The sequence below is a fragment of the Malaclemys terrapin genome, chromosome 2 (assembly GCF_027887155.1).
Source record: "Malaclemys terrapin pileata isolate rMalTer1 chromosome 2, rMalTer1.hap1, whole genome shotgun sequence".
NCBI classification, from domain to species: Eukaryota; Metazoa; Chordata; order Testudines; family Emydidae; genus Malaclemys; species Malaclemys terrapin.
In genome coordinates, this window is record NC_071506.1 from 227,501,812 (window position 1) to 227,618,136 (window position 116,325).

At 43.7% G+C, this 116,325-nt stretch overlaps 2 protein-coding genes and 1 long non-coding RNA gene across 7 annotated transcripts; 1 reads left to right on the forward strand and 2 right to left on the reverse strand.

Annotated features, from left to right (window-relative positions):
- Positions 1-5,600: 5,600 nt before the first annotated feature.
- Positions 5,601-16,034, reverse strand: NUP42 (nucleoporin 42). 2 transcript variants are annotated; one of them, XM_054020207.1, is made up of 7 exons: positions 15,870-16,034; positions 13,263-13,503; positions 11,352-11,446; positions 10,865-10,941; positions 7,569-7,655; positions 6,546-6,630; positions 5,601-6,452 (listed from the first exon to the last, which is right to left on the reverse strand). In XM_054020207.1, exons 1-7 carry the CDS (start codon positions 15,979-15,981, stop codon positions 5,881-5,883), a joined length of 1,269 nt encoding a protein of 422 aa, XP_053876182.1. In that variant the 5' UTR covers positions 15,982-16,034; the 3' UTR covers positions 5,601-5,880. The 2 variants fall into 2 exon arrangements, with proteins under 2 accessions (XP_053876182.1, XP_053876183.1); XM_054020208.1 differs by lacking the exons at positions 10,865-10,941; positions 13,263-13,503; positions 15,870-16,034 and having other exon boundaries at positions 11,352-11,441.
- An 8,332-nt stretch (positions 16,035-24,366) lies between these two features.
- On the reverse strand, positions 24,367-70,641 carry KLHL7 (kelch like family member 7). 2 transcript variants are annotated; one of them, XM_054020187.1, is made up of 11 exons: positions 70,077-70,641; positions 55,710-55,812; positions 53,167-53,260; positions 51,692-51,816; positions 50,616-50,791; positions 46,876-47,050; positions 44,097-44,239; positions 35,194-35,434; positions 31,765-31,966; positions 31,372-31,469; positions 24,367-28,623 (listed from the first exon to the last, which is right to left on the reverse strand). In XM_054020187.1, the coding sequence occupies exons 1-11, from the start codon at positions 70,194-70,196 to the stop codon at positions 28,340-28,342; spliced, it is 1,761 nt and encodes a 586-aa protein (XP_053876162.1). In that variant the 5' UTR covers positions 70,197-70,641; the 3' UTR covers positions 24,367-28,339. The 2 variants fall into 2 exon arrangements, with proteins under 2 accessions (XP_053876162.1, XP_053876163.1); XM_054020188.1 differs by lacking the exon at positions 55,710-55,812 and having other exon boundaries at positions 70,077-70,165.
- Positions 70,642-80,766: 10,125 nt separating this feature from the next.
- LOC128832647 (uncharacterized) lies at positions 80,767-98,749 on the forward strand. Of its 3 annotated transcripts, XR_008444022.1 has the most exons (5): positions 80,767-81,882; positions 85,546-85,630; positions 94,036-94,131; positions 94,569-94,709; positions 96,567-98,749. It is a non-coding gene; the product is annotated as an uncharacterized LOC128832647 (long non-coding RNA). The 3 variants fall into 3 exon arrangements; XR_008444023.1 differs by lacking the exon at positions 94,569-94,709; XR_008444024.1 differs by lacking the exon at positions 85,546-85,630.
- Positions 98,750-116,325: the final 17,576 nt, after the last annotated feature.

A 116,325-nucleotide genomic window follows, 5' to 3' on the forward strand; every position in this document is an offset into this window, starting at 1 on the left:
TGACGAGAACTGGCTCTGTGGATGAGGGGAAAAGCAATAGATGTGTTATTGCTTGACCTTAGGAAAGCTTTTGATACGGTCTCCCACAGTATTCTTGCTAGCAAGTTAAAGAAGTATGGGCTGGATGAATGGACTAAGGTGGAGAGAAAGTTGGCTAGATCATTGGGCTCAATGGGTAGTGATCAATGGCTCCATGTCTAGTTGGCAGCCCGTATCAAGCAGAGTGCCCCAAGGGTCGGTGCTGGGGCTGGTTTTGTTCAATATCTTCATTAATGATCTGGAGGAGGGCGTGGATTGCACCCTCAGCAAGTTTGCAGATGACACTAAACTGGGAGGAATGGTAGATACACTGGAGGGTAGGGATAGGATTCAGAGGGACCTAGACAAATTAGAGGATTGGGCCAAAAGAAATCTGAGATTCAACAAGGACAAGTGCAGAGTTCTGCACTTAGGATGGAAGAATCCCATGCACTGCTACAGACTATGGACTGAGTGGCTAGGCAGCAGTTCTGCAGAAAAGGACCTAGGGGTTACAGATGAGAAGCTGGATATGAGTCAATGGTGTGCCTTGTTGCAAGAAGGCTAACGGCATCTTGGGCTGTATAAGTAGGAGCATTGCCATCAGATCAAGGGACGTGATCATTCCCCTCTATTCGGCATTGGTGAGGCCTCATCTGGAGTACTGTGTCCTGTTTTGGGCCCCACACTACAAGAAGGATCTGGAAAAATTGGAAAGAGTCCAGCGGAGGACAACAAAAAATGATTAGGTGGCTGGAGCACATGACTTTGAGGAGAGGCTGAGGGAACTGGGGTTATTTAGTCTGCAGAGAAGAATGAGGGGGCATTTGATAGCTGCTTTCAACTACCTGAAAGGGGGTTCCAAAGAGGATGGCTCTAGACTGTTCTCAGTGGTACCAGCTGACAGAACAAGGAGTAATGGTCTCAAGTTGCAGTGCGGGAGGTTTAGGTTGGATATTAGGAAAAACTCTCTCACCGGGAGGGTGGTGAAGCATTGGAATGGGTTACCTAGGGAGGTAGTGGAATCTCCTTCCTCAGAGGTTTTTAAGGTCAGGCTTGACAAAGCCCTGTCTGGGATGATTTAGTTGGAGATTGGTCCTGCTTTGAGCAAGGGGTTGGACTAGATGACTTCCTGAGGTCCCTTCCAACCCTGATACTCTGTGATTCTATGAATTACCTCAGCTTATTAATGCACAGCCTGGAGTGGATTTATTATTTTGTTTTCCAATTAAAGCATGAGGGGTTCAGTAGTTTAAAACAATCTTAACCAGTTTTAGGAAGGATTTGTGCAATTTATCCTTCCACTATGAAAAGGGATAGTCCTAGAATAGTCACCCACTCTCCTCCCACCCTTTAGTGTCTTTTTATATATTAAAAAAAAAGTTTTAGATTTCTTTCTGCATGAACAAAGAGTGGAGAGAGTCTTCCCTGCTTGCTGAAGAGGACCTAATTAAGTGAATTGGTGCAAAGCTGTGACATCTCCAAGGAGAGTTCCAGCCAACCAGAATATGGCTCTGGACAATCAGAGTCTCAAGCCACACATTTGTGAGGTTCCTCTTGTAGCTATCAGTGATAAGAAAGTACTCAAATCCATGCACTAACTGTAAACTGGGAAATAGAAAGGCTTATTTGCTTACATAGGCCTTTCCATTCATAGATCAATAAAGTCTCTACAAAAGTGAGCAGTTACCTCCATTTTACAGATAGGAACACTAAAGGCAGGGAGAAGTGATGTGATTTGATTAAGGTCACATAGCATGTGGCAGGGCTGCGCAAGAATGGTATTGTGCTTAAGGCAACAGATCGGGGTTTAGTTCTTATCTCTACCACATACTACACAGATGACCTTGGTCAAATCACAACCTTTTTGTCCATTTCCCCCCCCCCCCCCGTAAAATGTGATAAAAATGCTTCCTCATCTCACAAGCTCTTGGAAGAGCAATTGTAGAGCAAGTCAGAAGTCTTCCAACTACATGGTTTTTCAGTGATAAATGGCAATTCACCAAAACTGTTCATGGGAGATAATTTATTTTGACATAGACTCATAGACTTTAAGGTCAGAAGGGACCATTATGATCATCTGGTCTGACCCCCTGCATGTTGCAGGCCGCAAGACCCTTCCCTGGACTCTACCGTTGAAGTCCCCAATCCTGTGTTTTAGTGACTTCAATCGGCTGAGACCCTCCTGCTAGTGATCCCTGCCCCATGCTGCGGAGGAAGGCGAAAAACCTCCAGGGGCTCAGCCAATCTACCCTGGAGGAAAATTCCTTCCCGACCCCAAATATGGCGATCAGTAATACCCCGAGCATATAGGCAAGAGTCTCTAGCCTGACCCTTGTTGGCCATTATGCTATTCATGTACCATTGCTTGGTTTTCCTTGGCTACTATGTTTTATCATTAAACCATTCCCTCCATAAACTTATCCAACTTAATCTTAAAACCAGACAGGTCCGTCGCCCCCACCGTTTCCTTCGGAAGGCCGTTCCAATATTTCACCCCTCTGACGGTCAGAAACCTTAGTCTAATTTCAAGCCTAAACTTCCCCCCGGCCAGTTTGTATCCATTCGTTCTCGTGTCCACATTAGTACTAAGCAGGAATAATTCCTCTCCCTCCCTTGTATTAACCCCTCTGATATATTTAAAGATAGCAATCATATCCCCCCTCAGCCTTCGCTTTGTCAGACTAAACAACCCAAGCTCCTCTAATCTCTTTTCATACGACAGGTTTTCCATTCCTCTGATTATCTTAGTCGCCCTTCTCTGCACCCGTTCCAGTTTGAGTTCATCTTTTTTAAACATGGGAGACCAGAACTGAACACAGTACTCCAAATGAGGTCTCACCAGCGCCTTATACAACGGAAGCAGGACCTCCCTATCCCTACTAGATATACCTCGCCTTATACATCCCAAGACCGCATTGGCTTTTTTCACCGCCACGTCACATTGTCGACTCATAGTCATCCTGCGGTCCACAAGGACCCCTAGGTCCTTCTCCTCTTCCGTTACTTCTAACCAATGCGTCCCCATCTTGTAGCTAAAATTGTTATTATTCGTCCCCAAGTGCATCACCTTACACTTTTTACTATTAAATTTCATCCTATTTCTGATACTCCAATTCACAAGCTCATTCAAGTCTCCCTGCAGAATATCCCTATCCTCCTCCGAGTTTGCAACTCCTCCCACCTTCGTATCATCCACAAACTTTATCAGCCCACTCTTGCAATCGGTCCCGAGGTCAGTTATAAATAGATTAAATAAGATGGGTCCCAAAACCGAACCTTGAGGCACTCCACTAGTAACCTCCCTCCAACCCGACAATTCACCCTTTAATACGACCCGCTGCATTCTCCCCATTAACCAATTCCCTATCCACCTCTGGATTTTCATATCGATTCCCATGTTTTTCATTTTAACCAATAGTTCCTCATGGGGTACTGTATCAAACGCTTTACTGAAATCCAGGTATATTAGGTCCACCGCATTTCCCTTATCTAATAAGTCCGTTACTTTCTCAAAGAAGGAGATCAGATTCGTTTGGCACGATCTGCCCTTCGTAAAACCATGCTGTAATTTATCGCATTTGCCATTAACTTCAAGGTCCTCAACTAGTTTCTCTTTCAGAATCTTCTCCAGCACCTTGCACACTACTGATGTTAAACTAACAGGCCTATAGTTACCCGGGTCACTTTTTTTCCCCTTTCTTGAAAATAGGAACCACATTGGCTATTCTCCAGTCTAACGGGATCACCCCTGAGTTTACAGATTCATTAAATATAGTCACTAATGGGCCTGCTATTTCCCGCGCCAATTCCTTCAATATTCTCGGATGAAGATCGTCCGGTCCACCCGACTTAGTCCCATTAAGGCGTTCTAGTTTTGTTTCTACCTCGGATGCGGTAATCCCCCATCCTGTATGCCCCTCTGTAACGGTGCTACTATCCCTAATACCTTCATTGGCCTCATTAAACACCGATGCAAAATATTCATTGAGATATTGCGCCATGCCTAGATTATCTTTGATCTCCTCTCTGGCTATAGTCTTCAGCGGTCCCACTTCTTCTTTCTTTGCTTTCTTCCTATTTATATGGCTGTAAAACCTCTTACTATTGCTTTTAATTCCCCTCGCTGAGTCCAACTCTTCCCGGCCTTTGGCCTTTCTCACTCTATCTCTACATTCTCTGACTTCACTAAGGTAAGTTTCCTTACTGATCCCTCCCCTCTTCCACTCTTTGTACACTTTCTGTTTTTTCCTAATCGCCCCTTTCAGCTGGTCGCTCATCCAGCTCGGTCTAAGTCTCTTGCTTAGTAATCTTTTTCCCTTTTTGGGGATACAGGCCTCTGACAGCTCTTGCATCTTTAAGTTAAAGTAATCCCAGGCTTCCCCCACTTCCCTTAATTTGTTAAAATTGGCCTTTTTAAAATTATAAACCCTACTCTTTGACTTAATTCTGGTACTATTTCCATTTAGTGTAAACCGAATTAGCTCATGATCACTGGAGCCCAAGTTGTCCCCCACTACCACTTCCTCAACAAGGTCCTCACTACTTACTAGAATCAAATCTAAAATGGCCTCCCCCCTCGTCGGCTCAGCTACCACTTGATAAAGGAATTGATCCGCGAGCACATCTAGGAACATCTGAGCCCTATTATTGCTACTAGCGTTTGGGAAGTTAAAGTCCCCCATAATAACACAGTTTCTATTAGTATTTACCTCCCTTAATACATTAAACAGTTCCTTATCCATATCCTGGGTCGATCCCGGCAGTCTATAGCACACCCCAAGCACTATCCCCGGAGAGGCTCTAGTAGTCCTTTTACCCAGCTTGAGTATCGCCCAGACGGACTCCATGTTATCTATTCCATCCACTATTCAAAAAATTTGATAAAAGTTTACGTTTTTTCTAAACAAGTAGTATATTTTTCTTGTTTAAATTTCCAAAATAAAGATTTTTGGAAATTTAATTTTTAGTAAAAAAAATTTAAAAAGTGGAAACTGAAATATTTAGGTTGACCTGTTCCACATTTTTTCCCCTTCACATTATTGATAAGCAAAATTTTGAGATTTCAACTTTTCATGATTTGAAATGGGAAAATTCTGAAATTTCAAACTTTCACAGGACAGGAAAACCATTCGCTGACCAGCTCTAAAAAACTCATTAGCCTTTGCAAGATGCTCAGATGTTATGGTGATGAGGGCCAAACAAAAGCCTAAAAATAAATAATAATAAAAAAATCCAGGTTCTCTTGACAGCCAGGGCTTTGCCCTATTGTAGATTTTATGGTTATGAACTGACTGTAGGGTGAAGAAACAAGGTTAGAGCCTATGAGGAGTAGATGGCACTTGTAATGGTCTCCAATTCAGACACACACAGTAAAATGGTCAGTTGCTGAAGAAAGCATGTCCCTTTCTTTGAAGGCAAAAAGAGGCAAGGGAAAGGGCAGATCAAAGCAAGGGGTACAGCAGTTTTACTTTGTACACATTTCATCATCAGTTGGTTGACTGTCTATCTCAAAAGTACTCCCATTCCACTGCAGATTTTCTTTTCACAGCAGAGAAGAAAAGATTGAGAAGATATCACTGTATTTTGTTAATTTACTATAAAAACTTTATTTTCAATTGTAAACTTCTTGGGTTTAAAGACTCTTCCAAAGCAAACAAAGAATATTTACAATTGGGATCCTACTTTCCTGGAGCAGCCTTAAAGGAAATTAAAATTTAACTCACAAGAAGTATATAGTTCAGTGCCAAACCTCAAAATTACATATTTGAATTGTTAAAGTGTCAAGTTGCCTACTTACAGAAAATTAAAAACATTCTGTAAAAGTTTAATTTCAGAATTTGCTCACTGTACATGTTAGTTTCAAACATTTAAAAGCTCTATTGGTGGTGGCTTTAGAGGAATCTTTCCTAGCGTAAACTTCTTTGCTTCAAACTGCTTCAACTCCTCAGGTGATAGATCAGTCTTTGGTGTGAATAACTTATCTGAAGTAACAATGCTTGTGGCTGCAGGAGGTGCTGGTGCTACATTATATCCAAAGGCACTAACAGACTGTCCAAATAAAGAGTTGCCTGATTCTGAGGCAGGGGCAGCAACTGCTGCATTAACAGCTCCAAAGGCTGGAAGTGGGGTTGTGCTTGACAAGTTTACAGCAGAGGAACTGCCAAACCCTGAAAATCCAGAAGTTCCAAAACCACCTGCCGTTTCAGGCTTTTTAAATGAAAAAGAGGCTGCAGATGAAGCTGGTTGGCTACCAAAGCCAATGGAAGGGGCTGATCTTGAGGAAGAGGTCACACCCAATGCTGAAGGGTCCGGAACAATAGAAGAGCTTCCAAATGCAGTGGTGCTTCCAGAGGATGCATTAACAAGTTCAGTATTTGATTTAAAGGAAGAACTGCTGGCACTCCTATTGCTGCTGCTGCTTAGTGGAAAGCCTGCAATTATAACACACACATAGGGAAATTTTTAGAACAGAAAAACAAAAAGGCAATAATTAACAGTGCTAGCTATTAATACAGAAAACTTACCTGATGACCCAAAGGTTGATGTTTGTTGTCCACCAAATCCAAAGGCAGGCAATGGTTGACTAACCACATTTTTCAGTTCAGATACCTTTTAAAAAAAGGCAAATGTAGGATTCACATTTTAAAGTGGGCAAATGTGTTTCTTTCTATAAACATTTATAACTAATATAAATACTTCTGATAATTAAGTCAGTGAAGTCAAAACTAGTTTCAACTGAAGAAGTTAATTGGCATGGTTCTTTTAAGTATGTTGTCATATCAGGCCAAGCCTAAAAATATTGTGTGGCAGGAATGGAGCATGACACTGTTTTCAAATCCAGACCACCACCTTCTGTCTCTCTCTCACATGCTCCATCTGTTCTGTCATTCTTCACTGCCCCCCCACCCAAACAAGTGTTCCAAAAGCATTATCCAAGACCTGATGCCAGACTACTATCAACATGCTTGTCTCATTGCTACTTGGCCAGATCCTTTGACATGGAAACCCCTGCATAGCAGTAATATGGAAGATAATCTCAACTATGGTGTTTTTCAAAGTACTGCAGCAGTTTTAGCCACACATCTTCTATTAAAATTGTCACAGCTAGAAGGCAAATATTTTCAAGTCTTGGCTATTTAGTGCCAAGCAAGACCATTCTAAATGACTGCAAAGTACTTGTTCTTAAATAAAAAATGTTGAAATTTTCAAAGCCAAGAAGGGGGATTTAGAATTTAATGTACAATAGAAGATGGATGGCTAAATCCTATGACTATATTATCTGTATTTTCTACACATGGAACTTTTGCCAGATCGCTATACGAAGATCAATTCATGAAGTCGGCAAATATGGATACCATTTCTTCACCCATATCATGTCTTAGAAATTGGTTCCTTAACGATCATTGTGAAGGCAACTAACTTTGGTATGTGTAGCACACTTTGGCATGATGTATCTAACAAACTATCTTGAATCCAAGTTAAACATTCCTGTTTGAAATTAGGAGAAGGAGAACATTAAATATATTTTACTTTTCAGTAATACTCACCAATGCTGCTTTGGTAGATGTATTTAGAGTCTTCAACTCAAGCAATCTATTTCTCCATTGGTTTACTAATTGCTGGACTGAATTCATCTAAAAAGGGGAGGGGGAAAAAGAAAAAAAAAGAGACAAAGGACATTAAGTCTGTGATAATGATGCAAGTAAGAAATGGCACTATTGAGTAATTTCATGATGCAACTGAAAAGGCACAGGTTTCTTAAATTACGATAGGACAACCCCACTAGCCCAAAAGTAGTAAGACACCTACCCCTACCCAAAACCTCCACGCTACAAATTTGAGCAGGGAAAGTGCAAGTCTGAAACTCAATATTATCAACTTTCTTTACACAATTGCTCTCAGACCAAGCGTATTGCTTTTTATGCATATAAAACATGAGAAACTGCAGGATACTTTCTTTAATGCAAGTTCTAACCAATTAGTAGTATTAACAGAGGAATTCCAAATTCCAGCTCTACAAGAATAAACTCTTCAATTCCTTGTTTTACTGCTGGCACAGTTGACATTGTATGTGCTGAATCATTAAGTTAAGTACCAAGAGTTTACCGAATGCTCCCCTTGCTTTCTAGCAAAAACACCCCCTTCTCTCTCAGGATAATTTAGCACTATCACTCCATACTTATTAATTAAGGACTTAAATTCACTAATATAATCAGTTCCCTTAAAGTGCAGAGTGGATTACTACACACAATTCTGTAGTGATTGCTAAAGTACAGGAAATTAAACTTTAATAGAAGAAAAGGGTATTTAGTAATGATTAAAACATTAAATAATCACATCACAATATTGTGTACATCACTATTCCACATCAGTATAATTTAAATAAAATAATGTGCTTTCACATTTTTATAAGTAGCTAAGGCTTAACGTAGTGTAAAAAAAACGATGTCAAAATTAGAAAAGCCTTTTGATGTGCCAGCAACCTGTGAAAGTGGAATATTTAATCTTTTAGTAAAATCTTCACACACTTTCAAAGTGTCTCAACATCACAAACACACCAACAATTCTATTCAGCATGGTCACGTGCTGGAAGATCATTGTCTGACATCAGCTCTTATAAGACACAGACTGGGAAATTCCTCGTTTATATTTTGACTCAGTTTATGAATAAAACATGATTTGGATGAGAATATCTCATGGAAGGACTACACAAGGTAAATAATTATGGACTTGTATATTGACAACTTCATGAACTTGCATTCAAATATTCAGTGATGCTCTCTTACAAATCTTAAAATCAGTTAATACACTATCCACCACCATTAAGTTTGATTATAGCTTACTAAATATTAAAGGTTTTACAAAAACTTCTCAGCATTGCAGCAATACCAGCTACTAAGAAAACATGCAAAGGTGATAAAAATAAATGTACATTTAATTTTTTTTTTTTTTAAAGGTGAAACATTTACTAGATTAGAAAGTTATATTTGGAAGGCTCACTTCAGAGATTTGAGGAAGCAACTGTTCCACGTTTGACCAAAAAAATGATATATAAATAAATAAAATAAAAGGGTTATACTTTTTGTTTTTGTATGATTCTGCCCTTCTCTAATCACTTCTGCTTTCATATCTTCACTGCCTTGTTTGACTAATACTAAACAATGTTTCTGGTGGGACAAAATTTTCTTCTGCATCCCAAGAAGCAGTGTTCGTGCTAAATGTTAAAATTAACAGGAAGCACCAGCATTTAAGTGCTTCCTGTGTCTAATAAAACTAGTAATATTAGCAATTCCTACTGAAATGCTGTCCAACGGGAAGAAAAATTGTGCAGCAATCGATCAGATTAGGATTGGGCATCCAAATCATGATATTCCAGAATAAAAACAAACAGTTTGCTTTTATAATCCCAGCATATTAGATTCTGGACTGCAGCAATATCCGAAGTCTACTTAAAGGAAGATAATTAACTTGAAATCTAGTCAATTACAAAAGATTTGAAGTAAGGTAGTTTCAATGTCAGTAATTTGTGGATTTACGACAACATTCTTCTATTTTAAAAAAATGTTTTCAGTTCCCAGTGTGTGAAATATCCACACAAATGGGAAATCTTGTAATGGTCTATCACAAATTTGTTAATTGCACAGAATTCTTTTCAAAAAAATATTTTCCTTTTAATTTCTGAATTAACATTAGGTGTTACTTGGGGGCAATTCTTCAAATACTTTCAAAGAAAAATTTGACTTCTGATGTCATTAGGGCGTTATAAAGTTAATCTTTTGCAATAGCATAATTTCCTGTTTGTGAACTGAGAAAGAAAGAACACAGGAAAACAAATTTAAAAATAAAACGCTTGGCTTATTGAGGGTGTTATAAACAGTTTTATTATTAACCACACTACTGCAATTGATTTTAGTTTAACAAGCAAGACTGGTGGTAAAAGACAGACAGATTGGAAAGAACAGAGGGGTATAAAGTCAATGGACACATTTTTCTGACTGGAGAGACTAAGGCCAGGTTTACTTGTGGAATTTTTGCTGCTATAGTAATGTCAGTCAGGATTTAATTTATTTTTTAAACATTTCCATAACAACCAAAGCCCTAGTGTAGATGCAGTTATACCAGCACTAAATGCTTTTGCTGATATTATCTATACTGGAAAAGAATTTGTTTGCCAGTATAAACTGTATCTACATTAAGAGGCATTGCTGATATAGCTGTAGGAAAAAAAAAAACTGTCAACAGTATAGAGGAGGACTTTTTGAATAGGAGACAAGGAAAAACTTCATTGTGCCCTATGCTCTGCCACATCAATATCAAATTATATCGATATCAGCAGAGACAGTGTCAAGCTCTCAGGCCATGATTCAAGCAGTTACACAAATAGTACCGAGAAGATTCTAAGGGCTAGCAGAGAAGAAGCTTGAGGAGTAAGGCTAAGTGTGAGCAGAGGAAAATCTAGGCAAAGAGCAGCCCCTAAATTTAATTATGTGAGATTAGCCAAAGGCCCTCTCCTATTGCTTCCCATGGAGCAGCAGCATTAACAAAGCGTGCCCAGCACTTTAGGAAATCAAACCACTTTCTTTAGCTGCCTAATTTTAGGCACCCACGTGAGACAGTTTTGGCCAGTGTTCTCAATGAAATTAATAATTGAAACTGGAAAGCATGCACAGTATATTTAAAACTAAAGACAGCCAATTCATTGAGAGTGTATTTTGGCATTCTGAAAATTCCTTGGAATTTGTTACACAAATCAAATGAGCCACCACTGTAGTTATTAAAGTAGCACTACTCTGAACTGCGTATGTTACATCAGAAAAGTTTGCAATATTTTTAAAAAGCTTACATAGTTCTGAATATTATTGTTTGCTCTGCAGTTATAGTATTCAAGATGCAACTCTTCTGGTGAGAAGTCTGGAAAACCTGTAGGGAAAGGAACAATCAAAATCCTCAGAGGAAGATGTATTGTTTGAGAGCATTTTTATGACGCTACAATAGATAGGCCTTGCTGCAACACCCATAATAAGTCAATTAGTTACAGCACATTTGAAAAGATGCAAAGGTCACTTGTAATAGAACCTCCAGGTTGCACATGCCAAAAATGAGGCACCATATCACTTTATCATAAGTTAAGTCTAGATCCTGCAAGATCTCCACATAGGTGGAACAAGTGGAAGGTTTGAGGCTTTAGCTTTTTAGGGGAAGAGCTTTTGTCTCGTGCAATTCTGCAAAGCAACTGGCACTCTTTTGGACCCTAAAATAAATATAATGCAACACCTTGAGAGAAACATTCTTGGTAATAAAGTATATGATGACACTAGGGAAGTTACTACCTGAGATGTTCGGTTTTTCTTTCATAGGTGAGTAACAGGAAAACATCCACTGTCCTGAAGATTCCCAGACTTCCATGTCCTTTATTATGCCTTCGCTAGAAAAATTATACCAAAGAAAAAAAATTGAATAAAATCAATTATTCGATCAAAAAAAAAAAAAAAAAAAAGAACAAAAAGGTATTTCAAAATAATTCCGGGCCAGATTCTGATACACTCCCTCACCCTGAGCAGCCCCATACTCCATGAGCAGTCTCCCTGACTTTAATGGAGTAAGCATTTCCCCATCCTAGTAGTAAAGCTGAACCATGGACATTAATGGTTTACACATGTTGAAGTAAGGCACTCATCAGTATGAGCACTGGGACAATTGGCCCCTCAGTGAACAATTGTGATAACCTATAGGAATGGTCACTTTTTAAATGTTTTGCTAAAGTATATAATTGCATAATGAATTAAGCAAGTTGGAAAAAGATTGGCAGTCTGAAGTGCATACCTCCCATTAAATGATTCCCTCTGAGGGCTGCAGATTATTATCTCAACATTACTTTTTGAGAAACCTTGAAAATTACAAAGGTAATTCTAAAAATATAAGCTAATATGTATAGCAGCAAAAAGTAAAATGCAGAAAGACTCTGACTAGAGGAAAACAGCTGTCTCATGTCAATTTTAAGAGAATACAGAAGTCTATATACTATAGAAGTAATGAAATAATAGGGATAAAGGACAATCAACTGAAGTAAAACAAAATGGAAAGGAGAACATTTAGAGACAAACACTGAAGAGAACAAAAGCAAGAATACTGTACTGTAGAGAGAAGATCACTAAGTATTTGAAATTTGCTTTTATTACTCTGGATTTTTTGTAATAAAAACCACACATTCATATGAGGTAACCAAAATGTAGGTAAATACCATCTTTTAAGGATTTTAAAAATTTCCTCATCCTACTCTAGACAAAGTGACCTGCAAAGGGAAATTTTCTCTCTCTCTAATCTAGTTTGTGCCCTTCTTAATGTATAAAGAATGTCTGAATCACCCCCCCCCCCACAAGAAGGGGGAGGAGGTTTTATTTGTTTTCTCCTTAAGTGTCAGGAAAGTCAAGACAAATGTTTCCTTTGTTGTTGGAGAACTTTTTGAATGACTTAAATGTATATTGGGAGCTCTCAGCCCTTAATTAACATGGCTGGCACATCAAAATCTTAAAGGAAGTGTTCCCCTAGATCTAGGTACATTAAAACTTTTTTCAGAACACCTGTTTAACTAAAAATAGAATAAAAGCCACTTCTGGCCTCAACCAGTACCTCAATTCCTTAATACCCGTGGTATAAAGATCCTATCAGTACTCAAGTCATCCAATAGCAAAAGCCTGGCTTTTTTTGGGTTCAAAACAAGCGGGCGGAGGGGGGGGGGGGGCGGAGGGGAGGAAGTAGGGTTTTTTTTTTATTATTATTATTATTATTATTATTAAATAAACCTTCCTGGTGTCCTTTATGGGTGAGAATAAAGCAAAAACAGGGGGGAGGGGAGGAGAAGATACAAGCCCAGTTTTTCCCCTTTTCAGATCACCTTTAAAGAGAAATGCAAATTATTAAAAGAGTATCTTAAATTCATAAAGACTGTCTGTGTGCATTTTAATGTAAGGTTCACTGAGGTTTTCCTTCTAGCTCTACTGAAGTTCCATGAAATTTAATTTCACTACAAACACACTTCTTTATTACCCCCTAGTGAAGACATTCATATTAACAAGTGATCTATAATGGATAATAAATATTTATGCATTAGAAGCCTCTTTAGACTTCATTATGGGGAAATTACATAATACACTCAACAAGTGCCTCCATACAAATCTACACTTTTAGAATTCATTTTTCTAAATACTTTCTGTCTTTGAGCATCTAGAACAAGGACTTACAGAAGCTTCTCCTCTTCATCTCTGTAGCTATTGCCAATATTTTGCTCAGAGCTTAATGCAGAGAATCTGTTTTGAGAAAATCCTGAACTTTTATTGCCACCTCCAGAGTCAATAGAGGGTCCAAAAAATGCCTTTCCGTCATCTCTGCTGCCACCCCATGTAGTGGGTTTAGAGAAATTAGAAGGTTGGACAACATTGCTGTATCTCTGGTTATGGGCACCCCATCCTCCTCTGCCAGTACCTTACAATGAAAAAGAAAAAACAATAATTAAATATTCTTCCACATTTCACACATTTTCCTCACTACCATGAATCAAGTAAACCAAGCCCAGCTGTACATGGTAGCACTGTACAATGGAGCCCGAAGAGAATCAATTTTTCAGACATAAACACCACCTCAAAATGTTGACTAATGTGATCAAAGTTTATTTTGTTTAAAGATGCGTGGACAAACTAAGAGCCCAGGCCTGCACATGTAAGCAACTGTAATCATGTGAGCAGTCTCAGTGAAGCTAATGGGACTATTTATGCACATGTTTGCAGAGTGGGGTATTAAGATATCTAATTCATATCTCAAAACCTTTCAAAAGGCCAAAACCAAAGTAAAATAAACCATAAGGGACACCAATAAAAAAATCACACATAGACCAATATGAAATTTACCCATTGTTATTGCAAGTAACAATTAAGATTATTATATCTGAAAGATTAGAAAAAAAATCACAATTCTTTTTTCAGTTTATTTTGCCCATTTGACAGCACTTCATGATAGTCTCCCATTTAGGCCCCAAATCTTGAAAGATGACCTGCATAGCTGCACCCCTGGCCCTACCAAGTCAAGTCCAGATGTTCAGCTTAGAAGAATGAGGCCCTCATTTTCACACTGCTTGTGAGAGATTTCACAGGACAATATGGACAGAAACATTAAAAAAACCCATAACAAGGGAACATGTGACTGTAAGCTACAAACATTTGCTGGGAGATTCAGGGGCAGATAAGCATCTGAAACAACTTTTAACATATTTCTTTGAAACAGATCAGATTCCAAGTTGGCAGCACCCCTTACAAATCATAAACATTAATGATGTATTTAGCGAGGCTTGGGTGGTGGGGAGTTCCCTTTCAAACTGTCCACTTTGGAAACAACAAATCACAGCACTGGGATGTGTATGTTCTGTCTATGGAAGATATACAGAAAAACCACATCTGTGCAGTAGGAATTAGAGAAGGTTTCTCTCCAGTGTACTTGTATCTCATCTCCATTAATACTTATGTCAGAATCCTATTAATATTCCAATCATCCAGTAATCAAGAATGGAGGAGTTTTTTTGGTTTGAAAACAAAAGATTTTCTGAAAACACCCTCCAGAAACTTTCAAGCCTTGCTTATGTATTAGAATAAAACCAAAAATGCATCTAGACAGGCTATAATTTCTAATAAGAAAAAGTCAACTTTTTTATTTTACAAATATTACTAGCTCCAAGCTATTAGTCATTTACAATAAATTCCCACATGAGCTATGTGAAATAGTGACCAATGGCAAGGATGACAGTGAAAGATAATTCATGGTACAATTTTACAAGTAACATTTAATTAAAAAAAAATTTTTTTTAAAAGGAAAAAGGTAAAATACTGAACTGTTTGCTATTAAAGTTTTCCTATTTGAACTGACAGTTATTTAACCCTTTAAATTTAAAGTTCCTGATAAAGCCTACAGCATTTGGTGCACCTAAATTCTGTATTTATATGTGGTGCAATACAATTTTTGTTTCTTTTAGAAATCTACTGGTTAAGGAGATCTACCAGCCTCCTGTTCATTAAAGAGGGAGGAGTTCGAGATGCCAGTTGAGCGGGATTACACATTACCCCACCAGATTAGGCACTCTGAAACAGCAGGTGCTAACAGCAGCACCAGTGGTTACATTGTTACGGCACAGAACAGAGACAAAAACGTTTTAGGATTCTGACAATAATTAGGGACCTATAGAGATGACAAGACTATCTAGAATTAGAATAGTAAACGTTAAGAGAACAAACAGGAGTTTGGGCAGGGATATAAAGCTACACGCTTTATGGCAGAAGCTAACCTCTAAATGGGGGAGAGCGCAATCAGGAAGAACCTTCTCTGGGCGCAGGTTATCCCACGCCCGCGGCAGGGCTCCGCGCAAGCTGTCCCCTGTTGCGGGCGGGATACTGGATGGGTCAGAGCAGAGCAGCTAGCAGAGCAGCTGCGGTAATTACTGCTACGGAAAGCGCCTAGGGCCTCAGCCATGGATCACGGGCCCTGGCGCGAGGCTGGATTTGCCAGGGGGTGATTGGTGATCCCCGCGGGAGGGGGGCGCAGTTAGGGTCCCAGACGTTTGGCCATTGACACCACAGCGCGAAGGGGGGCGCTGGGCCCCCTGGTCTGGGACCCGGCCGGCTCCTTGCGGGCCCCGACCGATCCAGCCGCTTCAAACGCGGGGCTCGGAGCCCTCACCCGCCGGCTTCCCGCGCGCAGAGAGCAGGCGAGAGCCGATCGCCGCGGGCGCGAAATCCCAGTAGCGCGGCCGGCCCCCCCGCTCTGTAAGGGCCCCGCAGGCGGAGGAGAAGAGGAGACGCGGGTACCCTGGGAGGGCGGCGCGGCCGGGCCCGAGCGCCCCCCGCCGCGGGGATGTTCGTTCCAGCACCTCTCGCCGAAGCGGCAGCGGCCCTGCAGGAAGAAGTGGCAGATGGTCATGGCAGCGGACGGGCCCCCCTGTTCCCTCAACCGACCCCTACTACGTCAAAACAACGCGCCGCTACAGCTAACGACACGGGCTTACAGAGCCGCCCACTGCCATCACGTGACAGGGCCCACAACCGCCTCGGGGCGGGACATTTCCGGTGCTTTTTAATGACGTGCGCGAGCTCCCACCCCCAATGCAAGAGAGGACGTAAGAAGAAGGCGGGACCCGACTTTTAGCGGTTGTGGAGAAAACTGCCAGTTAAGCGGCGTAATGAGCAGCAGAGTTGTTGCTCCGCCCCTTACTCCCTGTTTAGCGCAACTGCCTATCAGAGGGCCTCAGCCTGCCTCAATCTATTACTTGCACGTGCGATCATCCCCCCTGCCATTCCCCCCTTAATCTCCGCCCCCCAAGCCTAGGGTGACCGGCTGTCCTGGTTTTATAGGGACAGTCACAATATTTGGTTCTTTGTCTTATATAGGTGCCTATTACCACCCCCATCCCATCCCGATTTTTCACACTTGCTGTCTGGTCACCTTACCCAAGCCCCAGCCCCAGCCCCGTTCCATTTCCCCACCTGTGCTGGGAGCAGGAAGTGGCACTGAGTCCCCCCAACCTGGCGCGTCCCATCCTCAGCACAGCGCAGGGCACAGCACCCTCCAGTCCCCGCAAGGGACAGTGGGGCCAGCACTGCAGCCATCCCGAAGGTCCCAGCACAGCAGCACAAGGGGGAGGCTGTGAGATGCACCGTGCCCCCACCCCCATGCCTCACACAGCCACCCCAGGGGGAGCTAGACCATAACTCAGTCTCATCTACCCCCTTCCCCAACACAGACTGTGACCCACACTTAGGGTTGCCAACCCTCGGGGATTGGCCTGAATTCTCCAGGAATTAAAGATTAACCTTCAATTAAAGATTGTCATGTGATGAAATCTCCACAAACATATCCAACCAAAATTGGCAACTCCCTTCCCCAAGAGCAACTGCGACCCACACTGACACCCCCATCCTACCTAGCATGACCAGATAGCAAATGTGAAAAATCAGGCCTTTTTTTTCAGCAGCAGAGGGGGTAAGTAGTTACCTATATAAAACAAAGTCCCTAATATGGGGATGACTCATCACCCTCCCTTCCTCCTCCCTCCCCCCAAGATGGACTGTGACTCTGGCATCTCCCCAAGAGACATACTGGACTCACACTGCAACCCTCCCCCAAGAGGGAGACAGTGACCCACCTTGACCCCATGCCCATACGAGTAAGGGAAACTAGCTCCTAATGTTCCAAACATTAATTACACTCTCCTTCCAACAATGTTTTCACATATAAAGCAATGAAAATTACAGCCACTTAGGCAAAATGTGATATTTAGGTAGTAGTAGCTTTCAACTAGTTAGAGAACACTGTTTAAAAAAATTGCCTTTTACCCTATCCAGCTACTAAGCCAGCTCTATTTTAATCAAACATAACTTGTGATAATGTAGGATTTTTTAAAGTTATGTAAAAAGTCAAAATAATATTTTGAATTGCCAGATAAACTGTATCAAATTATCTTGATTGCAGGCTCACTCCTGCTTCATAGCTGCATCGCTAAGGGCACATCTAAACTGGCTAAGTTACAGCGCCAGCAGTTACAGCGCCGCTCAGAGAGCACTGAAGGGAAACGGCTGTTGTGTGTTCATACTATCAGCTGCCTGAACAATAGCGTGTTCACAGTTGCAGCGGTATTCAGAGCGATGCATTCTGGGCAGCTATCCCACAGAGCACCTCTTTCTCTTCTGCCACTAAGACTTGTGAGAGGGTGGAGAGGGTCGCACGGCACCCTGGGTCCTGCCCCAATGACCTGTGATGCATAAGCCACGTGCTGTACGCTCCATAATATTTGTGAAGGGAAGGGTAAAAGCTTCAGTCAGGGCTGGGCCACAGAGACTCAGTGGCTGGAGGCTGTTTGAACAGCCAGAAACCAGGGCTATTAGATGGGCACAGTGAGGGGGCCATAAGGATCAGGAATGTCTCGAGGCAGCAATTTGAAGCTGAAAGCCACTAATAGTTGTTGCTATGTTCGGGATTGCAGGGCTTGTAATGCTAGGAGGTGATTAGTGCACATGATGCATAAGGGGGTTTAACATAATTGTATGTTGCTTTGCAGTGCTCTTTTTGCTTTCACTTAATAGAATAAAGATTGCCTTCAAACCAACACAATTCTTTTATTAAAAGACAACAAATGAAAAAAATACATCAGCAGGGAGGAGGATAGGGGAAGGGAAGGTCCCAGGAGGAGGAGGGGTCCCAGGATGGTTAAAGATTTGTGTATGTCCAGGGATCATAGAATATCAGGGTTGGAAGGACCTCAGGAGGTCATCTAGTCCAACCCCCTGCTCAAAGCAGGACCAATCCCCAGACAGATTTTTGTCCCAAATCCCTAAATGGCCCCCTCACCGATTGAACTCTCAACCCTGGGTTTAGCAGGCCAATGCTCAAACCACTGAGCTATCCCTCCCCCACCTTATCTCATATCCAACCTTCTCCTTTGGAGTACAATGCAGCGGGTACTGTACTTCAGCAGGGCCAAACTGCAGAGGGAGGGGTATTGAGTGCAGTGGGTAGTTTGAGGGCACAGTCCTGGAGTGTGAGGAGGGAGGAGTGGAATGCTGCGAGTAGAGACTGGAGGCAGGAAGTTGATATGAGTGTGTTGGCAGTGTCTATGGGACACATGGGAAAGAGTTTTACGACAGCGGCTGAAGGGGAGGGTGGGCACGCAGCTGCTCGGTTTGGAGAGCTAGTATCGCTTGGAGTGTGTCCGTTTGGTGCTCCATAATGTTTAAGAGCCGCTCCGTGGCTTCAGTCTGGTGTGGCGCGTTCTCCTCGCTGTCCTACCACTCCTTCAATTCCTGTTTCTCGGCGGCAGAGTGCATCATAACCTCACACAGAAAGTCCTCCTTAGTTCTTGGCCACTTTCTAATTCTGTGAAGCCGTTTTGCTGCTGATAAAGAGGAAGGCTGGACTCCGAAGGTCATCTCTGTGAAGTTTAAAACATTTTACAGAAGCAGTATTGTTTGCAACACAGACAACACTGATTCAGTGATTTAAAACACAGCCAGTACTTACACACCTGTCACTAACTGGCTGCCCCCAGGCAAGCACACATGAGCCACAAGACCCCCAAAATGGTGAGTAGCCAGAGGGGCAGGGTAAATCACTGTTCCCGGATCCTGCTGTACACTGGGCATGTGGCTCTTGGGGAGAGCCAGATCTGTAGGAGGGGCCTGATAATCATTCCTCTCCCCACACTTTCCACAGGATGTGATCATAATGGAAGATATCTCACTGCTGAGGGTGAGCAGGGAATCAAGGGAGGGCCTTCTCCAAGCCTGCGGCTTCTGCCCTGGCCCTTATGCAGCTCACCTGTGCACAGCAATGGTTCCCCTCCCCCTCCCCACAGTGACAGCACAGTGGCACAGGAAAGTTACCATTAATGGGGCAAGAAACAAAGCAGCTCTGCCAAAGAACCTGAGGCTGCAGATTGCCCAGTATCTCCACTAGTTTTCTGGAGATCTCTGAGGGAGATTCCCGTGAAGTGAGGGAGTCAATCAACAGCCTGTTCCGCCGCTCAGAGTAGGCATGCGGTAGGAGACAGGCCTGCTTTCCAACAACTCGCTTCAAGAATTCCCAAAATCAGGTCCGCTTACCAGGGGCCTCCTCTCCTGTTTGCGCTTCACCAAGATCCGACTGCTGTGACTGGCTAGGCTCCTCCAGGGTAGAAAAGAGCTCCTGGCTGCATGCATCTCTGGCCTCTGAGTCATCCTCCCCTCCTCGTCCAAGATTTCCTCCTCCTGGCTCAGTCCACTCTCAACTGGCATGCAAGCCAACGAAGTATCCACAGGGGCCTTCGCAGTGGAGGTGGGGTTGCTACTGAGTATCACGTCCAACTCTTTGTAGAACCAGCAGCTTGTGGGTGCAGCACCGGAGCGGCGGTTTGCCTCCTACGCCTTGTGGTAGGCATTCTGCAGTTCCTTCACTTTTACCCTATGCTGCAATGTGTCCCAGTCATGGTCCCTTTCTGTCATGCATCATGAAATCTGTCCATAGGTATCATAATTCCTATGGCTAGAACGCAGCTGGGACTGCACAGCCTCCTCTACCCAAATGCTGATGAGGTCCAGCAGCTCAGCATTGCTCAAAACAGGGGATCGCCTGGTGCATGGAGCAGGCATGGCCACCTGGAAAGATGCGCTGAGAGCACTGCACCCATCACCAAGCAAACCGGAAGGGGACTTTCAAATTTGCAAAGGAATTTATGGGGCGGGGATGATGGTTGATCACCTGAGGGCAGGGCAGTAGAGTTCAAACCGATGACCAGAAAGGTGAGAACAGGCATTGTGGGACACCTCCCGGAAGCCAATCGCAGTGCTGTAATTACCACGGTGCCTACACTGGCACTGCAGCGCTGTAGGCCCGGCACAGAAAGCTGTACGCCTCTTGTTGGGGTGTTTTTTTTTTTTAAAGTGCAACAACTGCACAGTTTCTGCACACTAAGTGGCTTGGCAGTGTGTATATCTTGGGAGTTACAGCGCAGAAAAAGACAGTTACCTTTTCTGTAACTGGTGTTCTTCGAGATGTGTTGCTCATGTCCATTCCACAACAGGTGTGTGTGCTCACCACATGCACTGGTGTTTTTCCCCTAGCAGTACCCGTAGGGGAGTGCCCCTAGCGAACCCAGGAGTGGCACCTCTATGGTGTGGTATAAGGGGTGCTGCGCGCTCCCCCGACCCTCAGTCTCTTCTTGCCAGACAACTCCGACAGAGGGGTAGGAGGGCGGGATGTGGAATGGACACGAGCAACACATCTTGAAGAACACCAGTTACAGAAAAGGTAACCGTCTTTTCTTCTTTGAGTGATTGCTCATGTGCATTCCACAACAGGTGATTCCAAGCTATATCTGTTGGAGGTGGGTAGGAGTTCACAGACTCTCGGGACAGAGTACAGCTCTGCTGAACCCGGTGTCCTCCCTGGTTTGGGAGACGATCACATAATGCAAGGTGAAAGTGTGAACCGAAGACCATGTGGCAGCCCCACAAATGTCCTGAATGGGAACATGGGCTAAAAGGGCAGCTGACGAGGCTTGCACCCTAGTCGAGTGTGCCCTCACAATCGGCGGCAGGGGGACTCCTGCTAGGTTATACCAGGTACGAATACATAAAGTGATCCAGTTGGAGAGCCGCTGAGTGGAGATTGGCTGGCCTCTCATGCGTTCGGCTGAGGCAATGAACAGCTGCGAGGACTTCCTGAACGGCATAGTCCGCTCCAAGTAAAAGGCAAGAGCCTGTCTCACATCCAGCATGTGGAGGCGGCACTCCTCACTGGACACATGGGGCTTAGGACAGAGCACTGGCAGGAAGATGTCCTAACCCATGTGGTAGGTGAAGACCACCTTGGGGAGGAACAAAGGATGTAGTTGGAGCTGGACCTTATCATTACGGAACACTGTGTATATGGGCTCGGAGGTCAGGGCCCTGAGCTCCGAGACCCATCGAGCTGACATGATCGCCACCAGGAAGGCTACCTTCCACGAGAGGTGCGACCAGGAGGATGTAGCTAGCAGCTCAAACAGGGGACCCATCAGCCGGGCCAGCACCAAGTTCAGGTCCCACTGCAGGACTGGGGGCCTAATGTATGGGAAGAGACGATCCAATCCCTTAAGGAATTGGTCAGTCATAGCATGGGAGAATACCATGTGCCCCTGCACCGGCGAGTGGAAGGCCGAAATGGCTGCCAAGTGCCCCTTGATGGATGAGGGCGCTAGGCCTTGGGCTCTAAGGTGAAGGAGGTAGTCTAAAATGAGTTGGATCGGAGCAGCCACGGGTGAAACGCCCCGATTGGCTGCCCATCAGGAAAACCGAGACCACTTTGCCAGGTAGGCCCGGCGCGTAGGGGGCCGTCTGCTTTCCAGGAGGACGCGCTGAACACTTTCTGAGCAAGTCCTTTCCCCCCAGCCTAACTATTGAGCAGCCATACCGTGAGGTGGAGTACTGTTAGGTTGGGGTGGAGGCGGCAGCCTGGGAGAGCCCAGGTGGGGGGCAAACCGGGACTGCCTCTGTGGGCATTTCTTATAGTGCTGTGACATTTTATAAGGGGGCTCATATTTAGAGTGGGTGGCCTGGCTGGGAGCCTGCTGAGGCTTAAACTTGGTCCTGGCCGGAGCCGGGACATAGAGGCCAAGTGTCTTAAGTGTCATGCGGGAATCTTTCAGGCCATGCAATTTCACGTCCATCTGTTCCGCAAACAGGGCCTTGCCATCAAACGGAAGGTCCTGCAAGGAGTTCTGTGCCTCGCTGGACAGCCCCGACAGCAGGAGCCATGACACCCTCCTCATGGACACCGTGGAGACCATAGACCTTGCAGCCGTATCCGTGACAGCCGACGCTCCCTACAGGGTCGCCTTGGCAGCCTCTGTACCCTCCTCCACCAGAGCCTTGAACTCCTTCTTGTCATGCTCCTGGAGGGAGTCCTCAAATTTGGGCAGAGAGCCCCACAAATTGAACTCATACCACCCAGGAGGTCCTGATAGTTTGCCACCCTTAACTAGAAACTCGAGGATGAATAAACCTGTCTCACGAATAAGTCCAGCCTTGAGTCCTTATTTTTTGGTGTAGGGCCTGGTTGGCCCTGCCTCTCCCTGTGGTTGACCGACTTGACCACCAGGGAGTTGGGGGCAGGGTGAGTGTACAGGATGGGGGGGGGGAGGAAGGAGGAAGCTGGGGTTTATCCCATCCCATCTCCTAGAACTGGAAGGGACCTTGAAAGGTCATCGAGTCCAGCCCCCTGCCTTCACTAGCAGGACCAAGTACTGATTTTGCCCCAGATCCCCAAGTGGCCCCCTCAAGGATTGAACTCACAACCCTGGGTTTAGCAGGCCAATGCTCAAACCACTGAGCTATCCCTCCCCCCGTGGGGCGTTTGAAATTCCCTTCGTGGAGTGGGAGGGCCACCCCACCCTGGTGCCGAGGCCGAGAGGACGTTGAAGAGGGAGTCTGAGGGTTCCTCCACCTCCTCGCCTTGAAGGTTGAGGCTCGATGCCACCCTTTTCAACAGTTGCTGGTGGGCCTTAAAGTCCTCCTGTGGAACAGGTAGAGAAGGGGCTGTAATCACCTCATCAGGGAGGATGAGGATAGGGGTGCGGTACTCTGCGTACCCACCGATACCAGAGGTTCCACCACTTGGTCGCCCTCTGGGCGCGGAACTGGAGATGAACGCCCCACCGACTCCTTTCTGGGAGGCTGAGAGAGGGAGGCCGATGGTCTCTCTGAGGCTACAGGGACCATTGGTACCATGGTGCCGGCCAAAGAGCTGTGACACCAGCTGTGACACTGGCGGAGCAGGCTGGTCAGCCTGCCTAGCCTGTCCCATCGACTGATAACTACAAAAGGAGGCCGGGCTGGCATATGACCTGCCGCTGTCCTGGGACCAGGAGTGGCAGCGTCATCGGGAACGGTTTTGACCACGAGATCGTGATCCCGGCATGGAGGAGCGGGAATTCCACTGGTAGCAGCTGTTCCGCGATCAGCTCCGACGGGCGGATGCGTGACGGTGAGGTGCCGGCGATCGAAGCCTGGGACTATGGGAGTGGTGCCACGGTGGGGTCTTGGAGCGAGATGAAGAACGGAAACGGCATTGATGCCCATAATGGGATGGGCTACGGTAGCCTCTCGGAGATAAGGACCTCTGGTGCCATCTATCCCGGTCTAGATGGGGTCCACTCCCAACTAGGACTCCATCAGAGTGTCTTGAAGCCAAATGTCCCTTTTCTTCTAGGTCCGAGGCTTGAAGGATCTTCAAATCCTGCAGCGCTCACCGAGATGGGTTTCCCCCAGTGTAAAAAGTCCGTGTGCAGATCACTCACTGGCATCGGCCACCTGCAAGTGTTGCACAACTTAAAGCCCGGGGTATGCCCCTACCCGGGCACACTAAATGGAACTAACACTAATCTAAACTACTTTAACTACAGGTACTACTATGAATGAACAAGAGTTCAAGAGGAAAGCTACAGCCAAGCTGGAGCAGAGCAGTTCCGATGCACCTTCACTGGCGGCAAGAAGGAACTGAGGATGTGGGGAGCACACAGCACCCCTTATACTGCGCCATAGAGGCGCCACTCCAGGGGTCGCTAGGAGCGCTCCCCTACGGGTACTGCTAAGGGAAAAACTTCCTGCACCAGTGCACGTGGTGAGCACACACACCTATTGTGGAATGCACATGAGCAATCACTTGAAGAAGAAGCTGCTTTACTGAGCAGAAACTTGCCAGGGCCTACGTAGGGCATATGGATTTGTCACTACAATACTAAGTAACAAACAATTGTGTTTTTTTAAGTTTTTGGTGAGATAAGACAAGCATTAACACTTTACTGTTAGTACTGAAGAAAACATTTACTGAACAATGTTTACTGATCCACAAACTTCACTGAGGTATTCGTTTCATTTCCAACAGAAAGTTTCAAAGGGTGCTTCTGATACTTAACACAGAAGCCATACTTAAGGTTTATCAGTACATGTGCTTGATACACAGAATTATCTATGAAGAAAAGTTTTGTTGTACTCTCAGTAATGTTCAAATACTGATACCAATAATTCCGACAATGAACCAGGTTTAGCATACTCTAGACTACAAGCTAGATTACATAGCATGAGAAAACCCAAATAAACTCTAACAGATGAAGTACATAAGCAAGATCTTCATTACTTTACACTAGTTTAAGTCAATAAATTATAGAGATTGACTGATTAATAAGAGGTGGATTGATCTTCTAGAAAAGACAAAAAGGCTAAAACCAAAAGTACTGTATAGCAGTTCCAACAAAATGTCCAACTGAAGCTGCTTTTTAACTGTGCTACACGGCAGTCAAATTTGTTCAAATCCTTTCATTCTTTGTATTTATAAATTTGTCGGTAGTTTAAGAAAATTATCAACCTATCGAAAATAAAATTAGAGAAATGTGCTTTGGAATTTTACAAACATACTAGCAGTTATAAAAATCAGCCTGTTGAACCCAGAAAGTGTAGGATTTAATCCAGTCTATGAGAGTATATGTGATACTTTAGCCCCCAGAGATACTTGAAAGTTAGTGAGATCTGGAAGCTGGGATTTTACCAAATTTATATAGAACTTGGAGCAGAGCATCTTTTAGACATCCCATTTTCCTTTTGGCAGAGTATCCATTAAAAATGTAATTTTTTTTTAATTAAAGTCATTGCTATCTTGATAGTCTAGCAGGGATGGGTCTGAAAAGGATAGGAGGTTATAGAACTGATAAAATTAGGGTGAAAACTCATGAACTAACTGAACTAATGTGCACAGCAGTACAAACTAATGCATACAAGTCTGTAGTTTTTCAAAGTGGGAAAGTGTATACAGTATTGACTTTGATAAGTGTATGAGAGGTTAGCTGACAAGCATTAACACTTTAGCTTTTTTGTCTTGTAAACTGAAGCATGGGGGAACTGGAAGATTATATTGTTGCCATGTTTACAGTGAAGTTTTTGATGATTTCGATACACTTACAGTACTGTATGCTTATAGTCCACAGATTTTTCAAAATCTTTTCCAACTTTATAAGTCTCTATAAAATTATTGTAAGGAATTTTACACAATCAATTCCAATAGGAAGAAAGTCAATATAACTATCTTATTGACTACTTTTCCACCCCAAATCTTCACAAATGGGTTGGCTTCCACAGTGCTTACTGCACATTTGAATGGGAAAACAGATTGGGAATTGATCCCAAGTGCCCAATCTGATAGTACAGAGCACTATTATTGTGAGGAATGAAATATGCAATCAAACTTCAAGATTCTGAGTTCTGTGATAATTTAGAGGTCTTTTTGTATAAGGCCCTCAAAGTGCCAAATCAAATATCTAGGCATCAATGTTTCTGTAATGTACATATGACCTAATATTTAAAATCAGTATACACTGAAATGATCATGAAGGTGAGGTATGAACAGCATGGGAATAAATCAGCCATAGTACAGACAGGCGCTGTGCAAGTTATCGGCACATCACTCCTAATCCATTATACCCCTTGTGTTGCAAGGCTGGATACTTACAGTTATATAAGTAGAATTGTAGTTGTGCAATGTGCATCAATGAGAAAGGGAACAGTATGAGCAAATTCATTTTTGCTTGTGACCCAAGCTATATTCACTCACCTTTGGTAGCAGGAGAATCTCTGTGTCTGAGCTGTAGAAATTTCATAAGAACGTAAGAATGGCCATACTGGGTCAGACCCAAGGTCCACCTAGCCCAGTAAACTGTCTTCCAACAGTGGCCAATGCCAAGTGCTTCAGAGGGAATGAACAGAACAGGTAATCATCAAGTGATCCATCCCCAGTTGCGCATTCCCAGCTTCTGGCAAACAGAGGCTAGGGACACCATCCCTGCCCATCCCGGCTAATAGTCATTGATGGACCTATCCTTAAGACAATGTTTTAGTCATGAGTATTTTTAGTAAAAGTCATGGACAGGTCACGGGCAGTAAACAAAAATTCACAGCCCGTGACCTGTCCACGACTTGTACCCCTAATAAAAACTTGGGCTCGGGGGCTGCAGGTGCTCGGGGTGGTCATGGTCTGGGGGTGCCATGGGTGCTGGGGTGTGTGTCCCAGGACCCCTGCTGGTGCTGGGGGGGTAGGCAGCGCCACGCAGACTGAGGGGGAAGGAAGAGGGGGGCGAACAGCCTGGGTCCCCTGCTGGTGCTGGGGGAGGGCAGTGTTGGCGGGGCTGGCAGACTCCCTACCCGGCTCTGCATGTCCCTGTAGCTCCCAATGGGGGAGGGAAGGCCACAGGGGCTCCCCATGCTGCCCCCACCACGAGCTCCGACTCTGCAGCTCCCATTGGCAGGGAACCGCAGCCAATGGGAGCTGCGGGGGCAGCACCTGCGAGCGCGGGCAGCGCGCAGAGCCTCCTGACCCTTCCACCTACGAGCTGCAGGGATGTGTCAGTCGCTTCCAGGGAGCGCCCCCCAGATAAGCGCCGCCCTGCACCCCAAGCTCTGCCCCAGCCCTGAGCCCTTTCCTACACCCAAACTGCCCCAGCAGCAGCCGGTGCAGCTGGCACAGGGGCTGCCTGATCTGCTTGGGCAGCTCTGGAGCTAGCTGCACCAGCCGCTGCAGAAGTCATGGAATTCATGATTTCCGTGATCTCTGTGACAGACATGTAGCCTTACCTATCCTCCATGAATTTATCTAGTTCTTTTTTCAACCCTGTTATAGTCTTGGCCTTCACAACATCCTCAACATCCACAGGTTGACTGTGTGTTGTGTGAAGAAATACCTCCTTTTGTTTAAACCCTCTGCCTATTAACACAAGTACTAGGGGTCACCAAATGAAATTATGAGGAGTAAATAACATTTCCATATTTACTTTCTCCACATCCGATATAGACTATCATATCCCCCTTAGTCATCTTTTTTTCAGGCTGAAGAGTTCCAGGTCTTATTACTCTTCTCATATGGAAACTGTTCCATACTCCTAATCATTTTTGTTGCCTTTTCTGAACCTTTTCCAATTCCAATATATCTTTTTTGAGATGGGGCGACCACATCTGCACGAGTATTCAAGATATGGGTGAACCATGGCTTTATATAGAGGCAATATGATATTTTCTGTCTTATTATCTATCCCTTTCTTAATGATTCCCAACATTTTATTAGCTTTTTTGACTGCTGCTGCACATTGAGTGGATGTTTTCAGAGAACTATCCATAATGACTCCAGGAGCTCTTTCTTGAGTGGTAACAGTCCACTTAGACCCCATCATTTTATATGTATAGCTGAGATTATGTTTTCCAATGTGCATTACTTTGTATTTATCAACACTGAATTTCATCTGCCGTTTTATTGCCCAGCCACCCAGTTTTATGAGATCCCTTTGTTACTCTTCACAGTCTGCTTTTCACTTAACTAAAGTAAAGTAAAGATGACTTAACTAAGTAACTTAACTAAGTAAAGTAAAGATGAGATGAGATTTAGGCTAAACTACATCAAATGCACTAACATTTTCTAAGTAACTGGGTTGAGTGGTGTGGGGTGAGGGTGGAGGTGGTCTGTTTTTTGGCAAAGCCACCCAAAAAAAAATATTTTCAAGAGAACTGGTCATGTGTTCTCAACTATGTTAGTGGAATCTTGAAATGCATCCCATCTTTTAAAACAAACTGTAAAAATTAAACTGGCACATACTGTATATACAAATGTGAGGACTGCATCTCAGTTTTTCAGATTATTCAGTTTAACAGGAATCAATAAAACACAGAAGCAAAGCACCAATGGCCATCTTTTCCAAGTCTCTGAAAAATGTCCTGACCTCTCCTTGAGGCCTTCATGTCTCTAATGTCTCTTCATTTGCTCCACAAGTATCAACAACACAGATTAAACAACTCGTCACTGGGAAAGCACGGACTTTGGAGTTGGCTACCCACTTGTCTGTTTCAGTATTATATTCAAGGATGTGCCCTAATCGGCCCACACCCTGAAAGCCAGCCAGGACATAGACTATAGAGCCCACAGCAGCACACTTCACTGTTACACCCTTCCATGGCATTGGTGACACCATCTTCCATTCATTCATCTTAATATCATAATATTCCACGTTGTCTAGGCCACCTTGAAATGAATCAAACAAGTAACAATTAACAGCAATATGAACACTGCCACCGCTTACATAAAAATCTCACAGAAAATGCCTTGGACCGATAGTAGTAGAAGGCTCTTTAATCTATCATACATCTTCTCCCTGTGGGAGTATTTATAGAACACGCATATTTGTGTAGCGTGTGCATAACCACACATGTGGGTAATGTTTGTGCTGCTGGAGTTCCAGTTGTGTAACATTTCCAATTATAAATTGCTATTTAATGATTCTTCATTAAAACTTTCACTCTGGGCTGAAACTTGACATCTAATTTTATTTTTTAAATTAAAATCAACCCCCTCCCCCCCGTTTCTTAGAAGGCAACATGTTCTTTAATTGGGATTAGTTGTTTTTTCTTTCAAAAGAGGGACTGGGACAGGGGAAGCGATGAAAAGCAGTTACAAGACCCCAAACATGAATGTATAGCATCTCATCCAAAAATCTTAAAAAGCACTTTACAAACAGTGCCTCACAACACTATCACCCACAAGGCAGAGAGGAGTATTGATTCCCAGTCCCAAATTCTAACTGTTTAGATACATGGGATTTTAAGAACACATTATGACCTGAAGAGATATGGAATCCATGACCATGGCACTGTTATTATACCACAGTGACTGCACTGAAAGGAAGTAATTAGTCAATCAGGCCAATTTTCACTGAACAAAAAGTCAACTGCAAAATAATATTTTGGCCTTGCTGGGTAAGTGGTGTATGTTTTCAAATTGGGTGTTCAACTAGTAGGCTCAAAGGGTGGAGTTTCTAACTCTGATTGTCTCATTGTGTGCACGTAAGATGCACCTACATATACCTCTTTGCACTGGAAACTACCCATTACGTTGGAATACCGTTAGTAAATATTTTGGGACAGTTTATAATTTGCCATTTAATTAGCATTAATCTGAAACAAAATATTCCAGTTGTTAGCATGAATAAGTAATAATAAGTTTAGCATCTGAGTAATTTTCATCTTCAAAGCACTTTAGAAACATTACCTAATTAACTTTCATCACTTCTGTGAGGTAGGTAAGTATTATTGTTATTGTTTTACAGGTGGGGAGACAAACAGAGGACAAGAGACTTGCCCAAGACTGCCCAGCAAATCCTATGTTATGTATTCAGGGCAGTCAAAACAAGTAGTTTCACCCTTTTTAATTATTGATTTGTAATAATCCTTTAGACTGTAAATTCCTCAGGGGAGTGACTGTATCTTTCTCTCAAGCACACCGTTGCCACTTCTCAAAAATATTTAATGAACAGTAATGAAGTTACCCTCTTGTCAAATGTTCTAGAATAGTTTCATTTAACAGTGGGAACAAACTTCCCCAAAGTACTTACTACTGGCAGTTCCACCAGATCCAATTTCAAATAGGAACGTTTGGGAAGTATCTAGGATACAAGGAGGCAGGAAGAAGGGAGGCAACAGTGGAGGGAGGAGAATATGTGTTTGCTGTCACCCCAAAAGCAAAGAAATGGAGATCAATATCATAAAAATGCAGTTTCTGACACTGCCAGTGTTCAAGAAGTGAAGCTACTAGAGAGCTTAGCAATTCTCCCAATCTAGCTGCAAGGGAAACCTTCCTCAGCTGGGAGGGAGGGAGGGGGGGAACAGAGTGCTGAACAAAACAAATAGGTAGGTTAATTATTCTTAATGACTCAGTAATTCCAACATACCGCTAGGAAAGGAATTGAAAACAAGGGAAGAGGGTTTGTTGAAGAAGCTGCCATCTTTCACATATGATGCAATAATGAGGGCCCTTAATAGCCTGAGGTTGTTCAGATCCCAGAGCTCTTTTCACATAAGAGGGGTGCTTACCCTTGTATCCTGACTAAATTCCAATTTCAGCCTTTTAATAATACCTTTATGTGACTGCATGGTACCAGATTTCTACTAAGCATAAGGCAAAATTCTAAACGATAGGTTGACTGTATCCTAATTTCTGACCTAGATCAGATTTTACAGTGTGAGTATTCAAAAAAGGGAATACGATATATATTCTGTTCTTATTTTGCATGATTGCCATGCTACCAAGCAATACATTCCAAAAATAGTAGAAGTAGCTTTATCAATAATTGTAGTGATTTGATGTATTAACAAAAACAAACTAACAAGTGTTCTTCCAAGTTACAAAGTAGCATAATTCCAATTTTAACGTTCATGTTATCAAGATAACTCATCCACTAGTTTAGATGGAAGACTGCAAACCAGTCTTTTACTCATCTGCTCATAAGAGTCCTTCAGTTGCGTGAACATGACTGCAATGAACTTTCTCTGTCCAGTACTGATTAGCTGTTTGCTTCAACCTTCTTCCTCCCTCACAGTCTCTTTACCTTAGCTTCACTCCACACCTACCCCTCTAATCCTCTCCTGCCCCATCCTGATCCCTCCAGTTGATCCCCTCTCAAGTAAATCCACCGCCCCAACCCCCAAAATTGTGGAACTTGTATGCTGTTTACCACTATCACATTCTTCACTCTGCTAGTGTGTTTTATCTTTTCTCCCACCCTGTGTCTGTCTTGTCTATTTAGTTTGTAAGATCTTCAGGACAAGGAGAATCTGTTACTCTGTTTGCTCGCTCAGTGTCTAGCACAATGGGGCCCTATTCCTGGTTGGTCTTTAGGTATTACTGTAATAAAACATGATTATTAATCATTAATAACTTGTATGTATAAAGAACACAGTCAGAAACAATATTTTGAAGAATTACAAAACTGAATACCTAAGCCATTTTGTCCACCCACAGCAAATATTTTGTCTTTTACAAACACCAGCCCATGATTCTTCCTGGCTTCTATCATTGGACACAGCTCAGTCCACCTGAAAAAAAGAAAAAAAATGAAGAGTTACTCACCTAGTTCTTGGTCATTTATTTACACTTCTTTCCCATCTTCTGGGATTGGGGAAAGGCAAGGTATGGAGGAGGAAAGCTACCTAAAGCACAGACCTCCAGTTTGCAGCCAGTCAGTCAAATATCTTGGATTCCTATTCACTATTCCTGTCCCTTCTTCAGTAATTGCACAATTCTTCCTGGTTGGCTATAGTTTAGCTATTTGAAAAGCGAGCAAGTCCACAAGAGCTACCAGTGACAAAGGGCGTTAGCATTGGTACATACGTTTCTGTTGCTGGATCATAAACTTCACAGGAATTCAGGACCCTTCCAGAAACATTGTTTCCCAAGCTTCCTCCACATACGTAAATCAGGCCATTTGCCTCCACCATCCCATGACTGCAACGCTGAGTCAGCATGCTGGGCTTTGTGTGCCAGCTTTCTGTTCTTGTATCATAGCATTCAAATAAATACAGAGCAGAATTTCCTTCAAGAAAACAAAGTAATATTTACTTTAGCGGTTGTATTTGAAAAGAAAAACCTAACAATACTGAGTTAATACTTCAATCATTAGTTAAAGGGGAAAGTGGTTTTCTATCCCGTTCCTCTCTACCCCACCCCCCTAAAAACTAGCTGGCCTTAAACCTGGGATAAGTTTTGATATCTGTACTTTAAAATTTAATGAAAGTCATTTGGATAGCTCAGGGCGGTGGATTAAAAAAAGAAATGAACAGAAACATGAGAGAGTACATTTACATGTAATTGATAAAATGATAGTTTATGTCAGCTTCATTATTTGAAATGTGCTGAACTCTTAAATGCCACAGTCAAATTGATAAAGACTTGTACATTGTCTTTGCACAAATTCATACAAATCAACAGGATTCACATGACAATACACGGCTTGATTAATTCACTTCATAACGCTGGTCACAATGTATTCTTTTTTGGAATGATGTGGTAGCTTACGTCCATGTGATTAGTGACCATTTAACTACAAAGCTACCATTTGATATCGTACTTCTTTTCTGGGGGTGGCAAGATGGCATGTGCCTCTCACTTTCTAAAGGTCCCGTATCAGTGCCCTTCCCTTGAAAGGCCCAATCCAGTTCCTTCTGAAGTCAATAGAAAGAGTCCTATTGATTACAACAGTAATTCAATGATACTTAAGCTGATGCTAAAGTGCTTGTCTGAATCAAGGCCCAACTGAAGAAGGTTGGATATGGTTTCCTCTAGCTACTCTGTCATTTTAACTCTTCATTCTATCAGCTATCATCACTCGACTGAAGGCAAGGTATTTCCCCCTCCTCTCTACCTCCAGGACTGAGCATGCTACTTCTGCAGAACTCCCAACCCTTGCCTGCCTTGGGAGATAGGGATTCAAACCCTTGGAACCCATGTGGCAGAGCATTACATTTTCACTAGGCCATCAGGCCTGCATAGACTTCTATGAAACATACATGTATATTGTACATATTATCATCCGACTAGCCAAGCTGCACATTAACTAATTATGAAACAGGCTGTGTCACACTTTAGTTCCATTTAGCAGGGACAACATGGGATAATAAACAATCAAAGCTAAACTACACACGGAATGGAGCATATTCTTCCTTTATATAAATACACACACATTAACGCTAATGGGAATTGTGCAAGTTAGCATTAACAGGAATGGCCATAGAACTTTATTTAAAAAAATCCTAAATATAACATCAGTTCTGAATACATTTTCAATACAATATAAAGGAATCTCTCTTTTTGTCCAAATAAAATAAAAAGAGTTCCATCACTTGCAACAGCTAACAAAAATTTTCAAGTTAAAACTAAAATGCCCTCCCACCAAAGCAATAAGGGGGAAAGAGGCCATATTAACCAAAGTATAGTCTACAGTGAATAAATAGAAATCAGCCAGTGAAATCCTCAACCTGGATTAAATTGGTACCATGTTTTTCAGACTCTTATCATAGCCAATCAACAACACGCAATAAGTTACTGACTTGTTGAGGAGTTTATTGAAAAATCTGTAATTTACAACTAAGTATTATAGGAAGATTAGGGAAAAAAACTTCAGACATAAGACAGGTAAAAATGTTACTTATTCACTTTGATCTTAAACAGGATGGTAAAAGTTTGTCACAGTTTGAATAAAAATATTCTTCTGGACAATTGGCCAATGTTTGTCAAAGATTCTAAAATACACTGCCAAGATTAATTCTAATAGAATAGTAAGAGGAGAACTAAATATCTTAAACATTTATAGTGATAAAAGGAGAACTATACATCTTATTTAACTGAAAACACATAAATCCTAGAACAGTTTCCTATTACAGGTGTATTAACTTCACGAGATGCTGGGCAAAAGAGCCTATGCAGTCAAAGTTTCGGACACACTACCTTCATGGACTGTTGTTTTGGACAGAGAAGGCTAGGCCTTACTCAGGTCTGAATATCACAGCATGAGATGAGTAAATGATTTGAAAGAGGGAAAACAGTTATTTCATATGTACAACGCTAGATGGCAGCAATGAACTGTTGCCTTATCAATTGCAAAGTCAAACCTGATGAAGTATTTTAAAATCAAACGCTATCTAAATATCACAACTTCTTATCAAGGTAGTAATATTTCAGTGTTAAACAACCATTAGCATCAGTGCTTATCTTCTACTTGCTTTATTCTGCAGCAAGGCAGAACTCAAAATGACTTGCTCTGAATTGTACTGTCACAGCATTAGCTATTTTGGCAGACTGCAGAGCTTTTAGCTCTCACAGCAATAATCTGTGAGATTCTACATACATTACATTGCAGCAATTGGTCTGATGAAGACCTTACTTACATCAGTGTAAATTAGGCATAAGACAATTGAAATAAATTGAGCTAATACTAAAGTGTGAAATCAGAACCAAGGCACTTGTCTTGGCAATAGTTTTATCTTCCTCTGTGGTTTACGGGATCTTTTTCACTGTTACACAGTCAAAAATCTGTTTCTGAAGGAGAAAGTTAACTTCAGTTAATGAGGCAGAAACTAACAGAGAACGAGAGAAAAACAAACCAGCAAGAAGCAACTTTTTTCAACAAATAATCCCCTAAAATTGGGGGATAGGAAATCTTTCTTTCCATGAACAGTTAAGTAGGGTTTTCCCTCCAGTACAAATGGATAGCTTTTGAAAATACTATATAGTTACATTAAATGGCATTATTAAGATAGCTGATATTTGGGCTTCATATTTATTAGGCCCATTATAGTAAGACTATTAACAGAAATCTTATTCACATTAGCTACCCAAATGCAATGTCTTGGTACTGCATTAGCTGTGACAAAAAATCTTGGGCTACATTCTGCTATTACTGAATCAAAAGTCAGTGGAATTATCTGGGAGTTACACCAGTAAACAGAGAACAGAATTTGACCCCCAAAATGTATTTGCTTGCAGCTAATTTACTCCAGGCAGTTGTAGTAATTTCTTTATGATACAGATAAAAGACAGACTGTTCATTTTTACTCAGTAAAATAGCATCTAAAAATGCAATACAAATTGATAAAACCTCTCAGCATCTGGGAAAAGAGAGACCTAATATTGAACAGAAGAACTTTATAGTTTAGTATTAAGCAACATGTACAGATTCTATTCAAACAAGGAAGTAATGGAACTAAAAAGCATTTAATGTATTTTGGTTTTTTTTTTTTTTTTAAAAAAAAGATGGTCTCTTACCCACTTCTGAACCACCAGATGTATAAATTTTGCCCTCCGCAGCACAGGCTGCAAGGCTATCTCGAGGCGTTGGAGGTCCCAGTTTGGAATACCAGCTATCCTTCACCACATTGTAGCAGTCCATTCGCTTTATAGGGAAGAGTTGGGAGCCACCCAAAATATAAACTACATTGTCCCAGAAGACACAAGCTGCATCTCTGCGCTTTTCAAAGGGACATCGGATGTCTGTCCAGCTGTAATCCTGCATTATAAAGAACAGGTAATGTCTACCTGGAGTGAGAGTTTTCAAACAAATATTTTCACAGAGATTTAGACATGATCAGTTTTAAGTTTCCTTTTCAAAACAAAACACCAGTACTGTGAATTGAAGAACGCTCCTCAGGCATATACGTTTTGAAAAATTCTCTTAGGCTTGGTCTACACTACCCCCCCCAATTCGAACTAAGGTACGCAACTTCAGCTACGTGAATAACGTAGCTGAAGTCGAAGTACCTTAGTTCGAACTTACCTTGGTCCACACGCGGCAGGCAGGCTCCCCCGTCGACTCCGCGGTACTCCTCTCGCCGAGCTGGAGTACCGCAGTCGACGGCGAGCACTTCCGGGTTCGACTTATCGCGTCCAGACTAGACGCGATAAGTCGAACCCAGAACTTCGATTTCCAGCCGTCGAACTACCTGGTAAGTGTAGCCAAGGCCAGAGACACACAAGCAGTTACAGTAGTTGCAACGAACCATAGCAGTACCAATTTCTATTTTCTTATTCCTTTTGTGCACCCAAAACAGCTTCCTGAGAACTGAGAATTTAATAAAAGCACAAAAAGTACAAAAGAAGATTTGATCTCCTACTAACATCATGTCAGAAACTATATATGCTGTCCATAAAATGATTAAAGCTGTTTATTTTATGGGACTGGAAGAAGAGATATCTGATATAGAGAAAGAACACATTACTACAGAATAAAAATATGCCCAGTTTTACAAAAGAGTGTTAAAAATTTGCATCTCACATAGAGCTCTAATTGCTGACAGCTAGGAGCTTGTTTACAGTTTTTAGCAACACGTTATACATAGCTATTCACAGTGGATAGCACTAATAAAAACTGATAATGCTGCTGGCAGAAATGTTAGCAGCCACCCTGTCAGGGATCTGAACTCTAACAGACTGCAAGAAGAAACAAGTACCAAACATGGGTGGTAATGAGCGGGGGACCTTCGCTGGGGAAGTCCTAGAAACGTCCAACCAAGGAGCTGACCGCACACTGTGATGGCATATAGTACAAGAGGCAGCTTTTAAACAGCTACATCTCAGATCGTTCAGAGCTTTAAAAGATTTTCACCAACAGCTTGAATTGCACCTAATGGTGCACAGGGAGCCAGTGAAGAGATCTGAGCACAGGGATTATATGTGCATCACCCTACTCCATTTGGGTGGAGGGTGGCTGCTTTCTGCACTATCTAAAGTTGTTGGGTGGTCTTCAAGATAACTGTAAGTACATGTATTTCAAGGAGATAGCATGAATGATACTTGGTCAGACATGGAGAAAGAAATGTTACCAATATCTGGACTCAATGTAAAGATAACAGAGCTAAGTAAAATCAATATACTGATGACTGCAGCCCAAAACAGCTTGCAATCTGCCTTAGAAGCATCACACACATCAAGAAGGGTTGACAAGATGCATGCAGACCTTGGTGATAATGAGCAATGGGCTACTATTAATTCTTGGGCCTATGTGACAGGCTGGCTGGCCCCTTATGGGGAGTCAGGCTTAGCCTTGCCTGTGATGGATCAGTTCTCCCCCAGGTGGATCAGGTGGCTGAATTCAGTTTCAGACCCACCTGGGAAGGCATCAGAGGAATTCCATAAATGGCTGGGAGCATTCAGCTGGTGAGAAGAGCTGCAAGAGGAAAGTTCTGTCCTGTGACTGGCCCTTAAGGGAGAAAGTGGCAGGAAAAGAGGATCCTGTGGCAGGCCCTGGAAAGGGCCAAAACCCAGACAGACGGCCAGGAGGGAGATTAGGAATCGGGATCCAGTCTGGTAAGAAAGGCTCCAGGGAGAAGCCTTGAGGGTCAGCAGCTTGGATCAGAGCTAGGCCTCTGGGGAAAAAAAATCTGTCAGTGCCCCACAAGAGTGGGGCAGAAGGGCCCCCCCCAAGGGTGGTGGAAGACCATTCTATTTTAGGTCACCTTTGGGACTCCTGTTTAAGTTATCAGTATGATGCTGTATGGAATTTGGGGGACACTTTAGGATATTATGAACATTAATATTGTAAAATTGCAATGAGTTGTGCCAGATATGTCATGTAAGATATCTGCAAAAATGATATAATTTGACAAATACGATAATCTCATTTATGTGTTTGCATCACCTTTGGGGTCAGAAGACCGTTTCTGTATATGTGAGCAGAGTTTTTTAAATAACTTCTCACTGTACTGGACCTAGGTGCTGACTGGGAGCCAGAGAACTGGAATGCAATAAGGGGGCTGTGTGATTTCTTTTTTGCTTCTTGATAACCAGTGCGGGAGAGGAAGGAGAAGGATCAGAAGCGCAGTCTGTGACTGGTTGGGGAGTTTAACTTCAGTGTTACCCACCAGTCTTGGAAGCATCTGCTCTCCCTTTCACAGCCTGCCCTGACCTTGGCATTTCCAGTGAGGGCTGCCCAGGCACCCCGTGTCACAATCAGTAATGCCACATGAGGATGCTGTTTAGGCTGACCCTCCTGACAGCCTCCAGAGAAGGTATGCTACAGCACTGGAAGAAAACTAAACTTATCAAGGAATACTTAAACCTCAAGTTCTCTTGCTGCTTTGTGTAAGATCATCCTGTTTTCTACCTGATTTCATTGCAAAAAGCTTCTCTCCTGCAAGTGCAGAGGGGATCTAGTGGGTTTGACCCCCTTCAGCAGCTTCAATCCACAACTCCTATTTCCTCCAGAATCAAGCTTCAGACCTTGTAGGGAAGCCCAGGGCCTTCCATGACCCTCCTCTAGGGTGACCTATTCAGCAGACTCCTCATCCTCTAACTAGAAGCAAGCAAGGTCCTGTTCTGGTGATGAGATACTGCTCCCCACTACTAGCCTGTGTCAGGCCTGGTTGGTTTTGGGGGTAAAGGAGAGTAAAAAAGGGAAGCCAGAAAGTTTGAACTCGATAGTTCAGGTTGTCAGAGAAAACGCATACAAGATTTGTGCTGACGGCTTAACAAGAAGCCAAGATTGTTACCCATCTGTCATGCTGTTCAGTAGCGTGGATTGGGAAGTAGTTTCCCGCCCGCCCCCCCGCACATGATTTAGATTTATTTTAAATGAAATATTGAAAACTGAAATATTTCATTAAAATGGTGCCATGGTGTCTCATGGAAGCTGTAGTTCAGATGCCTTATGCAATCATTCTCCTCTATGAGCTGAACTACATCTTCTATGATGCACCACTCTTTCCCCCCTCTTAGTGAGGGAAGGGCATGCATGACAGGAGCCCTTAGCCATGGTGCATCTAGGAAAGCAGAATTTAACTTTAAAAAGGACACTTAATTGACTAGATAGCAAGTTGACAAAAGGTAAAAATAGCTTCCAACCACTCTTCCTAATTTCTGTGCCAATGTGTGCAATCACATTTTTCTATTTTTAAATGGTTTTCCTGTTCCCTGTTTTATGATAAAAGGAAAAAAATAACAACAGGAAAACCAACTAGCAGTCTGTACAGGAGAAAATCTGCATTTGACGTCACTTTGTGTACTAAATAAACAACCTGAAAGAAATCTTTTGCACCTTGTTATTTACAATTGTTATTTGTAACACTAGTAGAGAAAATATTTGTAGGGAGACATGCAATTTTTGCAAGTTGATTGTGTCCCTTTAACTCTTACATTTCTTCACTTCTGTGGGATTTAAATTATATTTTATCTGCTACAATAGCAGATGTCATGCAACCACCATGTTGTTACTCTAATATTTTTTTAGAATTCCTCCAAGGAGGATACTTAATCTAGTTTGGAGAAGTATTATATAATCACAGCAAAGGATGAATCAGAGACATAGGGAAAGGCAGGACTTTCCAAGGTTAAACAGCAGCTAAATCCCAAAATAAGAGGATAGCAACATGGGACTCAATGATCCTTCTATAACCTGTAGAAGACATTAACTGGTATCCCTGTGGATTTATTTAATGACAATGCTCTAAGGCCCCAATCCAGCAAAGCACTTAAACACCTGCTTTGCTGAATAAGAGCATTAATAATAGTGTTGGTTCCCACACAGAACTTAATTCCTTTGTGATCTGTCATCTGAAATTTCTTCCAAGTGGCGGTGGTTTTGTTTTGTTTTGTTAATATTGATGACAGGTTGAGAAAGATGCTTAATCACCCTCTTTGAAGGCAATGCTCCTTCCCACCAAATAGCTTCCCCTTCCAAATTACTGGATTGGAAACAACCTTTAGCAGTGTTTCTTCAATAGAAGTGTAGGAAAGTCTCTACATTAAAGTTAAATATGAAGGACTACCTCTCTATCAAACCTGTGTGCAGCAGGCAGTATATAACTGAGTTTTATTCTTTACTAAGGCCCTGTAAAGATTTACATATGTACTTAACTTCTTGTACTGTGAGCAGTACTACTGATTTCAATGAGATCACTGGCAATACGTAAAGTTAAGCACGTGCGCCAATCTTTGCAGGATTAGAGCCTTAGATTGCAAATGCTGTGTCCGTGTGCATATACCACTCCAAGCACACTGGGCCCTTGATCCTTGCTCGGTGGCTTCTAGGTGATACCACAATATTAATTTAATAAAAGATTACAGTGCTGCTTGAGAGACTTATTAAAAGCTCTTTCAGTATTGTTGATGTTGAGTAAATACAGAACTGCTCAACAACATATATCAAATGGAACAATTAATATATGGGTAGTTAGCAACACAAGTGTATGAGCACCAGCCAGTGTTTACAAAACACTTTTACCCTGTCTTTGATTCTCAGATCCCCAATTACCCACTTGTCACTCCTCTTTACCGTCCCACCTTCAAGGCCATATAACTCAGAAGGAGTTCTTCTGACCAAGCAAGGCTGCACAAAGCTCCATCCAGAGTCAAATAATTCTGACCTTGTGATGGGCCAGAGTAATTGTTGCAGAACATAGGAAAATTCAAAGGGCTCCATGTGGTCTAACTCAGACCATTTTACTTGTAATATCTCATTTAGGTTTTGGTTGAAGATCACCTGACAGCAAACACAACCTTTCTTCAAGTTGCAAGTTATTGCTTTGCAGCACACACACACAGCATACATCAGGGGCTTTTACAAGATTAAGCCTTCAAAAAAATATCTAGGAATTTTGTACTAGTTTATATAGTTATTAATTGGTCTTCCCCCCTCTCCACTTTTACCTCAATTAACAGGAAGTACTTATCATGGAATTTAGCCTTTTTATTATTAGTTATGTTGGCAAAGAGACTGGATATACTCTAAGCCAAGATAACAGAACTACCAATTAATGACTGAAGCTGTAGTACTTAGAGCCAGTTTCCATGCTGCCTTAAAATAATTTCATACTTTATCTATGTGATCTGCGATTAAGAGAAACAATTTGATCTAACACAGAGAGGTCAAAGCACATTGCATATATCACAGCCTTGTTAAATGTCAGAAAAAAATAACTGTTTGAAGAGGATGACTAGACCGATTAAAGATAGTAGGTATGTTTTCAAACATGGATTGCACCTCTCTGAACAACCTCTTGCTGGGAATTCATCATTTTACCCTGGAAATGATATCCTACCATACAAATCTCTACTCTGTTTCTTACAAGGACAGTGTTCATATATCTTTCTTTAGTATGTGAATCAAGTGATCAGAGAGGTAAAGTACAATTAATTATTTAGGAATCCACACTTCCTAACAGAATTCCATCTTTGGAGATAGAGAATTTAAGTGCTTTCTAAGGCTAGGTCTACACTACCCGCCTGAATCGGCGGGTAGAAATCGACCTCTCGGGGATCGATTTATCGCGTCCCGTTGGGACGTGACAATCGATCCCCTAATTGACGCTCTTACTCCACCAGCGGAGGTGGGAGTAAGCGCCGTCGACAGGAAGCCGCGGAGGTCGATTTTGCCGCGGTCCTCACAGCGGGGTAAGTCGGCTGCGGTACGTCGAATTCAGCTATGCTATTCACGTAGCTGAATTTGCGTATCTGAAATCGACTCCCCCCTGTAGTGTAGATGTAGCCTAAGAGCCAAGTGACAGATGCAGGTATAGGAAAGAGCAAGTCTGATTACATTTTCCTGGATTTCAAGGGAGACTATCTGTGCATAGAAAGGAAGAGACATGGAATGAAATCCTAATCCTAGTGAAGTCAATGAGAATTTTGCCATTCACTTCAAATGGAACCCAAGATTTACCCATGGACTCCTACATTCTGAATCATAAGTTCTATGGCCTCAAATGGCCCTTCACAGTCACCAAAAACACACACAGCATACAGCCATTTGAAACTGTAACACACATTTGATATGCCAATTTTACAGCAATATGTCTGGTATGATATATTCCTTTGTGATATTTTTATAAAAACACATCATATCACCCCAATTAATTTTTAAAATATATATCAATGTGTTTTAGGATTCATGTGTGTGTTGGGGTGATAGTGGAAAGCATAGATAATCTTTCTGTAAGCAGCTGAGGTTACCAGAGTATATATACACACTGCATACCATCCAAATTTACTCCCTTCCTGCAGTTTGGATTTATTAGTAACTGAAATAAAAAAATCTACATTATACAAAAAAAAAAAAAAAAATCAATAAAGCACACGTTAAATGGATTAAGAACTGGCTAATGGATAATTCTCAAAAATGAGTCAAGGGAGAATCACTGAATGGGACGTTTCTAGTGGGATTCCACAGGGATCAGTACTAGGCCTCATGCTATTCCACATTTTCATAAATGATCTGGAAGTAAATATAAAATCACGGCTGATAACATTTTCTAATGATACTTAGATTGGTGGAATGGTAAATGATGAGTACAGGGTAGTCACACAGAGCAACTTGGATTGCTTGGTAGGCTGGTCCATTCAAATAAAATACACCTTAATACAGCCAAATGCAAAATGATAAATGTAGGAACAAGGAAAGCAGGCTATACCTAGAGAATTAGGGACTGTATCCTGAAAGTCAGGGACTCTGATGTGGACAACTTAACATGAGCTCCCAAAGTGACGCTGTTGCAAGCAGGGCTAATGCGATCCTTGGAGATGCATGCTGGGGAGTAGGAAGGCGATTTTAATTCTATGCACAGCATTGGTGAGACTGTACTGTGTACAGTTCTGGTGTCCCTATTTTAAAAAGGCTGTTGAAAAACTGGAGAAGAGGGCCACAAAAATTATAAGGAGAAAATGTCTTACAGAGAGAGACTTAAAGAGCTCCATCTGTGTAGCTTATCAAAAAAGAAGACTGGGAGGTACCTTGACAGGGAGAAAAATTAAGGGCTCTTTAATTTAGTGGAGAAAGGCATAACAAGAACCAGAGGCTAGAAACTGAAGCCAGACAAATTCAGATTGGAAATAAGACACACATTTTAACAGTGAGGGTGATTAATCATGGGAACAAACGACCAAGGGAAGCAGTGGATTCTCTCATCTCTTGAGGTCTTTAAATCACAACTTGTTGCCTTTCTGCAAGATGTGCTTCAGCCAAGAACAAGTTGTTGGGCTCAGTGCAGGCTTAACTGGGTGAAATTTAAGTGCCTACAATATACAGGAAGTCAGAATAGATGATCTAATGGCCTCAGTCTTTGAATCTCCAAGCTTGGCTGGTTTTTAAGATTTTTAATTAAAGATCCTTTTCGGCCCAACAGTTAGTTCTCTGTGTTTCAGAAAGGCTCCCACTCCACTTAGATGCTGGCTAGAACTAACAAGATGCACCCACCACTGTGACTTAGTAGTAATTACCTAGCAACAGAGGGTCCTGTAGCACCTTTAAGACTAACAGAAGTATTGGGAGCATAAGCTTTCGTGGGTAAGAACCTCACTTCTTCAGATGCAAGTAATGGAAATTTCCAGAGGCAGGTATAATCAGCAAAGGAACTAGGCTGGGGGAGGTAGGGAGTGAGCCCAGGCGAGACAGATCAGCCTGTAAAAGGAATCCCTGGAGATTTAAGCTGCAAGCAGTGCAGTTTACCTTCAAGAAACTCTGCAACCTGCTTGAAACAACATTTAGGGTGAGAAATGATTATTTGTAGCCACTATTCCTTAGTGTATTAAGCTTAGTTTGCGTGTTTGGTTTTATTTGCTCAGTAATCTGCTTTGATCTGTTTGCTATCCCTTGTACTCACTTAAAATTTACCTTTTGTAGTTAACAAACTCGTTTTTTGTTTATTCCAAAACCCATTTTGTACAATTCATAACTTGAGGGTTGGGGAGGAAGCTGTGCATATCTTCCTCCACACTGAGGGAGGGGGCAAATTTCATGAGCTTACGCTGTATACATTTCTATACAATACAGGACAAGACAATATAATTTTGGGTTAACACTCCAGAGGGTGTGTGCACCAGAGTGCTGGGCAATTCCCTAAGCTGAGCCCTCCCACACACAGCGGATTGCAGACTGTGTGAGATTCTACAGTTGGGTGTGTCCCTACCTCTGTGAGTGTGCTGGATGGGGGCTTGAGAGCCTGACACAACAGCAAGGGGCGGGGGGGACCCAGTCTGGTGGGACAGGTGGGCTCAGTGGGACACCAGCACATCAGGTGGGACCCCGGAAAGGGGGGTCCAACCTGTCACATATATCTTTCTCTGTATCTATCTGTACAACACCACGTAGGTCATCAGTGCTCAGTTAATACCACTACAACCACCACCACAACAAATGGAAATTACAACAGAGACACTGCATGTATTCTGACGCAATGGTTTACCTTTGGATTAAAGTATCTGCAAGACTGTGGCTGTGATCCTCCAAATAAGGCAATGCGGTAATCGTGTTTTTTCCTTCGTGGCCGCGTGCCCTCCACTAGTTCTTCTCTGTCCTCCGGAGACAGCAGATGATATCGCATTCCACCTACAAGGAAATCCATGCATATTGTACAGAGAGGTATGTATGCATATGATAATCATAGAGAAACAAATTTTAAACTATGTTTTCCAAATATCCAGCATTTTTCTTAAACCTACTTTTTTCACTCATGAAAATATTCATCAATTTTTTCCATTTAGGAGAGAATATAGAGTAGAACAGGGATTCTCAACCTTTTTCTCTCTGAGGCCCCCCTCAACATGCTATAAAAACTCCAGGGCCCAGCAGGGGGTTGGGTGGGGGGCAGGGGCCTTGGGCATAGGTGTAGTTTGATTTCTATTGGGGGGGGGGCGCGCAGGGGCCAGGAGTCCAGGAAGGGAGTGCCACCCTCCACCACCTGACTCACCTCAGCAGGCCATCCACCAGTCTGGGTTGGGGGGCAATCAAAATTAGAACTCAAAGGTAGGAGCTTAGCTCACAAAGTTTGAAAACAGCTTAGGGTGCAGGGAGGGAGTAGCTACAGGCTGTGTGCGGGCAGAGGGTAGCTTGAGGTGCAGAAAGAGGATAGCTGGGGCTGTGCACACAGGGGGTGGCTGTGGATGCAAGGAGGGGGGTAGCTGGAGCTGTGTGCACTCTGGGGGTAGCTCAGGGTGCAGGAAGGGGGGTAGCTGGGGCTATGTGCATGCAGGGGGTAGCTCAGGGTGCAGGGAGGGGGGTAGCTGGGGCTATGTGCATGCAGGGGGTAGCTCAGGGTGCAGGGAGGGGGGTACTAAGGGCTGTGTGCTGGGGGGTCCTGTTGCCAGAGGGGTCTACCAGCCATGGAGTCGATTCTCCCCACCCAGGTGGCTCTTACTGGCTGCCTCTGCGGGAGCAAAGGGGGCTGGGATTTGGGAGTTGAGGAGCAGCTTTAACTCAGGGCACCGGCAGGAGAGGAAGGAACGCTGCGGCGGCCTGCTCCATGGCACGAACTGCCACGCACTGCCTGTGTAATGGCAAAAACAACAGCCGGCTCATTTCCCCACCAATAGCAGTTACCTGCTGAGCTTGCTCAGTTCAGGTGAGCATGCTCAGTACAACCTAAATAGGAAATTCTCCCAGGGAGCTCTTTGTGCCCCTACAGTGGTGGGGATCAGGACTTCAGCCCCCCATGGGGTGCCAGGGATTGGGACTTCAGGCCCGCACCTCCCAGCTTGAGCCCCGCAGGGGGTGCTAGGCTCACCATCTGGGTTTCAGCCATGGGGTCCTGCGGCCCCCTTGAAAGGGCTCGCAGACCCCCTGTTGAGAGAACCGCTGTAGTAGAACATAGGGATAGGACAGATGCCCAGTTTTAGGATCCATGTCAGACAGGTCTGGCAACATCAAAATAGAACAAGGATAAAAGGTGCCTGCATGCTCTATTCGTTTAAAAATCTATCCATTTAAAGACATAACCGAAAGTTGCCACATGGAAACTGACAGAAGGAAACATGCATAGAAAAGGAAGTCCAAAGTAGAAGTATAAGGAAAGAGAAACCTGACCAGCAAAATTTAAAAGGGGATACAAATATGCTAGGAAGACACTGACTTGTTTTTAGTCTCCAGCTAACACCACAGAGGAGAGGCAGCTGTTTGCGTTCCCCTTCTCATCAACAAAACCAAACCAAAACCTTAGTTTACCTGTGGCAACAGTGTAAGACCTTTTCAAAGATAATCCAAGCACTTACTTTACTGTCTGGTTAGGAAATAGCCTGGTATGTCCAAAAATTTTACTAATATCAGCAGTGGTATAACTTGTCTCCTCAACCCTGCCCTGGGTTTATACCAAGAGCTCTAACCTCCATTTGGCTTTACTGAGAGTCAAGATCACTCAGCACCCTGCAGGATGAAGCCTTAAGTTTGTAAGAGTTAGTTTAGCAGGAAAAAAATGGCTGAGTGTTGCTTTTAAAGCAGTGCTATGTAGTTTATTCCAGCAGTAATTGAAAGGCTAAAATTAAATTTGGATTTTCTTTCCAAAAACCTGAACAAATGTTTAAGAATATCTGGATTCATCACTGACATTTGATGAAGTTTTAAGGATTGCATTAGGAATCCAGGTCAGGAAGGGGGCGTAGGTGGATTTGTCCCCTCCCTGTTTCATTTAAATAAACACAGACTATGTCAGAGATATTTCATTCAGCACCTTTAGAGTGCTGTATCTCTAGTCCCAATTGTCAGTCTGCATTAGTACCAGAGATGGTAGAGCACAGGTTTAATTTTCTTAAGTCACCTAGGGAAGCTTCATAGACTCAGATATTTTGACATAAACATTTCTTATTAATTCCAATCTAAACCTGAGAAATATTAAAGTTATTAGCTAGTCTCAAAGGTACACTAACCCTCCCAATTATCTCTAATAATCTTGACAAGAAAGCCACATTTCATTACTTATCACTAAGTTGGGATCATTTACCGCTGACTTTCATTTCTTTTCTCATTATATCTGTTATTCTCTAATAGGTGCTATTTATTTGACAAGCAATTAATTAACTTCAGCTAAACTAGACACTCTAGAAGGCATACAGTTATTGCCACATTTAAACTAAACTAAAATACAGTGAAAAATATTTTCATATTAGAGTAAGCAACAGTCAGAGAGCAAAAAAAGTTACGCATCTAAACCGATCGTATAGAATATTAAAATGTGCAACTCGGAGGCAACTTACTGATCACCATTTTAAGGCATTCAGGGTTATCCTGAATAAGTGGCTCAGCTTGTACGGTTTTACTTAAGAAGTTCTTCGATATAAGAGGAAATCTGACTTTAGCAAGGATGTCGACCATGTATGGCTGGCGGTTAGGTTCATCATACTTCAGCCACCTGACTGCTGCATCATAAACCTAAAACACAAAACCAAAACCCAGTAAAGTAGCTAAAGCTGCAAAACAGTTTTTCTTGTGTAGTTGAAATAGAGTTGCCAACTTGGTAATATTTAAAAACTGGACACTCCAGCAGGAGTGCTGGAACCTCCCCATCCCGCCTCTTCCCCAGACTCTGTCCCCATCCACTCCTCTTTCCCTCTTCCCTCCCCCCATGTCACTTGCTGCTTTTCCCCGCCCAGGTCGGGGGGGGGGATTAGCCTGCAGAGCCAAGGTTGGGAGCTGGAGCAGCCCGACGCAGGAAGGTGGTGGCCCGGGCTGAGTAGGGGATGGCATGGGTGATGACCCAGTGCCTCCCCGCCAGCAGTAACCAGACTTTGGGTGACTGGTCAGTAGATCTGACTGGACACTGCCTGGTCCCCTTTTCAACCAAACTTCCTGGTCAAAAACCAGGCACCTGGCTACCCTATGTTGAAAGTTCATCTAATTTATGATTCCAGAATGTGTAAATTTCACAAAAATATGAAAAATCCAACATACTTTAACAGAGTGGTTCTCAAACTTTTGTACTGGTGACCCTTTTCACATAGCAAGCCTCTGAGTGCGACTCCCCATATAAATTAAACACACTTTTTAATATATTTAACACCATTATAAATGCCGGAGGCAAAGCTGGGTTTGGGGTGGAGACTGACAGCTCGCAACCCCCCCTCCCCATGTAATAACCTTGTGACCCCCTGAGGGGTCCCAACCGCAGTTTGAGAACCCCTGCTTTAACACTAAACTAAATAAACATATTACTTTAGGATAAATACAGCCTACGAAGGCTTCAGATTTTGAGAGGTCTATGCAAACCAATTCTATTTTCAAATGAAAGGCCCAATCCTGAAAATTCTTACTCACCTGCATAGCCCCATTAATATCAAGTCTACTCATGAGCATAAGGATTTATATGACCAGGACCAAAGCAAAAGGCAGATGTTATAATACAACACAAGATTTATAACCTTGCCCTTACCTGAAGTACCTTGTACCTTTTTTTTTTTTTTAAATGTTTCTCATCTACAGTGTGAGGGAAATCTCAATTATACTGGAATTGTATGTCTCAGAACATATTTATATTATTTTTATTCCACATTACCATAGCACCTTTGTTAGGAGTGCCAATTCAAATAAAAGTTATTTAAAACAATTAACAGCAGATTACTGCAAATGCAACATTACGGTAAGTTAACTTGGTGAAGAACCCAAGTATGCCGAAATACAACATGTGGGCATTTTTTCTGTTGTCTTCTTGGGTGAAGTTTAAAGAAAAAAGCATCCAGGGTTTGCATGCTAAAATAATTGTATGTAAATGCAGCAGCTGTTTGTTCAAGAATGCAAAGTGTTTCTTTATTTTATCTAATGTGTTTACACGGGACAGTTTCTACTTTAAATAATAGTTATTACTGTTCATGCTGTCACAACACATTTGAGCTGAAAACTGATCATAAAAAGTAATTAAGAGTTCAAACTGGATTGGTATTCTGCCACCAAACCCCTTTGCCACATTCTGAATTACTAAGGTCAAAGGACTGTCCTCTTGACCAGACTAAAACATTTCAGTTATAATCCCCGATACCTATGAATTATAAATCAGAAAATAAGGGTGAATGAAAAAAAGATAGGTTTATTACTAACCCTACAGGCTAAGTAAACTCAACAGATGTATAATTGCAACAGAAAACATGATATACACTTACTGATGGAAACATATACAGGAAAAATATGAAAGGTAGTTTATAACTAAACCAACTTTCCTTAGCTTAAGCTAAATGCACTCTGGAGTAGTACACAAGCTACCGGGGTGTCCAGATGATGGGGGGGGGGCGTGCAGGGATAGCTCAATGGTTTGAGCATTGGCCTGCTAAACCCAGGGTTGTGAGTTCAGTCCTTGAGGGGGCCACCTAGGGATCTGGGGCAAAAATCATTGCTTGGTCCTGCTAGTGAAGGCAGGGGGCTGGACTCGATGACCTTTCAAGGACCCTTCCAGTTCTAGGAGATAGGATATCTCCATTATAAATAAATAAATTGTACACACAACAATCACCCTTCCTGCAGGAGTGCTTGGCTGGCAGACATTTTAGGAGTAAGTTCCCTTTGAGAACACACAACAATTTATGCAACTTCAATCTTCTCATATCCACTTTCCTAGAGGCTTTTTATGCAGGTTAAGTTCTTCATACACAAAATCATTTACAACCTAGCTGAACTGGAGCTCACCCCCTCAGCTTAGGGCTTTAACGCTATTCTACTAGTTAACTAAGCCTGCAAACAAACAAACAAAAAAACCAAAAACCCAACCCCCCAAAAAGTACTCCACCGCTTTTGGAACGTGCATTTCTAGTTTCTAGGGTGTTACTCTGTGGTCTCAGTGTTTCCACGCCCACAGCTAGAACTCTGAAGTTTCACTCATTTCCACAGCTTGTAGCAGTCAATTCTCATGTTCTTACCACCCAACATTTAAAAAACAAAAGACCACACACACAGTTTTGCCCAAGCAAATTCACATAGTTTTATGTAAATGCTTTATTGCAGCAGATATATAAAGTAACCTGAACTAATCTTAGAGCCTGTATAACTTACCAAACCTTAAAGTCAGCAAGATGCCAATTTTATCTTAGCGCGCGCGCGCACACACACACACACATTTTTGTTTGCTACTGTGACAGGAAGTTGCTCATGGTTTCCCCTTAACACGATTTTTCCAGTTTTCCTGTAGCTGCAAAGACTGGCTAGAAAATAACATGCAGAAGCAATATCTGCAGAGTCTTACATTCCAAATGGGATGGAGTGAAGGCAACTTTTAGGGCTATCAACAATGGCAGTAATTCCTTTCACTGAATGGTCTTCTGGCTCCTTTTAGCTGCCTACAAGCTTTGTCTTGGATCTTCTATCTAGTCAATCCCATTTCTTTCTCCATTTCCAGGTTTCTTGAGTGCTCTGTCCATTCCAGTTATATAGACTCCCCTTCCAACTCAGCTCATGTACTATGGCTAAGGATACAGTTCTGTCACGGAGGTCACGGATTCTATGACTCCAGCGGATCTCCATAACTTCTTCAGCTTCAGCCCAGCGTAGCAGTCAGCAGTCAGCCCCTGGAGGGGCGCCCAGTGTTAGTATTCCCCCAGGTATTTTTAGTAGAAGTCATAGACAGATTGTGGACTTCCATGAATTTTTGTTATTGCCTGCGACCTGTCTGTGACTTTTATTAAAAATACCTGGGACAAAAATCTTAACTTTAATGATGGCAATGGAGGTCATATATGGACCTAAATAGACAGAACTCTTTCCATAATCCCCTCCTTATTTCCTTGAAGCCATCCTCACAACTACACAGCTTCCTACACCTGAAATGCTGCCCCGTATTTGTTTTTGTCTGAATAGGACTGAAAGATTTCTGGGTCAGGGTTCATAAATTATTCCATGATCTATGAAGCACTATGGAAATAGTAAATGTAATACATTGTAAGTCAGCGTTTAAACCTTTCAATTGATGTATTTAGCTGGTAGAAGACACATTTTACTAAGAAAACTGGAGTCTTACCTGATCTTCTGCCCTTACAGTTAGTGTGTCCTGGTTCAGGAGATGTGTCACACGTTTAACATCAAGCTGTAGAAACTCATCTGTCTTGTAAACTTCAGTGAAATGTTGATGGATAAAGTCATCTGCAGTGGCCTTCAGTTCTGGACAGTCTAGGCATTCTGCTAATACACTTATACCTATATAGGGAGGTGGAAAATATAAAAAGGTGTTGGATTTTTCCCAAAATTTGTATTGCAAGAAGTTTTCATACACGCCAATGGAATAAGTATCTCTGAAATGATGGTATTTTTATTACTTACCTAGCACACAGTTTTACCCATAGCACCCATAACTCATCTGCAAGTCAAGCTGAAAGAACTAAATGCTTCTCTTCTTCTGAAACTGGAGGCAAACACCAATTTATGGATCTATCTCAGTGGAAAGGAGGGAAAGAAATACACCTCTACCCTGATATAATGCGACTCGATATAACCCGAATAAGCAGTGCTCCGGGGGGGGCAGGGCTGCGCGCTCCGGTGGATCAAAGCAAGTTCGATATAACGCGGTTTCACCTATAACGCAGTAAAAAATTTTGGCTCCCGAGGACAGCGTTATATCGGGGTAGAGGTGTACTTCTAACACAATATAATGCTATTCCACTTTTGGTTCCCAATCCTGTGCAAGCCCATAATTGGATCAGGTTAATGGGTCTCTTCACAGGAAAAGCTAGTTGTAGAATTGGGACCTCAGTTTATAATGAAAACAACATCAATTCCTTAAAAAGTGTCAAGAACATGACATTATAATCTTCATTTCTGTTAAACAGGATCCTATACTGAAATCCACGGAACCTCTTATAAGAAATATTGTTTGTAGAAGCTGCTCTGAAACTTGAGTTGATCTAGGTGGGATAAGTTTTTAGTAATATTATGCAGTTCATAAGTTTCCAAGAAAAGTCTCAAAAGTTTATGACATATTGAATGATTTGTGCAAATTCTGTTGTCTTTTAAAAAGAAAAACACCCAGCTCCAAACATTCATTGGCATTTTTCAAAGAATACCTTTAAAATGATGCATCTGTGTTAAATAATCACTTACCAAGACAGTTTGAAGCATCCACTTGCTCTTTCAAAAAATCCACACACATTTTTTTCACAGGTTCTATTTGATATTGGTTTGCTGCATCTAGTAAAGACTGGACGTTATTGCTATTAACGGAAATTCTGCAAAACACATTTAGTACAAAATGAGCACCACAAACTACCAAGCTACTGGTGTTTGAAACATTTAAACAAAGTTATACAAAAACATCTGCAAAATTATTTCCCCCCTCTTTCCCAGCCAGCTTTACCTCACATTTAAGGGTGAGATGTATTCTTTCTTTGGGTCCTTTCCTGCCCTCCCCTAATAATGTATGTAAGCATAACAATAAGCAAATAAAGACAGGTTGGAACCACTGGTCCTTAATTCTAAAGGATGATTCTTAACCTCTGGACATTTGTAGGGGCCTGATCTTGCAACCCTCATTTGTATAATTAGCCCTTATACAAGCGGTAGCAGATTGAAGGAACGGACCGACCATCTCTTCATCAAGCGTCACCCCAAAGTCCTTTTAGCCCAAATAAGCTCAATATAAACATTCCAGGTGACTGAAGTACTATTTAAAAGCAGAAGAGAAAAGAAATATTGTTATGAAGTTTACAGAAGTACCCATCTAATCTTCCTAGAAACATTTGCCCCAGTCCTGCAAGCTATTCTGCATATGCAGACTCTGGTGACCGGCGCCCATGTAGAGCTCCATTGATGTTAACAGGGGCATATGCAAGTCCCTGCCCACAGACAGCAGCTTGCAGGATCCGAGCCTTTGGTATCTCTTTCACTAATATTTGCATCTATTAGTTTTAGGTGCTGTCAGACCAATGTTTAGAGACTCCATGTAGCAATGCAAACAGCACATTTAAGCACTTGGGAATGTTTATTTAGAAACAAAAGCAAAAACTTGCCAATTATATATTCAATTTTTTTTTTAAAGTTCCTAACCTGGAACAACAGAAACCCTGTTTTATTAAGTTACATCACTATGGCCCTCATCACACGAGCACATTAGAGTTCAACTATACACACTTAAGCTATGTCTACACATGGAACTAGAGGTGTCATTCCATGCTCGTGTACATGTACTTCTCTAGCTCGACTCAGCTTGTACTCGACACAGCTCAGAGGAGAGCTAGCGTAAATATGTTTACACAAGCAGAGGAAATCTTACTCCTAGCTCCTACTGTACATGTACACACACGTAGCCCCATTTAAGACACAAGTTTAAGTGTTTTCAGGATCAAGGCATACATTATTAATATTTTAGTTGGAATAACTATTTGAATGACTATGGTACAGAGAAAAAACTTTACCAATGTTAACAAATTTTAAGGAAGACTTAAATAAGGAGCTGTAAATAGTAACAAGTCGCTGAACTACACACACTTTTTTTTTTCTTTGAGATTTATCATTTATAAATAGTATACTAAGCTTTAAACTTTGTGGCAAAAATGACAAATTTTTAAACAACAAGCTACCTCGCAGTATAAGCAAACTCCACAAGCTGTTCAATAATGTCAGGCTCTGCATCTTTTAGCTCCACTTCAAAGGACTTTGATTCAAGCATATTTGCTGCAATGAAAAGTAACAATAGAACTACATAAGTCTATCATTCTCTGAGCAGTTATTTTTCTACCAGTCACAAAAAATCAGCAGTAAAGCAACTATGCCAAGGGGAAAACCTTAAAACAAAAACAAAACAAAACCAGCATTCCCAGAACCTAAATATTCACACATAGGAACTATTTAAATAGAAACAAAATTAATTTATACTTTATCATAATATAAAAGTTTATTATTAATATTCCAATAATAACTTCACTTTTGTAAGTTCTACTCACATTTAAGAACATAAGAACTAGGGCTGTCAATTAATCGCAGTTAAGTCACACGATTAACTCAAAATAAATTAATCGTAATTAATCGCAGTTTTAATTACACTGGTAAACAATAGACTACCAATTGAAATGTATTACATATTTTGGATGTTTTTCTACATTTTCATATATATATATATATATATATAGTATTCTGTGTTGTAACTGAAATCAAAGTGTGTATTATTTTTATTACAAATATTTGCAGTGTACAAATGATAAAATAAATAGTATTTTTCAATTCACCTCATACAAGTACTGTAGTGCAATCTCTTTGTTGTGAGATTGCAAATTACAAATGTAGATTTCTTTGTTACATAACTGCACTCAAAAACAAAACAATGTAAAACTTCAGAGCCTACAAGTCCACTCAGACCTACTTCTTGTTCAGCCAATCCCTAAAATAAACAAGCTTGTTTACATTTGCAGGAGATAATGCTGCCCTTTTCTTATTTACAATGTCACCTGAAAGTGAGAGCAGGCATTTGCATGGTACTTTTGTAGCCAGCATTGCAAGATATTTAGAAGCCAAATGCGCTCAAGATTCATATGCCCCTTCATGCTTTGGCCACCATTCCAGAGGACATACTTCCATGCTGATGACGCTCGTTAAAAAAAATGTGTTAATTAAATTTGTGACTGAATTCCTTGGGGGAGAATTGTATGTTCCCTGCTCTGTTTACCCACATTCTGCCATATGGTTCATGTTATAGCAGTCTCAGATTATGAGCCAGCATATGTTCGTTTTAAGAACACTTTCACTGCAGGTTTCACAAACACAAAGAAGGAACCAATGTGAGGTTTCTAAAGATAGCTACAGCCCTTTACCCAAGGTTTAAGAATCTGAAGTGCCTTCCAAAATCTGAGAGGGACGAGGTGTGGAGCATGCTTTCAGAAGTCTGAAAAGAGCAATGCTGCAATGCGGAAACTACAGAATCCGAATCACCAAAAAAGAAAATCAACCTTCTGCTGGTGGCATCTGACTCAGATGATGAAAATGAACATGCGTTGGTCCACAATGCTTTGGATTGTTATCGAGCAGAAGCTGTCATCAGCATGGACGCATGTCCCCTGGAATGGTGGTTGAAGCATGAAGGGACATACAAATCTTTAGCGCATTTGGCTCGTAAATATCTTGCGACACCAGCTACAACAATGCCATGAGAATGCTTGTCCTCACTTTCAGGTGACATTGTAAACAAGAAGCAGGCAGCATTATCTCCTGCAAATGTAAACAAACTTGTTTGTCTGAGTGGTTGGCTGAACAAGAAGTAGGACTGAGTGGACTTGCAGGCTCCAAAATTTTACAAAAATGATTGGGGTATGGAACAGCTTCCGTATGAGGAGAGATTAATAAGACTGGAACTTTTCAGCTTGGAAAAGAGACAACCGGGGGGTGAGGGGGAGGGAAGGGGAAGAATATGATAGAGGTCTATAAAATCAGGACTGTGTTGTGAAAGTAAATAAGGAAGTCTTATTTACTCCTTCTCCTAACACAAGAACTAGGAATGACCAAATGAAATTAAAAGGTAGCAGGTTTAAAACACACAAAAGGAAGTATTTCTTCACACAACGCACAGTCAACCTGTGAAACTCTTTGCCAGAGGATGCTGTGAAGGACAAGACTGTAACAGGGTTCAAAAAAGAACCCGATAAATTCATGGAGGATAGGTCCATCAATGGCTAGTAGGCAGGATGAGCAGGGATGGTGTCCCTAGCCTCTGTTTGCCAGAAGGTGGGAATAGAAGACAAGGAATGGATCACTTGATGATTACCTGTTCTGTTCATTCCCTCTGGGGCACTGGCCATTGGCCACTATCCTCCATGAACTTACCTAGCTCTTTTTTGAACCCTGTATTAGTTTTGGTCTTCACAACATCCTCTGGCAAGGAGTTCCACAGGAAGATACTTAATCACATGAATAGCCCCACTGACTTTAATAAGAGAAGATAAAAAGGGTAAAAAGCAGCGCTGCATGGGGGAAGGAGAGAAATTAAGGAGAGAGGAAAGTACAAGAGCTTTCCCTCCGACTGTTTAAGAGCCAGTCTCTATTATCTTCTTCAGAGACCCCTGGCAAAAAGTTGTTAATCTTTTTATTTTAAATATTAAAAACATTAAAATAAGCCAATTTTGAGAAGACTTACTAGTAAACATCAAGTTAAAAAAGTGACTGGCTGAAGCAAGCACAACACGATGAGCTGGGATCTTTCTTTCCTGTACCATGAGAATGACATCACAGAGAGTTTTCTAATAAAAAAGTAAAGATCAACTTTGTGAGAAATACACACAAGAATATTATCTTAAAAGAGGTTTTCAGAAATCCATTGCTTTCTCTGCTCTCCGGCTAGCAGGCTCATCACATAATGGTAAAGTAAAAAACATAAGAACAATTAGTAGTTTAGATACGCCAAACAAAGGTGAAGGGATGATCAAAGTTAAGGCTTACATATCAATCTTGGTTTACCCTGTTTAACAAGACAATAATGCACCTTTATATTGGAGACAAATAGATCACCCAAGCATCATCTCAAAAATATGCAAGTTAAAGGGACAGATGTCAGTTTAAAAGTTTCTACAAAAGAAATGATTTTTTACCTGTCATTGTCTAAGTAACATGTAAGATCACTGTTCTGAGAATTTTCTGTTTACTCAGTTTGGTTACCTGGTATATTTTGACAGCACTAAATGTCTAGTCAGACAGTTTTTCCCATTTGTGTGATCTTTCACACAGCGACTGGAAGAGCAAGCACCTGTAAAACTAGAAAAATTGTTGGAGCAAGAATAGTGTGTGTGGGCGGAATATATATAAATGAATAGAATTAAAGTTGGCATTCCTTTAAGACTGACTTTAAGAACATGAACACTGACTTGTGTCAGACTTCAATGGGACCCGAGGACATATAGCATCAGGTTCTTATTGAATTCACTAATATTGCTGTCTAGCATTAGAACTTCATTCTGAGGTACATGAAGTTCCCTTATTGCAAAAAAGTTAAACCAAAACAACCCATTAATAGAGTGGGAAGGAAGTGTGCATAGTCAGAACTAGATAGGGAAAACAGAATGATAGTTTAAATATCCGATTATCTGAGTTTCAGTCAGATCCCTAAATGCTCTTTTAGTAGTTTTTGATTCACTCAGGAAATAACACAGATCAGAAGCACCTACAGCTACAATAACAGATTCATAAAAATAATGCATATGTTAAAAAACCAAACAAACAGTTGTTTGAGTAACAAGTGTACACCAGAAAAAGTCTCTTTGCACACCTGTAGCTAAAAATACTTAAGCAATAAAGACCAAATTTGGTCTTAAAAAAAAAAAAAAAAAAAAAAACTGCTCCAAACCCAAGCCCTTGTATTTTTTGGGGTGTGTGGGCGGGGGGGAGAGAAAGAGAGGAGCTACATATAAGGAACACTTTTCTCAGATGACTTCTAACTTGGTCTACTAACGTTACCCAGCACCCTTGTGTGTCACTGAAAATCTCAAGATAATCTGAGTAAGCATGCAGATTTTAACACACTTTGATGAGTCAGCCTTAGACCTGAAAGTGATGTTCAATCTTAACTACAGTGGTGCTGGTGCTCTGCTATAATAAAGCACCATGCACCCATATGCCAACACATTATTAATTTTTTTGTGTTGTGGCAGCAACTATAAGCCTCAATCAAGAATTGGGACCTCATTGTGCTAGGCGCTGTATGTACATGTATTGAGAAGATGTTCCCTGCCTCAAATTGCTTACAGACAAGGGATAGCACCATTCAGTAGCCTCAAATTGGTGCTGTGAGTGAATGGCACTCTACAGAATGAATTTCTGTAATTGTCTTTCCCTCCTCACTGAGTAATGGGCCTACCTTAACCCTGGTCTCCCTCTTGCTTCTCATGTATTTGTAAAATGCTTTCTTGTTACACTTTATATCTCTACCTAGTTTAACCTTGTTTTGTGCCGTGGCCTTTCCAGTTTTGTCCCTACATGCTTGTGGTGGTGTTTTTTATTCATCCTTTGTAATTTGATCTAGTTTCTACTTCTTGTATGACTCTCTTTTGAGTTACAGGTCAGGTTAAGCTAGCATGGTGTCATACCACACTTCCTGTCTTTCCTATGCAGTGGGATAGTTTGCTTGTGTGCCCTTAATAATGTCTCTTTAAAAAACTGCCAACTCTGTTTAAAACAACCAACCAACTCCACAAAAGCAAACTTAATTCTAGGATTCAAGTGCCTTTGAGGTTGAGGATATGAAGGCAGGAGAAAAGGTGAGAAGGAATAAAAGAAAGCAGCAGGAGCTGCAGGGAAAGAGAGGAGCCGCCTCTTATGTACCTCTCTAGCACCCCCAGGAGCCTGGACTGATTAACACCAGCTTCTCAGGGAGTTTCCTGTTTCCTGCTGCTTCCCTGAACCCACTTGAGGATAGGGTTACCATTCGTCCGGATTCCCCCGGACATGTCCGGCTTTTTCGGGTTAAAAATAGCGTCCGGGGGGAATTTGTCAATGTCCGGACTTCCCCTCCTCCCCCCTCCCATGCAGAGCGTGCGCGCGCTTACAAAGCAGCCGGTGCTCCAAAAGCCAGAGCCAGAGCCCTTCTGCACGTCCCCCTCCTCCCTCCTGAAACTTGACACCCCCCCTCCTCTCCCTCCCTCCACTCACAGATCGCTGGCCGTTTGTCTGGAGCTTCGAGCCTGCTCCCCTCCCCCACTGTCGAGCGCGCTGCTCTGCAGCACAGTAAGGGGGCCGGGGGCCAGAGAAGCGGCAGGGAGGTTGGGGGGGGGGGGGGTAGTCAAGAGACAGGGAGCAGGGGGGAGGGTTGAATGGGTCAGGGAGTTCGGGGGAGGCTGTCTGGGGGTTGGGGGTGTAAGGTTTTGGGTAATCAGGGTACAGGTGGGGGGGGTCTCAGGAGGGGGCAGTTAGGGGACAAGGAGCGGGGGGGGTGTTTGGGAGTTCGGGGGGGAGGCTGTCTGGGGGTTGGGGGTGTAAGGTTTTGGGCAGTCAGGGTACAGGTGGGGGGGGTCTCAGGAGGGGGCAGTTAGGGGACAAGGAACAGGGAGGCTTAGGTAGGGGGTGGGGTTCTGGAGGGCAGTTAGGAGCAGGGGTCCCAGGAGGGGGCAGTCAGGGGACAAGGAGCGGGGGGGGAGTTCGGGGCGGACTTTCTGGGGGAGGGTGGATAAGGTTTTGGGCAGTCAGGGTACAGGTAGGGGGTAGGGTCCTGGGGGGCAGTTAGGGAGAGGGGTCTTAGGAAGGGGCAGTTAGGGGATAAGGAACAGGGAGGCTTAGGTAGGGGGTGGGGTTCTGGGGGGCAGTCAGGGGACAAGGAGTGGGGGGGAGGGTTGGGGGTTCTGAGGGGGCAGGAAGTGGGAGGGAGTGGAAGGGGCGGGGGCGGGGCTAGGACAGGACGGGGGCGGGGCTAGGGCGGGGCTCCTCCCATCCTCTTTTTTGATTGTTGAAATATGGTAACCCTACTTGAGGAGAACAGGCAGTCAACTGTAGTAGTAGGAGCCAGTTAGGCCCTTAAGACGCTGATATCTTCCCTCACTCAGGCCCTGCTACCAGCCTGCTTATTTGTCCCCTTCAATTGAGTGTTGAGAGCCACTATAGCTGGCACAGAACAGTCATGAGTGAAAGAAGAAAACGCCCCTCTGGGGCAGCATTCAGAAAAAGAAAGAAAGCAAAGGAAGCTTTTCTATCTAAGCAGGAAGGAGCTCTCCTGAGATACATAGACACAAATGTTAACGGTGAGCCTTCCGGCCCCAGTGAGGATGTGAGTGGTGAGGAGATGCCTGATCTTCCAGTTAGTCAGAGTGCAGGTGACCTGGCAGCTACTGCCCCATCCATATCTCCATCTCAAATGGATGTAACCATGCACATTCCTGAAGAAAAGGGTAGATCAGAGAAGAGTGTGGTGGAGGCGCAAGAAACAGCTGCTGCTGAGTTTAGTTCCTTAAGTCTAGATGAGGCAGTGAGGGATAGCTCAGTGGTTTAAGCATTGGCCTGCTAAACCCAGGGTTGAAAGTTCAATCCTTGAGGGGGCCACTTAGGGATCGGGGGCAAAATCAGTATTTGGTCCTGCTAGTGAAGGCAGGGGGCTGGACTCAATGACCTTTCAGGGTCCCTTCCAGTTCTATGAGATAGGTATATCTCCATATATTATTATATCATGATCCAAGACTGTGGACCCACTTGAGCAGCAGCCTGAGGGACTTTCTTGTACTGCATGGGCCACAGCAAGTGAAAAACTTCATGGTCCCCAAAGACAAATGAAAATAGAAGTTTCCATCCAATACATTACTGGCATGAAATCCCCAATGGTGACAAAGTGGAGAGGCCATGGCTTATGTACTCAAAAACCCAGAATGCTGCATATTGTTTTTGTTGCAAACTCTTCCAGTCTAATGTTCCTGCCACATTGGGTTCTACAGGAACAAAGGACTGGAAAAATCTGGCTAGAAATCTGGCATGCCATGAGAAGGCAGCAAATCACCAGAAAGCATTCCATAGGTGGAAAGAGCTTGAGATGAGACTATGGTTAAAGGCCACCACAGATGATCAGCATCAAGAGAAGATTGCATCAGAGTCTCTTTACTGGCAAAATGTTCTGAAAAGGCTCAATGCCATTGTGAGAATGCTTACTACCCAAAACCTAGCACTGTGTAGCACTTCAGATCAGCTGTATGTGCCAAACAATGGAAACTTCCTTAAAATTGTGGAGCTGATGGCTGAGTTTGATGCTGTACTCCCGGAGCATCTAAGAAGAGTCACCACCCAGGAAATGTACACACACCACTACTTTGGAAAAAACAATTCAAAATGAGATCATACAGTTACTGCCAACAAAAGTCAAACAGAAGATTGTGGCAGATGTGAAGTCAGCAAGATATTACTCTGTTATTCCTGACTGCGCACCTGACAACAGCCATACGGAACAAATGACTCTAATGGAGGGCTTTAAACTAGGTTCACCGGGGGAAGGAGACCAAAGCCCTGAGGTAAGTGGGGAAATGGGATCCTGGGAGGAAGCACAAGCAGGAGAGCGCAAGAGGGGAGGACTCCTGTCTCATGCTGAGAAAGAGGGACGATCATTGAGTTATCTTAAGTGCCTATACACAAATGCAAGAAGCCTGGGAAACAAGCAGGGAGAACTGGAAGTCCTGGCACAGTCAGGGAACTATGATGTGATTGGAATAACAGAGACTTGGTGGGATAACTCACATGACTGGAGTACTGTCATGGATGGATATAAACTGTTCAGGAAGGACAGGCAGGGCAGAAAAGGTGGGGGAGTTGCGTTGTATGTAAGAGAGGAGTATGACTGCTCAGAGCTCCGGTATGATACTGCAGAAAAACCTAAGAGTCTCTGGATAAAGTTGAGAAGTGGGAGCAACAAGGGTGATGTCGTGGTTGGAGTCTGCTATAGACCACCAGACCAGGGGGATGAGGTGGACGAAGCTTTCTTCTGGCAACTAGCAGAAGTTGCTAGATCGCAGGCCCTGGTTCTCATGGGAGACTTTAATCACCCTGATATCTGCTGGGAGAGCAATACAGCGGTGCACAGGCAATCCAGGAAATTTTTGGAAAGCGTAGGGGACAATTTCCTGGTGCAAGTGCTGGAGGAACCAACTAGGGGCAAAGCTTTTCTTGACCTGCTGCTCACAAACAGGGAAGAACTAGTAGGGGAAGCAAAAGTGGATGGGAACCTGGGAGGCAGTGACCATGAGATGGTCGAGTTCAGGATCCTGACACAAGGAAGAAAGGAGAGCAGCAGAATATGGACCCTGGACTTCAGAAAAGCAGACTTTGACTCCCTCAGGGAACAGATGGGCAGGATCCCCTGGGAGAATAACATGAAGGGCAAAGGGGTCCAGGATAGGGTTACCATTCGTCCGGATTCCCCCGGACATGTCCGGCTTTTTCGGGTTAAAAATAGCGTCCGGGGGGAACTTGTCAATGTCTGGACTTCCCCTCCTCCCCCCTCCCATGCAGAGCGTGCGCGCGCTTACAAAGCAGCCGGTGCTCCAAAAGCCAGAGCCAGAGCCCTTCTGCATGTCCCCCTCCTCCCTCCTGAAACTTGACACCCCCCCTCCTCTCCCTCCCTCCACTCACAGATCGCTGGCCGTTTGTCTGGAGCTTCGAGCCTGCTCCCCTCCCCCACTGTCGAGCGCGCTGCTCTGCAGCACAGTAAGGGGGCCGGGGGCCAGAGAAGCGGCAGGGAGGTTGGGGGGGGGGGTAGTCAAGAGACAGGGAGCAGGGGGGAGGGTTGAATGGGTCAGGGAGTTCGGGGGAGGCTGTCTGGGGGTTGGGGGTGTAAGGTTTTGGGTAATCAGGGTACAGGTGGGGGGTCTCAGGAGGGGGCAGTTAGGGGACAAGGAGCGGGGGGGGTGTTTGGGAGTTCAGGGGGGGGCTGTCTGGGGTGTAAGGTTTTGGGCAGTCAGGGTACAGGTGGGGGGGGTCTCAGGAGGGGGCAGTTAGGGGACAAGGAACAGGGAGGCTTAGGTAGGGGGTGGGGATCTGGGGGGCAGTCAGGGGACAAGGAGTGGGGGGGAGGGTTGGGGGTTCTGAGGGGGCAGGAAGTGGGAGGGAGTGGAAGGGGCGGGGGCGGGGCTAGGACAGGACGGGGGCGGGGCTAGGGCGGGGCTCCTCCCATCCTCTTTTTTGATTGTTGAAATATGGTAACCCTAGTCCAGGAGAGCTGGCTGTATTTTAAAGAATCCTTATTGAGGTTGCAGGAACAAACCATCCCGATGTGTAGAAAGAATAGTAAATATGGCAGGCGACCAGCTTGGCTAAACAGTGAAATCCTTGCTGATCTTAAACGCAAAAAAGAGACTTATAAGAAGTGGAATATTGGACAAATGACCAGGGAGGAGTATAAAAATATTGCTCAGGCGTGCAGGAGTGAAATCAGGAAGGCCAAATCACACTTGGAGTTGCAGTTAGCAAGAGATGTTAAGAGTAACAAGAAGGGTTTCTTCAGGTATGTTAGCAACAAGAAGAAAATCAAGGAAAGTGTGGGCCCCTAACTGAATGAGGGAGGCAACCTAGTGACCGAGGATGTGGAAAAAGCTAATGTACTCAATGATTTTTTTGCCTCTGTCTTCACGCACAAGGTCAGCTCCCAGATTGCTGCACTGGGCAGTACAGCATGGGGAGAAGGTGACCAGCCCTCTGTGGAGAAAGAAGTGGTTCGGGACTATTTAGAAAAACTGAACGTGCACAAGTCCATGGGGCCGGATGCGCTGCATCCGAGGGTGCTAAAGGAGTTGGCGGGTGAGATTGCAGAGCCATTAGCCATTATTTTTGAAAACTCATGGCGATCGGGGGAGGTCCCAGATGACTGGAAAAAGGCTAATGTAGTGCCCATCTTTAAAAAAGGGAAGAAGGAGGATCCGGGGAACTACAGGCCAGTCAGCCTCACCTCAGTCCCTGGAAAAATTATGGAGCAGGTCCTCAAGGAATCAATTATGAAACATTTAGAGGAGAGGAAAGTGATCAGGAACAGTCAGCATGGATTCACGAAGGGGAAGTCGTGCCTGACTAACCTAATTGCCTTCTATGATGAGATAACTGGCTCTGTGGATGAGGGGAAAGCAGTGGATGTGTTATTTCTTGACTTTAGCAAAGCTTTTGATACTGTCTCCCACAGTATTCTTGCCACCAAGTTAAAGAAGTATGGGCTGGATGAATGGACTGTAAGGTGGATAGAAAGCTGGCTAGATCGTCGGGCTCAACGGGTAGTGATCAATGGCTCCATGTCTAGTTGGCAGCCGGTTTCAAGTGGAGTGCCCCAAGGGTCGGTCCTGGGGCCGGTTTTGTTTAATATCTTTATTAATGATCTGGAGGATGGTGTGGACTGCACTCTCAGCAAGTTTGCAGATGACACTAAACTAGGAGGCGTGGTAGATACACTAGAGGGTAGGGATCGGATACAGAGGGACCTAGACAAATTAGAGGATTGGGCAGAAAAAAACCTGATGAGGTTCAACAAGGACAAGTGCAGAGTCCTGCACTTAGGACGGAAGAATCCCATGCACTGCTACAGACTAGGGACCGAATGGCTAGGTAGCAGTTCTGCTGAAAAGGAACTAGGGGTCACAGTGGACGAGAAGCTGGATATGAGTCAACAGTGTGCTCTTGTTGCCAAGAAGGCTAACGGCATTTTGGGCTGTATAAGTAGGGGCATTGCCAGCAGATCGAGGAACGTGATCGTTCCCCTTTATTTGACATTGGTGAGGCCTCATCTGGAAGACTGTGTCCAGTTTTGGGCCCCACACTACAAGAAGGATGTGGAAAAATTGGAAAGAGTCCAGCGGAGGGCAACAAAAATGATTAGGGGTCTGGAGCACATGACTTATGAGGAGAGGCTGAGAGAACTGGGATTGTTTAGTCTCCAGAAGAGAAGAATGAGGGGGGATTTGATAGCAGCCTTCAACTACCTGAAGGGGGGTTCCAAAGAGGATGGAGCTCGGCTGTTCTCAGTGGTGGCAGATGACAGAACAAGGAGCAATGGTCTCAAGTTGCGGTGGGGGAGGTCCAGGTTGGATATCAGGAAAAACTATTTCACTAGGAGGGTGGTGAAACACTGGAATGCGTTACCTAGGGAGGTGGTGGAGTCTCCTTCCTTGGAGGTTTTTAAGGCCCGGCTTGACAAAGCCCTGGCTGGGATGATTTAGCTGGGAATTGGTCCTGCTTTGAGCAGGGGGTTGGTCTAGATGACCTCTTGAGGTCCCTTCCAACTCTGATATTCTATGATTCTATGGTGCGTTTTGTAACAACAACAGAACCTAGTGAAAATGTCCCTGCAAAGGCAACTGTCAGAGAGCATTTTATAGAATTTATTGACATAGATGATACTACAGGAGCTGGTATGACAAATGTGCTTCTTAAAAAGCTGGAAGATACGGGAATTGCGATAGCTGATATGAGAGGTCAGGTCTACAATAATGGTAGCTACATGAAAGGAAAGAACAGAGAAGTGCAGACACGGATCCGAGAGTTAAACCCTCGAACTTTTTTTGTCCCATGCAGTTCTCATTCACTGAACTTGGTGGTCAGTGATGCAGTATCAGCTTCTAGTGAGGCTGCTGAATTTTTTAATGTAATTCAAAGCATCAATGTATTTCTCTCTGCATCAACTCATCAATGGCAAATTTTGAAGCAACATCTGGGAACATCCTCTCTGACACTGAAACCACTGAGTGCCATACGATGGGAAAGTCGAATGGAGGTGATAAAGCCTATCAAACACCAAATTGGGAAGATAGATGATGCAATAGTTGCCATTATGGAGGTTAATGCTATGACAGGAACTGTTCATGGGAGAACAGTGGCAGAGGGAAATGGAATCACCAGAAACATACGTAACTTCAAATTTCTGTGTGGCTTAGTGTTGTGGCATGACATAGCGTTTGAAATAAATGTTGTAAGCAAGAGACTCCAAGGTGTTGACCTTGATATATCTAGAGCAATGGAACAATTGGATAAAGCAAAGTCACACTTACCGGTCAGATGAGGGATTACAAAATGTTCTGAAGAGCGCACAGAAGTTGGCAGAGGAACTTCACACTGAAGCTGTTTTCCCACCCATTCAAGAATATAAGAGTCACCAAAGAAGAAGACGACATTTTGATTACGAGGCACGGGATAATCCCATAAGTGACCCCAAACAACAATTCAAAATTGGAATTATTTAACCAGGTGCTAGATTGTTTCATGCAGCTCAAGGAACACAGCAGTATATTTGGGATGTTGTATGATATTCCAAAACTCCTCACTATACCTGAAGAAGACCTACACCAGCAATGTAGGGCACTAGAGACAGTGTTGACACATGATGACATGCGAGATATTGATCCGAGTGATTTAGGTGATGAACTGAAATGCCCTTTCAAGATACACTTCTACCCCGATATAACGCTGTCCTCGGGAGCCAAAACATCTTACCGCATTATAGGTGAAACCACATTATATCGAACTTGCTTTGATCTGCCAGAGTGTGCAGCCCTGCCCCCCGGAGCACTGCTTTACCACGGTATATCCGAATTCGTGTTATATCAGGTCGCGTTATATCGGGGTAGAGGTGTACATTTCAGCAGGATCAACTCCAAAAGCTGTTCTGGAATATATGTGCACAAATAAGATGACCACTCTCTTTCCAAATGCTTTTTTTGCTCTGCACATACTTCTAATACTTCCTGTAACAGTTGCCAGTGGAGAACGCAGCTTCTCCAAGCTGAAGTTAATAAAAACACATCTACGCTCCACAATGACACAGGGGAGGCTGGTCGGCCTTGCAACCATCTCAATAGAGCATGAGCGGGCCCAGACTGTGGACCTTCAGAAAGCAGTTCAAATCTTTGCAACCAAGAAGGAACCGAAAGCACCACTTTGATTATTCAAACAGATAAAAATGCCAGTGTTTACTATGCAGACAAGAAAAGTTACATTTGCTGTTCAGGCATTTGAAAGTTAAGTGTTACTTAAAATTTTTGAACAAGGCATTTGAAGTTGTTAGTTCTCCTTTCATGGTACTGCTCTGCTACCTGCCCCAATAGGGGAGTAGAACAGGAAGAAGGCAGATGAGAGACCTTTCAAAGTTTTGGCCCAAGCAAGGGGGTATGGGGACGTCGTTTGAGCTCAGGTGCCAAAATGTTGTGGGCCAGCCCTGCAGTAGCTACCTACCAGGCTATAAACATGAGCATGGGCTTCTTAGGTAAGCAGTCAGATACAGCAGCCATGTAGATCAAGAAACAACATTTTGCAGGGTTGTCACCTAGAATTCTAACAGAATCTCAACTGATTCAGTTGACAGGAGGCATATTTAGTTTGGGATCCACATTGGGAGAATAAATACTAAAAAACACCCAACACCCATTCCACCTACACCAAGCATAAAGATTTGACTGTTCATGTCCACCTCAATTCCAACAGTCTCTGAAAAAGGGTTGTGTGTTAATACAGTTTCAACCTGAAATAACTCAGCCCTCTACTCAAACTTGATTTTTTGGCTTAGTACAGAGAAGTCCTCAGATAAGAAAGAACAGGAGTACTTGTGGCACCTTAGAGACTAACCAATTTATTAGAGCATAAGCTTTCTAATAAATTGATTAGTCTCTAAGGTGCCACAAATACTCCTGTTTTTTGCGGATACAGACTAACACGGCTGCTACTCTGAAACCGGTCAGATAAGAAAGTGGACCCACTGCAGTAACTCTTCCTGTTTTCGTATTAGCAATAAACTCTGCATAACAATAACTGAACTTTCAATACAGATACAGGAGTATGTTCACTGTGCCACAAAAACAACAAGGAGTCTGGTGGCACCTTAAAGACTAACAGATTTATTTGGGCATAAGCTTTCGTGGGTAATAACCTCACTTCTTCAGATGCATAGAGTGAAAGTTACAGATGCAGGCATTATATACTGACACATGGAGAGCAGGGAGTTACTTCGCAAGTGGAGAACCAGTGTTGACAGGGCCAATTCAATCAGGGTGGATGTAGTCCACTCCCAATAATAGATGAGGAGGTGTCAATTCCAGGAGAGGAAAAGCTGCTTCTGTAATGAGCCAGCCACTCCCAGTCCCTATTCAAACCCAGATTAATGGTGTTAAATTTGCAAATGAATTTTAGTTCTGCTGTTTCTCTTTGAAGTCTGTTTCTGAATTTTTTTTTTCCAATGCTAGTGACTTTTAAATCTGTAATAGAATGACCAGGGAGATTGAAGCGTTCACTTAGTGGCTTATGTATGTTACCATTCCTGATGTCCGATTTGTGTCCATTTATTCTTTTGCGGAGGGACTGTCCGGTTTGGCCAATGTACATGGCAGAGGGGCATTGCTGGCACATGATGGCATATATAACATTAGTGGATGTGCAGGTGAATGAGCCCTTGATGGTGTGGCTGATGTGGTTGGGTCCTCTGATGGTGTCGCCAGAGTAGATATGGGGACAGAGTAGGCAACGAGGTTTGCTACAGGGATTGGTTCCTGGGTTGGTGTTTCTGTGGTGTGGTGTGTAGTTGCTGGTGAGTATTTGCTTCAGGTTGGGGGGTTGTCTGTAAGCGAGGACTGGCCTGCCTCCCAAGGTCTGTGAGAGTGAGGGATCATTTTCCAGGATAGGTTGTAGATTGTGGATAATGCGCTGGAGAGGTTTTAGCTGGGGGCGGTATGTGATGGCCAGTGGTGTTCTGTTATTGTCCTTGTTGGGCCTGTCCTGTAGTAGGTGATTTCTGGGTACCCGTCTTGCTCTGTCAATCTGTTTCCTCACTTCCCCAGGTGGGTATTGTAGTTTTACGAATGCTTGATAAAGATCTTGTAGGTGTTTGTCTCTGTCTGAGGGGTTGGAGCAAATTCAGTTGTATCTTAGGGCTTGGCTGTAGACAATGGATCGTGTGATGCGTCTTGGATGGAAGCTGGAGGCATGTAGGTACGTATAGCGGTCAGTAGGTTTCCGGTATAGGGTGGTGTTTATGTGACCATCACTTATTTGCACGTAGTGTCCAGGAAGTGGATCTCTTGTGTGGACTGGTCCAGGCTGAGGTTGATGGTGGGGTGGAAATTGTTGAAGTCCAGGTGGAATTCTTCAAGGGCCTCCTTTCCGTGGGTCCATATGATGAAGATGTCATCAACGTAGCGCAAGTAGAGGAGGGGCACTAGGGGATGAGAGCTGAGGAAGCATTGTTCTAAGTCAGCCATAAAAATGTTGTCATACTGTGGGGCCATGCGGGTACCCATAGCAGTGCCACTGACTTGAAGGTATAAGTTGTCCCCAAATCTGAAGTGGTTGTGGGTGAGGACAAAGTCACAAAGCTCAGCCACCAGGCGTGCTGTGGCCTCATCAGGGATACTGTTCCTGACAGCTTGTAGTCCATCCTCATGTGGAATATTGGTGTAAAGAGCTTCTACATCCATGGTGGCCAGGATGGTGTTGAAGGGCTCATTCACCTGCACATCCACTAATGTTATATATGCCATCATGTGCCAGCAATGCCCCTCTGCCATGTACATTGGCCAAACCGGACAGTCCCTCCGCAAAAGAATAAATGGACACAAATCGGACATCAGGAATGGTAACATACATAAGCCACTAAGTGAACACTTCAATCTCCCTGGTCATTCTATTACAGATTTAAAAGTCACTAGCATTGAACAAAAAAACTTCAGAAACAGACTTCAAAGAGAAACAGCAGAACTAAAATTCATTTGCAAATTTAACACCATTAATCTGGGTTTGAATAGGGACTGGGAGTGGCTGGCTCATTACAGAAGCAGCTTTTCCTCTCCTGGAATTGACACCTCCTCATCTATTATTGGGAGTGGACTACATCCACCCTGATTGAATTGGCCCTGTCAACACTGGTTCTCCACTTGCGAAGTAACTCCCTGCTCTCCATGTGTCAGTATATGCCTGCATCTGTAACTTTCACTCTATGCATCTGAAGAAGTGAGGTTATTACCCACGAAAGCTTATACCCAAATAAATCTGTTAGTCTTTAAGGTGCCACCAGTCTCCTTGCCGTTTTTGTTGATACAGACTAACACGGCTACCCCCTGCTACTTGACACTGTGCCACAGTACACAAGTATGTCAGCAGCTATTTATTATTTTTATAATGCCCAAAGCATGCTGAGTCTACTTATTGCTTGTATTTCATGCAATTCGTTTTGTGACATCTTCCTCTCAAAGTCCAATATGTGCAAGGATTAAATAGAAAGGGGTTTTGTCCATCCCTAAACAATTTTTAGAAGCTCCACCAGATCTCTAGATTATTCTATATGAACATATTAATTTAATAAAGGATACTGAAGCCTAGCTGATAAATTAGTTTTGGTTGGGCTCAAACTCTGAATTGGTGGATTACCCCTATTAGAATACTTAAAAGCAGATGTTGGTTTAACACAATAATACTGAAAATTGTCTTAAGCAACCACCCTATAGACAGGGAGACATCTATTAAAGATGAAACAAAGTTGAATTGTCTAGTGAATACAAGTGGGATAGCAGGATTCCTGGGATCAACATCTGACCAGATGTGTGCCGGTGGGAAAATTACTTACATGCTTGGTGCCTGTAAAATGGGAACAATAATTCAGACCTGGTGTAGCTTACTTGGTTACAGTTTCCAGTGCATACTCAAAGCTATGCAGAGAAGTCAGTGGAAGCCCACACATGCATCCAAAAACAAAGGACAGGACTAATGATGACATGTTCTAACTAGGGTGACCAGACAGCAAATATGAAAAATCAGGACAGAGTGTGTGTGTGGGGGGGGTAATAGGTGCCCATATAAGAAAAAGCCCCGAATATCAAGATTGTCCCTATAAAATCGGGACATCTGGTCACCCTAGTTCTAACTACGATTACTGGGAAACTTGAGGTTGATATAGATCAGTTTACTAAGACTGGGTGGTGATGATGTTGGCCACTAGACACTGGATATTGGATCCTATTGGGCAGATTTCACCACAAACAGCGAAAGAACACAGGACCTTCTGCTCCTTCAGCTGTATCTCCTGCCCTACCTGTTTTCGCATGGTATTCATGACTCCCATAAAGCTCGCCAGCAGTTTAGCTTCTTCTCGGGCTGCAAGTTTCTTCTCTGTTTTCTTCTTGTTGCTTTTTTCCGACCCAGAGGCTGCCATGCTCCCCTTCTCTCACCACCAAGAAAACAAAGGCTGGCAGGACTCACGCAGGCCCATGCACAGCAGCCAAAGGAAGCCAATTATAACACACCGAACTGCCCTAACTAAGATCCCAGACGGACGAGTAGGCTGCGTAACCACGCACTACAAAACCTCCTGCTGCTTCTACAACCGGGCAGCCGACAGGGCGAGCCACCTGGGCAATCACCTGCCGCGGCAGCCGGAGGAGCCGGACTGATCAGATCCCAGGAGAAGCCGCAGGGCCAACCAGTCCCTAGTACAGACGCCTGGGAACACAGCCTGGGGCCCGTGGCTGCAGCGCTCCGGGGATGGTGGGGACGCGCGACACATCGATCGCCAACGTTCCACCGATAGAATGTGAGCTCCTGGAGAAAATCCTACATAATTCCCAAAGGGGGCGGGGGGAGCGGACCGGCGCACACTGACGTCATAGAACGGCGCGGGGGTCTATCTCTAGTCTTCCTCCTACCCCCGCAGGCGCTCCGGAGCCAAACAAACAAAGGACCAGGAGGTGGAATGGGTCACGTGCTTGCTTTATTAACAGGGCGGGGGAGGAGGGTTGAGTCAAGTGCGCACGCGCACGCCTGAATGTGCAATGCTGTGAGCACGCTGTGGGGTGGTGGATGCGCGTGTGTGCTTTGCGGAGGGGAACAGGGCTGTGCAAACCCCGCGCGTTTTACTGTGTTATCCGAGCTGCCAGCTGCAGAGCTTCGGAGGCATACAATGTTTAGGGGAAAAGGTAAAAACTGGTTCCTGACGGGTTTTGTCCTCCCGCCCCCTCTATAAAAAACCCCCTTCCCTTTTAGGGAGGAAATAACTAGTCGCTGCTTGGGCACCAATCCAGCCCTGAGCATATTGGCACCACACCACTGCAAAACAGGGAACCTGCCACTGTGTGGTCACAATCACATTCATCCGCCAGAGCCTGAGAACAAGTGTAGCTGCTGTTCTTGCACTTAAAAAAAATTCTGGTATATCTTGGAACAATAATACTATAAATACCTGGATCCTGCCAAATTTTTGACTAGTCTGCTCCCCCAATCTGGATTTCAGCACATCCCTTTACTTTTAACTTTAATGTGGTGTTTGTATAAGGGGACTGTTACCCCCTTACTAACACTCAGTGGGGGTGTTTTGGTTGGCTAGCTCCCAGCACTAAAAGGGGAAGGGTTGATGGGAAATCAGGACCCTGAGACTGACAGTCCCGAGGAACAATGGGGAGAGGCCAGTGGTCCAGGTCAGCCTAATTGACAGGGCGGGCAGGCTAATCAGGGAGTCAGGAGGCCAGGGGGGTCCCATCCTCCGTGTGAGCTGGAATTGCCTGGGTCAAACAGAGTGGGGCCGAGCTAAGGAGAGAGCAGGGGCCCAAGTTGAGCTGGGGAGCAGAGCCATGCCAGATCCAGAGGGGTCAGAAAAGCAGCCACAGAGCCAGAGACACAGCCCAGGGAGAGAGCAGATCCTGTGCTGGGAGCAGAGCTGCAGCCACAGAGCCAGGTGTGGTGGGGAACTGGGGCCAGCCAAGGGGGGACCTTGGGCAAAGGGCCCAGCGCAGAAAGACACCCCCCCAGCCAAGGGTCCTCGTAGGCCAGACTGGGAGGGGGATCTTAACCCGACGGGGAGCTGACGCTGGGAAGAAGGGTCCCATCACCCAAAGCCAGGAGGTGTGTGGCCACCACAATTGCAAGTGTCCAACCGCTAACATCCCTGCAGCACAGCCAGGGCCTGAGAAGGAGACCTGGGACCTACAAGGAACAGACTGTGAAGTGCCCTGATGTCCAGAGACACTGTTTGTGATGTTCCCTGCCACAGAGCAGGGTGATGTGTTTTCCTTTAAGCTTTCCCATTTTTCTTATTCTTTTTTAAAATTAATTGTTAATTAAACAACTTGTACTTGCTTTACATTGTATGAAATGATCAGTGAGTCAGGGAGGTGCCCAGTGCAGAGAGAGTACCCTGGAGTGGGGACACCCTAGCCCCTGTCCTAGGTGACCACAGCAGGGTTGGGGGTTGAGCCCCCCAGGAATCCTGGGCCCAGCCTTGTTGGGGTTATGAGGACTCTGCCACACAGGAGAGTGGAGGGGAGTCCTCAAGGGCAGGGAGGCCTCTGGGTAAAGGAAGTGGGAGCGAGGACTCAGATCCTTTCACTAGCCCACTTCACTGGGGTAGTGCAGAGGCCAGGAAAGTTCCCCACAATAGCAGGACCATTCCCCCGCTTGCATTTGCATTCTGCTGGATATGGCTAATTTTGGCTGCATAACTGTCCTTCCTCCCAGTTTTAGCATCTAAATTTAGTACATAAATATGCAGCATGTCCTAGTCCACCAGAAGAAAACAGATCTCAAAGTATCATGGTACAAAACCTAGCCGTTCCAAGTTTTTGCAGTGAAAATTTGGGTGTTGGGGTTAAAACTGGCAGGATACAGCTTTTACCTAGAGGATAGTCCCACTTTGACTTGTAAGTGCTCTACTTTTAATTCCATGCTGCCGAGGTTTTATAACTGAGTAACCCTGTGATTTGTAGGAGAAAGGGATTTATATATGATCTTTAGTTTAAGGAACATATTATATGTGGTGCCTAATATCCTTATACTGTACTAAGTCACTATATGATGTACTTTGTCCTGTGCTGCAGCAATAATCGTGTGTGACTTTTTGTAGTACACAAACTATTTTGTATAGAAATCCATATTATACTATAGAAATCAGATTTGGTATTTTAATATATTTATCCTTTATTTCATTTATCATTAGGAGGTCACCCTAGGATAAGATAGTGACAGAGATATTACCTGGCTTTCCCTTTTATCTAATACGTTGTAAAAACAGAAAAGAGAAATGTACATATAATATCATTGCCATGTTGAGTCTGCCATCCCAGGCTTATCCTGGCAATTATATTACAAATGGACCAAAACTGAGATCTTGAATCTGCCCCATTTCAAATTCCAGGGTGTACAGATCCAAACCTACCTATAAAATTTTAGTTTCAGAGCAAAAACAAAACCAGAAGAGGCCTAATTCCTAGTTGGGATACACAAGAACAGCTATTCTTCCAATATATAGTCCTAAATGGTGGAAAACTCATAAGAGCAGTTGATGTTGGTGATATTGACTATTCATGTGGAGGAGAACCCTAGATCAGTTAAACTCTCAAAATGTCCACCATTGTTGGATGAAATCTTATTGAAACAGCTCAGAAGAGTTGGGTACTTTTGAACTCCAAGCATTGTTTTTGATTGGTAATCTGAACCTGATCTGGATATAACAATACATTTTCTGCCCATTTCTAAATATTATAGACTCTTTGTTGAAAATCTCTTATTAATATAGCACCACTAGTTCACATCCTGCACATTGTGAGGTGTGCTAAACAACCGCAGAAACAAGGTGGTTGAGGTAATATCTTTTATTGGACCAACTTCTGTTGGTGAAAGAGAGAAGTTTTCCTGGGACTGATATGGCTACTGCATACAACAGTGGAAGATAATCTCAGGTACAGTAAGTACAAAAGAAGACAGAGTGGTGTGAGTGTATTCTATCTAAGTCAGGGGTGGGCAAACTTTTTGGCCTGAGAGCCACATCTGGGTATGGAAATTGTATGAATGCTCACAAAATTGGGAGGTTGGGTGTGGGAGGGGGCGAGGGCTCCGGCTTGGGATGTGGGCTCTGGGATGAGGCCAGAAATGAGGAATTAAGGGTGCAGGAGGGGGCTGCGGGCTCTGGGGTGGGGCCAGAAATGAGGAGTTCAGGGTGTAGGAGGATCTCCAGACTGGGGTTGGGGGGGGGTGACGACTCCAGCTGGGGGTGGGGCTGGGGATGAGGGGTTGGGGGTGCAGGCGGGGGCTCCGGACTGGGACTGAGGGGTTTGGAGGGCGGGAAAGGGATCAGGGCTCGGGGGAGGGGAGCAGGCTCTGGGCAGCGCTTACCTCAAGCAGCTCCTGGAAGCAGCAGGATGTCCCCCTTCCAGCTCCTACGCAGAGGTGCGGGCAGGCAGCTCTGCGCGTTGCCCCGTCTGCAGGTGCCACCCCTGCAGCTCCCATTGGCCACAGTTCCCGGCCAGTGGGAGCTACGGGAGCCGGGCTTGGGGTGGGGGCAGCTTGCGGAGCCCCTTGGCTGCCCCTACACGTAGGAGCCAGAGTGGGGACATGCTGCTGCTTCTGGGAGCCATGTGGAGCCACAGCACGCAGGGAGTGGGGCCAACCCCCGACTCGGCTCCCCGGCTGGAGCACTGGAGCGGGGCAAGCCCTGGACCCTGCTCCCTGGCGGGAGCTTGAGGGCTTGATTAAAACGTCTGAAGGGCCAGATGCGGCCCTGAGGCTGTAGTTTGCCCACCCCTGATCTAAGTACTTATATGGCCTGTATCAACATAGTGTCTGAGTGCCTCGTGAGTATTTAAAAATAGAAACAACAATCTCTGTCTCTTCCTTCCTTTCCAGCCAGCGGGGAGAAATAGCTTTATTAGTTCATGGTGGGCTTTGTGTGTGTATATAATGTATTGAAGATAACCTATCATAAGTCAAAGAGATGAGTTTTATATTTACAGCTGAATACAGGAAAGTTAGTAGCTGGAATGCATCAGAAACAGATGGATCTTCATGGATTCCATCCTCCTCTTTTGATGAAAACCAGATAACATTTTCCATATACAAGTAAACTAAAAGACAAGGGGGACATTTTTTCATGAAGAAGAAAAAAATATGTGCCAAGGTCCTAGATTTCATGATGTGAGTAGGGTTTTCAGCCTTAAGAGGAACATGGGAAAGCGTACAACATAAGGCACACATGGAAAGTCTTTTATTCAGAATTTTGGGGTGGGGATTGGAAGAATACCTGTGTACTTCCAATCCTCTTACAGGTCTGTCGCATCGTACGCTGGGGTTACATTCTGCAGTCAGCGCGTAAAGTGAAAATCGCGTATAGCCAAAATTACATTGAGTGTAATGGCGGGCGGAATCTCCCGCACTACAGGTACAGTATTAAAATTGTTATTTTTCTCTTTTTTTGTTTTTGCCGACCGCGTAAAGCTGAAATCGCGCATGTTAAATGCACATAAGATGCAACAGTCCTGTATATGGATCTGAAACATGGACATTGCTTAAAGAATTCATCGGAAGACATTTTATATGCATTGGTAACGGCAATTGCAGGGCATAAGATGGTTTGATTTTTATCAGTAATAGGGAGGTATTATTGAGAACTGTCCTTGAGAGGATAGAAATCATTGGGCACCAGTGGCAGGCACTTTTTGGTTATGTAGCCCCATCGGAGATAAAGTGCCCACAAATTGAGCCCAGAAGATCAGACTTGAGGTCAGGAGGGGACGTTGTCCGGCCACAGGCTGGCGGTAGCTACAGTCTTCAGTGATTGACCTGGCTGCACCAGATCAGTGATAAACCTATGAAGCTTTCAGAGTCGTGGAATAAAGTTGTACAATGTGACCAGGGACATTCAGCACCATAGATCCTCACCATGTAAGCATGGTGGTGGTGGTGTTGATTGGAAATTGTAGAAGTGATAGAGCTACCCATTACAAAAATAAGAAATTGTCAGATAATTTAACTTAAAAAGAAATAGGCAACTTGCAGTGTAAATTGGCATATTATGCAAATTAAGATAATTTTATCATAATAATTAGCACTGGTATGGAACATTATGTTTTCAAAGCCCTGTACAAACATTAACTGTGTCTTATACTCCAATCCACAAACTGAGGTTATAAGAGACATTTAGATCCTCCCAAAAGAGTATTTTATTCACAGGATTGGGTGGGAAAGTAGTTGGACTGGTACAAACGACATCTTTTTCACAGCAGTCTCAAGAACTGCATCATATTACATTTTGAGCTTTCAACTAATGCTGCTGAACAGGTTTGTGCATTATTCCTGTGTATCCTGAAATGTTTGGTTACTCCAATAACCTCTAATCCATAGCAATGTAGAAACATCAAAACCAGCCTCTCTGTTGGTGCAGCAGTAGTGTAGTGTGCTGGCATGCAGACAACTAAGGTTTCTGTCCTGCATTTTATTCTGGCAGCTATGTATGCAAGATCAATGCTTCATTTTTTTACTATAAGAGGAGCGTGGAAGGGTTGGGTCATCCCATGGGAATCTCAAAAATTATTCCGGTGTGTCTAAAGATTAAGATGTTTAGAAATATTTAAATTTGAGCAAAACTCTGTGATAATACTCATATGAATAGGCACAAACGTTAAATATTAATAACATCCCCCTGTTGAACACGAACTCTGATTTTAGTGTCCCTGGTCTTTTCTTGGATGTATTGGAAGTAAAGTGGGACCACCACCTTGTGTGCCCTATGCAAGGGCCGGGGACAATCGCAGCCTCTGCACTCAGGGAAGGGCAAGGAGTGCTATGTATCCTGAAGTGTAAATTTCCCCAGAGAGGTCAGGGAGATCGTGGGTCTACTGCTCCACTACAACAGTCTGTGGAGCTGGCTCAATGTATTCAGAGGAGCAGGTTTCATATTGCCTGTGTGCTTCCATTGTGCATCAGGAAGATCTCACAGGAATTGCCCCAATCAAAACTCCACCTTAGTTTCGTACTGTCACAGGATGACTGGCTCCTTTAAGGGGAAATGGGACCAGCTGTGCCTGTTTCATAATTAGTGGCTTCCCGGCCTAAGGGGGTAGGACTAATTGGGATAAGGTGGGAGACGGATGAACATCTGAGCCTCAGGAAAGGGCAGAGAACACAGTTTGGAAGAGGAACCAGAAGGAGCTATTTGGGATTCTATGGCCCTGGACTCAGGGCACTCAACGGAAGTTACCTGGGACCCTATCCTGGAGCAAGGATGACTGAAAGATAGGCTAGAAAGGCTGAGATTGTGAGAGGGATTTAGGGAAGCAACCTAGGAGCTAGTGCTCTGTCCCACAGCGGGGAGGCCAGAAGACAAGCTGATGAGCCCAAGTGGGGCAAAAGAACTTCTTTGTTGGGACTTTCATTACCCTGAAAGGGAATGGAACTCTGATGGTGACATAGCTGGAGAGCTGAGCCCTGTGAATTCCTGGGAGAGAGAGAAAACTCTGGGGAGGGAAAACTGAGGCAGAGTTCTGTGAAGCCACCTGAGGCCATGAGGAGGTGCTTAGCAGGTGGCTGCCTGACCACAGGGACATTTAAAAATGTCAAAAATTGCACAGCAGTCTTTGTGGCGGCAGTTTGTTGATGGGTGCCGACTTTCTCTCCCCATGAAAAAACATTGCCCCATCTCTCTTGGTCCTTCCTTGAGATCTAAGGGGATTTGTATTTGAACAGTGTTTCTTGGTTGAATTGGCATACTCCTTTTTGCACAATTTGTTATTAAAAGTTTTTCTAATGGCTTGTCTTGAATGGGTGTTTCATTGTTACATTGAGTAAATGACTTATTGTCTGTTTCTAGTGCTGTAGAGCTCTTTGTTCTACACTTCTTTTTCCTTTTTCTTGCAGAAATAGTTCCTTAGTTTTCTTCCTACGCAATTATGGCTTATGAGTCTATGGCCAAAGGAAAAGGGTAACTTCTTTTCTCTTACAACTCACTGAGCTGCGGTTTGCAACTGAAGTTGGTGCTAGCTGTTTAAATAGCACTGGAGTTTTAAAAATGACCTTGGTGTGTGTGTGTGTTTGGGGGGTGGGAGGGAGTGGGTTTGTGCCCTCTTTTGCTTCTTCATGATGTAGAAGGAACACCTGTATTTAATTTTTCCCCCATCTTTCTTTTTACACAAGGTGTTCAAATTTTGTTCACTTTGTCTTTCCTGGAAGACTCCATGGTTAACTGGGAGAACTAGTGAGTTTGTGACAGAGATACCTGATTATCTGAGCGATTAAGTGATCTGTATTCAGACTATGTGAACCACTTTGTTTTTTAGCCCCAATTTAAACAAAGAGCCTGGTGAACAGCCAGAGGAAACACTCTTATTAAAGTTCCAGTGACTGATATCAATTGTTTAGTTATCTGCTTCTCTCTGATAGTTCAGTATGTATGTTCAGTCAAGCACTATTCTTCTTGTAACTGACTACATTCCTGTTCTAGCTTGTTGTGGAATAACTTCTTCTCAGGGCCACCCTAGGGAGGCAACTATGACAAATACATGTAAATGTTCTGAAAATAATCTCCGTATGGGAACAGATAAAACAAACTATTACAAAAGGAGGAAAAAACCCTGAATCTTGCTTGGCTGACCTCTTGGTCAACCAGCTAATGGGTGGGGTGAAGTTATTGCTGTAATAGTACTTATTACACATTATCCTCTCTGGTCATGGGTGTTTGACTTAGATTAAATGTTTTTGTTTGGTTTTGTTAGTGTATTAGCTAGTTCAAGTCCTTTTCTTAAAGTTAGCTTGTTTACTCTCAGAGGAAGGATAAATATCAGTGTCATCTACCATCCATATTGCTAAACCAATTAACTTCCCTGGACCCACCCCTACAAAAACAATATTGTAAGTTGTAATGACTTCAAACACTGCAGAAATTTATTACTAGTTATGCATTATAATATCCTAATTAGATGCAGCAAGACAATGTGAGCATCTTTGAAGTATAATGGCCTGGCAGGCTACTGGTAATGCAATATGCTGTCATGTGGAAGACGAACATGTGGGTCCAAGGTCAGGTCTTCACTTCCTGGGCCAGCAGGATATAGGGATACTACAGAGGTTCCAGACAGAACAAGGGCCAGTCTTCCTTGGGTGGAGGGAATATGGGCAAGTAGTCTTGGTGATGTAGGATTTGTAATAAGGCCAGTTGCTGAGTGACAAGAAAAATCCACTGGAGGCTGAGGTGTGTTTGACAATCACCTTTTCTGGGTTAGGTTTTGTTGCAGGGGTTCTGTATGATGTCCAACTTGGCAAAAGCTTCTACCTGCATTCTTCCACACAGTTTAAAAAGTAAACTCAAAACTACAAAATACAAACCAAAATGGATCGCTCCCGTATTTCCTCAGCACTCCCTGCCCTGACTTCCAGAACACAGAATGCCCATACTGCTGTCTTCTGTCTACAACTAATCCATCCTTCTTTTAAGGGACTTAGCTGCACCTAATCAGATGCTAGCTCAGGTTATCTCCCTGTGTTGCCTAAACTCTAGGAGGAAATAAGCATTAACATACCCAATATATAAATAGGGGAAACTGAGGCACGGTGAGGTTAAGTGGCTTGTCTTAGCTCGCACAGTGGGTCAGTGTCAGAATTGGAAACAGAAACAAAAAGAATATAGAAACATTCTCTCTCTCTTTCTGGCCCAGGAACTGTTCAAATATTTTCCACAAAGTGGAACAGCGTCAACAGGAGAGAGTGAGAAAAACCCACTACAGAATATCCCACAGCTCAGTTGTTAGTCACTCACCCAAGTGGAGGGAGCCCCGTGTTCAAATCCCCGTTCCAATGAATATTCAAGAATTTTATACAAAGTGGAACAGTTTCAACATGACAGACTGAGAGTGACCCACCCAAGAATAGCCTATAGCAGGGATCAGCAACTTTTCAAAAGTGGTGTGCTGAGTCTTCATTTATTCACTCTAATTTAAGGTTTCACGTGCCGGTAATACATTTTAATGTTTTTAGAAGGTCTCTTTCTATAAGCCTATAATACATAACTAAACTATTGTATGTAAAGTAAATAAGGTTTTTAAAATGTTTAAGAAGCTTCATTTAAAATTAAATTAAAATGCAGAGCCCCCCGGACCGATGGTCAGGACTTGGGCAGTGTGAGTGCCACTGAAAATCAGCTCACGTGCTGCCTTCGGCACACGTGCCATAGGTTGCCTACCCCTGGCCTATAGCCTGGTAGTTAGGACACCCACCTGGAATGCGGGTGAGGGAAGGGGAGACCTGGATTCTAATCTCTGCTCCAGGCCAGAGCAGAGATTTGAACCTGAGTCTTCCTTCTTCCAGATGGGTGCCCTAACCACTGGGCTAAAGGCTATCCAAGGAACTTCACCTACACAGCTATGTGAAGGTCCCCTTGTGAATTTAGTTTTTTTTAAAAATGGCAAAAACTATTGAGCAAATTCATGAATAGTTTCAGGCTGACTGAAACTGCATTTTTCATGGAATAAACTATTTGAAAAATTTTGCTGAGCCCCATGTGGGATGCTTTCCAAAAAAAATCCTTCAAAGACTGAACTCTGGCCTGTTTTTCAGCAAAGAGTTACACTAAGGTGCAGGAAAGGGGAGTGTACCAGTAGCAGTTATATGTTAATTTAGCCCATCCCATTATACAAATTGATTCCTGCAAATGTTGGATTTCAGCATAGAAAAATGTTTCTACAAACAGTTTCAACTCTGTCCTCACAACTATATACTATTCTCCCCAGATAAAACCAATATATCCTTGATCTCTTTTGCATCTCACCTGATCCTATCTATGAGATGCTCCTCCTTTAAAAAATAAAAAGGAAAAGAAAGGAAATTCCCAGGTGGAAAACTTATCTTCATTAACTTCTCAAAGAATAATGATCAGTTAAAGTAAGGTGGATAGAGATCTGAATATCTTACAATTCATGTAGATTGTTATGGATTCCCATACCTGCTGCAGTCTCAGACTGTATTAACTTTTCTACAGATTCTGCATGAGGTTGGTGGAGGAACAATGTATATCTTACATTGCCTCTCTGCCTTCCGAATCCTGCAGAGAACTTCCATGTACCAGAGATTAAGAATATGTGCCATGGAGCAGGGCTGACCCCTTACTTTTGCACAGGAACAGAGAGATCTTGTGCACAGAAAAGACCTTCCATATGGCAATTTGTGGGGGACGGAGAAGAATAGCAACAATCTGGCTCTAGAATTTTAAGACAAAGCTGTTCTTAATTATCATTGTAACCATTATGATTTATCTGCATTTGCAAAGCATCACACATCATAAAAGGAGCTGGGTACAATTTTTTAAAACAGTAGCACACTGCCAGAAAATGACAAAAAAAAGGACAATCTTCATATATCCTGGACCACCACCATAATTTAAAGGAACTCAGAAACGCTATTTCCCCATGAATACATCCTTGGTCCTAATGATATTTCTGTAAACGTTTTAAGTAAAACATGTTTTCCATTCCAAATGTGTTCTGTAATTTGATGCCTTCAAAGAAAGGATGTATGAGTCATCTTAATGAAACATGCAATTGAGGCGAGTCACTGTGTAGCCAACTAAAATATCTAAGTAATATTAACAGTGTTATGTTACTTATGTAGTTGCCCAAGGTTTTAAGAACCAAATCTGTTCTTTTTACTACAGTAAGAATTACTGTTGTGTTTTTTTTATGTGGAAAGTGAGGCTAACATAACTACAGAATTAAGATCAAAATTTAGTTTGAAAGACAAGTTACTGCAGAGGTATTCTCATTAGAAAACCAGTGAGACATTAGGCATTGACCTGTGACCCACCATATCCAATATTATTTTTGTTTCTTGTTCAGTACTTGATGCTTTAATATCTGTTTCCTGGCTTAATTCGAGCATGGGCTGTCAGATTGGATGGAGAATTCAGTGTGTTTTTGGGTGGTTAGGATTAGTAAAATTTCAGATTTTGCCTGGAATGCTCCATTATTTCTAACTATTCCCCTTTTTCTGTTATGAGAGTGAAATTTACTTCTTCCTGTACCAGACAGAATAAATGGGGTGATGTGCTGAAGGTTGGAGAGGATGAAATTCACACTTCAAAACCTATGGGCAAGGTATGAGGCTGCCATTCTGTCTCTGTATTGCTACTATTTCAGTCACTGAGCTGTGCAGGGTAGATTGTGGTCAAATCAAAATTTATGTCATAGCTGCCATCTCACAAGATAACCCATTATCCACTTCTTTCCTAAAATCAACTTTGGCATAATGTTTGTAGCTGGGAAAAAATGTGTCTTTTTAGAATAAATTTTGCACCATTTCACCTGACAAGATGGAACTTTCAGCATCCACACAGATGAAATGTTGTATCTTCTTGCTTCATTTCAATCCTGGTAATTTAATTGGAAAACCTTTTAGGCTTCCCTTTCCAAAGACATTCTGTAAGTGACATGAATGTATTCTGTGCTGTCCTAACAGATTTATCACTAAGTGAAAGGCTCTAGCAGTCTGAACAAAACTGTAACATTAAACACAGCAGAATCTTCTTAGACTGAATGAATTCATTCACAGAAAGCTTTATTATAAGTAATAACTGTGACTAAAGTTGCAGTTAGCAGTGTGTAGTGTATTGAAACAATAATGGAGTTTCACCTATCACAGTTCATGATGAGTATTTTTATTGTGCCATTTTTATTCTTTGAATTACTTGTAAGTAGCTATATTACTTTATTAATTAGGTATATTATCATAGCCCCTCGGAGCCTTAGTCATAGACCCGGATCCCATTGTGCTGGGCACTGTACAAACACAGAATGAAAAGATGGTCCCTGCCCCAAAGTGCGTACGATCAAGGTATATAATACTGTCAACATTTAAGACGTGTCTTCCCTAAAAATATGTTGCCAGCATCTATATTAAAGATTGTGAGCACATCTATCTCGTAGGTGTTCATAACCCCTACTGGCTACAGTAGGAACAGTGTGTATATATATATATCTGTCTACAAATGGCTCTATTTGGCACTAGGTTAATACATGCTCTAGAAGATCTCATGAGAATACATCTGTATGCTAGATGAGTGAGAGGGCTGTATATTGCAGCTGAGTCATTTTGACATCCATAAGATGAAAATGACAAAAAAAAAAAAAAAAAAAAAAACCTAGCCCTCTCATCAGTTACTCATTACTTCCTCAGCAGCTGCTCAGAACTGACATTGTTCCAAAGACTTTGTTTGTTTAGCATGTTGTCTGATACAGCTCTCTCTTCAGTTCTCATCACAGAACTCAGTGGAGCTTGAAAGTTTGTTTCTCTCACCAACAGAAATTACCGTAGTTCAGTAATCCACCTTGTCTCTCTCATATCCTGGGTCCACCTAGCTACAACAACACTGCAAACAGCAATGAATATTAGCAACAAATGGGAAAGAACAGGTTAAAGAATATTTAGATAAGTTGGATGTATTCAAGTTGGCAAGACCAGTGAAATTCATCCTAGGATACTTAAGGAACTACCTGAAACAATCTCAGAACCATTAGTGATTATTTTTGAGAACTCATGAAGGATGGGTGAGATCCTAGAGGACTGGAACAGGGCAAACATAATACCAATCTTTAGAAAGGGGAAGAAAGAGGACCCAGAGAATTATAGTCCAGTCAGCCTAACTTTGATACCTGGAAAGATACTGGAACAAATTTGTAAGCAATTGGTTTTTAAGCAGTTAGAGGATAATGTGTAAGCACTAATAGGGTAATAAGTAATTGCCAACATAGATTTGTCTAGAACAAATCATGCCCAAACAACCTCCTTCTTTGGCAGGGTTACTGGCCTAGAGGATGGCGGAAAGCTGAATGTTTGCTATATCTTGATTTTAGTAAGGCTTTTAACACAATCCCACATGACATTCTCATAAGCAAACTAGGGAAATGTGAACTAGATTAAATTACTATAGGTGGGTGAATGACTGTTTGAAAGACTGTACTCCAAGATTAGTTATCAATGGTTCACTCCAATTGTGGGGATGTATCTAGTAGGGTCCTGCAGGGGTCTGTACTAGGTCCAGTACTATTCAGTCTTTTACTTAAAGATGTGGATAATAGAGTGGAGAGTATGTCTAGAAGCAGGGCCTACAGCAGAGGCAGTCTGGAAGCAACATGATGAGTGCAGCTGGTCTGTAATAGGCTGCCTGATAGGCTACCCCGCCTGATTGGTTGGAAGAGTCAGCAGACCGGCTCTTAAGCCCAGCAGCAGTGGCAGGTTAAAAGCTTCCGATATTTAGGTGTGATATTTGATAGCTAGCTCACTTGGAAGGATCATATTGAAAAATTTAGAGATAAGTGTAAAGGCAGAATCAGCTATTATTTAAAAGTATTTCTGGAACTTCCTGGAGTGTGGGAATACTAACAGAAAGCTAAAAGGACTAATTATTGACTATGGGTGCCAGGCTTTCAGTTTGGCATTGAAAATGAATTTGAGAAAGCTTGAATCAATCCAAGCTCAGATGTTGCAAATTGCATGGATGCCTTCATCACAGTGCCTCTGTGTGTCTTGCAGATAGCTGCAGGTGAAATGTCCAATACTTTAAGAATTAAGCTTTTAAACTTAACCTTTTGGGCTAAAGTCATTGGAAACACTAAATTAATATATGATGAATGCTGGGAATTAAGTGATTAACGTACAGGGCAAAAACTCAAAATGTCTCATGTAAGTAGGGTTAAAGCATTACCGTTACCGTAACAGGATGTTAACACCCTGATTCTTTTTGGTTCACATCTCTTAGCTAAAGGAATAGAATAAGTGAGATTGTGAGCACAGAAAGAGGTATATTTTTAATGTGCTTTCTCGGTTTATATTGTATTGCATTCATTTAGAAAATCAGCTGTGGTTATCTTTAAATGCTTCCTCACCCTATAACCTAATTGAGGATTAGAACTCAAAATCCTTCTATGTCCTGGTGATTCCCATTCACTAACTTCAGACTATTAGGATTATTTCTCATGATTAAACATAACCATTTTTTTTTTACCTTTTCCTCATATATCAGGTTTTCTAAAGATCACGTTTTCTAAATCTTTTATCATTTTTATTGCTCTCCTCTGAACTCTCCCATTTGTCCAAATCTTTCTTGAAACGTGGTGCCCAGCTGGGGCCTCACCAGTGCTGAGTAGAGGGGGACAGTTACCTCCCGTGTCTTACATACAACACTCCTGTTAATTATATTACCCTTTTTAGTAAATGCATCATATTATTGACTCATATTTAATTTATGGTCCACTATAACCCTGAAATCTTTTTCAGAAGTACTACTGCCTAGCCAGGTGTTCCCCATTTTGTAATTGTGTATTTAATTTTTATTTCCTACGCGAAGTACTTTGCCATTGTCTATATTGAATTTCATCATGTTGATTTCAGATCAGTTACCCAATTTGTCAAGGTCCTTTTGAATTCTAATCCTGTCTGCCAAAGTGCTTGCAACCCCTCCCAGTGTGGTGTCATTTGCAAATTTTATAAGCATACTATGTCAGCGACTGGGATGTGGGCAGTGGTTAGAACAGGAGTCAGGAATCAGAGCCTCCGAATCAAAGTCAGAGGCCAGGCACCAGAGCCAAGAGTCAGAGCCAGAGTCAGGAATCGGAGCTGAGAATCAGGATTGGGTTATCCAGAGTCAGGCAAGACAGGAGCAGGGCCAGGAACAAGCAGGCAAAGGAGCTGTTACAGCTATAGACAAATGCTTTGAGCAGCCACTGAACTTCTTTTTCTTCTTCTTGTGTTTTATGGTGAAGCTGAATCTCATGCTGCATCTATGACTGCCAAGCACTGGACACCATTGTGAGGCACTGGACTAGCGGCTGACTGCTTCCTGACTAAGTAATGCTGCTAGGCAACCAATGAGCCCAGCTGCACTGGCCCTGATTGGCTGCTGGTTTAGCAGTCCTGCTTATAAGCTTGACCCCCCATAGCAGATCAGTGGCTGGCTGGCTGGCGGCCCTGGCCTGTGGGAGGGAGATGGAGGATTTTCTGGCCCCGAATGAAGTCACTCTGGAAACTGAAAAAGAGTCTATTAGAGAGTGAGAATGGAGGGGAGGGAGGGGGAAGAGAGTGGAAGCAGAATCAGATGATGATAATATCATCAAAAAAAGCAAAGCTGAGGAAGGAAATAAACCAAAATGTTATAATTGTAAAATCCGTAGTTAAGGAAATAAGATTAGGTGTTAATCGTGTGAAAGTAGCTGACTGGAATAAAAAAAAGCATAGGGAGAATTGTAAGAGCTGGGAGACACTGAGATGGTGATCTTTTAGCTGAATGTAAAAACAAAGAGCAAGATGATAAACTGCTAAAAACTAAAATACTAGGGAAAGTTAAAATAAATTGCCAGCTACCCAAGTATGTGACTGAAATAAAGGGGGTAATACACAGAGTGCCATTAGAGCTGACCAATGATGAGATAGCCAAAAGCATAGTAGTAAGTAAGTGACTAATTAGTAAATGGGGAAGAGAAAGAAAGTCGTTGACAGCTGTAGTGATTACATTTAAGGGAAGGACTCTACTTGAGAAAGTAACAGGGTTTCAGATATTCAGAACCAAGTCATAACACCTTGGTGGAGGAGGATATATAAGTGCCAACAGGTATGAACATGTAGCAGTTGTTTGTAAATGGAAAACAAGATCTGGTAAATGTGAGGGAGGGCATTTCTATGAAAATTGTATAGAAGGGACAGAGGTCAAATGTTGTAACTGTGATGGTAATCGCAGTCAGTCTGGCTTATAGGGGTGAATTGCAGTAAGTCAAGCTAAAGAGCTACAAAAGACAAACATTGGTAATATATCTTAATGGAACCTGTGAGGACATTCTCAAAGTATCCGGTGGAGAAAGAAGAGACAATCAGCACAGAAAAAGGGGAACTGTAGACAGCCTCATTCTATAAAGAATATGAAACTCTGTGGAAGGAATAGGCAATGATATACTAGTAACAAAAAAAGAAAAGTTTATTGTATTTATGATAGAAATGATAAATTGTACATCACAAACTGGGGAAAAATCAGAAAAATGAAAATCATAACAAGGGCAGCAGAAAAATATATGTATGTTAGCAACTTGTCAATGGACCATATTCATGTAATTTTGAATGGAATTAATGGTGAAATATGATTAGTATGGGGATCTCAATCTTTTGTTGAAATGGACACAGTCTGATAGCACATGGTCAAGAACTAAAAGAAAATATAATGGAAAACTAAACTAGATGTCATATGTATCCAGGAAACATGGTGGGTTGAAAAGCTTGCTTTTAGAATTCCAGGGTATACTGCCTTTAGGCAAGACTCAAAACTAAGAAGAAAAGGCATTTATATTTTCATAAGGGAAAGATTAAACTACATAGCAGCAGAGAATAAAGAATTAAGACTAAAATATAATGCTATTGAGATCCCAATGCAGAAGAATAATATTTCTTTAAGGATTTACAATATATATAACCCGTATGGGAAATTAGAAAGTTCAAAGTTACAAGAAATGGAGAGGAGTGCTAAAAGACCATATATCATAGTCATCATAAATTGTGAGGAAGTAAGGGAGCTGATAAAAATGGTGCATGCATAGAAAACTTATTTGATGAAAACAATCTAGTGGTTTTAAACAATGGCACCCCAACTAGATTTAATGCAGCAGACGGTAGTTTTTCATGCTTAGACCTAGGAATTATAACAATAGAAATTGCAAATAAATGCAACTGATAAATATATAAGGAAAAAGGAATGGAGAATGATCATACCCCTATACTTAATATTTTTCAAGGGCAAGGTAAGATTGAAGGTAATGGAAAATTACTCACCTGGAATTTTAAGAATGCTTACTGGGAGCTATTTATAAGTGAATGTCATGAAGTTGTGAATAATCGTGTGAGTGACGACATAGAGAATTTCAATGATAATGTAAGAGAGGGATTAATAGCATCAACTTCTATAGCCATACCTAGGACATTGAAGTAACCCCCAAACTAAAAACTAACTTCCATGGAGCAATGAGGAGTGCAAAATGGCAGTTAAAGAAACATGCAAATACAATGAATAGTGAAAATCTGATGAAGTATAAAAGAAGTAAGTCAATAACAGAGAGAATTAATAAAAAAAATCAGAGAAAGAGTTGGAGGAAGAACGGTAGGTGGAAAAACAAAGATACTAAGACATCAGAAATATACGGTCAAATTAAAACAATGACTGGAATTCAGACTGGGAGTAGCCACATCCCAGGTTTTATTGGGACTCACAACATAGTTAGAAGTTCTGATAATGAGAAAACAAAAGTTTTAGCAGAAACTTTCCAAGGGGTGGAGTAATGATGAAAACCAGTGATGTTTTCCTCCAGATTAAAAGACCGTTCATTAAAGAGAGTCGTGATCTATTACGTTGTTGGGGTAAATATGAAGATAATATACAGAATATAATCTGCATATTAAAAATGGTGCACCTCAAGGAAGTGTTATTTAGTATTATGATAAATGAGCTCCCAAAACAAATAAGTTCCGAGTAGGTGTCACTCTATTTGCAAATGATCCTGCAAATCCGTGTGTTAGGAGCAGGAATATTGAGGTGGCAGAAAAGAGAATCAACAAAACGTTATGAGACCTCTGACTGGGGAAATGCGTGGGGTTTCAAGTTCTCCAGTGCTAAAACCAAAGGATTGATCTTTACAAAAAGAAAATTTACAAAGGAATGTAAACTGTATCTGTATGGAGAACAAATATATATAGTTACAAGGTTCAAATTCTTAAGGGAATATTTGCTACTAAATTACTTTGGAAAAATCATATAAACTATGTTAAAGATACATGTAAGGCAGCGGTTCTCAAACTTTAGTAACCCGAAGACCCCCATTTTGATTGAAAATTTTGCCGAGGACTGCCAAGCTTCCGCGCTCAGCTCCAGGCCCTGTCCCCACTCCACCCCTTCCCCCGAGGCCCCACCCCTGCCCCTCCTCTTCCCTGCCTCTTTCTGCCCCCTCCCCCAAGTTCCCCTCCCCCCTCTCTCCCCACCTGCACTGGGGCAGGAGAGTTGAGGGAAGGAGGGGAAGGAGTTGATTAGCAGGTCCTGCGGTCCCCAGTTTGAGAAACACTTATATACAGAAAGGATTGACCTGCTTAAGTCTTGCTGGGACTAATTTGAGGGTGGAAAGAAAATACTGATGATAGTATACAGAGCCTTAATCAGACTAGTTATTGACTATGGCTACCAAGCTTTTGGGTCAGCATCAAAATCAGATCTTAAAAAATTAGTTTTAATACAAGCCCAGGCACTATGAATTGCATGCAGTGCATTTCTTACAACACCTATAGGCACGCTACAGACAGTGTAAGTGGAATTTCACTAGAAGCTACGAATGAAACTACAGGACCTAACTTTCTGTCCAAAGTTAATGGTAACCACAATGATGAAGGTACCAAACAAATATGAGGATTGTTGGGAATTAGGCAAACTGTATCACATAATGTTAGAATGCCACATGTCGTTTGATTTAATGTGTGGATGCAGGAGTTGAAAGACAAGGAAAAGCTGAACAAAGTCAAAACTTTTAGTTATGGGAAAATTAGTTGTAGATGGAAAGCCACATGTCCAAATGTGGATTTAGATTTATTTTATAAACTTAAGGGTAAAAAAGAGATCGAGGGTTGATTTAGCGGGTTTTCACTAGACCCGGTAAATTGACCTCCGGTGGATTGATCGCCACAACATTGATCCACTGGTAAATGGAGACAAGCCCCTAGTATATAGATGAAAAGTGGAGTTGGTTTTGTCAAATATATACAGATGGGTCCAAACAAGAAAAAACAGGAAGAGTAGGAACGGCATATTGTATACCAAAATTGGAAATTAGTACATCTACAAGGATATCTGATTATGCAGCTGTCATAACAGCCGAACTAGTAGCAATAATGCTAGCATTAAATTGGATCTGGGATGTACGCCCAGCAGCAGCAGCAGTCATTTTTTCAGATTCAGTCTCAGGCCTTGTGGCAATCAAAAAGGGTGTCTCAGTACACAGAAGTGATTTAATCAGTGAAATTGTATTTCAAGTAACAGAGTTAGTACATGTAGCATTAGCATGGATCCCCACGCATATTGGGATAACAGGAAATGAAATGGCAGACCAAGCAGCAAAAGTTGTAAGAAATGGAAGGATTAACATAGAAATAACCTTGAGTAAACAGGAATTAAAAAGCTGAGTCCAGAAAACTTTAAAAGGAGAATGACAAAAAATTTGGATTAATGAAAAAAGAGGAAGATGATTTTTTTAATTGTGCCCTACAGTTGAGGCTTATGATATACTTTAGGGCCTGGATAAGACTAATGAAGTACTTTTGTTTAGAGTACTATATGGTCATTGGTTTCAGAGGGGTAGCCGTGTTAGTCTGTATCAGCAAAAACAATGAGGAGTCCTTGTGGCACTTTAGAGACTAATGAATTTATTTGAGCATAAGCTTTCGTGGGCTATAACAGGCAGGCAACTCCCATCTTTTCATGTGCTGTATATTTATACCTGCCTATTATATTTCTCACTCCATGCATCTGATGAAGTGGGTTATAGCCCACGAAAGCTTATGCCCAAATAAATTTGCTAATCTATAAGGTGCCACAAGGACTCCTTGTTGTTTTTATATGGTCATTGTGGCTTAAACAAAAATATTTTTCAAATAAGGAGACACTATGATGGAATATATGCACTCTGTAAAGTGGAAGAAACAACTGATCACCATTTATGGGTATGTAAGGGCTTTGATAAAGAAATGGAAAATCTTTTTGAGAAATTCAAACATTTTAGGATTAAAAAATTACATTATTATTTAGTAAAAATTATTAAAAAGACACTGTTCCATTATCTGAAAGACAAAGGGCAGAGCGAGAGGGTATAAACCACTAAGTACAGAGGAATTATAGTTGGTAGTGGTTATAGACTATTCAGTCAAGTCTGTTTTGCCATAAAAAGGAGAAAAAGAAAAGAAAGATCAGTGGCTGCTCAACACATATCATCACAGAAGCTGTGCTTGCCCTTGTTCCAGCCCCTGCTCCCCTCTGTCTTCAATTCCTGGCTCTGCCTCTGGCGTGCGACTCTGGTTGACCCTTCTGGTTCTGGCATCCTTCTGTCTCTCTGGTACTAATCCCTTGCTCTGCCCCAGCTGACTGCTCCAGTTTACCCTCCAGTTCTAGCATTTGACTTGTTTCCTGGACTCTGCCTACTCTGGATTCAGCTCTAACTGGTAGGCCAAATCTCCTTTCCACCACTAAGCCTGACTGTCCATTGCCCAATTGGTTACAAACACAGATAATTCAAGAAAAAATGGTTACTAACCTTTCCCTAACTGTTGTTCTTCAAGATGTGTTGCACATGTCCATTCTATTGTAGGTGTGTGCATGTCCCGAGCACAGTGGCCAGAAATTTCTCCCTCAGTGGTACCCGTCAGGGCGGCTCGGGCGCCCTCTGGTGCCATGCGCTCATAGCGCTGGTATGAAGGACTCAGCTGGCGACACCCACCCCAGTTGCTTCTTTACAGCCAATTCCAATGTTGAGGCGTAGCAGGGCGGCTCGTGGAATGGATATTTGCAACACATCTCAAAGAACAACTGTTATGGAGAGGTTAGTAACCATTTTTTTCTTCAAGTGCTTGCACATGTGCATTCCACTGTAGGTTACTCACAAACAGTTGAATAAGAGGTGGGATTAGAGTTTATGGGCATGCTGCCTGCAAGACAGCTCGACCAAATCTTGCATTGTCCCTAGACTGTTGAGTGATGGCATAGTGAGAAGAGAACGTATGCGCTGATGACCAGGTTGCTTCTCTGCAAATATCCTGAATAGAGATCTGTGCTAGAAATGCTGATGATGATGCTTATGCTTTCGTGGAGTGAGCAGTTAGGATAGCTGAAAGTGGAGCACCGGCCTGCTTGTAACACTTGTGGATGCACGATGTGATCCAAGATGAAATTCTGTGAGCAGAGATGGGAAGACCCTTCATCCTGTCCGCTACAGCTACAGACAGCTGGGTGGATTTCCGGAATGGTTTGGTCCTTTCTGTGTAGAATGTTAGGGCACGCCTAATGTCCAATGCTAGAGCATGCCTAACATCCAATGAGTGAAGTCACTGCTCTTCCCTGTTTGCATGTGGTTTTGGGTAGAACACAGCACGATGGGATCCTCGGGGTACAACCTGGAACTGTGGGACCACTGTGCTCCCTTAACTCTCCCGCCTGGCTTGTCTCACACAATGTTGTGCCAGTGACAAGCAGCAAAACCTCTCCAGGCACTGTGATTGCTCAGGCATCAGCATGTGGAGCCACACACCCAGCTAAATTGCATGAATGCTCCCTGAGCCACTCATGAATCATACAGAGAGAGGCACCAGCAAATCACTCCAGCCTTGCACCTCAGAAATATACCATCTTACACTGCTGAAGATTCTCTTGGACAGCGTAAGCTCCTTAATTAGTTCATCACTCCAACAAAAGAGCAATGGACATGCAAAAGCCCTTGGTAATCCGAGCTGAGATTCCCCAAGCACTTAAACCAAAACCACGCTTTTTAAAGTAAAATATAAAACAGATTTATTAACTACAGAAAGATAGATTTTTAAGTGATAAAAAGATAGATTTTAAGGCATAGAGATCAAAACTGGTTACCTAAGAAATAAAAATAGAAATGCGGGCAAATTCTAACTTTCATAGACTAGGCAAGATTTGAATCAAACAATCTCTCACCTTAATAGATGTTACAGGCAGCTCACAGTTCCTAATACACAGACTGAACTCCCATCCAGCCTGGGTCCAGTCTCCCTAGTTCAGGGGTGGGCAAACTTTTTAGCCCGAGAGCCACATCTGGGTATGGAAATTGTATGGTGGGCCATGAATGCTCATTAAATTGGGGGTTGGGGTGTGGGATGGGGGAGGGCTCCAGCTGGGGGTGCAGGCTCTGGGGTGGGGCTGGGGATGAGGGGTTGGGGTGCAATAGGGTGCTCTGGGCTGGGACCGAGGGGCCCGGGGTTGGGGTGTGAGAGGGGGTCAGGGGTGCAGACTCCGGGTGGCGCTTACCTCAAGCAGCTCTCAGAAGCAGCGGCATGTCTCCCCTCCAGCTCCTACATGGATGTATGGCCAGGCAGTTCTGCGTGCTGCCCCGTCTGCATATGCTGCTCCTGGAGCTCCCATTGGCCACGATTCCCAGCCAGTGGAAGCTGCGGGGGAAGCGCTTGGGGTGGGGGCAGCCCCCTGGCTGTCCCTATGTGTAGGAGCCAGAGGGGGGACATGCCACTGTTTCCTGGAGCTGCGCGGAGCAGGGCAAGCCCCTGACTCTGTTCCGGTGGGGCAAGCCCCGGACCCCAGACCCTGCTCCCCGGCGGGAGCTTGAGGGTCGGATTAAAACATCTGAAGGGCCGTATGTGGCCCCTGGCCTGTAGTTTGTCCCCCTCCCCCCCGCCCTAGTTCAAAGTCTTTGTCTTCCAGATGATCTTCCAGGTATTGAAATGGGAGGAGGTGGGAGGTGGAGGCCAAGCGATGATGTCACTGTCCCTCTTTTATACTTTCTTCCACCCTCATTGTCTACGTGCCTTCCCTGAGCAGGCTCTGCAGGAGTGGATTCTTCTTGATCAGACATTAACGCCTGTCTGGCCAGTGACAGCTGCTCCTTTGTTGCAACTGAAAGGCTGGCTATGGGCATCTTCCAACCTCACAACACATTTCAGTAGCGCACACATAGCAATATTTCACAACTTCACATAAAATGATAGCACAAACAATTCACCAGGATATTAAGGTTCAACTGATCAAGACTTTTAAAATGATACTTCACAAGGCATGCATTGTACAAAACATATCAAAATCATATGACAATAGTGAATACAGGGGTTCTCGAGTGCTACCTTGAGGTAGAGTGTCACACACAGATGATTGCCTGATTGCTGTGAAACCACTTTTGGGAGGAAACAAGGGTGAGAATGTAATTGCACCTTATCCTTAAAAAAGACAGTGTAAAGAGATTCTAATGTGAGGGTGTGGATCTCCAAGACCCTTCTAGAGAAAGTAGTAAGCACTACGAAAGCCAGCTTCCATGAAAGGCACAATAAGGGGCACAATGCCACTATAAGACCAGATTTAGGTCCCAGAGAGGGACCGGGTCTCAGACTTGGATGTATAATCTTTTTAGGTCCTTGAGGAAATGGATAGATGTGAAAAAACAGACCGGTTATCCACCCAAGGATAGAAAGCTGATAGCTAAATTTTGCTGTTTCAGGTGTAATAAGTACTCAAGAATGACCTGCAGCAACAACTGCTTGGGCGAGACTCCACATTGGGAAGCCCAGATGGAGCACCGCTTCCATTCTGAGAGGTAAGTAGCCCTGGCGGAGGGCTTTCTGCTACCTATTAGGACCTGACGAACCTGCTCTGAGCAGGCTAGTTCTCTGGGGTTTAGCCATGGAGCTTCCAGACTGTCAGGTGGAGGGAGCTGAGGTTTGGGTGGAGTAGCCGATTGTGGTCCTAAAAAATCAGGTCTGGGTGTAGAAAGAGCAGGATCAGAGCTACCACAGAGAGGCCTAGCAGAGTGGCAAACTAATGCTGATGGGGTCAAGCTGGGGCTATTAGAATGACTTGCGCCTGGCCCCACTAGTTCGTTAGCAGAACCTTGAGCACAAGTGGGATAGGCAGGAAACTGAAGTACAGGTGACCTGTCCCCGAGAGCAGGAAGGCAGCCATGAGTGATCCCAAACTGTGACCTCACAGGGAACAGAATTGGTGACACTTTTTGTTGTACTGGGTGGCAAATAGATCTACCTGGGGAGCCCTCCACTGCTGGAAAACGACCCTAATGATGTCCGGACGAAGGGACCACTCATGGTGACTGCAGAAAGACCTAATGAGGAGATCTGCCAGTTCGTTCTGTGCTCCATGCAGGTGGAAAGCCTCGAGGTAAATTGAGTGGGCTATGCAGAACTTCCATTGCTGAATTGTCTCTTGACACAGGAGGGAAGAGCAAGCCCCTTGCTTCCTGTTGAGATTAGAACATGGCTGCCGTGTTGTCCATAAGAACCAACACGCTCTTGCCCATAACGTGAGGCAGGAATGCCTGACAAGCCAGGCGAACTGTCTGAGCTTTCTGACATTGATGTGCAGAGAGAGCTTTTCTGGAGACCAAAGGCCTTGAGTCCTGAAGGGTCCCAGGTGAACTCTCCAGCCTAGCGCTAATGCATCTGAGACCAAAGATATTGATGGGGGCTGGGGCTGTGAAAACAGAACACCCAGGCAAACAGCAAGTGGATCCATCCACCAGTTGAAGGAGGGAAGGACTGGGGGACTGAGAGAACCAAGTCCAGATGGTAGTGGTTTGGCAAATACATCAAGGCCAGCCATGCGTGGAGGGGTCTGAGGTGTAGTCTTGGTTGCTACATTACATATGTATATGAGGCCATGTGACCCAAAAGCCTCAGACAATTCCGGGCTGATGTAATTGGATGGCCCCTAAGGTGTACTATCAGGGATGTAATGGCCTGAAACTAGCCTTTTGGGGTGAAGGCTCTGGCCTGAGTAAAGTCAAGCACCACTCCAAAAAACTCTATCCTATGCACCAGAGTGCAGGTGGACTTCTGTACATTTGCAGGCCTAAGGCCTTGAATGTTGACTGGATGAGGTGGATACTAGACTCCACCTGGGCCCTGGACTGACAATTGACTAGCCAGTCATCCAGATACAGGTAGACTTGTATCCCTGTCTCCTCAGGAAGGCCGCCACTCCCACCATGCATTTTGTAAACCCTGCGGGGCTGTCAACAGGCCAAATGGGAGAACTGTGAATTGGTAGTGTGTGGTTCACATCGAACCTGAGGAACCTTCTGTGACCTTGAAGGATCGATATATGAAAGTAGATGTCTCTCAAATCAAGGGTGGTGTACCAGTCTCCGGGATCCAGGGAGGGAATAACGGAAGCCAGGGAAACCATGCGGCACTTCAGTTTCTTGAGGTAGCTGTTGAGCTGGCGCAGTTGTAGGATAGGTCTAAGACCACCCTTGGCTTTCAGGATTAGGAAATAACAGTAGTACAACTCCTTCCCCCTTAGATTCTGCGGAATCTCTTTCACAGTTCCCACCCGAAGGAAAGATTGAACCTTCTGGGCCAGTAGTTGCTCGTGAGAGAGATCTCTGAAGAGGGACAGGGAAGGAGTGTGTTAAGAAAAGGTAGAAATTAACTGGAGGTTATAGCCTACTTCCACAGGCACCAGCTTCTAATTTTCACCGAGGGTGCTCAACCCCCACTCAGCGCTGTCCCCACTCCAGTCCTGCCTCCAAGGCCCCACCTCCACCCTACCTCTTCCTGCCCCCACCCCACTTCTTTCCACCCCCTCCCTCTGAGTGCACCCCGCCCCCACTCCTCCTTCTCCCTCCCGTGTAGGAGGCACAGAGGCTGCCGGTGGATGGGAGTGGGAGGGAGAGAGGGGAGCTTGGCTGCCGGTGGGTGCTAAGCAGCTGCTAATTTTTCTCCATGGGTGCTCCAGGACTGGAGCACCCATGGAATCGGCGCCTATGCCTACTTCCACCGTGTACAGCACCCAACAGTCCGTAGTGATATGAGACCATGCACGGATGAAGTGGGACAAGAGGTCCACAAATGAAGGAGAAACGGGGTCCCAAAACCTGGGAACTGGTTTGTCCTCGAGTGCCCCATCAAAAGGCATGGTTTGAGCCTCCCAGGTGTCTGGGTGGGACAAACATTGATGTTGAGGTAAAAAGGAGCAGTGGTCTACACTAAAGCTCCTGCTCCTTTTCTTCTGCAGGTCTTGACAGGCCAGTGGGGTGGAGTGCCCGGAGGACTGCTGAGATCTGTAGTGCTTCCTTAAAGTCACTGAAGTATACAGTCCCAGGGACTTAAAGGTCGCCCAGGAGTCCTTCAGTCCACGAAGTTTCATGTCAGTCTGCTCCAAAAAGAGCAAAGTTCCCTCACACAGGGAAGATCCTGGAGAGTTTGCTGGACCTCCTGCAGGAGGCCAGAGGACTGTAGCCATGAACTCCTACACGTGGCTGCTGCGGAAGCCATGGACCTCGCTGCCGAATCCGCTGCATTCAGGGCAGCTTGCAAAGAAAGCTCTGGCTATGGATTTCCCCTCATCCACCAGCAAGAAAAACTCCAGCCTGGCTTCTTGAGGCAGCAAGTTTTTGAACTTCAACATGGAGTCCCATATGTTGAAGTCATATTTGCTCAGCAACACCCGCTGGTTAGCGATCCTGAGCTGCAAACCCCTGGTAGAGTAGACCTTTCTACCAAATAAATCCAAGTTTTTGATTCCTTTGCTTTTGGTGTTGCACCTTGCAGACCCTTCCTTTCCCCTTTGTTGGCAACGGAGAACACCAGGGATCCTGGGGGGGAAGGGGAGAGAGGGAGAGAAGAAGGGGTGAGTGTTCCTGCCTAGGGTTATGAGTTCTCGTACAAAGTATTTCCTCTTAGCTCTCTTTGATGTGAGGGGAAGGGAAGTGGCAGGGTTGCCACAAGGCTTTCACAGGGTCCGTGATTGCCACATTGAGAGGCAGGCTACTTTTGATGGGACTGCCGTGGCCACAATGTCAGCCAGACTATGGGAGGACTCTTTTACTACCTCCACCTGTATGTCCAAATTTTGGGCCACCCTCTTTAGCAATTCCTGATGGGCCTTATAGTCATCTAGGGGAGGCAACACGCCTGCTCCTGATACAGCATCATCAGGAGAGGAGGAGGCCAGCACCAGCTGAGGGTGGTACTCTTCTTTCTGTGCCAGCTGGGTCCTGCAGAGCCAGTTCCTGGAACTCGGCTCAGGGCATGGCACCATGGTCCGGAGCAGGTGATACCCAATGGGGCAGCAGGGCCCTTCTCTCAGAGGCCACCAAATAGGAGCACCTCGAATGGGCCCCGGGATTGAGGAGAAAAGGGCCATTGCACTGGCATAGGCCCCCAGTGACCACTAAGCCAACGCTTGAGGGCACTCCTGTTCCCAGATGCAGGTTAGGGATGACTGGAGAAATGGTGGGGTCGACTCCTTGAACAAGACCCAACCCAGAGGCAGTTATGGTTTTGTGGGGCCTTAGACCAGAGCAAGGGGGACCCCTCCCCCCCATATGCTTGCATTCCCCCCATCTCCTCCCCCAAGTCACATATGTTTCCTGCTGGGGAAATGGAGTTGGGGTGCAAAGGCTTGCCCTGCTCCACCCGCGCACCTGGTGCTCCTGCAGGGGAGCGGGGTCAAGGTGCGGGGGTTTGGCCCACTCTCCCACTCAGCGCTCCTGCCGGAGAGCGGGGTTGGGGCGTGGGGGTTTGCCCCCCTGTTCACAAGGAGCCCTGAGCACACCCTACCCCATCAACCAGAGGAGCACGGGCCAAACTGCCATGGGCCCCTGGCTGGCACCAGGGCGCTGGCCAGCCTCAATGCCAGAAGTGACCAGTAGTTATTGCATATTGGGTCATAATAATTTTCTGTATGACTGTATTGATCTAACTTATACTGGGGGCTGTGAGAAGAACAAACCAGGAAACAATTCAATAGCTTCCCAGCTACTGCTCCAGCGCATAGTAGAAATACAATGGGTAAAGCTATCAGCTTCAAGGACCTTACTCCTGCCTCCAAGGAAGACGCAGGCTTGATTTGCCTGGCTGGCAACTTGGAGAGGTAAAGGATATTAAACAGTTAAAAACCCTCTGAAAAAAGGAGAGGGGTTGCTATTTGTCAGAAGCTGTCTAGGAAGACAGGCTGACAGAGAGAGAGAGAGACTCTGCAGAGGACATCTAAAGACGTTGGGTCTTTCCAGATGCAGGGAATGCTAAGCCTTAGAGAAAAGTGAGATATGTATACTGTTTTATTGTTTTTAAGATGTGCTTTCTCTGAAATGCTTTTGTTCTAAATAAATAATGCTTGTTTTAAGGAAGCCGTCTGGTCACTATTACCACAGCCATTGCTCCTGGAGGGAACAGAACTGCAGGGTCTGAGCCTAAGTCAGACCTACTGGGGTACATCACATTTATACACAGTAGACTACATCCAAGGCTCAGTCTTAAGAGTGGGAGAATCATGTGATTCCACCTTGAGTGACAGGTGATGGCTAGAGATCTGAGAGGGCAATGGCTTGGAGAGACCAGGAGGATTAGAGGTGCTGTTAGCCCAGTTAACTATGACAGTACCAACCTGCAATTTTCCCCTGCTCTTGTAAAATAGTTGTACCCACAAAAACCCACAAAAACAGTAAGATCCTGAGTAAATACCCGAGCAAACAAATACATTCTAAGCTCCTGTTAAGAACAAACATGAAGATACATATGCATTTGCCTTCCAAAAACATTATTTTTATACCTGCAACATTTTTTCCATACAAATGTATAATATTTTAATTGCAAATAAAAGGAAAACATTGAAATGTGACACAAATAAAAATACCCCCAAAAGCCTCCATTTATTTTCGTTCACATTAGGCTTTGTACAACCAATTACTAAAATCTCATTTATTTTGACAAAGCCCTAGTTTTGGACCTACACAACTTTACAGTGCCACAATAATAGATAATTATTTTGTAAAGTCAGTTTTCAGTTTTATTTTTAGACATAGTAGAAGTTTATTTCTTTATCAGCTAATAATATTAAAAGGCCTTACAGGATGTTTGGTATTTTGACTTGACACATGGAATATGGATTCATTTTTTTACACTCATTTATCAAGTAGCTTTTGAAGGGTTTGCTGTATTTTATAGCTTCTATAGTATCTTTGAACAATGATATCCTCTTGCTTACTATACATTTTATCACTGTAGTGATATTGTTATTAAGCAAGTCTGCAAAAAACATATTGATGGAAAATTGTAAAGGTGTTACTGTGTGGACAAAGAATTCTCCAGGTGTTTAAACCTGTCCCTACCAGTAGATGTCATTGTGACAATGGAAAATACAACAGGGGCTACAGATTCTAGAAATATCATTTGTCTAGCAAACAAAAAAGAATGTTCTTTCTTACAATATGCACGGCTTTTATTCAAACAAGGTAGTTATAACAATGCTTAGCATTTATATAGAGCTTTCTATTTTCACAACACTTTAAAAACATTAACTAATTAAGGTGAATATTAAGAGGTTAGAATAGGCACTAGCAATGGAATTTTTGCATTATGTGAGTGTGTTTCTATAAATATGTATAATATTTATTGTTATACATGCATGTGTATGGTTCCTTTGTAACCTTCTTACCTTCTCAGTTGTACACCTTCATTCATGTGGCCTCCTATACTTTGTTTGGAACAGTCTTATGCTTTCTGTCTATAAAACACCCTCTTTCCTTCAAATTCGTCTTTAAAACTAATTTCAGGAAATCCTCTGACCCTTTTTCCATCATCAACAACCCCTCTGCACCCTCCATCACTTGAACTGTTGCCATACATCTTGTTAATCTTTAGAATACAAACTGTTAATAGGGAATAGTGTCTTCCTCTGGTTATTAAATGGTTTGTAAATTCACACCTCTATAAAAATGTAATAACTTTAATGTATCAAGCGGAGAGCAATTCCTGAGAGCTAGTGAGAATCCCAAACTTTTTTCTCCCCACTGATCTTCCAAAACTTCTGATTCGGTACTTGATACTGATATTGATAGTTAGTCTGGGGATTATCTCCCTTAATTGTCATACAATGCCACACATATTCTTCATGACAGAATGAATCAAGGCAGCATACAATCAGATGGAATGTAACATAAAGTAAGCTGTGTAAGGCAAGTAAGCTTCTGAGCTACATGTAAGTGGTTTTTCGTAAAATCAACAGGATATCCACTGCTATCAAAAAATAAATCCATAATTTGAATGTTTTCTATTTTGTAGATTACAGCCCTGTGAATAATAAGGCCCTCTTCTTTAAAATGTCAGGCTTTGGGGGAAGGGAAAGCAGAGAAGGCAGCTGTCCTGATTAATTAAAGAATCTTCTTCTCCTTCGCATGGTGTTGGAGGCTGAAACCAATCCCTATGCTCAAAAAGATGAACTGTGTGGAAGATGGCCAAGTGATTATATCAGCTCCATGGCCTTCCTCACCAAGAGGAAAACTTAAAGGCAAGTATTTTATAAAGCATAAACAATTAAAAAATGGTTGGCTCAGGGTTTGTCCTTGACCGAATGGAAAAGAGCTTCTGCTGGAATGAAAACAAGTATTTAATCAAAACAAAGCAGCCAGTGCTCCTGATAGAGGGGGAACAGACTCCTGGCTGACTATCAGAGTGCTCTGGATCAGTTAATCCATCTCAGAGCTGGAGGGATTTATTCTTCTACTATAGTCACATAAGCATCTATTTAATTATATGGAGATGGAGTTATGAATGGGGGTGGGTGGAAGACACTCACTAGTTACTTAGTTGAATTCTCTCAAAGTATCCAAGACCTACATAACAAGAAAAAGTGCTTCTGCATCCATGGCAATTTTAAAATGGATTACAACAGTTAATTTTAAGAAAATAAGACATAATGTAATACATATAATTAGTAACATATTATAAGAGCTGGAAAAACACAGTGTTTTTCAGACCTTGAGCATCTTGTTTAGAGAATTGGCCTTTAAAGATACAGCTCAAATATTATAAAGGCAAGTGACATCAACTTGGTAATAATCTGCCAGAAAGGGTAACAAAATTAACTGAGTGCCTCAAGTACACATTTTGTGTTTTGTTTCAAGTGTGCATATTTTAATGTTGTGCATCTATTTTCTTATAAGAAACAGCAGTCCCATTTCAGAATACTTATAAACCCATTCAGATTGTTCCCATAATTATCCTAAAAGCATTCCATAATACAGTAATTTGATACTGTACTTTTGGTTTCACTTAGTCTTAAAAATATTCAAACCTTAACTGTCAAGGCTGCTTCCCCACTTTGAACTTTAGGGTACAAATGTGGGGGCCTGCATGAAAACGTCTAAGCTTAACTACCAGCTTAGATCTGGTCCGCTGCCACCACTCCCAAAATGCTAATTCCCTTCCCTGGGTAGCCTTGAGAGACTCTTCACCAATTCCCTGGTGAATACAGATCCAAACCCCTTGGATCTTAAAACAAGGAGAAATTAACCATCCACCTCCTTTCTCCCACCAACTCCTGGTGGATCAAGATCCAACCCCCTTGGATCTAAAAACAAGGAAAAATCAACCAGGTTCTTAAAAAGAAGGCTTTTAATTAAAGAAAAAGGTAAAAATCATCTCTGTAAAATCAGGAGGGAAAATAACTTTACAGGGTAAACAAACTTAAAGAGACCAGAGAATCCCCTCTAGCCTTAGGTTCAAAGTTACAGCAAACAGAGATAAACACTCTAGCAAAAAGGTACATTTACAAGTTGAGAAAACAAAGATAAAAACTAACACGCCTTGCCTGGCTGTTTACTTACAAGTTTGAAATATGAGAGACTTGTTCAGGAAGATTTGGAGAGCCTGGATTGATGTCTGGTCCCTCTCAGTCCCAAGAGCGAACAACCCCCAAAACAAAGAGCACAAACAAAAGCCTTCCCCCCACCAAGATTTGAAAGTATCTTGTCCCCTTATTGGTCCTTTGGGTCAGATGTCAGCCAGGTTACCTGAGCTTCTTAACCCTTTACAGGTAAAAGGATTTTGGAGTCTCTGGTCAGGAGGGATTTTATAATATGTACACAGGAGGGCTGTTACCTTTCCCTTTATAGTTATGACATTAATACATTATACATGTTGTGAAAAAAGGTTACCATTTATTTTATGATGGGAGAACAAATATGGCCAATCACTGCCCAGAAAAATCAACCACTATCCATCACAAATGACACAAACTTTAATAACAATATGAGTGAGCTCATGGTAAGGACTCCAGTAAGGACTGATGGGAGTTGCACACAAGGTGGGGGCTGTGGACTAGTGCTGGCCCCTCTATGGTGGTGTCAGTGCTATTGGTGAGATTGGAATGGCTCAGGGCAGGTAGAAAGGCACCTCTGGGTGCATCTTATTGCTGCTCCTTTTTAAAGCAGCTTCCAGTCTGATTAGAATGTGGAGCCAACTGCAGCATATATGTTAGCCACCTTGGGGCCTAGACATACGCAATCGGGGCCATGGTGTATTAGAAAGTGCACTAGCTGATACCTCCTCCTAGTTGGACCAAATTAAGGCGTAGGCACTATAGGCGTCTCTAGTTTTCTGGCTCCTGGAGTCATGTCACTACAATACCTTACTTTGTTCTTCGAGTGCTTGCTCATATCGATTCCAATTAGGTGTGCGTGCGCCGCGTGCACGATGATCGGAGAATTTTCTACCCTAGCAACACCCAGTGGGTCGACTGTGGAGCCCCCTGGAGTGGCGCCTTCATGGTGCTGGATATATACCCCAGCCGACCCAGTGCCCCCTCAGTTCCTTCTTACCACCCGTGATGGTCGTTGGAACTGTGGAGCGTGGCATAGCTGTTCTCCACTCTCCCTAGCTTTACTCGTTAGTTCTTGTAGATAGTTGTTGGTTATATACTTATAGATTAGTAGTTTTGTTGTTAATAGTTTTGTAGAATAGTTATAAATAGTTAGCGGGGGTTTATCCCCCCCTTTTTTCCCCCGGCGCGCAGCCGGGCTCATGCCCAAGGCTCCTGGCTTTAAGCCGTGCGCGACCTGTGCTAAGCCTATGCCAACAGGAGACCCTCACGACTCTTGTCTGAAGTGTCTAGGGGAGTCTCACCAGACGGACAAGTATAAAATCTGCAAGGCTTTCAGGCTCAGGACCAAAAAGGAGCAGGACTTTAGACTTAAGCAGCTCCTTATGGAGGTGGCACTTAGCCCAGATCGTCCTTTGGTGCGCCAAGTTCCGGCACCGAGAACCTCGGTGCGCAGCGTCCCTGTGGCGCTTTCCGGTACTGCACCACGAGGAGACGCGGATAAGGCCCCACGGCACCGTCCTCCATCGGCACCGCGTCCGCCACAAGCCCCTCAGCGCCTTTCCCTGTCTCCAGGACATAAAAGACCCCATAAGACTCAGGACGCTACCATACAACAGGCACCAGCTCCCCCCGCACCGGTGCTAGAGCTGCGTCCGGCTTTGGAGCACCAGAGGGTGCAGGCATCGTTGACACCGTTGACTCCGGCACCAGGGCTGTTGAGTCCGGTGTGGACTGGCTCAATGCCTCGTCCTGTGCTTGAACCCTGTCTCCCCTCTACGCTGGAGACATTTGCGACGGCAAAGGACCTCATCGCCCTCACAGAGCTGGCGCCATCTCAGACCGCGGCAAGCCTGCCCTGATACGCCCTCCATCTCCGAGCGTGGACTCACGGCACCGCTCCCAGTCTTGGAGCAGGTCCCGACGCCGCTCGCAGTCCCAGCACTGGTCTTCATCTCGGCGCCGGTCATACTCGCGGCCCAGATCTTCCTCCCGGCACCGGTCCACTTTTCGGCACCGACCCGAGCATCGGTACCGGTCAGAGTCCAGACGCAGTTCCCGGCACCAGTATGAGCGATGCTCCCGTTTGTGAGGCCGCTCCCGGCACCGAGTCTACAGACGGTCTTCGTCTTCGTGATCCAGATCGGGATCCCGGTACTGGCATGGCCGGTTTCGCTCCCCGGCGCCGTGCAGAGACCACTCGCCTGTGGACCGGCACCGCTCGGCACCATTCCAGGACGAGCCTCTGCAATCACACTTGGCACCGCCCTGGCCCTTAAGATCGGCATCTCGTTCGTCAGAAGGGGCCTCCTGATCAGCAGACCCTGCTCAGGTCAGGCTCCGGACGACTTGGACCATTGGCAGGAGGGGGCAGAGGACCCTAGACAGGACCCTGCAGATTGGTCTTTCTGGACCCCATGGGCATATCACCAAGCTCAAGGGGCTCCACCAGCGGCCTCTTGCTCGGCACACTCTGAGCCCAGGGTACCTGAGGCCACCATCTTCCGTCCTCCCCCAGGGGGCATGGAGACTCCTGTGCTAACACCCATGCAGGTCCCAGACCCTGGTGCAGGGGATCCTGCACATCAGGGACCCTTGGAGCCGGACCCACCGCTGGATCCTTTACCCCCTGAGGCGTCCTCCTCATCTTCCCCAGATGAGGCGGTGGCGGGCACAACAACCTCAGGCCCACCTCCAATAGACCTCCGTGCTCACCAAGACCTGTTACGTAGGGTGGCACGGAACATGGACCTACAGGCAGAGGAGATAGTGGAGGTGGAGGACCCGGTGGTGAGCATCCTCTCAGCTGATGCCTCATCCCGGGTGGCGTTGCCCATTATTCGCACGATCCAGGCTAACACTAATGCCATATGGCAAACCCCGGCCCTCCATCCCTCCCACTGCCAGAGGTGTAGAGAGGAAGTACTTTGTCCCCTCTAAAGACCATGAGTACCTCTATACACACCCTCCGCCGTGATCACTGTTAGTTTCCTCAGTGAATGCAAGAGAAAGCCATGGTCAGCAGGCGGCAGCACCCAAATCGAAGGACGCCAAACGCTTCGATTTGTTTGGACTTAATGTTTACTGCAGCTCAGAGTCGCAAACCAACAGGCGCTCTTGAGTTGGTACAATTACAACTCCTGGAATTCCATGGGTAAATTTAAAGAGTTGGTCCCCCAGGACTCGAGAGAGGAGTTTGGGGCCCTAGTGGAGGAAGGTAAAAAGGTGGCTAGGACCTCCTTACAGGCCTCCCTGGACATAGTGGACTTTGCCGCCAGGACACTAGTGTCTGGGATAGCCATGAGACGCGTCTCCTGGCTTCAGGTATCGGGGTTACCGCCAGAACTGCAGCAGACCCTGCAAGATCTGCCATTCGAGGGGCAGGGGTTGTTCTCGGGCAAGACGGACTTTCGGTTGCAGAGCCTCAAGGACTCCAGAACCATCATGCGCTCCCTGGGGATGCATGTCCCAGGACCCCAGCGCAAGCCCTTTAGGCCCCAGCCACAGAGGTTCTACTCTCCTCCTCCTCGTCCAAGACAGGACTTCCCCAGAAGGCGGGGGCGAGGTGGTAGACGGAGGTCGACCGGCCCCCAACCCGGTCAGAACCAAGGCCTTCCTAGACCACCTTTAGGGCCTAGCAAAATTTTTGAAGGTGCGTTCGAGGACGGCGTGCTAGCCACTACCCAGGATCCATTCCCTTTATTTCGGGATCGCCTCTCCCGTTTCCACCGTGCTTGGTCCCTTATAACCTTGGACTGTTGGGTCCTTCGCACAGTGGAGAGGGGATACGCTCTCCAGTTTTCTTCGTTCCCCCCCCCCTTACTGTCCCTCTTCAGGGACCCTTCTCACGAGCATCTCCTTACACAGGAGGTTTTTGGGCTCCTTTCTATGGGGGCCATAGAGTTAAGGGGCAGGGGGTTTTACTCCTGCTACTTCCTGATCCCCAAAGCAAAAGGGGGTCTGCGACCCATTTTAGATTTACGTGGACTCAACAAATTCATAGTAAAGTTGAAGTTCCATTTGGTCTCCTTGGGGACCATCATCCCTTCCCTGGATCCTGGAGATTGGTACGTCGCCTTCGACATGAAGGACGCATATTTTCATATAGCAATCCACCCCCCACACAGGCGCTTCCTTCGATTTGTAGTAAACAATGTGCACTACCAATTTGCCGTCCTTCCCTTCGGCTTGTCCATTGCTCCGAGAGTGTTCACCAAATGTCTGGCTGTCGTGGCAGCATATCGTTGTCGACAAAGGATACAGGTGTTCCCATATCTAGACGAGTAGCTGGTGCGCAGCCACACCAGGGAGCAAGTTCAAGTTCACGTCCAGATAACACTACAAACATTTCACGAGTTAGGCATCTTACTCAACAAAGAAAAGTCCACTCTGGAGCCAACCCAGAGAATAGAGTTTATCGGGGCAGTCTTAGACTCCAGATTCGCCCGAGCTCTTCTGCCAGACACTCGGTTTCACACCATCGCAAACATCATCCACGGACTCCAGGTCTTCCCGATCACCACGATAAGGACGTGCCTCGGCCTGTTGGGACACATGGTCTCTTGCACTTACATAACCAGGCATGCCAGACTTCGGCTTCGCCCACTTCAGGCCTGGGTATCAGCGGTGTACCATCCTTATCGGGACAACCTGAACATGGTGGTCATGGTTCCGAACTCGGTCTTGACCTCTCTCACCTGGTGGCTGGACCACAAGGCGGTTTGCGCAGGAGTGCCGTTTCACGCCCCACATCCCTCCCTGTACCTGGTCATGGATGTTTCATCTCTAGGTTGGGGTGCTCACCTCGGGGAGCACCATACACAGGGCCTGTGGACCGCATCCCAACTAGCTCTGCACATCAGTGTTCGAGAGCTGATGGTGGTGCGCCTAGCCTGTCAGGCATTTCTCGGTCTCCTACATGGCCGTTGTACGTCAGTCCTCACAGACAACACCACGGCCATGTTCTACATCAACAAACGAGGAGGAGCCCAGTCGTCTCTCCTATGCCAAGAGGCCATTCACCTGTGGGAGTTCTGCATTGCCCACTCGATACATCTAATGGCATTGTTCCTCCCTGGAGTCCAGAACACTCTAGCGGACCATCTCAGCAGATCCTTCCAGACGCACGAGTGGTCGATTCGCCCGGATATCATCCATTCCATCTTCCAGAGGTGGGGATTTCCCCAGGTCAACCTGTTCGCCTCACGCGCCAACAGGAAGTGCCACGCGTTCTGCTCCCTCCAAGGACGATTTCCGGGCTCCCTGTCGGATGCTTTCCTGCTATCGTGGAAAGACCAGCTGTTCTACGCTTTCCCTCCATTTCCACTGGTCCACAGGGTACTGCTCAAGCTACGCAGAGACAAGGCACATATGATTCTAGTCGCTCCAGCTTGGCCAAGACAGCACTGGTACACCACGCTTCTGGAGCTATCGGTACAGAGTCCGATTACGCTTCCATTGCGCCCGGACTTGATCTCTCAGGACCACGGCCGACTCTATCACCTCGACCTGCAATCACTCCACCTTACAGTATGGATGCTCCATGGCTGAATCGGACAGAACTACGATGCTCACATCCCGTGCAACAGATTCTGCTGGGAAGTAGGAAACCCTCTACACGGACCACTTACTTGGCCAAGTAGAAGCGTTTCTCCTGTTGGTGCGAGCAGCAGGCCACGCCCCTCTTGCAGGCGTCAATTCCACTTATACTTGAATATCTCCTATCCCTAAAACAGCAGGGCTTGGCGATATCTTCGGTCAGGGTACATCTGGCTGCTATATCGGCGTTCCACCCAGGAGAACACTCTTCCTCGGTCTTCTCTAACCTGATGGTCGTCAGATTCCTCAAGGGCTTAGACCAACTATACCCACAGCAATGTCAACCGGTTCCGGCGTGGGATCTTAACCTGGTTCTCTCCAAGCCCACATGGCCCCCGTTAGAGCCATTAGCTACCTGCTCACTCCTTTACCTATCTTGGAAGACAGCCTTCCTTGTAGCTATCACTTCAGCAAGGCGTGTTTCTGAAATCAGGGCGCTTACGTCTGAGCCTCCATACATAGTCTTCCATAAAGACAAGGTGCAGCTTCGCCCCCACCCTGCCTTTCTTCCCAAGGTGGTATCAGCTTTTCATGTGACCCAGGATATATTTCTCCCGGTCTTCCATTCTAAGCTGCACGCCACCCGTCAAGACCAGCGTATGCACTCCTTGGACGTACGCAGGGCCCTTGCTTTCTATATTGAGCATACGAAGCCCTTTAGGAAGACGACGCAACTCTTTGTTGCAGTGGCCGACCGGATGAAAGGCTTACCGGTCTCCTTGCAACGTCTCTCCTCTTGGATCACATCCTGCATTCATGCTTGCTACGACCTGGCCAGTGCCCCGACGATGCGCCTCACTGCCCACTCCACGAGGACCCAAGCCTCCTCAACTGCCTTCCTGGCTCACGTCCCAATCCAGGACATCTGTAGAGAGGCGGTTTGGTCATCGGTCCACACCTTCGCCGCTCACTATGTGCTTGTACAGCAGTCCAGAGACGATGCTGCATTTGGATCAGTGGTTCTGCACTCAGCAATGTCTCACTCCGACCCCACCGCCTAGGTAAGGCTTGGTAGTCACCTAATTGGAATCGATATGAGCAAGCACTCGAAGAAGAAAAAACAGTTACTCACCTTTGTAACTGTTGTTCTTTGAGATGTGTTGCTCATATCCATTCCAAACTGGCCCCCTGTGACAGTGTACCCCATAAGGCTTTATGGGGAGGGGGTGCTTATAAATGTACGTATGACATAACTGGAATATGTTTTGTGCTGCCTGTGCCATGTAACATATCTCCGTAAGGGTTATGGTCTACTATATCTATTCATCCTATTTGTACATATATATCATTTTCTACTCGAGGTTAAGAATATGGGCTGTATGCTTGCCTGATTTCTAAGTAAGCTTTGTGAGGCATTTGGTCAGCTTCTTTAGGAAGGAATTTGCCAGGTTAAATACCTGATCAGGAGACACTTAGGGAACAATGCATCTTGGAATGCTCCAATCCACATAAGAAGTCTTCCTGGAGACATGCAAGATGCCATGTGGACAATGGCGTTGGCCTGCAAAGACTGAGTCACGCAGGGGCATGTGACTTGCCCAGGTGACTCCAAAACTCCATCTTGGAGCTGGGCTTTGCATAGGAGGGAAGTCTCCACCCACAAGAGAGAGTCTACTTAAACCTGTGGGAGACCCCTCCATTTTGTCTTCAGCTGGCTAAAGAAGGAGCCTCTCCACCCCCCCCAGGATACTTGAAGGAGACTGAAACAAAGGACAGTAACTACAGGGGGTGTGAGTGATTGCTGGACCCAGGCTAAAAGGAGCTTAGCCTGTAAAAGGGAGCACTCTGGAACTGGTGAGGAAATTATCTGTATTCAGTTTGATTAGGCATAGATCTGCGCATTTTATTTTATTTTGCTTGGTGACTTACTTTGTTCTGTCTGTTACTACTTTGAACCACTTAAATCTCACTGTCTGTATTTAATAAAATCACTTTTTATTCAGTAATTTACTCGGAGTATGTATTAATACCTGAGGGAGCAAACAACTGTGCATATCTCTCTATCAGTGTTATAGAGGGCGAACAATTTATGAGTTTGCCCTGCATAAGCTTTATGCAGGGTAAAACGGATTTATCTGGGTTTAGACCCCACTGGGAGTTGGGCATCTGAGTGCTAAAGACAAGCACTCTACTGTGAGCTGTTTTCAGGTAAACTTGCAGCTTTGGGACAGGTGATTCAGACCCTGGATCTGTGTCTGGAGCCAAACAGGAGTGTCTGGCTCAGCAAGACAGGGTGCTGGAGTCCTGAGCTGGCAGGGAAAACAGAAGCAGGGGTAGTCTTTGCACATCGGGTGGCAGCTCCCAAGGGGGTTTCTGTGATCCAACCCATCACACCCCCCTTCCCCACTGTGGGAGTAGCTGGCAAGAAGGAACTGAGGGGGCACTGGGTCGGCTGGGGTATATATCCAGCGCCATGAAGGCGCCACTCCAGGGGGCTCCACAGCCGAGCCACTGGGTGTTGCTAGGGTAGAAAATTCTCCGACGATCGTGCATGCGGCGCGCGCACACCTAATTGGAATGGATATGAGCAACACATCTCGAAGAACAACAGTTACAAAGGTGAGTAACTGTTTTTTTCTGTTTAAATGCTAAGATTTTTCTAACCCTTGTGATTGCAAACAAAAGCTTGAAAATGTGACCCAAGAGTAACAGATGCAGAGATGTCTTTCTGAGTCAGCAGAGAGCCTGAAACAATAACTCTGAGAGGTGTGAATTCCAACACTCACTAGCATACTCTGTTAACCTTTGTTCTCCGCCAGAGGAGAAGAGTGCATGAGACCTGGTCCACCTATCAAATCCCATAAATCCCAGATGCTGGTGTATGTACTGCAGAGCCGCCCCTGAGCTAATGCTCCTGGGGCTGAGGAAAAGGGAGCCCCATACTACAGCCCCCACTTCCCTGGGATGGCAAGGTGCTCTCACATAGCTGCCAAGTTTTGTGCAGCTCCATGGATGACATTTAATGAGGTAATTTGCATATTTGAATTTAATTGGCACATAACCATAAACTTCACCCTAAAAATGTGTGGCTATAGAACTAGTGAAGTTGTTATCTTGTTTGACATCCGTACTAAATGAAGTCCTCTGTTTTTCTACACTCTGAGCAGCAAGACAAGCTTCATGCAATGGGAGGCCAAGGATCCTTGAGGTTTTGGGTCCTGGCACAGCTTCTCCTGTTTTTCCCTTCCCCAAATCAGCTTTTTCCATTCTTCACTCATGCCTTCTCTGCTCCCCATCCAGCCCCCATCTCTCCCTGCTTGCTCTTGTTCTGCTGCTGCCACACTCCATAACCATGTACAATAGAGTCCATCAGGAGGAACTGCAGCCCCTGCTACAGTTTAGCTGGATGCATGAAATTTTGACTAAGGCAGGCATTACAGGGCTGACAAATGCCGGAGTGTCAAACAATGTGTGATGCATGATAGCCCTGCTCTTGGTGCCCCAAATGGTGGGCAGAGCCATAGTGCAGGGATGGGAATCACAAGGGGCCCTGTGTCATGGTGTACTAGAGCCTCAGATTGCCTTAATCCAGCCTTAGTCTGTGGTACACTCTCGAGTGCTATAAATTCTGTCCCATTGCTGCGTAGACACACTAAATTGGAAGAGACATCTTTATGCATTCTTGTCCACCACTTGCTCCTCAGTGCATCTGTTCATCGCAGGACAAGATTCAGGCCTATATATATCCAATTGCATGATACATGCTACTCACAAACAATTTACTTTGGGGACCTATCCCTGCAAAAGTAAGAATTCATTTTTAACCTCACGCTGGCTCTATTACCCTTCCCACCACAACCCAATGTGTTCTCTAAAAAGTCTGAGAAAGAGTCAGCAAAGGACTTTCTAGCCCTCTTAAGGTAAGAACATATTATTCTTGGTTTGCATTGGTTCTGATTTGGTTGCTGCATTTTTTTAAATCTCGTCATACAGTATAATAGGAGTAAAATTTGTGGCAGTGGAATTAATAGCTTTTGATGTTATCAGATGCCTTGCAGATGCTTTCCTGCTGTATTTAATCAAAATCAGAGTTATTGCTTCCTATTCTCTAAGGTTATGAACATTATCTGTTAATCATATTTATGTGAAACTCTGGCATTGAGCATCTTGTTTAGAGAACTGGCCTTTAAAGATACACCATCAGCTCAAATTTAACCCTAAATCTGGGTTTTGTGAAAATTAGTATTTGAAAACCTAAGCCCAGCAGAAAAGCTTCCATTATTTTGTTTTAAATTCCATTTGAGTGTTTTTTAAATATAGTAAGTACATATTCCTCTGAAGGAATTTGCAACTAAGATATTGCAGCATTATGCAAGCACATGAGACCTGGAAAAAGAAACTGAGTAGAGACAAATGCAAAATAGATTTGTGTATTTCCATTGTCCGAGTCCAGTGCAAGTGAACTGCACAAAGGAGACCAAAAAAAAAAAAGTGTTAAAAATCAAATTACATGTTTGAAAAATTCTTTCAGATTTGATAATATAACATGTTATTTGTTATAAAGTTAAGGAAATGATTTTTAAAATTGCTGTACCAATATATGATTTTAAAGCTGACAATGTTCCTTTAAGACAGTGGTTCTCAAACTTTTGTACTGGTGACCCCTTTCACATAGCAAGCCTCTGAGTGCGACATTTTTATATATTTAACACCATTATAAATGCTGGAGGAAAAGCGGGGTTTGGGGTGGAGGCTGACCACTCATGACCCCTCATGTAATAACCTCGTGACCCCCTGAGGGGTCTCAACCCCCAGTTTGAAAACCCCTGCTTTAAGAGGACCATAAGTACAGTCAATTGATCAATAAAACATTTGTAACTGTTTTTATTGTTCTGTTTTTGTAATTTAAAATGTTTTATGATACTATAAAAAAATAAAACTAGTATCTATGATCTTTGATCTTTTAGTTTGATAGCCAAGCAACTACTATAAAGATATTGTCTCCACCTTTCTGGCAAAGCTGGTCAAACATTTTCCAGAACAGTATTTTGTCAGAAAATGCTGATTCGATGACATTGAAATGTTTTCTGGGACCATATTGATTTTATCAAAAAATGTGATGGGAAATTATCAAATCATTTAATTCATTGTTGAAATATTGATATTAATTATATTAAAATTCAAAATGATAGGGCTGAAACAAAATGTTTTGAGCTGATCTAAATGTTTTGTTTTGATAATTTGGTTTCAGTGTTCCCAAAATGAAATATTTTGGAATATTCGTTTGGTGGGGAATTTTGACTTTTGGTTCCAATTCAGGACAAAAGGAAATTTTGAAATGTCAGAATTTTCTGTGAAATGGAAATCCTGTTTCCCAAACAGCTCTGCTTTCTGGTGACTTTTTTTCTGACAAGGTCTCATTTTTTGTTGAGTTTATTCCTTGTGAAAGATGTCAAACGGATAGTCCTGAAGACTGAAGTCTTCTATATAGCTAGAAGGGAGTACGCACAGGTAGGGGAATTGCAAGCTTTCACACAATCTTCCACTACCATGCATCACCCTATTCTAGGACAATTTTGAGGGTCAGAGTATAATTCATTCAGGCTCTAGCCTGGCAGACTTTTAGTTATCCAAAGTTAATTGAATTCAATGGAAGTCATTCTATTGACTTCAGTGGTCCTTCAGTCCACTGCTTTGTATGAAAGTAACTTCACACATGAATAGTTCTATTTAATGGAACTACTTAAAGGTTTAAGTGTCTGCATGATTGGGGCCTCAGTCCTTGATCTCTTTGAGATTGCTAACCAAGGTTCCAATGGGTGTCCACCTCGAATCTGGTTCTGCGATTTGGATAAGTTTCTGCTAGGAACTGAAGAATTGACTACTCCATTCACACAGGCCACCAAATGGCCATCAGATGGTAATGACTTCCAGCTGCTACTGACCTGACCTAGATTTGAACTGTGACCCAGGAACAAGAAGTCTTAAGAGTCCCAATTTCAGTACCCCTCTCTAAACAGTGTCCTCTAGAATGTCTCATATGCTATAGATTTGATATAAGATAATATAACCAGAAATAACTTCAGATTTTCCATAGAAAAGGCTCAGATTTGTTATTTTAATAATGTGTTACTAGTTGAATTGAGCGCTGGGTACCTAATCATATGACCCCAGATTACAGTTAAGTATTTAGTTATCAAGGATTTCTGCTTTTTAAAGAAGCTTACAAATGCACAGTAGTTTGCAATCTAAATATATGAAATTAAAATTAAAACTAAATTTATTTTAGTGCAGAATGAACTGCTAACCCAACAAGTGAAGTTGAGGGCTAGAAATTATTTTCCTGGGGAACAAAAATATTTTCTGAAACCTATAATGAAACAACTTTCTGGAACACTTATTTTAAAGGCAGCATTAAGTATCAGCAATTGTCAGTGGAAGTGCAACTGAAGTTTTTATTCTTTGTAGTCCTTATCAGCCTGAAAGGAACTCTTGCTAGGTAATTTGAAATGGCCCTTTGCTAGCGATAAGAGAGCTGCAACGAATACAAGAAAAAAAGGTAATAAATTCGGTTCACATGTGCACACAGCAATAAAAATATGATTACTGAAATAAGAATCCACACATTCCTGGGAAAGTATGTGGACCATTACTAACATTACAAAGCCACTATACCTAGAAAGCCATTTAAAAATGCTTGAAGCACCAAAATAGTTTAAACAGTGTTAAAACCTGTTAAGATAATACAAGGCAAACTAATTTATTTTGATAATATGCCCTAAAATCTCAGTGTTGTCAGTGTGAGGTATTCACCTTCTTATCATTGTACGGGATTCATAACACCATTACTTGTGTTAACTATTACAATCATAATGCTTCACTAACAATAAAACTACTAATTGATTAGCAGCATTTAGGATTATGATCATGCTATACCACTTTTGCAATTAATAGATGCAATCAGGATGGTTGCTGCTTCTAAGTCACTTTCAAGCTATAGAATTAAAAATAAATCAGAAGTCTCTCTCTTACCTCACTGTATGCAGGTGAAGTACCCACCCTGCTCCTTGCCCAGTACACACATTGCATCTGCATCGCCTCTCACTTACATATGTCTAAAGCAGAAGACTCATGCCCTGTTGGAGTTACTCAAATTTATCCTCTTCCTAAGATTAGCCTTTATTTTTAGCTTAACTAAACATAAACAACCAGTTGGTTATTCCTAAAATTATTCTCTCTAACAGTCCCCATTCCTCTTTACCATGGAGTATTGGGGTTGATAAGCCCCACCTCTTCCGGCTGCCAGCCTGAGTAAGGAAAATCACTTTGCATTTTATCCCATGTCACAAAAACTACCACCTTATTAAATTCAGACTTTTTAGTGGTAACAGACTAGGAGTGTGGCAGAGATGAATAACTGAGCAATGAAGGCATAAGTAATTATAAATGGACAGGTCTTTAAAAGTAATCAGAGATTTTACTGTAAACAAAATAATACACATTGGATTATATACTTCTATGTGCATCTATGTCGGCTGGGCAACCTGAGCCTGAGAAGGAGCCAGAATTTACCAATGTACATTGTCAAAGAGCCACAGTAATACGTCAGCAGCCCTCCAGCAGCTCCCCTCCTCCCAGCGCCTCCCACGCACTGATCAGCACCTCCCCATCACTTCCCGCACCTTCCAATCAGCTGTTTCGTGGCGTGCAGGAGGCTCAAAGGGGAAGAGGGGAGGAGCGAGGGCACTGCAGGCTCAGGGGAGGGGGCGGGAAGGGGTAGAGTGGGGACAGGGCCTGTGGCAGAGCCAGGGGTTGAGCAGTGCATTGGAAAATTGGTGCCTATAGCTCCAGCCCCGGAGTCGGTGCCTATACAAGGAGCTGCATATTAACTTCTGAAGAGCCGCATGTGGCTCCGGAGCCACAGGTTGGCCACCCCGATCTATGTCAAGACATCCAAGTATACATCCAGTTCAGCAAGTAAGATATGAATAGGTAAATACAGAGACCTGGCTAAGGCCCCAATTCTGCAACGAGATCCACACATCACAGACATACGTTGAAGTCAACATAGTTTTGTGTGAGCATAGGTATTTACTAGTGCAGGACCATAGGGTGTACTTCACCTATTAATATTGTCCATATGATATATAAGGGCAGGGCTTTGAAATGAATAATTGTTTGAGAAAACAGCATTATAGAGCAGTGATTTTCAAACTTTTTTAGTAGTGACCCCTTTCACATAGCAAGCCTTTGAGTGCGACCCCTCAATCAATTAAAAATGCTTTTTAAATATTTTTAACACCATTCTAAATACTGGAGGCAAAGTGGGGCTTGGGGTGGAGGCTGACAGCTTGCAACTCCCATGTAAGAACCTTGCGACCCCCTGAGGGGTCCCGACCCCCAGTTTCAGAACCCCTGTTATAAAGTAAGTGTCAAAGGGCCCAATCCTGAATTCTAGTGCTGGGTCTGACACTGATTATCATTTAATTTTTGGCAAGTCAAAAATCTCTATGCCTTAGTTTCACCATGTGTAAAATTGCACTAACAACAGTGACTCATTAAATCCTTATTAATCCTTGAAACGCCTATGTAGATATATTTTCATGATTAATACATAATCTTCATAACACTTTTA

Bases quoted from the DNA above. Each gene is read 5' to 3' on its own strand.
- KLHL7 (XM_054020187.1), bottom strand. From the start codon at position 70,196: ATGGCAGCCTCTGGGTCGGAAAAAAGCAACAAGAAGAAAACAGAGAAG. The intron at 44,240-46,875 runs GTAAGTTGCCTC...ATTTCCTTGTAG, and splicing joins ATGCCTTAAAATGGTGATCA to GTGGAATGCGATATCATCTG. The intron at 31,967-35,193 runs GTAAGAGACCAT...GTTTTCTTGAAG, and splicing joins ATCTGGTGGTTCAGAAGTGG to GAAATTCTGCTCTGTATTTA.
- NUP42 (XM_054020207.1), bottom strand. From the start codon at position 15,981: ATGACCATCTGCCACTTCTTCCTGCAGGGCCGCTGCCGCTTCGGCGAG. The intron at 11,447-13,262 runs GTAAGTCCTTGT...TAATTTTTCTAG, and splicing joins GATGAAGAGGAGAAGCTTCT to CGAAGGCATAATAAAGGACA. The intron at 6,631-7,568 runs GTGAGTATTACT...TTTTTTTAAAAG, and splicing joins CATCTACCAAAGCAGCATTG to GTATCTGAACTGAAAAATGT.